Source organism: Bos indicus, chromosome 29 (genome assembly GCF_029378745.1).
Source record: "Bos indicus isolate NIAB-ARS_2022 breed Sahiwal x Tharparkar chromosome 29, NIAB-ARS_B.indTharparkar_mat_pri_1.0, whole genome shotgun sequence".
NCBI classification, from domain to species: Eukaryota; Metazoa; Chordata; class Mammalia; order Artiodactyla; family Bovidae; genus Bos; species Bos indicus.
The window spans coordinates 13,265,216-13,409,394 of record NC_091788.1 but is presented as its reverse complement, the minus strand read 5'-3'; the positions used below and the strand labels follow the sequence as shown (position 1 = coordinate 13,409,394).

Sequence of the window (144,179 nt, the reverse complement as noted above, 5' to 3'; positions counted from 1 at the left end):
AAACACTGGACTGGAAGAAGCACAAGCTGGAATCAAGATTGCCGGGAAAAATATCAATAACCTCAAATACGCAGATGACACTACTCTTATGGCAGAAAGTGAAGAGGAACTAAAAAGCCTCTTGATGAAAGTGAAAGAGGAGAGGGAAAAAGTTGGCTGAAAGCTCAACATTCAGAAAACGAAGATCATGGCATCCAGTCCCATCACTTCATGGGAAACAGATGGGGAAACAGTGGAAACAGTGTCAGACTTTATCTTTTTGGGCTCCAAATCACTGCAGATGGTGAGTGCAGCCATGAAATTAAAAGACACTTACTCCTTGGAAGGAAAGTTATGACCAACCTAGATAGCATATTCAAAAGCAGAGACATTATCTTGCCAACAAAGGTCCATCTAGTCAAGGCTATGGTTTTTCCAGTGGTCATGTATGGATGTGAAAGTTGGACTGTGAAGAAAGCTGAGCACTGAAGAATTGATGCTTTTGAACTGTGGTGTTGGAGAAGACTCTTGAGAGTCCCTTGGACTGCAAGGAGATCCAACCAGTCCATTCTAAAGGAGACCAGTCCTCGGTGTTCTTTGGAAGGACTGATGCTAAAGCTGAAACTCCAATACTTTGGCCACCTCATGCAAAGAGTTGACTCATTGGCAAAGACTCTGATGCTGGGGGGGATTGGGGGAAGGAGGAGAAGGGGACGACAGAGGACGAGATGGCTGGATGACATCACTGACTCGATGGACATGAGTTTGAGTGAACTCCGGGAGTTGGTGATGGACAGGGAGACCTGGCATGCTGCAATTCATGGGGTCGCAAAGAGTCGGACACGACTGAGTGACTGAACTGATCCACATATCTGAGGTTATTGATATGTCTCTGGCGATCTTGATTCCAGCTTATGATTCTTCCAACCTGGCATTTTGCATGATGCACTCAGCATTTAAGTTAAATAAGAAGGGTGACAATATAAAACCTTGACACTCCTTTCCCAATTTGGAACCAGTCCATTGTTCCATGTCCACTTCTAATTGCTGCTTCTTGACCTGAACACAGAATTTTAAGCAGGCAGGTAAGGTGGTCTGGTATTCCCATCTCTCTAAGAATTTTCCACAGTTTGTTGTGATCCTTACAGTCAAAGGCTTTAGTGTAGTCAATGAAGCAGAAGTAGATGTCTTTCTGGAATTCCCTTGCTTTTTTTATGATCCAAAGGATGTTGGCAATTTGATCTCTGGTTCATCTGCCTTTTCTAAATCCTGCTTGTACATCTGGATGTTCCTGGTTCATGTAATATTGAAGCCTAGCTTGAAGAAATTTGAGCATTACTTGCTAGCATGTGAGATGAGCACAACTGTCTATCCAAGGTCTATCAGTATGTAGAGGTGGGGGCTATTCATTCTGTGAAGTAGGACCAAGGAGAGCTTGATCCTTGGTTGAGAATTTAACATGGAGGAACCTGATATGCACATAAATTCAGTAAATATTAGTGGTTAAAAGTCTAGCCAGTAAGTTTGAGAGGAGGGAGTAATAAATAAGCAGAGCATAGAGGATTCTGAGGGCAGTGAAATGATTCTCTATGATACTGTAATGGTAGATACATCACTATAATTTGCCCAACTCATAGAAGGTACAGCACCTAGAATGAACCCAAATGTAAACAATGGACTTGGGTGATAATGATGCGTCAATAGAGACTCATTAATTGCAGCAGATGGATCACTCTGATGGGAGATGATGATCACTGAGGAATTTATGCATGTGTGGGGGTAGGGGTTATATGGGAAATCTCTGCACCTTCTGCTGAATTTTGCCGTGAACACTAAAGTGCTCTAAAAATCAAGTCTGAAAAAAAAAGTCTAGAGGAAACCCCCAACTGTTACTTTACAATTGTGTGAACACAGAGTTACTTCAGCTCTTCTTGTCTGAATTTTCACTTACAAAATGGGTATAATAACACATTCTACATGTAGATGTTCAGAAAACTAAAGTGAATGAAGTCCTATTTGGGTCAAGTGCTTTAGCATGGGCCTGGCTAGGTTAATGCCTTCAGTAAATGAGAGGCTCTTAAGACTGAAGAATTGAAAGAGAATAATCCAAAGGCAGGAAAGCTAGCTGGAAAGCTAAAGCATGGAACCTGGCAGGAAATGGCAGAAGACTGAATAAGATGACAGTTGCTTCCCAAATAGCTCAAGGCATGGCGCCACAGGGGAGCTATCAGAGACGGTGTATGTAGACTGAATTCATTGTCTTTCCCTCCAAACCTGCACTCCCTCCTGCCTGTCCTGATGAGTGACATACTCAACGCTTAAGTCACCTAAACTGGAAACCTGGAAGTCGACTCTGACTTGGCTCTCTCCTTACCTCCCCATCGGTCATCAAGCCCTGCAGAATCTACCTACTTCACATCTTCCCTTCCTCAGTCTCAGTCAGTGAGACCATGTCAGTACTCTGTCTGCTTAGCCCTCTGTCATCTCTCCTGTGGGTTAAGGCAGTGGTGGCCTTAACAGTCAACCTGATTCCATAGGCAGGTATGGTTGGGTTCCCCAAAGAAAGAGAACCAGTCATAGCTTTCTTGACATAAGTGAAGCCATTTTAGGTCATTCTGGGATACAAGCCTGGCCACAGTGCTTGGTCAGGCAGAAGAAGAGGTCTCAGTCACTAATGATCTTAAGGGAACAAAAGAATGTAGGAACAAGCAGCTATTGACAGGCCAGAGAAATAACCATATTGGAGGGGAAAAGGGCAGTCACTAAGACTCCCAGTTCTGTTTCAAAGGTAAAGGACAGCCTGACACACCTTCTTGAGCTGTTTTACAGGGTCTGAAGCCCAGTGGACAATCAGTCACCAGACTAACCTGAGCCAGAGAATTGATGATGCTGACCTTTGCGGGCCCTAGTGATTTCAATCAACTAAGATACGAGCTCTGTCAACCCAGGGTGACTCTTGCCCAAATTCTATGCTAAATTTTTATTTGTTCTATTCTCTTCATGAATACACATGCTTCCTTAGCTTAAAACTTCCCCAATTTTGCTTTTGGGGAGACATTGCTTTGGGAAATATCCCTAGTGTACTCAATACTTATTGCAAGTAATGAAATCCTTTCTCCACCCACCTTTTGGCTTGATTATGTCATTCAGCTTGACACCCGCCAAGAGGTCAACCCAGTTGTAACAAATTTCTCTAGGCCTCAGCCTCTCAAATATCATCTCCACACCAAAACCAGAGCAATCCTTCTAAAAAGCACTAAATCCGATCATTTTTCCACCTTCCTTAAAATATATTTCAATTGGTTTCATTGTCTAGGATAAAGTCTAAACCATTTACAGTACTGTCTATTATCTGGTCTCTGAACTATCCCCCTCCACACATCACAACTACGGTTGCTCCCCAGCCTGAACTGGAACTACTGATTGCTCCCCAAGCCTGGGAGGGTATTTCATGGCTCTGGGCGTTCATGCTCACCATTGCCTCCATGTTCCCCAAACAGTGGTTCGTGAAATACTAGTCAGGCTTCCCTGGTAGCTCAGTTGGTAAAGAATCCACCTGCAATGCAGGAGACCCCAGTTCGATTCCCGGGTTGGGAAGATCCCCTGGAGAAGGGAAAAGCTACCCACTACAGTATTCTGGCCTGGAGAATTCCATGACTGTATAGTCTATGGGGTTGCAAAGAGTAGGATATGACTGAGCAACTTTCAACTTTGCACTTTCACTTTAGTCTCATAAGACACTCTATGAAGCAAGTGACCCTCATTCAAATGAGTTTTAGAAAAACTGCACACTTTTTTCCTCTGGAAAACTCTTTTAGGCTCTAAGATGTCCTATAATCAAAAAATCTCAGGACTTACCTAGTGGTCCCATGACTAAGACTCCAAGCTCCCAAGGGGGAGGGGCCCTGGGTTTGATCCCTGGTCAGCAAACTAGATCCCACATACCACAACTAGAGATTCCACATGTCACAACTAAAGATCCCATATGCTGCAACTAAGAGCCAGTGCAGCCAAGTAAATATTTTTCAATTTCTTTTAAAATATCTATTTAATTTTGTTTAATTTTCATGATATTGTGATTTATAATAAGAAATATATATTTGGTCTTTGACCTGTTCCTGGTACAGAGCTCCTGAAATTATTGGTATTTTCTGTGCTAAGAGCAATAAAAGTTCTTTCTTAGTGTTAATAGTGACTTTTGGAAAGCCCTTAGGTGACCTAAGGATGGTGGCTAGCTGCCAGGAGAAACAACCACGTGATTAGAGGGCTGAAACTTTCAGTCTCACCCCATCCCCCGCAGCATCCCTGGAGGGGAGAGAGGCTAGAGGTTGAATCAGTAGCCAGTGGCCAGCGATTTACCCAGTCATGACTATGTAATGAAATCTCCACCAAAACTCAAGAGGACAAGGGCCTGAGAGCTTCCAAGCTGGTGAACCTAAGAAAGTGCTGGGTGCATGGTGCTCAGAGAGAATGGGAGCTCCATGATCTTTCCCCATACTTTGCTCTCTGCATGTCTTCATCTGACTGCCCTTGAGTTATACCCTTCTGTAGTAAACTGGTAATCCAGTAATGTTTCTCTGGGTTCTGTGAGCTGCTCTAGCAAATTAACCAAACCAAGGAAGGAATCCTGGAAACCTCTGCCTTAGAGCCAGTTAGGAGCACAGGTGACAACCTGGGATTTCAAGTGGCATCCAAAGTAGAGGATGGAAAGAAGGGGACTTGTAGGACTGAACCCTTAACATGTAGCATCTGATGTCATCTCTTGGTGGACAGTGTCAGAACTGAGTTAAAATGGACATCCAGTTGGTGCCTTGAGAATTGCTTACTGCTGTGGGGGAACCCCAAACACACACAAATTGGAATTGGTGCCACAGCCTATTTAATCCATTATTAAGGTATTTGATAATAGAACTCTTTTTTCAAGTAGAATTTCCTGGGACTTACACACCCCAGAAAAAACGTTTTGTGAAACAGTATCTAAAAAATTCCCTTCCTATATATATATGGTTACATGTGTGATATTTAGTCAGATCTTCATCTTGTTGGCTTCAGAACCTGATAAATAGTTAATACTTTTACCTTGAGGAAATAATATTGGATCTTTGGCTCTAATTTTGTTAATTCCACCTGTCATCAAATTAAGTAGATTTTGCAAAACCTAAGTAAGGTTTGAGTCTTGCTAACTCCAACAGTATCTTCTTAAAATTGATGCCTTGATAATTTTTCACATAAGAGAAGCAGTGAAATGTAGAGAACTATCTCTTGCTAAGTATGTGTTCAAATCCTCTACTCCAATTCAGAATTTACCTTCTGTGTCATGAAATAATGACACCAAAATTTTAGCAAACCATGCAAACCCAAATCAAATTAGGTATTACCTGCTGCTGTTCTTTCCATCAACCATTTTATCTTTACTTTGAAGAGTAGACAGAACTATAAGAAGTAAGACTGTTAACATTAGTAAAACTTACAGAAACCACTCAATGTTATAACTGAATTTGAGTCCCAAAAGGGATTAAAATACTGAGCCTCTCCAATTCAGCCTAAGTCCCACAGACAACATATCTTATTGTGATTAGGACTCAGAAAGAACACATGGAGAATGAGTAAGACATATCTCAGTGCGGAAAAATGGAGACTGGAATCAGGGAGACTTAAGTTCAAAATCTAACTTAGCCATTGTGTGAACCTGGATTTCTTAATCTCTCTGAACTCAGTCTCCTTGTCTGTGAAAATGGAGGTAATGATACAAGACCTACCATGTTATTTCAAAGTTTAAACAAGAAAACACACACTAAACGCCTAGAGCTGTACCTGTGCCATACTAGAGCATAGCAGATGTTCAGTAAAACACCAGTTTTCTTCTTTCCTCTCTATTTTACATAAAATTCCAATTGATAGTTGCTCAGATCTTCATTCTGTTATGGACATTTTTATCCACAAAATGTACTTAATTTTGCTGTAGATCATAACCCAGGGGTTAGCAAACTATGATCCACAGGCTACATCTGGCTGACCTCACTGTTCCTGTATATTTCATTTGGACACAGCCACAGCCATTTGTTTACATATTGCCTGTGACTGCCACAGTGACAGATTTCAGCAGCTGTGACAGAGATCATATGTATTAGTTGTCTGTTGTTTCTAGGACAAATCACCACAAACCTGGTGGCATAAAGCAACATGTTCATTATCTTACAGTTCTGTAGGTTCGAAGTCTGATGTAGGTCTCACTAGATTAAAATCCAGGTGTCAGTAGCGCTGTATTCGTTTCTGGAGCCTCTAGGGAACACAATTCCCTTGCCTTCTCCAGTTTCTAGAGGCTGCCAGCAACTGCCTGCTCTGGCCCCCTTCCTCAGTCTTCAAAAACCAGAAACAATAGGTTGTGAGAAGGTTGAGGCCTTCTCACAGCTCTGGTAATATTACTCTGATCTTCCCTTCTGCCTCTCCCCTACACTTTAAGGAAATGTGTGATTACATTAGGCCCACCCAGATAATCCGGGATAGTCTCCCTGTTGTTAAATCAGCTATTTAGCAATGTTGGTTCCATCTGCAGCCTTAATTTCCCTTTGCTAAGTAACAACATATTCCCCATTTCCTGGGATTAGTAGGTGGACTTTGCAGGGGGACATTACTCTTTCTAGCATACCATACAAGCCACAAACCCTAAAATATTTACTATCAGACCTTTCATGAAAAGTTTTCTAATCCATATCCTAAATTTTGACCCAAGCCTATGAACATAAATAAACACATAGGGACCAACTGTTACTATAAAAATAAGAATAATTTTCATGAATATGTATTCACTAGGTAGCTGTAACAAAAAGATGAACAAGATAATGTTCCTGACCCCACTGGCAGTACAAAAGAACTCTTCATAAAAATCAGTAGTGCATAACTCCTATGTTTATAGCAACAATAATTGTTGCTATATTTGCAATAGCTAAAACATGGAAACGATCTAAACGCACACTTCATGAATAGATAAAGAAGATATATATATACACACACACACATATTCATATAATACATACACAGAATATTATTTGAACATAATAAAGAATGAAATAATGCCATTTGCAGCAGTATGGATGGACCTAGATATTATCATACGAAATGAAGTAAGTCAAAAAAAGACAAATACCATATGATATCACTTATACACGGAATCTAAAATATGACACAAATGAATTTATCTGTGAAACAGAAACAGACTCACAAACATAGAGAACAGACTTGTGGTGACCAAGTGGGAGAGGGCAGGGGAGTGATGGACTGGGGTTTGGGGATTAGCAGATGCAAACTATTATATACATATATACATATACATAGGATAAACAATGAGGTCATAGTGAATAGCACAGAGAACTATATTCAATATTCTGTAATAAACCACAATGAAAAATAATATGAAACAAATAATTCCTTTAAAAAATCAGTAGTATGTTGGAGAGTGACAACTCAGAAGTAGGACAAACCTGTGTTGGACTCACAGCTCTTATAATGCTGGGTGACCTTTTATAAATCAATATCCCTGTGCGTGAGTTTCTTTATCTGTTCAACACAATGCCTATTCCATATGGGTGTGTGAAGACTAAATGCATATAATATATTTACCATACGGGCACACACCATAGGTCACGCTGGTTTGCTTCTAGACTACTACAAGAAAGAGAATATTGCAGTAGAGCAAGTCACAGTGTTTTTGGTTTCCCAGTGCGTATAAATGTTATGCTTATAGTACATTGTAGTCTATTAAGTGTGCAATAGCATTGTATCTATAAATAATGTACATATCTTAATTTAAATATACTTTATTGTTAAAAACGCTAGCCATCATCTGAGCCTTCATGAGCTGTAATCATTTTGCTGGTCTTGGCTGCTGACTGAACAAGGTGGTAGCTGCTGAAGGTTGGGGTGGCTGTGGCACTTTCTTAAAATAAGACAACAATGAAGTTTGCTGCATCAACTGCCATTTCCTTTCACCAACAATTTTTCTATAGAATGAAATGCAGTTTGATAGCATTTTACACACAGTAGAACATCTTTCAAGATTGGAGTCAGTCCTCCCAAACCTTGCCACTGTTTCATCGACTAAGTTTATGTAAGTTCTAAATCTTTTGTTGTCATTTCAACAATCTTCACCAGGAGTAGATCTACCTGAAAACCGCTTTCTTTGCTCATCCATAAGAAGCATCTCCTCACGTGTTGATTTTATCATGAAATTGCAGCAATTCAGTCACATCTTCAGGCTCCAATTCTAGTCCTTCTGTAATTCCCACCACATCTGCAGTTACTTCTTGAACTCCTCCAATGAGGGTTGGAATCAGTTCCTTTCAAACTCCCATTAATGTCGATATTTTGACCCATTCCCATGAATCACAAATGTTCCTAATGACATCAAGAATGGTGGATCCTTTCCAGGTTTTCAATGTTCCTTGTTCAGACCCATCAGAGTAATCTCTCCCTGTGGTAGGTATAGCCTTACAAAATGTATTTCTTAAATAAGTCTTGAAAGTCAAAATTACTCCTTGTTTCATGGACTACAGAATGGATGTTGTGTTAGTAGGCATGAAAATAACATTAATCTCATTGTACATCTCCATCAGAGCTCTTGGATGACCAGTTACACTGTCAATGAGAAGTAATATTTTGAAAGAAATCTTTTTTTCTGAGCAGCAAATCTAACAAAGTGAGCTTTGTTAACAAAGCTGTGTCAGTAAGTCACATTGCAAACAGATATGCTGACATCCAGACCCCATTGTTCCATTTATAGAATACAGGCAGAGTAGACTTAGCACAAGCTGGAATCAAGATAGGCAGGAGAAACATCAACAACCTCAGATACGCGGCTGACACCAGCCTAATGGCAGAAAGCAAAAACAAACTAAAGAGCCTCTTGGTGAAGGTGAAGGAGGAGAGTGAAAGACCTGGCTTAAAACTAAATATTAAAAAAACTAAGATCATAGCATCCAGCCCCATTACATCATGGCAAATAGAGTGGGGAAAGGTGGAAGTAGTGACAGATTTCCTCTTCTTGTGCTCTAAAATCACTGCAGATGGTGACTGCAGCCATGAAATCAGAAGGCATTTGCTTCTTGACAGGAAAGCTATGGCAAACCTAGATAGTGTATTGAAAAGCAGAGACATTACTCTGCCAACAAAAGTCTGTACAGTCAAGGCTATGGTTTTCCCAGTGGTCATTTATGGTTGTGAGAGCTGGACCATAAAAAAGGTGGCGTATTGAAGAATTGATGTCTTCAAACTGTGGTGTTGTAGAAGATTCCTGAGAGTCCCTGGGACACAAAGGAGATCAAACTAGTCAATCTTAAGGGAAATCAACCCTGAATACTCATTGGAGGACTGATGCTGAAGTTCCAGTATTTTGGTCATCTGATGTGAAGAGCCAACTCATTGGAAAATCCCCTGTTGCTGGGAAAGATTCTTTCTGCCTGAGGGCAGAAAGAGAAGAGGGCATCAGAGGATGAGATGGCTGGATGGCATCACCGATGCAGACATGAACTTGGGCAAACTTCGGGAGATGGTGAGGGACAGAGAGGCCTGGAGGTGCTGCAGTTCATGGGGTCACAAAGAGTCGGACACAACTGGGCAACTAAACAGCAGCAACAGATTTAGCACAATCCTTAAAGACCCTAGGATTTTTAGAATGGTAAATGCACATTGGCCTCAGCTTAAAGTCCCCAGCTGCATTACTCCCTAACAAGAGAGTCAGTCTGTCCTTTGAAGACAAGCATTGACTTCTCCTTTATAACTATGAAAGTCCTAAATGGCATCTTCTTTCAATGGAAAATTGTTTTGACTACACTGAAAATCTGTTGAATTGTATAGACACTTTGATTAATTATCTTAGATCTTCTGGATAACTTGCTATAGCAGTTGCTGCTTCACCTTGCACTTTAACTATGGTATGGAGATGGCTTCTTTCTTTAAAATTCATGGATTAACAAACCTCTGCTAGCTTCAAGCTTTTCTTCTGAAACTTCCTCACCTTGATCTGCCTTCATAGAACTGAAGAGAGTTAGGGTCTTGCTCTGGTTGGTTGCAGTTGGTTTGACCTTCTATCCAGGCCACTAAAACTTTCTCCATATCAACAATAAGGCTGCTTCACTTTCTTATCATTCACTGGAGTAGCACTTTTAATTTCCTTCAAGACATATACATACCACTATATATAAAATGGATAACTAATAAGGACTTACTGGATAGCACAGGGAACACTACTCAATACTCTGTAACGACCTATTATGGGAATAGAATCTTAAAAAGAGTGGGTATATGTATGTGTGTGTGTGTGTGTGTGTGTGTATATATATATATATGTATATGAATAGGCTTCCCTGGTGGCTCAGCTCTGTATAGACTCCTCCTGCAATGCATGAGATGCAGGTTCAATCCCTGGGTCAGAAAGATCCCCTGGAGAAGGAAATGGCAACTCTGACCAGTATTCTTGCCTGGAGAATTCCATGGATGGAGGAGCCTGGCAGGCTACAGTCCATAGGGTCACAAAGAGTTAGATGTGACTTAGCGACTAAACAATAAAATTTATATGTATAACTGATTCACTTTGCTGTACAGCAGAAACTAGCACAACATTGTAAAGCAACTATACTCCAATAAAAATTGATTTAAAGCAAAAGAGCTTTTCCTTTGCATTCACAACATGGCTAGCCATTTGATAGAAGAGGCCTATCTTTTGTCCTATCTCGGGTTTCAACACGCTTTCCTTGCTAAGCTTCATCATTTCTAGCTTTTAATTTAAAGTGAGAAATATGCAGCTCCTCCTTTCACTTGAACACTTGGAGCCCACTGTAGGGTTATTTACTGGCCTAATTTCAATATCACCGAGTCTCAGAGAATAGGGAGGCCCAGGAAGGAGAGAGATGGGGGAACAGCCAGTCAGTGAAGCACCCAGAGGATACACACATTTATTGATTAAGTTCACCATCTTATATGGATGTGGTTCTTGATGTCCAAACCAATTATAACAATAACACCAAAGATCATAGATTATCGCCACAAGTATAATAAGTGAAACAATTTGATATATTCTGAGAATTTTACCAAAAGGTGAACAGAGACACAAAATGAACAGATGGTGTTGGAAAACAGTACCACTAGACTTGCTCAATACAGGATTGCCACAAACCTTCAATTTCTAAAAAAAAAAAAATTTTATCTGTAAAGTGCAATAAAGTGGAGCATAATAAATCTTAGTTATAAATGTGACAAGATAGAGGTTCCAAGTGGGATTAAGAAAATTGCTCTTTTCCTCAACCTAAAGAGATATTTGAAGAGACATCTCAGCAAGATCAAAGAATATACCTGAATTATTTTCTTAAACTTAACATTCTTAACTTTCTCCTAGAGATACCAACAGATATCAACTGCAACAACCAATTCTTTCTCCATGCTGCTTGAAGTCTAGCCAGTAGCTGACTTAATCATCCCATCCTTGGCTTCTGACAATTAGAGGAGCATTTGGATCACTTGCTTCAACTGACCAATGAGTATGGGATTCAAGTTTTGGGGGTGCAGGGGGCAGAGGGCAGCTTCAAGTTACTCAGACATCCCAAACTGAGTTCACCAGAGGGGCCAGGTAAGGACCTAGAGAATAACCTTTAGATCCAGGCAAGAGGAGCCCTTGCCCTGGGTCCCAGGTTGGAGGGCCCCATGTATTACAAACAGAAAAACATAAATTTGTTTTCTTTTTAATCCCATGACAAAGATTTTTCTTTAGACACTAGTAATTCATTGAGTTAACAGGAATCACAGGAGAGGATTCTACAAGCCAAATTCTTTCTCCCCACCCCTCCCATCCCACCAAGACCAGAAGACGTGGGGCTGAGAGTATGTGCAGAAAAGAGAAAACCACCACCTCTGGCCTGGGAAACCAAATTAAGAGTAGCTGCTTTTGTTCAACTCTGACCACCTTGAATTCACCCAAAATGGGGATCTAGGCAGGCCAGATACCCTGGACAACCGATCTCCTCCATCTTTCTGCTCAGATGTAGTTTTGGAGAGTGCTCAGAATGACTATTATTTCCCAGGTGGAAAAGTAATGTGTTAAGGAGAAACTGCCCTTCTCTACCCCTGGGTGGTGTGACCAAGTTGGTACCCCTTCTGGGTTCAAGCTGATTCAGTCACCACACAGGAGTCTTGTGCTCTGGCCCAGATTTCATTCTGCCTTCCCCAGCAGGTTTGAGGTCTACAGGGTACAACTGGCCTAGGGGAGAATGTAAGATCCTTAGTCTACAAGGCTCATGAACAACACCCAGCCACAGGCAATAGGGCCCTGCATAGAGACCCAAGTCAGGCTGTGGGCATAGTTATGTGATTCATAACTTTTAAATTTCCCTTTCTCAGTTGTGCTGCTAAGGATGGATTGTGAGCCACCAATGACTAAAACTCTGAAACACAGAGGAAGCAGTGACTGGGAGATTATGAGGATTTTCCAAGGCCGATGTTACACATCTTTGCAGACACCTAATCCATCTCCTCTTGGTTAAAGGACAGATTAGGGTTGTTACCTTTGCTTTTAGCAAACCTATAAAAAGAAGTAAGAATTTGCTGGAGAGTCAATTACTAAAAGCAAAATCTAATTTGATACAGCCAGACCATTTCCTCCATATGGAGGAAATATGAATGGTTGAATTACTATGATAAAAACATGTTACTTTCTTCCTGAATCCAAAAGTAAGTTTAAAAAGAAATACCAAAGGATACCCAGGCATGTGTACTGTTGTGTCCAACTTTTTGCAACCCCATGGACTATAGCCCACCAGGCTCCTCTGTCCATGGGATTTTTCAGGCAAGAATTCTGGAGTGGGTTGCCATGCCCTTCTCCAGGGTATCTTCCCAACCCAGGGATTGAATCCACGTCTCCTGTGGCTTCTGCATTGGCAGGTGGATTCTTTATCACTGAGCCACCTGGGAAGCCGTAAGAATACCCATAAGTGAGTATAAAAACAAGTGAAAAGCTTATCTATACACTGAAGGTGGGCAGCAGGGAAAGAAAAGAGAACAAAAATCAGTGTGCTTGAAATAAAAACCTGCCTTGCACTTGCAGGTATATCTTCAGCTATCAATTAAATGCTTGATCAATGCAGCAAGATCCAGGCAGCTTAACTGAAGAAAATTAGTCCTTAAGAAGCTGGTCTCTAAAGAAGGATTCCATCCTGTTGATATAAGGCCAACAGCCCTTTCAGTTGCAGCTACCTCAGTGGGTTCAGGAGAAGAATCAGAATGGAATCACATGAGGTTGTCACAGAAAATTGACATCCAGAAGATTCCAGAGAGAGATTAAAATGGCTCAGTCTTTGATCCTAACAATGATCTACCAATAGAGATAGAGAACTTTTATGAGAAATTTTGAGAATATATTTTGAAGTATTTTTGTACTATTAAGATGCATTTAATAATCCAGGGGTTTTAAAGATTGTTTTGAATTATTCACTCTATTTTGCCTTGTTTAATTCAGCAAACATCTTTTTGAATACCAACCAGGTGACTAGCTAAAGTGCTGGGCTTTGTGGTCTAAACCATGAATAACATTAAGCCTCCATGTGCAAGGAATCCATAATCTAACAGAAAGTGAAGCAAGTAAATCCAGGGGTATTTAAAGAGAAAGAGGGGTTGTATGCCAAAGCAAGGTCATCTAACCTAATCTGGCTTCTTGCATATGGATAGAAACTAATTCAGGGTTGAGCCCAATATTATTTGTGTGGTGGAATAAACTGACAAGCCCTCCTTACTACCTGCCAGCCACCAACTTTATCAGGAGACTTAGAATCAAAAATTTAATCAGATCCAGCCAATCCAAACTGACACTATTCTTCCTCTCCCTTAAGATAGCAAGAGAATATCTATCAGCAAAGAGTAAGAAGGGTCAGGAAAAGTCAAGAGATTCTCAGCTCAGTAACCAGAGAGTTTATATTTCATAAGATCAGACAAAACCCTGTTGACAGGGGAAATACCATTACTATAGGACTGTCCTGCATAATCTCTGGGAAAGAATAAGGTTTATATTTACGAGGTCTGCTTACTTCACAGGGACATCATAAAATTATTCAGGTCAAGATTCTCAGTGGCTGAAAAGACTAAGGGGAACCCACATTACCCTGATTCAGGAGACGAGATCTCACTTTCTTTCTGGATTCTTTTTGAATCACAAGCACCAGTATATGTCCAACTAGAGTCTGCGGTGTCGCTCAGGTTTGCAAGCTATGGGAAAATACAAATTTGCAAGATCCAAGGAGTTAGACCTCATCCTTTGCTTGAGATAAGCAGAGTGTTCTGAGGATGGGGGTGGGGCATAAGCCTGAGAAATTTGAAAAGTTAGCTGCAGAAGAAAAGTCTGATGAAGAGGAGGGTTAGTTCAGGAGTTTTCCATGGGGACATGCTCACCAAGGCTCAACCAGTAGAAGAGATGGTATGTAATCTGGAATTTGAGTCTCTACTCTCCATTTGTGCATGCATACTCAGTCACGTCAGACCCTTTGCAACCCCATGGACTCTAGCCCACCAGGTTCCTCTGTCCATGGGATTTTTCCAGGCAAGAATACTGGAGTGGGTTGCCATTTCCCCCTCCAGGGGATCTTCTCGACCCAGGGATCAAACTTGCGCCTCCTGCTTGGCAGGAGGATTCTTTACCACTGAGCCATATGGGAATCTCACTCTCCCTTTCCAGTGACACATTTCTGAGGTCTTGGTTCTTTATGAGGAATCTTGCACGTGTGCCTTGAAGCTGTGGGTGCTTAGGATGGAAAGCAGATAGATAGGGCAAGTTGGCCAGTGAAGGAAATGAGGTCTGACCCTCCCCTACTGTCTTGAGGAGTTGGATAGCAGGAGCTGGTGGAGCATTAACCCCTTCAGTTAGAGCAGGGATTAGGATTACTTAGGTTATCACAGCAGCAAAGAGACCTGAGTAGAATGGAAAACTTCAAGGAACCCAAGACAGAATGTAAATTGATACAGTCACTATGGAGGACAGTATGGAGATTCCTTTAAAAACTAGGAATAAAACCACCATATGACCCAGCAATCCCACTTCTAGGCATATACCCTGAGGAAACCAAAATTGAAAAAGACATATGTATCCCATTGTTCACTGCAACACTATTTACAATAGCTAGAACATGGAAGCAACCTAGATGTCCATCGACAGATGAATGGGCAAAGAATGTATCACAAATATGTGGTACATATACATAATGGAATATTACTCGGCCATAAAAAGGAATGCATTTGAGTCAGCTCTAATGAGGTGGATGAACCTAGAGCCTATTATACAGAGTGAAGTAAGTCAGAAAGAGAAGATAAATATCATATACTAACACATATACATAGAATCTAGAAAAATGATACTGAAGAATTTACTTGCAAGGTAGCAATGGAAAAACAGACATAGGGAATAGACTTATGGACCTAGGGATAGGGGAGGAAAGGGTGAAATGTATGGAGAGAGTAACATGGAAACTTACATTACCATGTAAAATAGATAGCCAATGGGAATTTGCTGCATGGCTCAGGAAACTTAATCAACCAAGAGGGGTGGGATGGGGAGGGAGATTGGAGGGAGGTTCAAAAGGGAGGGGATATATGTATACCTATGGCTGATTCATGTTGAGGACTGACAGAAAACAGTAAAATTCTATAATTATCCCTCAATAAAAAATAAATAATTATCCCTCAATAAAAAATAAATAAATTTTTTAAAAGGTAAAAAAAATTAATTAATTTTTTAAAAAAGAAACCCAAAACAATGCCCTGAACATTCTGCCTAAAGAATGCCTCTTAGCAACTGAAAAAGTAAGGAAGTCTTGAGTTATCAAGGCCACATTTAGATTAATGCAAAAGCATAAATGTAGCAAATACTAATGAAAAGCTTTTTTTTACACATCAGTTACCAAAGTTACTGGATTCTGGGAAACTAACAAAATAGCCCTAGTCATGAGCACCCTGAATTTTCTCTCAATAGGTCGGGTCATAATCAGAGCCAAGCTGAGAGCTGGCCAGGTGTCTGGATAGAACTATTGGGCACTTCCAAGACTCAGCCCAACGATCGGCATCTTATGAAGTCTTCCCATTCCATTCCAAGCTAAGATACATGGGATGGTCTCTCTGTCCCCATACCAACACGTAACATTCTCAATTATTACATATTGCACATTACTGTGTGACCATTTTCTGATATGCCCCAGGTTCAGGGCTTTGATCTCCTATAGAAAATGATTTCAGTTTGCTCTGCCTATATCCTAAGCATAACAGTTAGTAGCATTTCTGAGAACCTCAAATGGTCTTCAGGAAGTTACCACAGGTAGCAGGAGTCACTGTTTCGTTCACAGTTCCTATTCTGACTATAGCAACATTCCACAGGGATGCTACGGTCCCTGTTACTACCCAGGATCCTCAGCTAGCCCTAAACAAATGCCTTCATGACTAATCCACAGCAAATGTTAGCTCCTGCTGTCCACCCCCAGCAGGGATGTACCTATGCTGGCTGATCCATTTCTAGCATCTGGTAGGTCCAATGCCATCTCATCTCAGACAGCTTAGACTATGAGCTCACTGAAGACAAGGATTTGGTTTTTTTATCTCTCTGTCCCTAGAGCCCAACCAATAGCAGCCATTCACTAAATCTCTGTTGGCTGAACAGCATCCCTGCAGATGGTCTAGCTTATTTTTAGGTGCATTTCTATACTTCCATGGAACTTACTACTTCAAATAGGTAAGCTAACCTGCCTGTGGCCATCCAGTAGGAAAGTGCAGTCCAGGAATATAATCTTATATCTATGTGACCCAGAGACCATGCTCCCTCTGCAGCTTCCCACATGGCTTCTCATGGAAAAATTACATTAACCTGTCTTTTACTCTTGACCACAAAGGAATAAGTAAAAAGTTGGTAGTGAGAAAGAAAATTGTAGTTAGGAGGATTTTCCCTGGTACTCATCCCATACTAATAGCAAGCTTAATACATTTCATAGTGAGCTTACTCTCTTCCAGACACCATGCTAGATGTTCTACATTTATCAATCCATTTAATATCCATAGGAGAGAGGCTGAAATTATTACTCCTATTTCATGGATATGAAAACTGAAGTTAAGAGAGGAAGACTGCCAGAGGCATGAGGCTATCAGAGTTGATGGAGCTGTGACTGAATACCAGGTCTCTTTGACTCTTTACAGTCCTCAAACAAGCTTAAATACATACAGAATTCACTTCTCTGGAGTCAGGTTCCATGTCATTATGATCCACTAATGATCAATGTGGAGGAGGCAATGGCAACCCACTCTAGTATTCTTGCCTGGAGAGTCCCATGGCCAGGAGAGCCTGGTGGGCTATAGTCCATGGGGTCGCAAAGAGTCGGACATGACTGAGCAACTAACACACACAATCATCAATGAGAATTAATAATTAAATGCACAGATAATCTTCGAGTAAGAGGAATGACAAGTACATGATAATGAGGTTTAAAATGCTAGATCCATCCTAACTGATAAAATGCTAAGACACTCACCGAGAATTGTAAAATTGAACTACTTAGAGCTTAAAAGGTGTTGCAGGTCAGGGGGTTACAAAGTGAGATTTGCATTCAAAAGTACTGCTCTAGTTGCTGCAGGGAGATGACTTGGCAAGAATGAATGCAGGTGGTGCACTGGAAGGTCATTGTCATAATCCTGGAGAAAACTGATGACATTCTGAACTAGGGTGTTAAATTCGGATTAGGTATTTCAGCCTACATACAGACAGTCCATCCCTGCTCTAGCCTTGGAAGTGTCTGATAGAAGACACTGTATGACAAACGTTTTCTCTTTTCAATATTTTCTTGGGAAAAAAAACCTGAAGAAACAGATCATTCGAGGTTCTGTAATATCTGGGTGTGTTCGGAAACTCCATTTAGAGAGAAGTTCCCTCACCATCAATCCATGATAGCACAGAAGGTCTTGGAAGAAAAAATTTGCTGGGGAGGCTGTAAAGAGACAGTGGGAGGCCAGCAGGAGTTACCTGTGGCACCAGTGTGCTGCACAGAGAGCTAAATTTAAGGGCCATGAAAAGACTGCAGACATTAAAACACACACACACACACACATGGCAGCCCCTACCAATAGTCCGTGTGAGAGTAAAGCTAATCCAACCAGACACGTGCGAGCAACTCAGAGTCAATGAGAATGAACCTGGACAAGTGAAAACAAATAAGTTAATGAAGAGAAATAAAAATAATGTACTTCTAGTTCTCTTTTTCAGTTAATAGCTAAGGAGTAGTAGCCATCAGCCCCATTCATCTTATACCAAGCACTTTCCCCATAAGATAATACAGAAACAATTAACAGAATTCCTTCTTAAGTGCATTTTAAATTAAATTCAAGAATCTATTAAGAACCTACCATATGCTAGGAAACAAAATGCAAAAATAAGTAAAATGTGATTCTGACCCTCCAAGCACTCACAATGGAAAGAGAAAGTGGTAATATAAACTGATAATTATGATAATAGCAGCTATAATTTTCCTAGGGAGTTAACCTACATCAGACAGTGGTGCCAGGTGCATCCACATATTATCAACTTAATCCTTAAACAACTCAAAAAAACAGGCAGATTCTTTACCACTGGGTGACCTGGGAAGCCTAAGGTAATCACAGGGGCCCTTTAAAGCAGATGAGGATTTAGAGAGATGTTGTAAAAGTAGAAGGCAGGAAAGATGAAACAAAAGAGGAGGTCAAAGAGATTCAAAGTGCGAGAGGCACTCGATCTACCATGGCAAGCTTTGATGATGGAGGAGAGACCACAAGCCAGGGAATACAGGCAGCCTCTAGAAGGGTAGAACTCCTGGCCAGCTGCCAGCAAAGAAATGGGGACCTCAGTTCTACAACCTCATGAAACTGATTTGACCAACAATCTGAATCAACTTGGAAGTAAATTCATTCCTGAACTTCCACAGAAGAGTAAAGCCCTACCAACAGCTAGATTTTGGCCTTGAGGACTCCAGATAAAGAAGCAGCTGAGCCCCATTGCGCTTGGATTTCTGACCTACAGAAACGGAGATCATAAATTTATATTATTTTCTGGTGCTGAAGTGAAGTGAAAGTCACTCAGTCGTGTCTGCTGTTTGTGATCCCATGGACTATACAGTCCATGGAATTCTCCAGGCCGGAATACTGAAGTGGGTAGCCTTTCCCTTCTCCAGGGGATCTTCCCAGCCCAGGGATCAAACCCAGGTCTTCTGCATTGCAGTTGGATTCTTTACCAGCTGAGCCACAAGGGAAGCCCTTTCCAGTGCTATGTTGTGGTAATTTGTTGGAGCAGCAAGAGAAAACTAATACACGCATTGATTATTATCTTTCTATCTGATTGACTCATTATCTAGACAATGCCCTCAAAGAATTTTTACTCACATTTTTCCCCACTCAATTCTAACTTCAAGAGTCCCAAAATTAGTCCCCCAAAGCATTCAAAAGTTCACCTGACAATTTGTACAGACATAGGTCTAGACATCAGCAAGTGAATTGTGAGACTGATTGTTTGCATTGGCAATACATGGACGTTAAATACTAGAATTCGTTCTCTATTTCAAAATATTAAGAAGAATTAATTATACTTTCAAACATTAAAATAAGTTTTTACCTTTATTGACTCACTTGAAAAGACCCTGATGCTGGGAAAGATTGAGGGCAGGAGGAGAAGCGGATGACAGATGATGAGATGGTTGGATGGCATCACCAACTGGATAGACATGAGTTTGATTAAACTCCGGGAGTTGGCGATGGACAGGGAGGCCTGGTGTGCTGCAGTCCATGGGGTCGCAGAGTCGGACACAACTGAGCGACTGAACTGAACTGAAAAATTTTTGATTAACACCTCCAAATATTGCTCATTGTTTATGTACAGCTCTTGTGATTATCATGCTGATTCTTGACAACCTCTGGAACCACATAATACAAAACAAAACGAAGCATTCCCTAATGGTTGCTGGGCTGAACTAGAATACAAATGCATTGCTAGGCAAAAACCTATTGTATATGTTACCTTAGAGCAGAGATTTGACAAAATAGTTACTTTGTCTTTTCTCTTTATCTAAAGTTTCTGCTAGGGCTCCCCTGGTGGCTCAGAAGTAAAGAATCCACCTGCCAATGCAGGAGACACAGATTTGATCCCTGGGTCAGGAAGATTCCCCTGGAGAAGGAAATGGCAACCCACTCCAGTATTCTTGCTTGGGAAATCCCATGGACAGAGGAGCCTAACGGGCTACAGCCTGTGGGGTTGCAAAGACTTATGGCAACCCACTCCAGTATTCTTGCTTGGGAAATCCCATGGACAGAGGAGCCTAACGGGCTACAGCCTGTGGGGTTGCAAAGACTTGGACACAACTTAGTGACTGAACAGCAATTAAAAATTTTCTGCTACTCAAATCCCCCCTGCATTGGAAAGACACTTTCCATCTGAAATGAACTGAGGCAAACCTACAAAACTTCAAGTACTCAGATACAGATATGCCTGTACTCAGACTCAGATATTCAGATAAGCCTCTTATTTTGAGGACACAGGGCAAGAGACATGAAGAAGTATTTCCCTGGGGCCTAAATGATAGTAATCACATATTTAGGATGTTGTCGTTCAGTCACTAAGTCGTGTCCGACTCCGTGTGATCCCATGAACTGCAGCAAGCCAGACTCCTCTGTTCTCCACTATCTCACAGAGTTTGCTCAAGTTCGTGTCCATTGAGTCAGTAATACGATCTGACCTTCTCATCTCTGCCATCCTCTTCTCCTTTTGCCTTCAGTCTTCCCCAGGATCAGGGTCTTTTTCAGTGAATGAGTCAGCTCTTCACATCAGGAAGCCACAGTATTGGAGTTTCAGCTTCAGCAAGAGTCCTTCCAGTAGGTATTCAAGGTTAACTTCCTTTCAGATTGATGTTTGAGTTAACAGGTCACAATGCATCAGTGCTAAACATTAGATTCTACATGAGAGAGCTATTCGTGTGGTTTTAAAGTGAGTTTTATTTTGGAGTGTTTGTCCTGCACAGGGCCCCATAAAGCACAGGGCTCTGGACAGGGCCAGGTTTAAGAGAGGTACCCTTCCTAAAGATGGTAGTCTAAAACCAAAGATATTTATTTTCTTCTACTATCTTCCTGAAGAGCATACCATTGTCAAGGTTAGATCAACATCTCTGTAGTGATACACAACAGAAATTTAAATCTATTCTCTTGAAGTATGCATGCATATGTACACCCCTATACATACACACACACACACACTTTTATTCATATTCTGAAATGAGTAAGAGGTGGTTTCTTAAAACTGAAGTGTATTCACTGGCTTTCTTTTCATTTAATCAAAGTTTACATTATTTTGGGGAGGGCAGAGATAGATTCCTTATTGACCAATTGACCAATAAAGGTCAATTGCAATATTATTTCTAGTTTTATCAGTTTGTCATTGAAATCATCCAAATTACAAATAGAAGTTGGAAGCATTGTGTATCTAGAGAAAATCTTAAGTTCACAATAGACATAAAAACTTGAATAAAAGATCCATTAGAAAAATGTGCCTTCAGACTGATGATAAATGCTTCACTCATCACTTTTATTGCCAGATTCAAATGATTACCAGATGGTTTTAGCAATTAATTTGCATTCAGCACACAAGTACTGAGTGGTTAACATGCACTCAATGCAGTTTCCTCTGATACTTTCTCAATAAAACATATATAGGTTTAAATAATCTATGTTCTATTTTTCTTGCCAAAGATCATACCCCCCCAAAAGGCTTACTCTATCACTAAATCTTTCTTTTCATCATATCGATACATTCCTTCTTATTTATATTCTCCTCCTTCTCCTTCTTCTTTTTTTCTTTTTGTTACATTGAAGTAGAGTTAATTTACAATGTTGTATTGGTTTCACATATATAGCAAAGTGATTCAGTTATACATAGATTTTTTTCAGATTCTTTTTCATTATAAGTTATTATAAGATATTGAATATAGTCCCCGGTGTTATATAGAAGGTCCTTTTTGTTGACCTATTTTACATATAGTAGTGTGTATATGTTAATCCCATACTCCAAATTTATTTCCCCTCACCTTTTTTTTGAAGTGAATGTTCAAGATGGAGGTATTCATTCAAAACTCCTTTGGCTTGTCCTCCAGGACAGAAGCGTGAGATATGAAAAATTATACTATAGGAGCCTTCCCTGGTGGCTCAGTGGTAAAGAACCCACCTGCTAAGGCAGGAAACGCGGGTTCAATCCCTAGGGTTGGGAAGATCCCCTGGAAAAGGAAATGGCAACACACTCCAGTATTCCTGCCTGGGAAATCCCATGGACACAGGAGCCTGGCAGGCTATAGTCCATGGGTCACAAAACAGTCAGACATGACTTAGCAACTAAACAACCACAATCTTATACATGGTATGTCTTGTGTATACATACATAAGATGTGTGGGAATAAAACGGGAATCTCTTTGGATACAGATATTCAATTTTACACTCAGGTTCAAACAGGAGAAAACACAGCACTATGAAAAGAGCATGAAAAGAGCATGAACTTTAGAAACAGGCAGGACTGAGATTGAATTCTAGTTCTTCCATTTGCTAGTTATGTGACATTGAAGAGTTTAATTAAATTCTCTCAAACTTAGGGCTTCATTAGTAAGATGTGGATAATTAACACATGTATTTTAAGCTATTTTAAGGATTTAAAAAGACAAAGGTTATCAATCACATAGCACAATGCCTTGCAATCCTTCTATCATGCAATACTTAAGTACCCATGGTATCTATTTAAAAAGTGTCAGTTCCTTTCCCTAACAGTTATTAAACTATTATCACATATCAGATATTCTACTATATACTTTTATGTGTACATTTCACTGAAAGCATGTTTATTCTGTGAATACAGACTATCTGCAGAGTTCCCATAGCACCCTGGTATAGGTATCCACTTTGGGAGTGGGAAGTTGTTGGGCAAGGGCGTGCATAGCTCAGGGTTCTGCTGAAGACTGGTATGTATGTTATCTCAGCCTTGGGACTGAAATTCATAATCCAGGGAACAAAAGCTTCCCCTATCTCTCAGAGAAGTTCTCATACAGACAACACGTTTGTCCTGAAATAAAAACAATCTCTTTAACAAGTGGTGGTGCTGGGAAAAGGGTTTCCCTGGTGCCTCAGAGGTTAAAGTGTCTGCCTCCAATGTGGGAGACCTGGGTTCGATCCCTGGGTCGGGAAGATCCCCTGGAGAAGGAAGTGGCAACCCACTCCAGTATTCTTGCCTGGAGAATCCCATGGATGGAGGAGCCTGGTGGGCTACAGTCCACGGGGTCGCAAATGCTGGGTTCTAGTCAGTTCTACTCCCAGTTTTTTGAGGAATCGTATTTTCCATAGTGGCTGCATCAGTTTACTTTCCTACCAGTAGAGCAAGAGGGTTCCCTTTTCTCCACACCCTCTCCAGCGTTTATTGTTTTTTGTTTATTGTTTTTTGATGATGGCCATTCTGACCGGTGTGAGGTGATACCTCATTGTAGTTTTGATTTTCATTTCTCTAGTAATGAGCAATGTGGAGCATCTTTTCATGTTTTTATTAGCTATCTGTATGTCTTCTTTGGAGAAATGTCTGTTTAGGTCTTTGCCCACCACTTGTAAAAGAATGAAATTAGAACACTTTCTAACACCATACACAAAAATAAACTCAAAATGGATTAAAGATATAAACATAAGACCAGAAACTATAAAACTCCTAGAGGAGAACATAGGCAAAACACTCTCTGACATACATCACAGCAGGGTCCTCTATGACCCACCTCCCAGAATATTGGAAATAAAAGCAAAAATAAACAAATGGGATCTAATTAAAATTAAAAGCTTCTGCACAACAAGAGAAACTATAAGCAAGGTGAAAAGACAGCCTTCAGAATGGGAGAAAATAATAGCAAATGAAGCAACTGACAAACAACTAATCTCAAAAATATACAAGCAACTCCTACAGCTCAACTCCAGAAAAAAAAACGACCCAATCAAAAAACAGGCCAAAGAACTAAACAGACATTTCTCCAAAGAAGACATACAGATGGCTTACAAACACATGAAAAGATGCTCAACATCACTCATTATCAGAGAAATGCAAATCAAAACCACTATGAGGTACCATTTCATGCCAGTCAGAATGGCTGCGATCCAAAAGTCTACAAGCAATAAATGCTGGAGAGGGTGTGGAGAAAAGGGAACCCTCTTACACTGTTGGTGGGAATGCAAACTAGTCCAGCCACTATGGAGAACAGTGTGGAGATTCCTTAAAAAACTGGAAATAGAACTGCCTTATGATCCAGCAATCCCACTGCTGGGCATACACACTGAGGAAACCAGAAGGGAAAGAGACACGTGTACCCCAATGTTCATCGCAGCACTGTTTATAATAGCCAGGACATGGAAGCAACCTAGATGTCCATCAGCAGATGAATGGACAAGAAAGCTGTGGTACATATACACAATGGAGTATTACTCAGCCATTAAAAAGAATACATTTGAATCAGTTCTAATGAGGTGGATGAAACTGGAGCCTATTATACAGAGTGAAGTAAGCCAGAAAGAAAACCACCAATGCAGTATACTAACGCATATATATGGAATTTAGAAAGATGGTAACAATAACCCTGTATGGGAGATAGCAAAAGAGACACAGATGTATAGAACAGTCTTTTGGACTCTGTGGGAGAGGGAGAGGGTGGGATGATTTGGGAGAATGGCATTGAAACATGTATAATATAATATAAGAAACAAATCGCCAGTCCAGGTTCGATGCAGGATACAGGATGCTTGGGGCTGGTGCACTGGGATGATCCAGAGGGATGGTATGGGGAGGGAGGTGGGAGGGGGGTTCAGGATGGGGAACATGTGTACACCCATGGCGGATTCATGTTGATGTATGGCAAAACCAATACAATATTGTAAAGTAATTAGCCTCCAATTAAAGTAAATAAATTTAAATTAAAAAAAAAAAGAAATTGCTGAAAGTGTCAGGGATATTAGCGAAGTATAACTGAGATAGAACAATTCCAAGTAGGCCATATGCTATAACTAACATTATCTTACCACTAGTCCTAGGGAGAACTTGTCTTTAGTTTCTGATTGTCTTAGTCTGTCTTAGGCTGCCATAACAAAATAGCATAGACTATGTGGTTTATAAACAACATAAATTTATTTCTCATAGTTCTGGAGGCTTAGAATTTCAAGATCAAGATACTGACAGATTCAGTACCTGGTGAAAGCCTACTTCATGGTTCATAGACAGTCTCTTCTCAGTGTAACCTCACATGGTGGAGCTCTCTAAGGCCTCTTTGATAAGGGTACTAATCCCAGTGATGAAACCATGTGGAGCCTTCATGATCTAATCACCTCCCAAAAGTTTCATCTCCTAAAACCAACACACTGGGCACACATGAATTTGGAGGGACACAGCATTTGGACCACAGCACTGATACATGCAACTCTTAAGAAAAATATAAAAGCATGATCAAACAGAAGTCAAAACAGCAGAGGCATTGTAGGAAATAGAGCACAAAGTTTCTCTATTTAGGAGCCAAAGAAAGAGCCAGCACAAAAGAGGCTGTTTCCTGGTCTCAGGAAGAGCAATTATTAGAGAAAGGAAGGATGGAGGATCACCCAGGCCTAAGAGGAATGAAGACAGGTGGGCAACGGAGGAGTGAAGGAAGAGTCCAGACCTCAGAGATGACAAGAACCACATCATCTCAGCTACCATTCAAACCACCCAGGAGCAACAATGGAAGCCACAGTCAAGATCAGGAAAAGACCTACAGCAAGTGGTAGTAAAAGGCCACCAAGGTGAGGAAATTCCCTCCAGGACACCCCGGGAGTAGGGAAGACCTTCAGTTGAGCAGAAGCTCTGGGCGCTCACTAACACACTTCACCACACCCTTTCTCTCTCATTGATTAACTTCACCAGTTGTTTGACTGGAAGATGAAGGGACAACATCAGTTTCAAAACAATACATGAATTAGACTATATATACATATAAAAAACACCATAGTAGACAATTCCTATCTAACAAAATAAATATTCATTGGGCAATTATTAAATAAGTACTCTGCTAGGGCTTCCCTGGTGGTTCAGTGGTAAAGAATCTGCCTGCAATTCAGGAGAAGAAGGTTCAATCCCTGAACTGGGAAGATCCCCTGGAGAAGGAAATCCCAACCCACTCTAGTATTCTTGCCTGGAGAATCCCAAGGACAGAGGAGCCTGGCGGGCTACAATCCATGGGATTGCAAAGAGTTGGACACAACTTAGTGAATAAAATAACAAGTATTCTTTGGCAATGCCAAAGAATGCTCAAACTACTGCACAATTGCACTCATCTCACATGCTAGTAAAGTAATGCTCAAAATTCTCCGAGCCAGGCATCAACAGTACATGAACCATGAACTTCCAGATGTTCAAGCTGGATTTAGAAAAGGCAGAGGAACCAGAGATCAAATTGCCAACATCTGCTGGATCATAGGAAAAGCAAGAGAGTTCCAAAAAAATGTCTACTTCTGCTTTATTGACTATGACAAAGCCTTTGACTGTGTGAATCACAACAAACTGTGGAAAATTCTGAAAAAGATGGGAATACCAGACCACCTTACCTGCCTCCTGAGAAATCTGTATGCAGATCAAGAAGCAACAGTTAGAATTGGACATGGAACAATAGACTGGTTCCAAATCAGGAAAGGAGTACGTCAAGGCTGTATATTGTCACCCTGCTTACTTAACTTATATGCAGAGTACATCTTGAGAAATGCTGGGCTGGATGAAGCACAAGCTGGAAATCTACCCGCAGTTGAAAAGAAGCCCTACCCATGTCAACACAGCTCATTATTAGTTTCTTATGTCCTATTCTTAAATATGAATGGTCAACAATGATCATCAGCTATCTGAGAAAAACATTTAAAAATGAAAGACAGCTCAGAACAGAAATTAACAACTTAATAAGGAATCAAACTTTGCAGAAAGATATACCCAGAAAAAAAAAATATATATATATATATATATTTGGGAAGAGATAAGAGTTGATTATCCTAAGGCTCAGCAGATAATGAATCTTCCTGCAAGTCAGGAAACACTGGAAATGTGGGTTCAATTCCAGGGTTGGGAAGGTCCCCTGAAGGAAGTCATGGCAATCCACTCTAGTACTCTTGCCTGGAGAATCCCATGGACAAAGGAGCCTGGCAGGCTACAGTCCATGGAGTTGCAAAGAGTCAAACATGACTGCAGCAACTTAGCATGCATGCACATCAGAGGACATAATGACTAGAAATTTCAAAACAAGATAACAGGAATGAAAAATTCAGTAGAGAGGTGGAATACAACATTGATGAACTATCCCAGAAAGCAGAAAAATTATTAATATGAAATTAAAACACTGGTTCCATTTTTTGACACCCAAATACTAGGAGTTCTAGAAAGAGAGAACATAGAAAATAAAAATAAAGAAATTACCTTAGAGTTGATAATTTTTCCAGAAAAAGAGAAGTTTTGCATGTTAAGGGCTCACTGGGTGCCTAGCATAATAGTAAAATAGACCTATACCCAACAATGTCAACAAGAAAATTCAGAGCTACAAGGATAAAGACAAGATCCTAAAAGTTCTGTATAAGTTTCATACAAGAAGAAACCAAAGGGTCTATACAGATTTCATACAAAGGACAATCAGAATGGCACTGAACCTCTCAAGGGAAACTAGAACAGTAATAATTTCAATATTTAAAGGGAAATTTATTTCCAACTTAGAACTCTATACCCAACCAAGCTAACAATTGAGCATGAGAGCAAAAACATTATTTGATGTGCAATTCTTCAAAATATTCACCGTTGATGCAGCTTTTCATATGAGGCTTTTGGAGGACACGTGGGTTTTAAACAATAAAAGAACAATATATAGAATCACAGAACTAAGGAATCCCTCACTAGGGAGAGGAGAAGGGAATACCCATAATGATGGAGAGAGGAACTACCAGGATGGCAACTCACAGGAATAGACAACTCCAAAGTAAACTTCTAGAAGATAAAGTTAATAAAACATCTGATGTGTTTTAATATGTTGAGAGGATATTTGCTCACCTTGGACTGAGTTGAGAGATAACGGTATAAATACCTAGAAAACTAAGCAAATAAAAATCAAGACCTTTATTAACTACACATAAAACAATCAGTTGAGCAGGAAATAGAAAGTTTACCTTATTTCTAAGCTCTGAATGGAACTGACACAGTCATAATAATGTAAACTCTGAATATTTACCTAGCTAAAACTACAGTGTATTTTGGGAAACTGAGGGGCAGTTAGCATATATGTGGATGATTGGGCCCGGACAGAGATCAGAGGTGAAAAAGAGATAAAGTCTTATCTTCTGTAGTGGGCAGTTGATAACTATCAGAAATTTAAAAATTAAAGAGTAGCGGGGGAGGAGCCAAGATGGCGGAGGAGTAGGACGGGGAGAACACTTTCTCCCCCACAAATTCATCAAAAGAGCATTTAAACGTCGAGTAAATTCCACAAAACAACTTCTGAATGCCGGCAGAGGACATCAGGCACCCAGAAAAGCAACCCAACTCTTCGAAAGGAGGTAGGAAAAAATATTAAAAACAAAAAAAAAGAGACAAAAGAGGGAGGGACGGAGTTCCGTCCCGGGAAGGGAATCTTAAAAAGAGAGAAGTTTCCAAACATCAGGAAACCTTCTCACTGCCGAATCTGTGCCGAGCTTTGGAAGCACAGAGGGCAACATAACAGGGAGAAGAAATAAATAAACAATTTAAAACTCACAGATTGCGAGCCCTACAGTAACTCCCCCAGCAGAGAAGCAGCGCAGACGCCTGCATCCGCCATTAGCAAGCCGGGGCTGGGCAGGGAGGCGCGGTGTGGGCTGCATCGCTGAGAGTAAGAATCTGGCCTGAATACCCTGAGCGCTATCTGAGCGAAATAATTTGGGCTAGCAAACCAGACTGTGGGATACCTACCACGCGAAAAGCCAGCCCTAACCTAAGACCGCCAGGCCCGCGCACGAAACAAAGGACTGAACAGAGATAGCCGGCTGCAGACCTTCCCCCTCCGGTGACAGGCAGCCAGAGCCGGAAGGGGGCAATCGCAGCCCCAGAGAGACATTATCTATAAAATTGTAAGGAGGCTTCTTTGCTAACTAAAACTTCTTGGGGGTCTGGACAGTCAACATCTGCCTGAGAAGGTGCGCCGGTTTTACATCCAGATAACCGAGTGGCGGGGAGGCGATAAGTCGCAGCATTGGCGCTCCCCTGGGAAGAGCAAATTGGCGCTCGGACCTGGGAAGAGCACAAAACGCAGGCCCAACTGAGTCTGTGCCTCTGAGGACTACCCGAGTGCCTGAACCTGAGCGGCTTGGACCTGGGAGGTGCATGCAGCCCAGGGCCAGCCTCGGATTGTTCCCGGCGGAACAACCTAGAGTCCGAGCAGTGTGGACAGGGAGGCTACACGCGCCGTGAGCGGGGGCAGACCCAGGGTGGCTGAGGCACTGCGAGCCCACGCCAGTGTTATTTGTTTGCAGCATCCCTCCCTCCCTCCCCACAGCGCGACTGAACAAGTAAGCCTAAAAAAAAAAAAAAAAAAAAAAAGTGTCCTCCACCGTGCCCTTTGAGTCAGGGCGGAAACCAGATACTGAAGAGACTAGCAAACAGAAGAAGATATAACAGAGGGAAACGCCTTGGAAGCTACAGGCAATAGATCAAAACCCTGTGGTTACTACGGACTACATAGGAAGGGGCCTATAGATCTTGAGAAATATAAATCTGACCAAGGAACTAGCCAAAAATGAACTGAACCCACAACACCCACAAAAAAAAAAAACAAAAAAGTCCTAGATATATTTTTATTATTTTTACGATCATTCTTTCTTTTTTTTTTTAATTAAAAAAAAAAAAAAATTTAAGTCCTCTATTGTTCCTTTAATTTTCACTTTTATAACCTATTACTTTGCAAAAAAAAAAAAAAAAAAAGACCCTATTTTTTTCTTCTTCAGCAAACTTCATATATATATATTTTATAATTTTTTGACCTTGGTTTTTTTTTTTTTTTTTTTGGTCTTTGTTTTTTTCTTCTTTTCTTTAACATTGTATTTTTGAAATTCCAAACTCTACTCTAGATTTTTAATTTTCGCTTTTTGGTATACGTTATCAATTTTGTACCTATAGTTTTTTTTATATAATTTCTGTGACTTTTTTTTTTTTTTCTTCTTCTCTGTTCCTTTCTCTTCTTCTTTTATATAACATTGTATATCTGAAATTCCAAACTTTACTCTAGATTTTTAATTTATGCTTTTTGGTATTTGATATCAATTTTGTACCTGTATTTTCTTTATAATTTTTGTGACATTGTTCGTATTTGTTTGTTTGTTTTCTCTCTTTATTTTTCTTCTTCTTCTTCTTTTTTTTTTTTTTTTTTAAACATTGTATTTTTGAAATTCCAAACTCTACTCTAGATTTTTAATTTTTGCTTTCTGGTATTAGTTATCAATTTTGTACCTGTACTTTCTTTATAATTTTCGCGACCTTGTTTGTTTTTGTTTGTTCGTTTTTTCTCTCTTTCTTTTCCTTCTTCTTTTCTTTAACATCGTATTTTTGAAATTCCAAACTCTACTCTAGATTTTTAATTTTCGCTTTCTGGTATTAGTTATCAATTTTGTACCTGTACTTTCTTTATAATTTTCGCGACCTTGTTTGTTTTTGTTTGTTCGTTCTTTCTCTCTTTCTTTTCCTTCTTCTTTTCTTTAACGTCGTATTTTTGAAATTCCAAACTCTACTCTAGATTTTTAATTTTTGCTTTTATGTATTTGTTACCAATTTTGTACCTTTAAGGACCCAATCTTCAGGACCCATTTTTCACTAGGGAGTGAGATTACTGGCTTGACTGCTCTCTCTCCCTTTGGACCCTCCTTTTTCTCCACCAGGTCGCCTGTGTCTCCTCCCTAACCCCTCTCTACTCTACCCAACTCTGTGAATTTCTGTGTGTTCCAGACGGTGGAGAACACTTAGGGAACTGATAACTGGCTGGATCTGTCTCCCTCCTTTTCATTCCCCCCTTTTATCCTTCTGGCCACCTCAGTTACCTTCCTCCTTCTTCTCTTCTCTGTATAACCCCGTGAACATCTCTGAGTGGTCCAGTTGTGGAGTGCACATAAGGAAGTGACTACTGGCTAGCCCACTCTCTCCACTATTGATTCACCTCATCTCATTTGGGTCACCTCTAACTCCCTCCTCCCTCTTCTCTTCTCCATGTAACCCTGTGAACCTCTCTGAGTGACCCTCACTGTAGAGAAACTTATCATCTTTAATGTAGATGTTTTATCAATGGTGTTATATAGAAGGAGAAGTTTTGAAACTACTGTAAAAATAAGACCGATAATCGGAAGCAGGAGACTTAAGTCCAAACCCTGACTCCAGGGAACTCCTGACTCCAAGGAACATTCATTGACAGGAGCTCATCAAATGCCTCCATACCGACACTGAAACCAAGCACCACACAAGGGCCAATAAGTTCCAGGGCAAGACATACCAAGCAAATTCTCCAGCAACAAAGGAACACAACCCTGAGCTTCAAGATACAGGCTGCCCAAAGTCACCCCAAAACTATAGACATCTCATAACTCATTACTGGACATTTCATTGCACTCCAGAGAGAAGAAATACAGCTCCACCCACCAGAACACCGACACAAGCTTCCCTAACCAGGAAACCTTGACAAGCCACCTGTACAAACCCACACACAGTGAGGAAAAGCCACAATAAAGAGAACTCCACAAACTGCCAGAATACAGAAAGGACACCCCAAACTCAGCAATTTAAACAAGATGAAGAGACAGAGGAATACTCAGCAGATAAAGGAACAGGATAAATGCCCACCAAACCAAACAAAAGAGGAAGAGATAGGGAATCTACCTGATAAAGAATTCCGAATAATGATAGTGAAATTGATCCAAAATCTTGAAACTAAAATGGAATCACAGATAAATAGCCTGGAGACAAGGATTGAGAAGATGCAAGAAAGGTTTAACAAGGACCTAGAAGAAATAAAAAAGAGTCAATATATAATGAATAATGCAATAAGTGAAATTAAAAACACTCTGGAGGCAACAAATAGTAGAATAACAGAGGCAGAAGACAGGATTAGTGAATTAGAAGATAGAATGGTAGAAATAAATGAATCAGAGAGGATAAAAGAAAAACGAATTAAAAGAAATGAGGACAATCTCAGAGACCTCCAGGACAATATTAAACGCTACAACATTCGAATCATAGGGGTTCCAGAAGAAGAAGACAAAAAGAAAGACCATGAGAAAATACTTGAGGAGGTAATAGTGGAAAACTTCCCTAAAATGGGGAAGGAAATAATCACCCAAGTCCAAGAAACCCAGAGAGTACCAAACAGGATAAACCCAAGGAGAAACACCCCAAGACACATATTAATCAAATTAACAAAGATCAAACACAAAGAACAAATATTAAAAGCAGCAAGGGAAAAACAACAAATAACACACAAGGGAATTCCCATAAGGATAACAGCTGATCTTTCAATAGAAACTCTTCAAGCCAGGAGGGAATGGCAAGACATACTTAAAATGATGAAAGAAAATAACCTACAGCCCAGATTATTGTACCCAGCAAGGATCTCATTCAAGTATGAAGGAGAAATCAAAAGCTTTTCAGACAAGCAAAAGCTGAGAGAATTCTGCACCACCAAACCAGCTCTCCAACAAATACTAAAGGATATTCTCTAGACAGGAAACACAAAAACGGTGTATAAACTCGAACCCAAAACAATAAAGTAAATGGCAACGGGAACATACTTATCAGTAATTACCTTAAATGTAAATGGGTTGAATGCCCCAACCAAAAGACAAAGACTGGCTGAATGGATACAAAAACAAGACCCCTACATATGTTGTCTACAAGAGACCCACCTCAAAACAGGGGACACATACAGACTGAAAGTGAAGGGCTGGAAAAAGATTTTCCATGCAAATAGGGACCAAAAGAAAGCAGGAGTAGCAATACTCATATCAGATAAAATAGACTTTAAAACAAAGGCTGTGAAAAGAGACAAAGAAGGTCACTACATAATGATCAAAGGATCAATCCAAGAAGAAGATATAACAATTATAAATATATATGCACCCAACACGGGAGCACCACAGTACGTAAGACAAATGCTAACAAGTATGAAAGGAGAAATTAACAATAACACAATAATAGTGGGAGACTTTAATACCCCACTTACACCTATGGATAGATCAACTAAACAGAAAATTAACAAGGAAACACAAACTTTAAACGATACAATAGACCAGTTAGACCTAATTGATATCTATAGGTCATTTCATCCCAAAACAATGAATTTCACCTTTTTCTCAAGCGCACATGGAACCTTCTCCAGGATAGATCACATGCTGGGCCATAAAGCTAGCCTTGGTAAATTCAAAAAAACAGAAATCATTCCAAGCATTTTTTCTGACCACAATGCAGTAAGATTAGATCTCAATTACAGGAGAAAAACTATTAAAAATTCCAACATATGGAGGCTGAACAACACGCTGCTGAATAACCAACAAATCACAGAAGAAATCAAAAAAGAAATCAAAATTTGCATAGAAACGAATGAAAATGAAAACACAACAACCCAAAACCTGTGGGACACGGTAAAAGCAGTCCTAAGGGGAAAGTTCATAGCAATACAGGCACACCTCAAGAAACAAGAAAAAAGTCAAATAAATAACCTAACTCTACACCTAAAGCAACTAGAAAAGGAAGAAATGAAGAACCCCAGGGTTAGTAGAAGGAAAGAAATCTTAAAAATTAGAGCAGAAATAAATGCAAAAGAAACAAAAGAGACCATAGCAAAAATCAACAAAACCAAAAGCTGGTTCTTTGAAAGGATAAATAAAATTGACAAACCATTAGCCAGACTCATCAAGAAACAAAGGGAGAAAAATCAAATCAACAAAATTAGAAACGAAAATGGAGAGATCACAACAGACAACACAGAAATACAAAGGATCATAAGAGACTACTATCAACAATTATATGCCAATAAAATGGACAACGTGGAAGAAATGGACAAATTCTTAGAAAAGTACAACTTTCCAAAACTGGACCAGGAAGAAATAGAAAATCTTAACAGACCCATCACAAGCACGGAAATTGAAACTGTAATCAAAAATCTTCCAGCAAACAAAAGCCCCGGTCCAGACGGCTTCACAGCTGAATTCTACCTAAAATTTAGAGAAGAGCTGACACCTATCCTGCTCAAACTCTTCCAGAAAATTGCAGAGGAAGGTAAACTTCCAAACTCATTCTATGAGGCCACCATCACCCTAATACCAAAACCTGACAAAGATCCCACAAAAAAAGAAAACTACAGGCCAATATCACTGATGAACATAGATGCAAAAATCCTTAACAAAATTCTAGCAATCAGAATCCAACAACACATTAAAAAGATCATACACCATGATCAAGTGGGCTTTATCCCAGGGATGCAAGGATTCTTCAATATCCGCAAATCAATCAATGTAATACACCACATTAACAAATTGAAAAATAAAAACCATATGATTATCTCAATAGATGCAGAGAAAGCCTTTGACAAAATTCAACATCCATTTATGATAAAAACTCTCCAGAAAGCAGGAATAGAAGGAACATACCTCAACATAATAAAAGCTATATATGACAAACCCACAGCAAACATTATCCTCAATGGTGAAAAATTGAAAGCATTTCCTCTAAAGTCAGGAACAAGACAAGGGTGCCCACTTTCACCATTACTATTCAACATAGTTTTGGAAGTTTTGGCCACAGCAATCAGAGCAGAAAAAGAAATAAAAGGAATCCAAATTGGAAAAGAAGAAGTAAAACTCTCACTATTTGCAGATGACATGATCCTCTACATAGAAAACCCTAAAGAGTCCACCAGAAAATTACTAGAACTAATCAATGACTACAGTAAAGTTGCAGGATATAAAATCAACACACAGAAATCCCTTGCATTCCTATACACTAATAATGAGAAAACAGAAAGAGAAATTAAGGAAACAATTCCATTCACCATTGCAACGGAAAGAATAAAATACTTAGGAATATATCTACCTAAAGAAACTAAAGACCTATATATAGAAAACTATAAAACACTGGTGAAAGAAATCAAAGAGGACACTAATAGATGGAGAAATATACCATGTTCATGGATTGGAAGAATCAATATAGTGAAAATGAGTATACTACCCAAAGCAATTTATAGATTCAACGCAATCCCTATCAAGCTACCAACAGTATTCTTCACAGAGCTAGAACAAATAATTTCACAATTTGTATGGAAATACAAAAAACCTCGAATAGCCAAAGCGATCTTGAGAAAGAAGAATGGAACTGGAGGAATCAACCTACCTGACTTCAGGCTCTACTACAAAGCCACAGTTATCAAGACAGTATGGTACTGGCACAAAGACAGAAATATTGATCAATGGAATAAAATAGAAAGCCCAGAGATAAATCCACGCACATATGGACACCTTATCTTCGACAAAGGAGGCAAGAATATACAATGGATTAAAGACAATCTCTTTAACAAGTGGTGCTGGGAAATCTGGTCAACCACTTGTAAAAGAATGAAACTGGACCACTTTCTAACACCATACACAAAAATAAACTCAAAATGGATTAAAGATCTAAACGTAAGACCAGAAACTATAAAACTCCTAGAGGAGAACATAGGCAAAACACTCTCCGACATACATCACAGCAGGATCCTCTATGACCCACCTCCCAGAATATTGGAAATAAAAGCAAAAATAAACAAATGGGACCTAATTAACCTTAAAAGCTTCTGCACATCAAAGGAAACTATTAGCAAGGTGAAAAGACAGCCTTCAGAATGGGAGAAAATAATAGCAAATGAAGCAACGGACAAACAACTAATCTCAAAAATATACAAGCAACTCCTACAGCTCAACTCCAGAAAAATAAACGACCCAATCAAAAAATGGGCCAAAGAACTAAATAGACATTTCTCCAAAAAAGACATACAGATGGCTAACAAACACATGAAAAGATGCTCAACATCACTCATTATCAGAGAAATGCAAATCAAAACCACTATGAGGTACCATTTCACACCAGTCAGAATGGCTGCGATCCAAAAGTCTACAAATAATAAATGCTGGAGAGGGTGTGGAGAAAAGGGAACCCTTTTACACTGTTGGTGGGAATGCAAACTAGTACAGCCACTATGGAGAACAGTGTGGAGATTCCTTAAAAAACTGGAAATAGAACTGCCTTATGATCCAGCAACCCCACTGCTGGGCATACACACTGAGGAAACCAGAAGGGAAAGAGACACGTGTACCCCAATGTTCATCGCAGCACTGTTTATAATAGCCAAGACATGGAAGCAACCTAGATGTCCATCAGCAGATGAATGGATAAGAAAGCAGTGGTACATATACACAATGGAGTATTACTCAGCCATTAAAAAGAATACATTTGAATCAGTTCTAAATAGGTGGATGAAACTGGAGCCTATTATACAGAGTGAAGTAAGCCAGAAGGAAAAACATAAATACAGTATACTAACGCATATATATGGAATTTAGAAAGATGGTAACAATAACCCGGTGTACGAGACAGCAAAAGAGACACTGATGTATAGAACAGTCTTATGGACTCTGTGGGAGAGGGAGAGGGTGGGAAGATTTGGGAGAATGGCAATGAAACATGTAAAATATCATGTAGGAAACGAGTTGCCAGTCCAGGTTCGATGCATGATGCTGGATGCTTGGGGCTGGTGCACTGGGACGGCCCAGAGGGATGGTATGGGGAGGGAGGAGGGAGGAGGGTTCGGGATGGGAGCACATGTATACCTGTGGCAGATTCATTTTGATATTTGGCAAAACTAATACAATTATGTAAAGTTTAAAAATAAAATAAAATTAGAGAAAAAAAAATTAAAGAGTAGCAAAATAGGCATGTTATTTAGAAAGTTGGAGGTAAATAACAATATCTAAAGTCAACCAAAATTGTTAAAAGTGGTTAATTCTCTAAGGTGAGAAAATGGGGTTAGGGTGCAGAGCTGGGACTGCTTCTTTTTTTTTTTTTTTTTTTACAAAAGCATTGTGGAGCAAATTGACCCTTTAAATCTTGTACACATATATTTTGATAAAAATAAAAGCTATTTTAAAATCCTTTCATGGCTCTCCATTTCTTGCAAATTACAATCTAAATAAAAAGTTATTTAGAAAGTTATTTACAAAATCTAATCTGGACTCTAATAGACTTTAGTTTCTTTTTTTATCTCTCTCCATGCTCACGTTCTATACTTCAACTAAACTAAATGACCCGCAGTTCTCTTCAGATGAAGAAATGCCATGAAAGGATCTTTGACTTTATTCTTTAGGTGAAGAATGGGAGTTTCTGAAGAGTTTTAGACAGACTGGTGTATCAATGTGGCGAGTAGACTAAAAGGAGAGCAGTCTATAAACCTAGAAATCACCTAGAAGGCAGTTGCCATGGAAGTGAGGAGGGGTAACAGGAATAAACAATGAGAAACCCAGAAATCTAAATTTTGGTGACCACTAATTTGCTGTATATCAATTCATTTAACTCCTCTAATTCTTGGGCTCTTTAGGTGCAAGGTACAAATGTAAAATGGTTTTCATGCAAACCTGGTGCTTTTTCAGGGTAACCATCTCCAGGGATATCATCATCAAACACCCAGCAAACAGTCAGCACTCTGGGACTCATCTTTGACACCCCTCTCTCCTTCTCTATCAATACATATCCTATCAATCACCAAGTCCTTTTGATGTAACCACTAACATTTCTTGAGTCTAAGTCTCTCTAGCCCCCACCAGTCGGACCTTAGTTCAAGCCACTCTGATGTCACATTTGAACAACTGGCTCCACATATCCACTTTTGCCCTCCTCCAATCCACTGTCCTCAGTGTATACAGAGTGGTTTTCAAAAGTGTGAATCTGATCATATCACCTGTCAAGTGCTTCTTTTTGCTTTTAATATAAAGATCAAAATCCCAAACATGGACTCCCATTCATGCTTAATCTGACTTCTGTGAAGCTCTATGGCTACATTTTGTGCCATTTTTCTTCTCTGCTCTCCAATAACAGCTGTCTTCAAATGCAGCATGCTTCTTCCCAAAGGACCTTTGCACATGCTGTTCCCTCTGCTTAGAATGCTTTTCTATTTCATTTCCCCATTCTCCTTGCTTATTTCCAACCATCCTTCAAATCTCAGTTTACTCATTACTTCTATAAGAAAGGGTTCTTTTATCTATTCCAGGCTGGGCTAGTTCTCTCATTATTCAGTTTTAGAATATCCTGGAATTTTTTGTTAGAGCATTTGCCAACACTGTGAATAATCATTTTTTATGTAATTACCCATTTAATAACTCACTCTCAAATCAAAATATGAATCTCCCATGGACATAAATCATATATTTTGTTTAACATGATATGTACACTATATACCTAGCGAAACAAATATTTGTTACAAGAATAAATGAACAAATGCATGAACAAATGGAGTGGGAATATGGAACTGGCATTCTTTGTTCTCTTCATCCAGTTTAGTTATTCTTCATCTTAACCAGTAGGGAAAGGGTCTATTAGCCTCATAGTGCAACAACACTAGTTATAAAGGGTCGTCAGCATTGGCAAGTAAGAGATCAGTTTGTCAAAGACACTGCAGAGTCTGAACAAAAGGGAAAAATATGAAAATCCAAGCCAGGTCAATCAACTGGCTTCTCTGGCATTGGACAAAAGGAATGAATAATCTTGGTAATCTCAAAAAGATAGATAGGTAGACAGACTGATGCAAATAGATGTGGAAAAAGATAGCCTATAGGAGAAAGATTTCCAGGAAACCACTGGAGGTCTGAAATTGACCCAAAGAGAAATAATAAGGAAATAACTGGTGCCATGTTCTGGACTGAGTATAGATATACGATAAGCTCCAAATAAGACTAGATTCTTTAAGGTAATGGACTATGCCTAACTCTCTCCAAACTTTATGTGCATGATGATAGAATTATATATTTTTTTTTAATTTAAACTCTACTCAGCCCAGAACTTGAGAATTTTTTAGTCTAGGTCCAGCTTGAATTTCCAGTTTCCCCATCATATGATTCCAAAACACTAAACAGCTCATTATTTTCCCCATATGCACCACATATACTCTGATGCATTACTTAAGCTCAACTCCACTCCTATTCGGCCTGCACTGCCCACCCCCAAAACATTCCTCAAAATCCAGCTCAAATGTTGGCTCTCCTAGGAAGACTTACCCAAGTCCTCCAGTCAGAATCCACTTCCCTCCTCTTTGCTGAACCCCCATAGTCTTTAATTTGTTGTCATTATCATTAATTGCAACGTATTGATTTGGTTCCTTTAACCAATGGTAAATAAACCTGTAAGCTGCTTTATTGTTTACAAAGCACTTTTACACCCAATATGCCTTTCTTCTCCCAATCAGCAGAATGATATAAAGTAGTATGATTATCCTCCCTTTACAGAAGGAAGAAACTCAGTTTAAAGGGGAAGATGCACAGATGATAATCCAAGATCACCCTGCTAATACATGACAGACCTAGGACTGACTTATTGGTTGATTTTTATTTTCAAAAAACATGTATTAAATGATTACACAGGCAACACAGATACACAAGCACCCAGAAGGAGGCTGGGAGTCTATTTTGCAGATGACAAATAGGGATGGTGAACATAATAGCGGAAGGATCTCCAGCAGGTCAATAAGGCATGGTGGTCTTGTTGACAAAGATGCAGCTGGCTGTGGTAGCAGGGGAACAACATTTGCCCCTGGCAGCGACTCCTGCCCATCAGGCCAAGTGTGCATGCCACAGCTGCCAGCAGCAAAGCCGGAGGGACACCTGCCTGACCAGCAAAGGGAACCTTGCTAGAGGCACGGTCAGTGGGAACCGGCTGAAAGGACTGCCAAGGTGCTATGGTTGAATTGTGTCCCTGCAAAATTCCTACACTGAAGTCCTAACCCCCAGTGTCTCAGAATATGACCTTATTTGGAAATAAGTTTGTTTTAAGTATAGTTGATTATAGTTCTTGCTTCTTCTGTCCACCCTCTTTTTGATGGATAAGGATAAGGGGCTTGTGCAATACTTGGGCCACTTGATACGAAGAGCCAACTCACCAGAAAAGACCCTGATGCTGGGAAAGACTGAGAGCAGGAGGAGAAGGGGGCGACAGAGGATGAGATGGTTGGATGGCATCAGTGACTCCATGGACATGAATTTGAGCTAACTCCGGGAGATAGTAAAGGACAGGGAAGCCTAGCATGCTGAGTACATGGGGTCACAAACAGTTGGGCACGACTTAGCAACTGAACAACAACACGTAGTTGATTAGACCTGGGATTTAAACACAGATTCTTTGACATCAACTACTTTGCTCCTTCCATTATTTCTAGTCGACTACCTTCATTCCCTGTCTTGACTTGAATATAAGTGTGTAAACCAGTCTTAGCTTCTCCTCCTAACCAAAAGGTCTTTGAGAAAAACAGATAAATCTGATTTTTCACTGCAGATACTTGATGAAATTTGATGGTGATTTGGCTGATGATACAGAAGGTTCTAAGAAAGCTGAGAGCCCAACAGAAAGGATTTTCTTGATATCTTAATTTCATTGCCATGTGAAAACTGCCTCCAAAGCCAATGTGAGGACTTCCCTGGCAATCCAGTGGTTAAGACTTCACCTTCCAATGCAGCAGGTGTGAGTTCAATCCCTAGTCGGGGAACTACAATCCCACATGCCTCGGGGCCAAACAAGTAAAACATAAAACAGAAGCAATATTGTAACAACTTCAATAAAGATTTTCTTTAATGATCCTCATTTTAAAAAATCTAAAAAAAAAAAAGCTACTGTGAATATCTAGTAAATGGGTGACATTTCAGAGTTTCAGGCCTCCATTAGGCCTCTGGACACATTGAGAAAAGCTCCAGTAGAAGGAGGAAGCAGAAGGGAAGTTTTTTGGTATAAGAGATTCTCACTAGTAGAAAATTATCTAGGTATTACCATTCATAGATAAATTATTTAACAGAAAAGTGTGATTCAGGCCCTATATTAGGCACCTATTACTTTGTAACAAGTTACCCTAAAAGTTAGCAGCCTAAAACTGTTTCAGTGGGTCAGGAACCAGGTCTGGGCTGGTTTGGCTGGGGGCCCTTGACTGAGAGCCTCTCACAGGCTGCAGTCAGGTTCTTAGCCAATGGTGTAGTCTCACCCCAAGGCTCAAATAAGGGAAGATTTGCTGCCAAGCTCACTCACATGGCTACTGGCAGTCCTTGAGCCCTCACTGCCTGCTGACAAAGATACCATTTCCATGTTCTGTGGGCTACTCCATACAGCTATGCACAACACGGCAGCTGGCTCCTCCCGGGATGAGAACGGAGAAAGAAGCAAATGAAAGCCATAGTCCTTTTAGAACCTAATCTCAACAGTGACAGCCCATCAGTTTTGCCACATTCTATTCATTAGAATCAAGTCTCTAGGTGCAGTCCACATTCAAGAGGAGGGGAATGTATTAATACAGGGACCATTTTAGAGGCTGCATATGACAGACCCTAAGCTAAGTAATGTGTATATATATATATATATAATCGCACTTGATCTTCCAAATTTTACTATGAGGTATGTATTGTCATCTTAACTTTACAATTAATTAAACTAGAACTCATAGAGATTAAGTAATTTATTTAAAGCCATATAGTTAATAAGTATGAAATAGAAATTTTTAAATCCAAGACTGATTTCAAATCAAGTGAGTCACAGGTAGCATAATCAACATATCCTATTCATCTAGAACATGTTCCGTTGTGCCTGCCTGTTATCCCAATTACTAATAGATCACACTTTCACCTCCACAAAGGTTCAGGTTTGGTTAATAAATTATGAAGCCATCCTACTTGTAGATATTCAAAGGAAGCTCATTTCAAAAGTCAGCTCCTCCTGGACCTTTGTCTGATCTTTCAGGTAGGGCCTTACATGGAACATGTGCTCAATCCTAATTAACTGAACTGAATCAAACTGATTTCGCAGTGCAACTGAACTTAAAACAGTAGAGATTTTAATTAACAAAATAAGTAACAGAGTCAGAGAGACAAAGGAAAGACGACAACTTTCATTCTTTCTACGAATATTCATTGAACACTTACATTGAACTGGATGTCATGCAGATGTCAATCTACGTTTCTTCCCTCAAGGGCAAGAATCGAGCAGGAACCTGGGATTCTATAATATAGGTGACCTATGCAGTGATAATGTGAATGATTTTATACTTCCATACCTTCACCTCTGTCTGTCTAGAATTCTGTCACTCCAGCTCCTAATTATCTTTTCTTTCAGGTGGCAAGTAAATATTTATTGGATAAGTGAGTGAACTCTGATAATTCTCACATCCCCAAAATTACTCTACTTAGTTAAAAATCTAAGAATACCATCCTGTTGTCAATTTGGATGGAAACTGATCTTAAACTAACTCAACTGTAATCATCTCAACTGGCATGTTAGAAGAGTTTTCTTTATTTAATTTTACTGGAGTATAACTGATTTACAATGTTGCTGCTGCTGCTGCTGCATCACTGCAGTCTTGTCCAGCTCTGTGCAACCCCATGGACTGCAGCCCACGAGGTTCCCCCGTCCCTGGGTTCTCCAGGCAAGAACACTGGAGAGGGTTGCCATTTCCTTCTCCAATGCATGAAAAGTGAAAAGTGAAAAGTGAAGTCGCTCAGTCGTGTCTGACTCTTAGCGATCCCATGGACTGCAGCCTACCAGGCTCCTCCATCCATGGGATTTTCCAGGCGAGAGTACTGGAGTGGGATGCCATTACAATGTTGAGTTAGTTTCAAACTTATTTGAAGTATGGTCTCCCAGGAGTCTTCCACGACCCCCTTCCCCAACCCTCCAGTAGAAACAAAGGAAGAGTCATCCCTCCCTTTGTTTCCCATCATATCTCATCCTAATCTCTATTATGTTTATTATTAAAATCATACTGCAAGGACTGCCTATTATAGTATCTCCCCTACTCCCTGGACTTTAAGCTCCTAATTGCAAGGACTATGCCAGAATATAGTATGTGCTCAAGAAATTTCTGTGTTGAATTGAACTAAGTAGGAGGCTAAACATTTACCACTATCATCATCACCCAGTAGAGACTGACTTACGCATCCAGGGCAGAATCTGCTAAAGTGCCCCTTTTTTCTCCAAATTTAAAACTATACAGACAATGTTTGACCTAGAGCTTTTATCCTATAAGTCAATTCTAATTAGCTGGAAGTGGCTATTTGTAGTACTTTTAAATTTTATTTATTTTTTAATTGAAGGATAATTGCTTTACAGAATTTTGTTGTTTTCTGTTAAACATCATGTAGTACTTTTTGAGAAAGATTCTGGGGCTAGATCCAGATTCAGTAAGAAACAAGGTCATAGTTAATCAGCTTTGTCTGAGAAAGGAGAAACAGGAGAAACAGGAGCCCCTGTGCTTCTAGCTTCAATTACTGACCTCCAGTTACTTCTCTTACAATAGCACAGCAGGATCCATTTCCACCAACACACACACATGCATGTATATATATACACGGGGTGGCAGGGGGAGAGAAGGGAGCTGCTTTCCTGGCATCCTCAGGTCAAAACTCTCAGAAATGTTATAAACAGCACTGAGAAGCCCTAACCACAATGAGGGAAGGGGGTTTTGTCAGTCTCATTCATTGCTGTATCTCTGGCTGCTGCACAGCTAGATCAGCGTTCTAGATAAAGTTCTCAATAAACATTTGTCAAACGAAAGAATATAACTGAAATTACACTGTTAATTTCGGATCCATTATTACTGATATGGAATTCATATCTCCTCTGTAAACCTAAGCAGCATTTCTTTTATACCAAGTCCAGGAGCAAAAATAGTCAGTGCTTACCAAAAAAAAAAAAAAAATTGTGTAGAGGTTTGAGAGATGCTTTTGTGTCTTTGCACATGGTTTTTTGCTTGTTTGGAATGTCCTTTCTCCATTTTCACAAAGAAAACTCCTACACACCCTATGAGGCCCAGCTTGAGTTCACCCCTGTATGAAACCTTCCCAGATTCTCTCAAGCAGAGTCCGTACTAACTTTTCCATGTTCCCATAGCATTCTGTTGACTTGTATACTTCATAAGGAGCCCACATCTCCAACTCTAGTCAGATAAAATCTTTTTAAAGGAAGGCAATTCTTTAAAATGATTCTCCTTTTTCCTTTCAATACAAAATGCATTAGATGCATTCCTGAACATGATTAGGAAAAAAAGAAAACCAACTAAAAGCTTTTACAAAATGCCTTTTTATCACTGCGTGACAGAGAATAAAATCAGTTCTTGTTATTCCTTAGACAGCTCTTTTTTGCCTCCTGGGTTCTATAGCTTTCAGTTCTTCCTATTGTGATAAACCATGACACAGCATGTGACTCACAAAAGAAAATTACTTTTTCAAAGAAGGCACTGAAGCTGCCCTTGTGAAGGTGATGCCTTCAGCTTATGAAGGGCAGTTTGCTGAGGGCAAAGTCATAAGGCAATCTTCCCAAGCATCCTGGGTACCATCTATCACCTCTGTGTTCAGACCATGCATAAAAAACTGCATTACAACTTATGGGCTGGAGAGACAGCATCTGACCAAACCCCTCCTTATGACAAGGCAACAGAAAAGGAAATGGCTGCAGTCTGATTAAAGCCAGCCCACTGAGTAAGTTCTAAAATTCCCCTAAGAAGGCATGACCCTGTAGCTGTCCAAAAGAAGAATGAGAATGGCTGACTTACTCAAAAATACTGTATGTCTCAATTTCTCAAATGGTTCAATTTCTTCTTCACTATTGTGTTGACATATCCATCTCCCTAAAGTGCATAAGGCATTGTCTTTATGATCAGAATTTTTCTTTGTTTCAGTTTCATCCAGATGGAGCTGCTCAAACCTTAAAAACCTGCAGAAGGCCTCTCCCATCATCCTCTTGTTCCTCTCCTTTCATGCCAGAAACTTCGGCCACAAAACATGCTAGACCTTAAAGCAGTCCAAAAAGAACGGGACTTGGAAAACTCAGGTCTCAACCAGACTGGCATCAGTAGGAGAAGGGCCTAATTTCATGGGACAGGACACAGCAGCAGGAGTCTATGGTTATTCATGATTTTCATTGTCTCTATTCATCTAGTTATGTCTGGGTTGAAGTTGCACTGTATACTGATGAGTGGATCTAAGCCCCAGGTCAAGGAACTTCATAGAAAATAACTATCCCTAAAAAAGAAACTTTCATGATATAGTCAGTCCTAAAGCCTGATTGTATATACAGACACAGGAAGTTTAGAAAAAGGTAAATTGTATATACAGACACAGGGAGTTTATGAAAAAGTAAATGGCCAATAGATATGCCTATTTGCAAGTCTTATTCCAAGCACAACATATAAAAGATGAGGACAAGACCACACCCAAACTCCACTTGTGTTTGGTGAGGGAGAGTTAAGCACACCACCAACCTTGGCACTCACCACCACACATCCAAAATGTGCTAAGCCTAGAGGCTTAATATCTTTAGCACGCATATCCCAGCTGTCCTAGTGGAGTAAGAGCCTGGCCTCCTGAGCCCTTGTTTCCACCTCAGGCCTCTCTGGCAAGAAAAGCCATGAACCCCACCAGCTGAGACTGTCAAACTGTATCACAAATGGATTTCAGTGGGTATGTCTCAGGCTCTTCTGTGATGGTCAGTCTCATGTGTCAGTCTGACTGGACTGAGGAAAGCCAAGATACCTGATAAAACATTATTTGGGGGTGTGTCTGTGATGGTGTTTCTGGAAGAGATTAGCATTTGGTTCAAGAGACTGAGAAAAGGGACCCTCCATCACCAAAAATGGATGGATATCAGTCTATCCTTTGAGGGTCTGAATGGAACCAAAAGGCAAAAGAAGAGCAAATTCTCTCTTTCCTTGAGCTGGGACATCTATCTTTTCCTGCCTTTCAACTTCAGAGCTCCTGATTCTCAGGCCTTTAGATTAAAACTGAAAACAATAGGCTTTTCTGGTTTCCCAGATTTCAGACAGCAGATTGTGGGACTTCTCGGCTTCCATGCTAATGAGAGCCAATTCCTATAATAAATCTCTTTCTCTCTGGAGAAACCTGACTAACAAACCTTCAAGTATGTACGGAATACCTACCAGGTAGCAGATACTCAGATGAGCCCTCAAGTTACAAAGAGGCAATGCTTTCTTCAAAGTGTTCACAGCTTAGTTGAAAACACAGGGAACAAAGAAATAACCATCCTAGAGTCTGATGAAGGCAATATGAAGATATGAAGAATATGATGGCTCTGTATCAAAGAGATCCCTAAACCATCTGAGAGAGTTTTAGGAAGTCTACATGATTGAAGTAGTTCAAGAATTCTTTTATTTAAATTGAATATTTTATTTGAACACTGACTGAATATTAAACAGTGAGTAGGAGTTTTTAAGAGAAGCGTGGGGGTGGGTATGCTACACAGAGAAAGAGAATGGCATAAGTAGAAGCCAAGGCAATAATATTACTCATCCATAAAAAAGAACAAATTGCCATTTGTGCAGACATGGAGATAGTCATACAGAGAGAAGTAAGTCAGAAAAATCAATATCATGTTTTAGTGCATACATGCTGCCAGTCACCATCTGCAGTGATTTTGGAGCCCCCAAAAAAGTCTTTCACTGTTTCCATTGTTTCCCCATCTATTTGCCATGAAGTGATGGGGTCAGATGCCATGATCCTAGTTTTCTGAATGTTGAGTTTCAAGCCAATTTTTTCACTCTCCTCTTTCACTTTCATCAAGAGGCTCTTTAATTCTTTGCTTTCTGCCATAAGGATGGTGTCATCTGTGTATCTGAGGTTACTAATATTTCTCCCGGCAATCTTGATTCTAGCTTGTGCTTCATCCAGCCCAGCATTTTGCATTATATACTCTGCATATAAGTTAAATAAGCAGGGTGACAATATACAGCCTTGACATACTCCTTTTCCCATTTGGAACCAGTCTGTTGTTCCATGTCCAGTTCTAACTATACAGATTTCTCAGGAGGCAGGTAAGGTGGTCTGGTATTTCCATCTGTTTAAGAATTTTCCACAGTTTGTTGTGATCTACACAGTCAAAGGCTTTGTCATAGTCAATAAAGCAGAATTACATGTTTTTCTGGAACTGTCTTGCTTTTTCAATGATCCAGCAGATGTTGGCAATTTGATCTCTGGTTCCTCTGCCTTTTCTAAATCCAGCTTGAAAATCTGGAAGTTCTCGGTTCACATATTGTTGAAGCCTGGCTTGGAGAATTTTGAGTATTACTTTGCTAGCGTGTGAGACGAGTGCAATTGTGTGGTTGTTTGAACATTCTTTGGCATTGCCTTTCCTTGGGATTGGAATGAAACCTGACCTTTTCCAGTCCTTTGGCCACTGGTGAGTTTTCCAAATTTGCTGGCATATTGAGTGCAGCACTTTCACAGCATCATCTTTTAGGATTTGAAATAGCTCAACTGGAATTCCATCACCTCCACTAGCTTTGTTCATGGTGGTGCTTCCTAAGGCCCACGTGACTTCACATTCCAGGATGTCTGACTCTAGGTGAGTGATCACACCATCATGGTGTGATGGACTTAAATGGACTGGAATGGACTAAAATGGACTGGAATGGGCAAATTTAACTCAGATGATCATTATATCTTCTACTGTCAGCAAGAATCCCTCAGAAGAAATGGAGTAGCCATCATAGTCAACAAGAGTCTGAAATGCAGTACTTGGGTGCAGTCTCAAAAACGACAGAATGATCTCTGTTTTCAAGACAAACCGTTCAATATCACAGTAATCCAAGTCTATGCCCCAACCACTAACTCCAAAGAAGCTGAAGTTGAACGGTTCTATGAAGACCTGCAAGACCTTCTAGAACTAACACCCAAAAAAGATGTCCTTTTCATTATAGGGGACTGGAATACAAAAGTAGGAAGCCAAGAGATACCTGGAGTAACAGGGAAATTTGGCCTTGGAGTATAAAATGATGCAGGGCAAAGGCTAATAGAGTTTTGCCAAGAAAACACACTGATCATAGCAAACACCCTCTTCCATCAACACAAGAGACGACTCTACACATGGACATCACCAGATGGTCAATACCGAAATCAGATTGATTATATTCTTTGCAGCCAAAGATGGAGAAGCTCTATACAGTCAGCAAAAACAAGACTGGGAGCTGACTGTGGCTCAGATCATGAACTCCTGATTGCCAAATTCAGACTTAAATTGAAGAAAGTAGGGAAAATCACTAGACCATTCAGGTATGACCTAAATCAAATCCCTTATGATTATACAGTGGAAGTGACAAAGAGATTAAAGGGATTAGATCTTATAGACAGAGTGCCTGAAGAACTATGGAGAGAGGTTCATGATATTGTACAGGAGGCAGTAATCAAGACCATCCCCAAGAAATGCAAAAAAGCAAAATGGCTGTCTGAGGAGGCCTTAGAAATAGCTGTAAAAAGAAGAAAAGCAAAAAGCAAAGGAGAAAAGGAAAGATATACCCATTTGAATGCAGAGTTCCAGAGAATAGCAAGGAGAGATAAGAAAGCCTTCCTCAATGATCAATGCGAAGAAATAGAGGAAAACAATAGAATGGGAAAGACTAGAGATCTCGTCAAGAAAATTAGAGATACCAAGGGAACTTTTCATGCAAAGATGGGCTCGATAAAGGACAGAAATGGTATGGACCTTACAGAAGCAGAAGATATTAAGAAGAGGTGGCAAGAAAACACAGAACTATACAAAAAAGATCTTCACAACCCAGATAACCATGATGGTGTGATCACTCACTATCTTGTTATGTTGAATAAAAACATAAAGTGAGATTATCTTTCCCTACAGTTTCATCCATAGGTCATCTGTGCTTCCTACAGCAGGGCATCAATAACTTGCAGTATATAGGAACTGACTGAATGAAAAGTTATATTTAATTGGGAAATCAATGACTAGGAAGAGGGCATTAAGGTCACAGAGACTGTATCATCCTGACCAATCTCACTCTCTTGCCCTTTCTCTGGGCCTTCCATCATCATATCACAGCTGCCAATTTCTCCAGCAGTCTTAATTACGGGCACAGTCATTTGTCTTCAAATATCACAGCTCTGTGAAATCTATGCATCGATAAATACAGCTCAAAAGCTGTTTTCCACACTGCTGGAGAGTTAATTGCTTCTGTGGTTAAATCAAATGTGGTCATTCTTTACCTTTGAGGGGGACTTTCAAGGTCTCCGAGTGACTGCAGGCTTCCTGTAAAGTCAGAACAAAGAACATCTCATTTTAGGACTTGAGGTTGTGCCTCAAAAGTATCTACACTTTCAGATTAGCTCCCCATGGCCAAAGAGTAGCCAAGCAGGCTTCCAGGGTTAAACAGAGTCAGATAATCAATTCTGTGTTTTGAAATAAACATCTTCTTTGTGCCAACCACCATTTCTTTACTCACTTCCCCTTTCAGAAAGCATTTATGGGGTATGAGAAGTATGTCATACATTTGGAGGGGAAATAGAGTAAAATAAGAAATGGCATTTACCCTTAAAATTAATGGAGAAGACAAATACATTTGAACCAGTACTAATGAGGTGGATGAAACTGAAGCCTATTTTACAGAGTGAAGTAAGCCAGAAAGAAAAACACCAATACAGTATACTAACCCATATATATGGAATTTAGAAAGATGGTAACAATAACCCTGTATACGAGACAACAAAAGAGACACTGATGTATAGAACAGTCTTTTGGACTCTGTGGGAGAGGGAGAGGGTGGAATGATACAGGAGAATGGCATTGAAATACGTATAATATCATATATGAAACGAGTCGCCAGTCCAGGTTCGATGCACGATACTGGATGCTTGGGGCTTGTGCACTGGGACGACCCAGAGGGATGGTATAGGGAGGGAGGAGGGAGGAGGGTTCAGGATGGGGAACACAGGTATACCTGTGGCGGATTCGTTTCGATATTTGGCAAAACCAATACAATATTGTAAAGTTTAAAAATAAAATAAAATTTAAAAAAATTCAAAGCAAGCATAAGGGCACTATGACAAAATGTTCATCAGTATATAGGATCTCAAAGAATGAAGGACTAATTCAACTACAAGATGGGCATCAGAAGAAGTACCATAGAGGAGGTGAACCTACACTGAATCTCAAGACAAATATGTATCCAGCTGTCAGGAATGGGACTTAAATAAGAAAAAGCTCATTCATACACATGTAGCAGAAAAAATGAAGGCACAGAATATGTTGAACATATATGATCAGTCTAGGGACTGTAAGTCATTTGGTATGAATCGTACATGGGGTAGGAATATAGGAAGAAGGAGAAGGGAGCCTGGAGAGGTAAGAAAGAGATCATAGAGCATCTTCTATAGTTTAAGAAAGTTTAAGGTCATTGATGAACTGTAGGCAGGAAAATTACATAGTCAAATATATTTTAGAGAAATCATCCTAACTGCCAGCATGGATTATGAGTTAGAGTGGGGAGAGGAAGGAAGTCAATTAGGGAGCTGCTGCTGCTAAGTCGCTTCAGTCATGTCCGACTCTGTGCGACCCCATAGACGGTAACCCACCAGACTCCCCCATCCCTGGGATTCTCCAGGCAAGAGTACTGGAGTGGGAATTAGGGAGCAGTTGCACTAACTTAGGAAAGAAACCATGAGAACTAAACACTGGTAGAAGCAGTAAGGATATAGATGAGTGGTCAAGCACTAATGAGGATGATGATTACAAAGACATGGCTGCCAGCAGGTAGACAGTTCTTGCTCACTTCTCTCCAACAGAGGAGTACAGGCTTGGAAATCAGTAAGATGGAGACTAACTCGAGCAAAAAGTGGTGAGAGAAGATGTTGGAAAAGACCCTGATGCCGGGGAAGATTGAAGGGAGGAGAAGGGGACAACAGAGGATGAGATGGTTCGATGGCATCACCGACCTAATGGACATGAGTTTGAGTAAGCTCCGGGAGTTGGTGATGGACAGGGAGGCCTGGCGTGCTGCAATCCATGGGGTTGCAAAGAGTCAGACATGACTGAACGACTGATCTGAACTGAACTGAAATGCATCTTATTTTTATTGGATATCCAGATTATGTCAGGATCCATGATACGTCATGCCTCATCCTATGCAGAGACGAACTAGACCAGATCTCAGCCTCCAAGCACAGCAGAGACACATGGGCTGAATGGCTGAACAGGTACCAGATGACCAGAAGGTAAGTATGATTCTCCCACTTCCCTGCTATATTTCATTTGTCTATTGTGGGTTTTGGGAGAAGGCAATGGCACCCCACTCCAGTACTCTTGCCTGGAAAATCCCATGGATGGAGAAGCCTAGTAGGCTGCAGTCCATTGGGTCGCTAAGAGTCGGACACGACTGAGAGACTTCACTTTCACTTTCCACTTTCATGCATTGGAGAAGGAAATGGCAACCCACTCCAGTGTCCTTTCCTGCAGAATCCCATGGACGGAGAAGCCTGGTAGGCTGCAGTCCATGGGGTCGCACAGAGTTGAACACGACTGAAGCAACTTAGCAGCAGCAGCAGCATTGTGGGGTTTTGTCCATTTCTCCCCATTCTCAACTAGAATGTTAAAGCTATGAGGGCAAAACTTTTTGCCACCTACAACAGTATTTAGCATACAAGAGGTGCTCATTATGTATTTACTAAATTGAAAAATTAATTTATTCTGATGAGAACCTATATGCTCTCTCACTTTACAGATTCATATACTTAAATCTGGTAATTCTAAGCTATAGTTTCTTTCAATCGCCTCCACCCTGTTATCTCAATCTGTTACTTTTATTATGTTGGAATCTCTGGCTTTTGTGTCTCAATTTCTTCATTTTCTATCTCTTTGCTTCTTGTGTATATTCTAGATAATTTTCTCAGAACTATCTTCAGCATCATCATTTCTTCCCCTCACCTTTCAACTGAATGCTTTATTTTAATGACCTTTTCTTCATTTCTAGACTTTCACTTTGGTTCTGCCGCAGATATCCCTGTGATTTTTTCAAATTACCTGATTTGTGCCTTCATTTCTATTTTTCTCTGACCTTTTGTCCCTCTGATCATTTTAAATTTATTTAAACTTCTGTTTTAGATTGTTTTATTACCTCTATATCTTGAGGTGATATTTACTTCATCTGTTAATGTTTGTTTCACCTGCTGAATTCTCCCCTGGCAATTTATTCCTTCATCTGATTTTTTAATATTTGATTGCATACTCATCTTCAGCAGCACTGTGGGAGTCTCGGTGCTCTGGAAATGTCCCTGTAGAGTGTTAAATCTGTCTCTGTTAGTCTCCACAGTCTTCACCGGTTCTAAACTAGTTTTGAAGTTACCTTTTTGCTTTAGTGTTCACAGTACTGCGGTACTGCTCTGAATCATACCCCCCAGCTGTGAGTGGTGTACATGGGGGTTCTGATTTCTCATCGGTGATCTGTTTACCAGGCACAGCCCCAGGAGGACTGCAAACTTCCTGCTGCCTTCCAAAAAGACAGACCAGGTTTTTCTGGTCCTTATCTCAGGAACAGACAGATATTCATGGCTCCTGCCTTTAGGCAGTTGGTTCATCTACCGCCAGTATCCTCCTGATACCAATATCAGAGAGTGCTAATCTCCAATCTCCAGACTTTAAATTCTACACATTACAGTAACCATATAGTTTGTTTTTTTTTTAACTTTACTGCTCTAACTTTGAGCTTCCTCTTTGTTTTGGCACTGCACATTTTTTGTTCTTGGTTTATTCTTCAGCGATGCATGCAAAAATTCTTTGGTATAATTTTATCCAACATTTTCAAAAATTTGAAGTAGGAAGAACAGTCATCTATTTCATCTCAATTTGCCGTATTCATGACTCCATTACCCTGAAACCAACAACTGTAGCTTTGATCTTAGCTGTGCAAGTTGCAAAACCTTATATGCATTCTCCTTAGTTGAATCTTTTACTGTATAATGTGGGGTGATGTATTCATTTCTGGACAAAAAGTTTGAGGGGAAAATTGACAATATGATGCTCTTCTGGAAAAGATGGAACATGATGAGCAATCTGGAAACTGGGCCGTGATAGAAACACTTGACCAATGAAAGTCTGCTTCACCTGAAGCAGATTTGGGGGTACCTAGCATTGGCACCACATATTTAAAGAGCTGTATATAGAAATAGAATGAGTCTTTTCTAGTGTAGTTTCAGAGAACAGACCCCAGACTGTGCTTCGGAGAGCTAGGACTCTGGTGAGCAAACCCTGACACTGATTCATCACATAACAACCTTGGACAAATCACTTTCCTCTTTAAGGACTCTAGAGTACTCATCTGTAAAATGAGGAGGTTGAATCACATGAGTGCCTGGTTCCTTCAGCTATAACAGACTGTGGTTCATTTCTCACCAAAGGTAGTGAGCAAGGTTTTTCCAGCAATGAATCAGTGGGCACACTTGATAAATGATCTCGACTTCCTTTGCTTCATCCTCACTCAAGATAATATATTGCTTTTTTTTTTTTTTTTTGCTCCATCAAAACTACAGACCTCAGGCTAAGTCTCCATAACCCCCTTTCAGGCCAGAAATTGTAGGTTAGGAATGCCTGAAAAGCATAATGGGATGAGGAAAAGATTGTGGATTTCAGTGTCATACAGACCTGAGTACCAAGCCAAAGTTTCACCTTATCGGCTCGGTATCCTTGAGAACCGTTTCACTTCTCTGAATAACAATTTCCTCTTCCATAAAATGAAATAATATACACCTTAATGGTTTTATGGTTATTAAAATTTTTTAAACCAATCTAAAGGTGTCTGACACGTGGTAGGCATTCAAAACATGTTAGCAAAATCGAAAATCAAAACCAAATGCTCTGTATTGACAAGGGAAGGAATGGTGCATGACAACAGGATATATTTTAATCCTTCCAACATGTTACACCACCATGCCTTCACACTGCAAGATATCTTCTATCCTCATCATAATTTGCATGCATTCCAAATTCTAGTGATTAATTATTTTCATACAAGGTACAGTTATCTGAATTACTCCAACACCTTGGGCATTTCTAGAAAATTATCTTTCCCTTGAATTGTTAAGCCATAGGTAATCAAATCCCAGTCTCATAAATATTTGATTTAGCAAAAAACAATTGCTTTCCCTCTTGGTAACCAATGTTTCTTCCTACTTATCTCTGGCTTCCTTCGTTATCTCGTAGCACGGAGGGATTCCAGCTTCTGGTATTTCCACTCTCACATCAGAGCTGTACTTTATGAGCTGACATCTATGCATCTATCTCCTGACATCTGAGGGGATCTTAACTATGAAAACAACACAACTGGATTCATTAAAAGTTTCAGACTTGTACCAACTCCATGAAAACTTCCTCTATTTTCCTGATGAGATTTCTTTCCTGGGCTCCTTTGTCTTGAGGATTTCAGTCTGGTAAAGTTGATCTTGTCTATGAAAAAAAGGAAATTAAAATCATCTACACTCCCTGTGTATAAAAACATGACTATAACTAAATTATGAGAGGTGGAATGAAAATGTTGAAGAGAAACCAACTGAGCTCATATAGTGTGTGGGCAGGCATGCACAGTCACTCAGTAGCGTCCGACTCTTTGCAGCTCCATGGACTGTGGCCTGCCAGTTTCCTCTGTCCATGGGGTCATCCTGGCAAGATAACTGGAGTGGGTTGCCATTTCCTCTTCCAGGGGGCCTTCCCAACTCAGGGATAAAACTCGCAGCTCCTGCAGCTCCCCATGCTCCCGCATTGGCAGGCAGATTCTTTATCACTGAGCTACCTGGAAAACCTCTAATATAGTTTATCATTGTTCTTGTTACTAAGTCGCTCAGTCATGCCCAACCCTTCGAGACCCCATGGACTATAGCCTGTCAGGCTCCTCTGTCCGTGGGATTCCCCAGGCAAGAACACTGAAGTGGGTTGCCATTCCCTTCTCCAGAGGATCTTCCTGACCCACGTCTCCTGCATTAGCAGGTGGATTCTTTTACTGTCTGAACCACCTGGAAAGCCCCTAATACAGTACAGTGATTAATAAATGGTATTGAACTTAGGTTCTGAAATTGACCAGATTCAATTTCAGTCTCCAATGGCACCCCACTCCAGTACTCTTGCTTGGAAAATCCCATGGACGGAGGAGCCTGTTAGGGGTCACTAAGAGTCTGACACAACTGAGCGACTTCACTTTCACTTTTCACTTTCATGCATTGGAGGAGGAAATGGCAACCCACTCCAGTGTTCTCGCCTGGAGAGTCCCAGGGACGGGGGAGCCTGGTGGGCTGCTGTCTATGGGGTCGCACAGAGTCAGACACGACTGAAGTGACTTAGCAATACTCACTAATTAGATGACTTTCAATAAGCTGAGAAAGCACCTAAGCTTCAATGCCCATATACACATAATGGGATATTACCTATCTTCAAATATGCAGCAGGAGCAGAAAAAGGAAATGCTGGACCCCTTACAGTAGCAGAAAGTACATGAAAGTCTGTCTCTGGAAACATCAAAAGCAAACTGGAAAAAATAAAGGAGTAAAGCTGAAAGTTCCTCAATCATAAGTGGACAGGATCCAAAGAAATCTGTTTTATTGAGTTTTTTGCCCTTATACTAAAATGACCAGCAAAACAAAAAACACATTACTATATTAAAACTCAGCCTATATATGCACAAAAATAGTGTGATATAAAATTCATGACATAAACCCATCAACAGAAGAAGTAACCACATTGGACTACCTAAAACAGACATTTCTCCAAAGAAGACATACAGATAGCCAAGAGGTACATGAAAAGATGCTCATTGTCAGTAATTATTAGAAAATTCAAATCAAAACTGCAATTAGGTACCACGTCACACTGGTCAAAATGGTCTTTATTAAAATGTCTACAAATAACAAATGCTGGAGAGTAGAAAGGGTGTGGAGAAAAGGGAACCCTCCTACATTGTAACTAGGAATATATATTGGTATGGTCACTATGGAAAACAGTATGGAGGTTTCTCAAAAAACTAAAAGAGTTGCCATATAGTTGCCATATGATCCAGACAAAACTATAATTCAAAAAGATACATGTGCCCCTATGTTCATAGCAGCACTATTTACAATAGCCAAGACATGGAAACACCCTACATGTCCATCAACATGTGAATGGGTAAGGATATGGTACACATATGCAATGGAATACTACTACTACTAAGTCACTTCAGTTGTGTCCGACTCTGTGCGACCCCATAGACGGCAGCCCACCAGGCTCCGCCGTCCCTGGGATTCTCCAGGCAAGAACACTGGAGTGGGTTGCCATTTCCTTCTCCAATGCGTGAAAGTGAAGTCGCTCGGTCATGTCCAACTCTTCGAGACCCACGGACTGCAGCCTACCAGGCCCCTCCTTCCATGGGATTTTCCAGGCAAGAGTACTGGAGTGGGGTGCCATTGCTTTCTCTGACAGAATACTACTCAGCCACAAAAAAAGAATGAAGTAATGCCATTTACAGCAACATGAATGAATCTAGAGATTATCATACTAAGCAAGTAAGTCACCAAGGGAAAGACAAATGCCGTATGGTATCACTTGTATGTGGAATCCAAAATATGACACAAATGAGCTTACCTGTGAAACAGAAAGAGACTCACGAACATAGAGAAGAAACGTGGTTGCCGATGGGGAGGGCAGTAGGGGAGGGATGGATTGGGAGTTTGGGATTAGCAGATGTAAATTATCATGTATAGGAAGGATAAACAGCAAGGCCCAACTGTATATCCCAAGGAACTATATTCAAAATCCTGTGATAAGCCATAATGGGAAAGAATATCAAAAAGAATGTACAGTATGTATATGTATCACTCAGTCACTTTGCTGTCCAGTAGCAATTAACACAATGTTGAAAATCAACTATACTTCAATTAAAAAAACAAACCCTCGGTAATATCTCCCATTTATCCTTTCAAGTCTCACCTACCTCCACTTTCCATGCTCCAGCCACACCACAACACTTGCATATCCTCAGAAAAGTTAAGTGGCTTACCCAGGTTCACAACCTGATAAATCCTAGTCTGGGTGACTCCAAAGCTGTCAGTACTACAGATTGTATTTCTGCTGCTTCCATCAAAGCAATCCAAGATTGCATCATTCCACTGTTAGTCTTACACACTTGACAGCTAGCAGGAACCTGAAAATCAGCATGGCTCAAAGTCTCCAGTTATTGGGAGTAAGGTGACCAGGAGACAGGAGCCCTCGGTTTAGTCCTGGCCGTCTCTTACTCGCTGAGACCTTGGGCCTTCCTGCACTGCCTTGCTCTGGGTTCGGTGTTCTAGTACACTGAATTATTGAACTGAAACAAATCATCGCCAAGGTCCCTTCCAACCACAATGGTCTCTGCATCTGAGACTATTATAAAAACAGATCAGAATTCTTTTTGTTTTCTCTTCTCATTGTTTTCTCTGGGAATGGAAAAATCCCTGTTTGTGTTTAACAGGGAGGCAGAATTTGATCAAAACCCACCCTTCTGGCTTGTCCAGGGAAGGCTGTCTGTGGGCACTGAAAGGCCTGCACAGTCAGGAAACCAGATCACCCCACACTTGAAGTTCATCTCATAAAAGTGAAACTGTTAGTCTCTCAGTCATGTCTGACTCTGTGCGATCCCATGGTCTGTAGCCTGCCAGGCTCCCCTGTCCATGGAGTTCTCTAGGCAAGAATACTGGAGTGGGTAGCCATTACCTTCTTCATGGGATCTTCCCAACCCAGGGATCAAATCTGGGTTTCCCACATTGTGGGAAGATTCTTTCTCATCTGAGACACCAGGGAAGCCTCATAAACTTCTTTCCCAATCAGGCCAGCTGTGGAATGAAAGCACCTCTTTGGAATCTTCCCATGATAAGAGTGTGTCCTATAGGCAAATGGATTGATTGTCAGGGTAGGAAGAGACCAAAGAGGTCATCATGTCTAAACTCCTCATTTTACTGGTGAATTACACGAGGCCCATAGAGAGGGCATGACTCCCTAAAGGAACCACCATAAGCAGGTCGCTGTGATTAGAGGCCCTGTCATCTGACTCAAGCTGGTGTTCTTTCTACAGCATCACACCGTCTCCCAGGGGAACAAGACTGTTACCAAAAAAAGCACTGGACTGGGCATCCAAGACCTGGGTTTCAGTCCTGGTTACTCTGCTTTCCAATTACCTGTCCTTCATTAAGTGTTGAAGACAAAGATCACAAGAGAGTGTTATGCAGAAGTCTAATAACCAAAGCTAACATACAGGGAGGGTTTAATAATAAATGCCTTTGAATCTCAATTCCTCAAGGAAATGTAGTAAGATTTGGTTGAGGCAGTTCCTGTGAACATGTTATATAACATACAGAATGGTAGAGAAATGGAAAGAATTGTTACATTTTTCAATAGTAAAACAAAGACCTTTTTAGATAGGACTGCAATGGATGAGAGAAGTTATTACTTTCCATCTCACAGACAAGTTGCAGCACCATTTACGCTCTTAAACTACCAATGCTTGCAATTCTGCATCAAACTCTGAGTCTTAGACATAAGCGTTCATCTTGACTTGAAAATAAATCCATTCTATCTGAACCAACAGGAAAGGCACAGTGCATAGCAAATATACTAAAATAAATAGCTTAAGTGTTGGCTATGGCTTGCTGAATATAGCCAGCTGAGCTAGCCAATCGCCAGAAATAATTCAAGATGCCCTTGAAATAAGAAAACACTTCTTTCAATACTCCTAAATATTTTATAGATAACAAAATAAAATACATTGATGCTACAGTCAAGTCTGACTCCCTTAAAGCTTCTGAAGAAAAAAATCTGTGAAAAATATCTATTAAGCTCTCCTGAGGTACAGCAGCTGGGAAGGAGAACCAACACTACAGATGTCTGAGTGCCAAGTGTTACGATGGACATTTGACTTACACTGTCTCATTTAGTTCACCCTTAAGCCCTATTACTAGCCCCACTTCAGTAAGTAAGTGAAGTCGCTCAGTCGTGTCCGACTCTTTGTGACCCCATGGACTGTAGCCTACCAGGCTTCTCCGTCCATAGGATTCTCCAGGCAAGAATACTGGAATGGGTTACCATTTCCTTCTCCAGGGGATCTTCCCGACCCAGGGATCGAACCCAGGTCTCCCACATTGGAGGCAGATGCTTTAACCTCTAGTGTTATGCTGGACGTCTGACTTACACTGTCTCATTTAATTCACCCTTAAGCCCTATTACTAGCCCCACTTCAGAGAGGCTGTCCAACTCCCCTGAAGTCCCCAGATCTATCTACTGCATACAACACAGTACGAGGTGCTGTCAACCTACTGGACAACACACAATCTTGCATTCGCCACAGGACATACCTTTCTAACGCGTCAGGTCTAAAAGAACACAACGCAGAGAATCTAAACTCTCACAACACTCTTTGGGAGTTTAGGCCCATTTTGGATACCTGGAATTTTTTCTTTCTCTATAAAAAAAAAATAATGATTCTTTGCTATGCAAAGAATTTTACAAAATAGTTTTCATAAATGGCATAGCCACAGTTTAATTCCAAATTTTCTGACTCCACATCTAGCCCTCTTCCCATCCCAGCTGTCTCAAGGGAATCTAAACCAGGGTTCAGGATGACAACATAGTCCTCCAAAAAGAGAAACCTCTTTGTTTACTGAGTGAATTTTCAGAGAAGACAACAATTCCAACAGCACTATCTCCCAGATGGGGCCATCATGGAAGCCAGGAACTAGATAGGAAAATTGACAAGCAAGGGATAATGATCCAATTGATCTATTTCTAATTTCCTGTCTATAAAATACATATTAGCCATTTGATGAAACCATCCCAAGCCACAAACAGTAGCACAAAAAGGAAACATGTTTATTAGTTATAACAATTTTTTAACTCAGCAGAAATTCTCTTGGGAATTGATATTAAAAAGGGGAAAATACCTAAAAGAAAAGTTGTATGTGCAAAATATTCTTTGCAATGCTATACAAAGTGTGAAACATTGAAAATAACCTACAAATTTAACCACAGGATAATTGTTACATGAACTGTATTACACAAAACAGATGGAATTTTATGTAAATGTTAAATATAATATTCTAAGTACTATATAAAGCTAAAAAGTTTAGCATTTATTAAATTTAAGAAGAAAAATTCTCTATGTCATGCAAAAATAACATATGCATATAGGCAAAGAGCAGAAGAGAACACTAAAATGACAACTAATAATTTGTAAGACTGACATAATTACAGATGCTTTTGCACTCCATTTTGCAATATTCAACCTGTATATGATAATGTAACTTATTTCAAGCAGAGCTTAGCATTATTCCAAACTGACTTTTAGCCAAATAACAGTTACAGACAAGATATTTGTGATCTCTTTGAGGAATCAGTGATTTTTCAATCTACTGTGTGAAAGTTCTTATAATTGATCTTTGTCATTCAATTCAGTGTCACCCAAACTTACAGGTCTTTGTTTCCAGATAATGTAGATAAATGAGGCACATGTCAGGCTATTGACATCAGCTTGGCACCTGTGCACATCAGCATATTGGGTGTTTGATTAACACATCATCCAGGCCCAAGAAAGCTAAGAACTCGGTGTAAGAAGCCATCTCTCTTCTGATTTCCATGGCAGCAAAGAAGGAGCGCTGGGCTCAGAATTGAGAGACCTGAACTCTATTGTGCCCCGATTCTGTAACACACTAGATACATGAATCACTTAGCCCTGGGTGCCTAGTTGCTCGTCTCTGACGGAACAAGAGCGGACCTCCCAGCCCCTCTCACCTTGCAGGGCTACGGCAAGTCATAGATTCTGATGGGCAAACACGTGCTGTGCAAAACTCTAGGCAGGGACACCCAAGACAGTAACGGCTTTTCAAGTGTTTCCCAAACAAATAAAACGACCATTTAATCAATGATGACTATGTGCCAGGCCTTGTGATCAGGTCCAAGCTTGATTGACCTGTTTAAGAATGAAGGGGCCAGAACCCTCCTACATTGTTGGTGGGACTGTAAACTGGTACAGTCCCTGTGGAGAACAGTACAGTCGTTCCTTAAAAAACTGAGAAGAGAGCTACCAAACGATCCAACAAATTCCATTCCTGGGCATATATCCAAAGAAAACCATAATTCGAAAACATACCCCAATGTTCATAGTAGCCCTACTTACAACAGCAAGGACATGAAAGCAACCTAGCAATCCACTCCTCTGCTGCCTCCTAGCAATTGCCAATCCATTGCCTCCAATCCATTGCCTCCTAGCAATCCATTCCTCTGCTCATCAACAGAGGAATGGATTAAGACGTGGCGCATATATACAATGGAATGTTATTGGGGCATAAAAAGGAATGAAATAATGCCATTTGGAGCAACATGGACGGACCTAGAGATTGTCATACTGAGTGAAGTAAGTCAGACACAGAAAGACAGATATCATGTATCACTTATATGTGGAACCTAAAAAAAAAAAAAGGATACAAATGAACTTATCTACAAAACAGAAATAGAGTTACATATAGAAGACAAACTTGTAGTTACCAGGGGTTGGGGGGAAAAAATTAGGAGATTGGGACTGACATACACACTACTACATACAAAATAGATAACGAATAAAGGCCTACTGTATAGCACAGGGAACCCTACTCAATAGTCTGTAATGACCTATCTGAGAAATGAATCTAAAAAAGAGAGGATATATGTATAACTGATTCCCTGCTATACAGCAGAAACTAACACAATACTGTAAATCAACTATCCTCCAATAAAATTAAATATATATATATATATATATATATATATATATATATATATATGCTGCTAAGTCGCTTCAGTCGTGTCCGACTCTGTGCAACCCCATAGACGGCAGCCCACCAGGCTCCACCATCCCTGGGATTCTCCAGGCAAGAACACTGGAGTGGGTTGCCATTTCCTTCTCCAATGCATGAAAAGGAAAAGTGAAAGTGAAGTCGCTTAGTCATCTCCAACTCTTAGCAACCCCATGGACTGCAGCCCACTAGGCTCTTTCGTCAGTGGGATTTTCCAGGCAAGAGTACTGGAGTGGGGTGCCATTGCCTTCTCCGATATATATATGGGGCCGTCTAGATTATAAATGCTATGTATGTGAGTTAATCCTCTCATTAACTATCCCCACATCAGGGCAATAACCCATTTGGTAGGAGAAATAACAGTATACGAGAAACAGAGTTGGGAAATCTCTGAAACTCTGCTATGTGCAAACCATTTAGATAAAGGGTAATTAAACATATCACAAGATAAGATAATGCATCCAAATTTATATACAGTTTCCATGATAGATACTTAGTGCCATACATAAAAATAATCTATATGTAAAGTAAAATTCCAAATACACAGTTCAAAATATTAATTGCAAATATGTCCCTCTTGGTGGATGCTAGATTTTTTGTTTTATAAACCAAGACTTTGGATTATGCATAGAAGCTAACCTGCCAGGGAAATTATTAATCCCTAAGTGTTTGCTCTTTTGCAAACAAGCAAGCATTTTCCAAGCAAGCATACTGGAGTGGGTTGCCATTTCCTACTCCAGGGGATCTTCCCATCCCAGGGATCAAACCCTTGTCTCTTGCTTTTCCTGCATTGGCAAGTGGATTCTTTACCATTAATGCTACTGTAAGTTTAAGGTTCTTCAAAAAAGTGCATGCGTGCGTGTTCAGGGGACCTTCCCGACCCAGGGATCAAACCTGCATCTCCTGCATTGCAACTGGATTATTTACCACTGCACCACTTGGAACTTCAAAAAAAGTACATGCCTTTTAACACCTCAGAATGACAGTTTAAAAAGAAAATGGCCAAAAAGATAGCCTTGGTGTAGGGCATCCTTTCACTGGAAGGAAATCAGCAGAAGTGGTTTCCTCTTACTAACACCTTTCAGGCTCTCTGACACAAGACCGCACCAAACTGCACTCCCCACCACCAAAAAAAATTAAGAGGGCTTCTATGCCTGGCGTATAGCGTGGAGGAGAGACAGTAACTAGAAATGAGGTCAGAGAGGCAAAAAGGGAGTCTGATCATATAGGACCTTGTATGGGACCATGGTAAGGGCTTTGCCTTTGTTTTGGAGACAGGGGCAGCCATTGGAGGGTTTAATCAGAGGAGTAACATGATCTACTTACATTTTGACACAATCGCTCTGGTTGATACGCTGAGAATATATCAAGGTGAAGCAAGAGCAGAACTGGAGAAACCAGTTAGGAAGCTTTTATAAAAAACCGCGATAGTGGGATGAACCAGGAGAGCCGTAAAGGAGTTGGTAAGAAGTGGTTGGATTCTGCGTTCACTCTGAAAGTGAAGCAAACACTTTGATGATGGGTTGAATGGAGGATATAAGAGAAAGAAAGGAGTCCATGATGACTGTATGGCTTCTGACCTGAGAAGCTGGAAGGATCAAGCTTCTACCATCTGATGTGGGAAGGAGTAAGAATGGAATGGTTGGGCTTATTAATCCTCATCATAAACCTGTCATATAGGCAATGTTATCTGCATTTTATGGGTGAAAAACCTGTTGCTTATATAGTTCAGTGACTTATCCAAAGTGTTTATACAGTTAAGTGACTTATCCAAAGTCAAACTTTTTAGCAGTAGAGCCAGGGTATAAGCCCTGGTCCATCAGATTCCAAAGTCTGAGCCTTTAAACCTTGCACATTGCTCCTTTCCAATGCAAAAGGCAGGAGTATCCAAGTTTTCCCATATGCAGCTATGTGACCAGAACCCCATAAAGGCATAGATGTATTTGACTGATAACAGCGGTAAATGGAGAAGGGTTTCTAATACTGGTCATGATGTAAATCAAGTGCCGACAGAGACTTGACTCACTCCTACTCATCCTTTGGTCACTAAGCTTCCACGGCGCCCAGCTGCATGATGTAGCACTCAGGATCATACATGAGTCACGTTCAGATTCAGTTACAGTAACTGACAGATCTTGACATGCTGGCCTACCAACTCACAGCAGTTGTTACATGGCTGGCTCCTATTAGGACCTAAATAGGATGCCTACAGCCCACTCCTCAGCTAGAGAAACAGAATCTCCCGGGATAGATTCAGGAATCTGTATTTTTTACTGTTAATTCTTCTGCAGTTGATTCTGCTGCAATCGTACAGGCATCTATAGGTTAAATGGTGCTTGAGATCTTCTGAGTTAAGCAAAAGCAGTAAGAGGACAAGTGAGTGTACACTTCTAGATGCCTAGGTTAGACGTGCTCACTAAGGGTAACAAGCATTCCGACTCAAAATATGGCCCCTGAGCTGTAGCAACAGCATGACCTGGGAGACGTTAGCAACGCAGAATCGCAAATCCCACTCCAGACATACTGATTCTGAACATGCATTTTAACAAGATTCCCAGCTATTTTGTAGACATAGTACAGCTTGAAATGCACTCGAAAACACTTAGCAACAATCCTAAGCAGGGGTCAGGTGGGATGCGGACAGCTCGCTGACCATTTGTTAGACAGTCCACATTTGTGTACAGCTCAGCTGGCAAAAGCATGGGTATTTTATAAACATTATCTTACTCCTCATGACATCCCTACAAGGTGGATACAATAACCCCCAACTTCACAGGCAAGAGAAGCAAGGCTCAGAGGAGCTCACCAAAGGCCACCAAGTTTTTTAAGAAACGGAGCTGGGATTTGAACCCAAGTCCATGTCCAAAGCATATGCTCACTCCACTGCACCATATTGCTGGAAATGAAGAGCACATCAAAGGCTCAGCCAAATTTAGGAAAACTCATATGGGCGATGAGGTGAAAAATGGAGTTTGCTGTCCAAGAATGTCTACAGTGGGATTCAAAACAACATGTCATTGAATTAGGGTTGTTTACCCGAGCCTTAATCACGTTAGGTACTTGCCATTTCGTTTCTGTAAGACAGCAGGCCTGGCCACTCTCTACTGCCCACACAGTGTGGCAGCTGGCCCCTGACTGGCTCTTGGGATGGGCAGGCCGCGTTCTACAGTGGGTGGGAGGCACCCCCACGCTGCGGCAGCAGTCACAACTCTGTACTAAGCAAACCATCCCCTTGGAGTAAACTGTTCACCCATGTGCGGTAAACAGAATCAGAACAGCTGCTCCAGGGCAAGGGGAGCAGTGCTGTTCACGTACCATCGGGTCCCTTAGATTTTACAGGTAGGAATAATAATTACAGCAAACTCTCACAGAGTGCCTTGGAATCCGAAAAGAGCATTGACATCTGTCCTTTTATCTGCCTCCTAGAGAAGAGTCCCCCGAGTTAGATAATGTACTGATGAGAAAGATTCAGAAGATGGATGCCTTCACCACACACGGCTAGTGAACGGCCAAGCAGGTACTCAAACCCATGTCTTCTCGTTTTAAATCCTTTGGTGTCAGCCTGAGACAGTTGAGTGTGAAATAGCTGAAAAGCGGGAGTCAGGGACGATTTTCAATATGGACATCCTGGAAGTTGTCACTCAGTGGGGGAAGTGAATGACTGCTGAACCAGAATCTAGACATGACCTTTTGAAGACAAGTCTTTGCTATCCCCTGGCCAGAGGATGTCCATTTCCTTCCCATTTCCTGAGGTCTTCATAATGAATTAGTTCGACTAAACAGAAATAAGGGCTTCACTGGTAGCAAAGTTGGTTCACTAACTCCCTAGCGGAGCTCAGAAGTCTCCTCAGAGGTTCTTTCTGGACCAAAATCTCTTTGGTGCATGGAAAACTAAATCCCTTACACCCAACTCCTTGCCGGCTTTCCCTGTAAACGTGTGAAGCAGTTAACAACAGCCTCTATCACGGCACTGTCCAGCTCTTTAGACCATTCACACCTCACTGCTTCTCTGTGCTGGCTCAGAGGGGCCTGTGCACTCCGCTACTCCTCTGCTCAGAGGTCATCCTCAGTAAACGCTTCATTGTTAATTCCAGGCATCATCAGCGGTGTGGGCTACCGTATACCATGTACAAAGGGGCATCCAGTGTGGGCTAGTTCATTCCACTGTTAAGGGATTTTGGAAGTGGGGAAAGAATTTCAGCTGACTACTGTCATCAGAAAACCTCACTTCTGGGGAGAGTAGCAAGTCACCAGTCAACTGGAATGGTTACAGAGTGGATAGTTGGGAAAGTTATACCCTCAGACTTAGAAGCTGTAGAGCCAGGGTTCTGCAGTGAAGATAAGAATGCTCAAAACATGAACATCTGTACTAATCTGGAAGTCTTTTTGAGCCATCAGCAAGAGCAGTCATTACAGACTATCCTGGAGACAGAGAGGCTGAGCATCCTCCCCACCTATGGGGCTTGGATGCAGCTAACAGGGCAACGGACTCCCTTGTAAACAAGGGAAGTACGTCCAGAAGGGAAAGCAGAACAGGCCACCTTTGTGTTTCTGTTAGAGCCACAGCAGTCAGCCCCTCTCAATGCAAAACTGTTATCATGTGGCGTATCTAACAGGGGCCTGAGGAAAACAGCAGCAGAAGCAAATGTGTCAGTGCACAAAAGTAGAATTAGACAGTCTCCAGGGTGACCATCACGAGTCTCCAGGCCAGAGAAATCCTTAGAGGTTTGAATGCTTACTTTGCCTGAAGAGGGATTGCCGTCAGCTTGGTTGAATGAAGCTGAATGGCCTGCTCTGAAAGATCTCTCCTACAAACTCTGCTACAAAATGAATTGTCTGGGTTGACTAAGAATAATAAGGAAAGCTTTTCTGTCGTGAACTGGGTACTTAGTGGAATTGTTTACATTAATACCTACTCCATCGAGGAGATTTCCCAAAAGCCGTGGACCTGGAGGACACAAAGCCACAGCTTATCCTGGAGAACTTGCTCTGTTGGCATGGTTACACAAGATCCAAGGCCATGGGTCGGGGAAGGACTCCAGGCAACATGGCTTTGACTCAGAGAGTGCAGGATACTTTGATATGGGCAGCCCTCCCCACCCACTGGGAAAGTGGAATGGCCTTGAATTTGCTCCTGAACTCCGGATTAAAGAGTCTGGTACATTCTCAAAGGGTACTAACAGACCCACTTCTAATTGGTAATTCAGAGGATGAATAATTTCCCACATTCTTGTTATAGATGCGGTCAAAGAACGTTCCCTGAGAATCCCAGACACCAGTTAGAAAACAAGCTCATCAGGATGTTGAATACATAACTCCTTACCAAAGCTTAAACATTGCCATAGAATCAGCTGGAGTCAGTAGAGAGAATGTCCTTAGTCCCCAGGGGCAGGGAATGGAATACAGAAAGGCAAATCCTGTTGATTTGGATGTTTATTTCCTTCCCCCTTTTGGTAACTTTCTAAAGCTCTGGCTCAGAAGATGTGGGTTATCTCACAAAACGACAACCACCACCACCACACTGCAACTGGTTCTGGAACTCTTTTGAAGGCTCCTTGTTTCTGACAAGGCCAGTAGTTGCTCAGCCATTCCTACGTGCATGAGACTAAGGGCTTCCATGTGATGCAGGACCTTGAGTGCTGACATCTAAAGAGGCAAACCAGGATGGTTGGTCACCCTATGGACAAGGACCTTGTATGTTAACAGCAAGATAGCTGCCTCTCGGCTCAGTCTAGAAACACACAGAGCACTCCGGAGGTGGACACAGGATCGCTCTGCACTAGAACTCTAGCTGTAGGACCCTGTCTGAGCACAGCTCCCTGTGGGGTCGTGAGCGGGTGGGTATGGCTCTTGAAACGTCAGCTTGGAAGTTTTTCCCTAATCACATCTTGTTTCTGTTTGCCCGATGTGGCATGAGTATGCACACATCCCTTTGCACATCATCGTTCCTGCCAAGGGGTAGGCTTCTAAGATTCTGCCTCTCGCGATCACACAGGCGGCAGGCAGGACACAGAGTCGACAGGCAAGAGCAGTCAAGAAAGAGGCAGAGAGCTGCAGGCCTATCCAAACACAGAGAAAAGCCATGTGCTACACAGGCATGCATCCAAACAACCAAACATGAATTCAGAGCGCCAGCTCACAGGTGTCTATTGTTCAGGCCACCCATGGTCTGGTTCTTCTCTAACTGACTCTGAATGTCTAAATGTAAGACAAGAGCCACAAGAGCTCTGCAGGTGATCATGACTCTCAAATCTCTATTCCCTCACTCTTGGCCACTGTACTTATTCACTGCTCCTGTAGACACAGGGGTGCCTGGCTGGACCCCCTAACCTACAGTGTTATAGGCACTTCCGAAGACCAAAAGAAATCTTTAGCTTAGCGTATAGCTAGGAAAAGGCTTCCCATGTGGGAAAGAACCCACCTGCCAATGCAGGAGATGTAAGAGACCCAGGTTCAATCCCTGGGTCAGGAAGATTCCCTGGAGGGAGTGCATGGCAATCCACCCCAGTCTTCTTGCCTAGAGAATCCCACAGGCAGAGGAGCCTGGCAGGCTACAGTCCATAGGGTCACAAAGAGTCGGTCATGACTGAAGCGACTTAGAATGCAGGCATGCATGGCTAGGAAAAGGAACTGTAGCACAAGGCAAATTAATACAGAAGTTCAGGGGGTGTGGAAGAAAGAGTTAAAATTACTGCTCAACAGTGGTTGTTTGAGATGTTATTACTTGGCATCTGGATGACTGAAGCCTGCTACTCACCTGTCTCCAGGCTGGCAGGGGTCTTTGCCCACAACTTGCCCAACACACAGCCGTTGAGCACCATTCCTTACGTCACCGCCTTGCTTCTCTGCTCGTGGCCCTCTGCCCAGCATTACAGTACCACTAGCGCCCAACAATGACTGATGAACTTCATCAAACAACTCATCCACCAGCTTAAAACTTTAATGACTCCCCCACCACGACTACCATGATATTGGGTCTTTTTTTTAACCCATAGAAATCTTTAGTAAGTGAATTTTCATTTGGAAACCCCAAATGCACAGGAAATAAAGTAGCAGTGGTTAACGTGGCCGGGGAGGCTGGGACCTTCCCCCACAGTCCCTCCATCATCCTCCTCCTCAGCAGTGGTCTTTGAGGGGAGGTGGGTCACCTCATGGGAAATGCTTTGGAAACCACCTGCTTCCAGGGTGGGAGCCGCATGGGGAAGCCCTTCATAAGCTCCATCCACACACCTCTTCGCTCTGTCACTCCCCTCCACCGAGGACCTCCTCCTTCAGAGCGTTCACCAACCTCTGAGCTCACCGTCCTCGTTCTCATCTCCTCCTGCAGTGACTTCTCCACCAGGATGTCTTCTGTCCCCCCTCTGCTTCTCTGAACCCTATTTTATCCTTCCAAGTCCAGCGCAAGCCCATCTCCTTCCCTCAACCCCACCCACTAAGCCCACATTGATTCTTCTCTTTAGGAAAATTCTTGTTGGTACTGTGTCACCATTTTGGAAGATTTAGTACTCAGTCTGATGTGATGAACTACTTCTTATGCATGGGTCATGAACTCGAACCCAATCTATCAGCTCCTGGAGGACGGGAGTCATAGCTCACATTTTCACAGTATCTGGCCAAGGTAGGAGGTCCACACATATAACCAGAGAGGTACAACTTAGGTTCTACGGTCATTCTAGATGGAGAGAGAAGAGTGCTATGGCCCAGACTCTCCCTGTTACTGGAGAGTCATGGCTCCAGACAGGACCAGGGGTTGGCATTATAGGCGTGTCTGGTTTGTGAAGCCCAAACTCTATGAAAGGTGGGGAATTCACAGATGAATTTCTCTGGAATTTAGCAGATTCCGGGAAACCTCCAGATAAGTGTCCAGGGCCACGTTCTCTGTCCCCTCACCACTGCATCCAGGTCAGCACCTCCTCATCTCAGACAGCGAGCTCAGGCTAACAGGACCCGTTCTGTCTACCCAGGGCACAGGCTGGACACGTCTGGCATTGAAGATGTGCACAGCCCAGAGAGGAGAAGGGCAGACAGTCCTTAACCAATAGATATCGCAGCTCCTTCTCCCATTGACTGGGAGAATTCTGAGACGTGTGCTTTAGAACATTTTTTCCAGAGTTTCTTCATGGAATTAAGCAGCAATTGCCACTACAATAGCAAGCTTAATAACTCACCCTTTAAAGTCTCTTCCCCCAGCACGTCCCCCCTCACCTTCCAGTTACTCGCACCTTCCAATAAACGAGTTGCATGCTGTGCTGGGCTGTGTTTAGTCGCTCAGTCATGTCCCACCTTTTGCCCTCCAGGCTCCTCAGTCCATGGGGATTCTCCAGGCAAGAATACTGAAGTAGGTTGCCATGACCTCCTCCAGGGGATCTTCCCAACCCCAGGATCAAACCCAGATCTCCTGCATTGCAGGCGGATTCTTTACCAGCTGAGCTACCAAGGAAGCCCAATCTAGTTGCACATAGATCCTTAGTTCAAGGCCTGATTCTGGGGAACCCAAACCAAATTACAAAAGCCACTCCCCCCCGGAAACAGGAATCATCATAGATCTGTGTCAACATGAATGTCGGGGCTTCCCTGGTGGCTAAGTGGTAAAGAATCCACCTGCAATTCAGGAGACACAGGTAGATATGGTTTCAATCCCTAGGTCAGGAAGATTCCCTGGAGAAGGAAATGGCAACCCACTCCAATATTCTTGCCTGGAAGATCCCATGGACAGAGGAGCCTGGCAGGCTATAGTCCATGGGGTCACAAAGAGTCAGACATGACTGAGCATGCACGCGTGAGCATGAACATGCATGTCAAAATGAAATAACATGGCCAAATAAACACATGCCAACGTCCTTCCCCAGCAAAGAAAGCCCACGTCTCCAGGCTCCCTCTGAGACTGCTTGTCCCTCTTTCTCCTTCGACTGAGAGAAGAACAGAGCACAGGAGAGGAGCTGCCTGGCCCATCTCACAATAACATAGACGTTTTGATCTGACTCTTCTCCAGGCTGGCTTCCACTCACACAAGCTCTCCCTTTACCATATAATGTGTCTCCTAGGAAGCCTCCTCTGAGCCCTTCCTTCCTCTCTTCCTCCCACACACCCTCTGCCTCCCCTGTCCTGGCCCCGGCTGCCTGCCTGTAACTGTTGCTTGCTTCACTCTCCATTCAGCTGTAAGCTCGGTGGGGGCAGGGACTGTGTTCCATCTTTGTATTTACCTTTATCCTCAAAATATAACACAGCGTCTGGCACAGAACAGGTGCTCAAAGAATAATGGCTGCATGAATGAATGAATGCAACTTTCCAAATATCTATCCTAACCCTGATCCTTGTTCATGGTCTTGGATCATATCGTCCTCCAGCGTCTGGGGTGACTGCCCTAAACTCATAGAAAAATTGGGGTTCTTCACAAAGAACCAAAGATATCCCTCAGGCGGTCATTTTCACAGACAGGAAACTCAGACCCAGAGCATGACAAAGCCACAGCTTAGAAAATTGTCTTTAAGATGAAAGACCTCGAACAAACCGCAACTTAATTCTCTCATTCAACAAACCCCCTGGCTCTGTTTTCCCATCTATAAAACTGGAATAATTGAATTTGCCTTACCTACTTCGAAGAACAGTCTTCCTTCTTTCAATATTTATTGAGAACTGACCAGGGGCCAGGCCCTCTGCCAGGGACTAGAAAATACAGCACATACCACTCAGACTGTGTCCTCAAGGAGCTGAGGCTGGTGGTGATGATCCCGTGAGATGAAGATTCCATCCTACAGAGGGGGAGATTGATATTCAGAAAGGTGTACCACCTGCCCATTAACAGAACAACCAAGTTTCAAACACAAGTCAGTTCTAAATATAATGCTACCTTTCCATAGCATGGGGCTTCCCTGGTAGCTCAGACGGTAAAGCATCTGCCTACAATGGGGGAGACCTGGGTTCTATCCCTGGGTGGGGAAGATCCCCTGGAGAAGGCAATGGCAACCCACTCCAGTACTCTTGCCTGGACAATCCTATGGACTGAGGAGCCTGGTAGGCTACAGTCCATGGGGTCACAAAGAGTCGGACACAACCGAGCGACTTCACTTTCTATAGCGTAGAGTTTCAGCTTCCCCTCTTCCACCTCCAATACGAACTTCATAGGCTCCTGCCCTGCTTTAGATTTTAGCATTGCTTTAAATTTCAGCCACAATCTAATTTTAGCAACAGGCTGGGTGGCTTGGCCAAAATTAGCTAAATAGCAAAGGAATAAAATGCCAGTTACTCAACAAGTGTTAGCCATATTAAATCACATTGAATAGTTTTGATCATTTGGTTTCATGAGACTTGGAAAGTCCAAAGACATAGACTACTTCAGGTACTCCAGCTGCATTTAATCAAATTCAGTCCCACTCCATCCCATTCTATTCAGTCAGGCTCTGCTGACTGCCGGAGATGACAGGACAATACCAGGATGGATGACACAAGGATGAACCTGGAGGACTAAAGAACGTTTAATAGGACTAATCTGAAGTGAAAGCAGCTGTTACCATGACTGATGCTTAGATGCTGCCTGGTCAGTGTTCGCTGAGTGGATGAATGAGTGGATGCGTTCTTATACTCCAGTTATATTTGCCTTTTTGGAACAGATGCTCTGAGTTGCACAGGTATTTCTTTGACTCCTAGCCATGCCACTTACTGTTGGCTGGAACCAGGAGCAGGAGTGTAGCTCCTCCAAGTCTCTGTTTCCTCACCTATAATATGGTGATAATACTGCACACCTCCCCTCTTTTAGGGGGGAGGGAGATTTTTAATAAATATTTATTTATTCAACTGCATGAGGTCTTAGTTGCAGTGCACGGGATTAGTTGCCTCACTGCATGTGGAGTCTTAGCTCCTCAAGCGGGGATTGAACCCTTGTCCCCGACATTGGAAGGTGGGTTCTTAACCACTAGACAACCTGGGAAGTCCCTGCATTCTCCCTTTTTTTTAAACAAATAGTCTCTTGAACAGTTGGACTTCCCTGGTGGCTCAGTCGGTAAAGAGTCTGCCTGCAGAGCAAGAGACCACCTACAATCCAGGAGACGTGGGTCAATCCCTGGGTCCAGAAGATCCCCTGGAGGAGGGCACGGCAAACCACTCCAGTAGTCTTGCCTCGAGAATTCCATGAACAGAGAAGCCTGGTGGACCACAGCCCATGACACCACAAGAGTCGGACATGACTTAGCACCACCACCACCACCACCACCACCACCACCACCACCTCTTAAACATTTACAAGAGCAAAAGTTTCGAAAAAGAGAGTTTGGTGCTGGCTGCACAACTAAATGACAGCTTTTAAAGCTCCAGACTGTACCCCTTCTTTCCAGGTTTTGGGGATCTGGTCCTTGGAGCATGTCCTGGGACAGAATCCTGGCTGCAAAGCAGACTTTGGGAAAGTGACTTCATCTCTCCAAGGCTTAGTTTATCTGTAAAGTGGGGAAAATAATAGTAGCTAAAATTCAAGATTATTGTGAAGACTAAGATACATGCAGAAATTTCCCCACTCCACGGGGGAGATCTCCCCTCTCCAGGCCGGGCACGGAGTAGCCATTCAATAAATAAGGGCTGCTTCCTGCCTGCAGCCTCTGCCCTAGCACAGCAGGGTCTCCTGGTTTATCCTTTACTTCTCACCTCTGCAGCAGGACTTTGGAATCCACAGTTAGTAAATGCTCCTGCCTGCAACACAGCAATGGCACCCCACTCCAGGACTCTTGCCTGGAAAATCCCATGGACAGAGGAGCTTGGTATGCTGCAGTCCAAGTCTGACTAGGACTAAGCAAATAGTCTGACAGGACTAAGCGACTTCACTTTCACTTTTCACTTTCATGCATTGGAGAAGGAAATGGCAACCCACTCCAGTGTCCTTGCCTGGAGAATCCCAGGGACGGGGGAGCCTGTGGACTGACGTCTATGGGGTCGCACAGAGTCGGACACGACTGAAGCGACTTCGCAGCAGCAGCACCACAGCAAAAAGCAGCTGGGAGGAAGATCTCCACCCGACCTGAAATCTATCACCTGTTACAACTGGGGGCGCAACCACTCAGCAGCGCAGGAGCCCCATCCTTACTGCCGAAGAGAAAGACCCTGTACGAGTTCCAGGTTATGAAAGGGAGAGGGATCGCCTAGTGCTAACTCTCAAAAGAGAGCCACACTGCTGTGCCCTACCCGGTAGTTCAGAATAAACCTAAGAGGAAATCCCTTGCGCTGTAAGATGTTGATTCAGTTCCCGGAGGAGGTGCCTGCGGGCTCTTGGTGGATGCTGCCAGAAAGCTGACTCCATTGCTGAGCTCACAGTGCCACCTGGTGGGAGTTCTGTGCCACTACAACCACTTTCAATCCCAGGGTCAAAGCCATTCAAGGTCTTGATGTGCAGGGGTTCCACCAGGGACGGTTTTCATAGCATTTTGTATGTAATAGGGAATGGAGGTAAATAGATTCATTACCCGTCTTCTTGTTTTCAGTTTTAAAAGCTTTCTTTCACTGAATTTCTCACCATTGACTTATAATTGGTAGGTTTAATGTCTCTATAAACTAAGCTTGATATAAATACAGATTCAACATTATTTTATAGGAAAAATGGTCAAGTGTCTAATTGGTGACCCCAGTGAGATAGTTTTCCATCAATTTTAGACATTCTTCTCTATTGTTGTCCCGTTGTCTCTGTTGTTTTCCTGTTGTCTTCTGAGAATTTAATGCTATCTTCATGGGTTGTGTTGATGGGCAAAAAATGTGTTGCATATTTTAGGCAAAAGAAGCAATGACTGTGTTTTATAAACACGTGGGGAACAACCAAACTTTGTGTTTTTCTGTACAGTTTCTGTTATTTATAAATCCACTTGTGTTTGAAAAAACATTTTTTTTAATTTATACATCTCTAAATGGTTTACCCATCTAAAACTGGCTTATGAAAATTCATTAAAAATCAATGCTATTTTGGTATTTTTTTCATGTTTTGCCTTCCAGTAGAATGTATACAGTCTACTTCACATTCTTTAACTCCAGTTAAAACTCAGAATTTCCAGTGAAATGGAATCACTAGAAGGAAGTCCTGTGGGACTGAAGAAACCTGGGTTCAGATATGACTCCAGAATTCATCAGCTGAGCACTAGATAGATTTGGTCACATTACTTAATCTGATATTTCTCAACTTGGTGACAAATTAGAAACACCCAAAAGCTTTAAAATACGGTTACCCAGTTCCCCACGAAATATTACCCCAGGTTTGGGTTTAGTTTGGCGTGGTGGCTAGGACTCCATGGTTTTCATGTCTTTTTCTAAATTATTTAACCATAGTTGATTCATAATATTGTGTTAGTATCAGGTGTAGAGCTTCTTTTCCATTATAGGTTTTTACAACACACTGAATATAGTTCCCTGTTCAGTTCAGTTCAGTTCAGTTACTCAGTCGTGTCTGACTCTTTGCAACCCCATGAATCGCAGCACGCCAGGCCTCCCTGTCCATCACCAACTCCCAAAGTTCACTCAAACTCACGTCCATCGAGTCAGTGATGCCATCCAGCCATCTCATCCTCTGTTGTCCCCTTCTCCTCCTGCCCCCAATCCCTCCCAGCATCAGAGTCTTTTCCAGTGAGTCAACTCTTCGCATGAGGTGGCCAAAGTACTGGAGTTTCAGCTTTAGCATCATTCCTCCCAAAGAACACCAAGGACTGATCTGCTTTAGAATGGACTGGTTGGATCTCCTTGCAGTCCAAGGGACTCTCAAGAGTCTTCTCCAACACCACAGTTCAAAAGAATCAATTCTTCGGTGCTCAGCTTTCTTCACAGTCCAACTCTCACATCCATACATGACCACTGGAAAAATCATAGCCTTGACTAGACGGACCTTTGTTGGCAAAGTAATGTCTCTGCTTTTGAATATGCTATCTAGGTTGGTCATAACTTTCCTTCCAAGGAGTAAATGTCTTAATTTCATGGCTGCAATCACCATCTGCAGTGGCTTTGGAGCCCGAAAAACTAAAGTCTGACACTGTTTCCACTGTTTCTCCATCTATTTCCCATGAAGTGATGGGACTGGATGCCATGATATTCATTTTCCGAATGTTGAGTTTTAAGCCAACTTTTTCACTCTCCTCTTTCACTTTTATCAAGAAGCTTTTTAGTTCCTCTTCACTTTCTGCCATATGGGTGGTGTCATCTGCATATCTGAGGTTATTGATATTTCTCTTGGCAGTCTTGATTCCAGCTTGTGCTTCTTCCAGCCCAGCATTTCTCATGATGTACTCTGCATAGAAATTAAATAAGCAGGGTGACAATATACAGCCTTGATGTACTGCTTTTCCTATTTGGAACCAGTCTGTTGTTCCATGTCCAGTTCTAACTGTTGCTTCCTGACCTGCATACAGGTTTCTCAAGAGGCAGGTCAGGTGGTCTGGTATTCCCACCTCTTGAAGAATTTTCCACAGTTTATTGTGATCCACACAGTCAAAGGCTTTGGCATAGTCAATAAAGCAGAAATAGATGTTTTTCTGGAACTCTCTTCCTTTTTCCATGATCCAGCGGATGTTGGCAATTTGATCTCTCATTTCTCTGCCTTTTCTAAAACCAGCTTGAACATCAGGAAGTTCACAGTTCACATATTGCTGAAGCCTGGCTTGGAGAATTTTGAGCATTACTTTACTAGCATGTGAGATGAATGCAATTGTGCGGTAGTTTGAGCATTCTTTGGCATTACCTTTCTTTGGGATTGGAATGAAAACTGACCTTTTCCAGTCCTGTGGTCACTGCTGAGTTTTCCAAATTTGCTGGCATATTGAGTGCAGCACTTTCACAGCATCATCTTTCAGGATTTGAAATAGCTCAACTGGAATTCCATCACCTCCACTAGCTTTGTTCGTAGTGATGCTTTCTAAGGCCCACTTGACTTCCATTATAGATTTTTACAACATTCTGAATATAGTTCCCTGTGCTACACAGTAAATCTGTGTTGTTCATCTATTTCACATATAGTGCATTACCCCTCTTCTTAACTAATCAAGAACATGCTTAGCTACCAATCAGACCTTCCCCTGGAGAAGTATAGAGTAGGAAGTACTGGACAAAAGCTTTCTGTGTGGACCTGAGTTGAAATCCTCCAGTTTGAATCTTACTGACCTGTGTGGGTGACCTGGGGCAAGGCACTTCTTCACTTCCACATCTTCAAAATGAGATAACTGTGCAGCTTCCCAGACTGGGGAAGAACGAAATCAATTACTGCATGAAGACCACATAGAACTCGGTAAATATCTGTTTACTTCCCCGCAACCAGCATCAACTAATGTGTGCTCACTGTGTTGACAGACTTTTACCCAAAGCAAGGAAGGTCAATGTTCAAAAAGTCCGTGGGCCCCAATTTTCAGAAAGCTTTTCTAGTGTTTAAATAACATCTTCCCACCACAGTCTTCATAACTGTATGTCCCCTCAAAGGTCCCAAAGACCCAGGTTAGAAGTACTTATTAACCCCCTTTTATCTCCTGCCTCACTATGAGAGGCCACACAAGGATGTGTGTAAGAAATGGCTTAAAGTTTCAAACATAATTATTTCATGAGGAAAAAGGTTACAATTAAAGTAAGGCAGGCACAGCCTTGGCAGCAGACCCGAGCCACTGAGTGCCAGGTGAGCCTGTCCCCACAAGAGACAGAAAAAGACCCAAGAGGGAGGAAGACATGATATCAGGATCAACTCACAGTGTTAGGGATTTAGACATCATCTCTCCCAACCCTTCATTTTACATGGAAGTAAAGCCCTTAGGATGGGGCTTGGCAAAGATCACATAGAAACCAGTGACAGCGCCGGGGGCAAAATCCAGATCTAAGTACAGAGAGTGAGGAACAGTGATATATGAAAGAGGAGCCATTTCAAATCAGCAAGGAAAAGAAGGATTAGCCAATAAATAGCACTGGGATAACAAGCCAGGCGTATTAGAAACGCAAACAACTATATTCCTGTCTCAGTTCTTACTTTAAAATAAATTCCAGAAAATTATTTAAAATGTAAAAAATTAAAGACATAAAATGATGGCAGTAACAGAAAAGAATGGGTTAATCATTTTATGACCTTGGGGTGGAAGCCCTAAAAAAAAGAGCAATAAATTTGACTACATAAAACGTTTATACTTCTGCACAAGTAAACAAAGTTAAAAGAACACAAAAACAGAATATTAACAACAGACTGGTTCCAAATAGGAAAAGGAGTACGTCAAGGCTGTATATTGTCACCCTGCTTATTTAACTTATATGCAGAGTACATCATGAGAAACACTGGGCTGGAAGAAGCACAAGCTGGAATCAAGATTGCTGGGAGAAATATCAATATCAGATATGCAGATGACACCACCTTTATGGTAGAAAGTAAAGAAGAACTAAAGAGTCTCTTGATGAAAGTGAAAGAGGAGAGTGAAAAAGTTGGCTTAAAGCTCAACATTCAGCAAACGAAGATCATGGCATCTGGTCCCATCACTTCATGGGAAATAAATGGGGAAACAGCGGAAACAGTGTCAAACTTTATTTTTCTGGGCTCCAAAATCACTGCAGATGGTGATTGCAGCCATGAAATTAAAAAACACTTGCTCCTTGGAAGGAAAGCTATGACCAACCTAGATAGCATATTAAAAAGCAGAGACGTTACTTTGCCAACAAAGGTCCATCTAGTCAAAGCTATGGTTTTTCCAATGGTCATGTATGGATGTGAGTGTTGGACAATAAAGAAAGCTGAGCACAGAGTTGATGCTTTTGAACTGTGGTGTTGGAGTCCCTTGGACTTCAAGGAGATCCAACCAGTCCATCCTAAAGGAGATCAGTCCTGGGTGTTCATTGTAAGAACTGATGTTGAAGCTGAAACTCCAATACTTTGGCCACCTGATGCGGAGAGCTGACTCATTTGAAAAGACCCTGATGCTGGGAACGACTGAAGGCAGGAGGAGAAAGGGACAACAGAGGATGAGATGGTTGGATGGCATCACCGACATGATGGACATGGGTTTGGGTGGACTCCGGGAGTTGGTGATGGACAGGGAAGCCTGGCGTACTGCAGTTCATGGGGTCGCAAAGAGTCAGACACGACTGAGTGACTGAATTGAACTGAACTGTCCATTCATTTGCTCAAAGAAGGATCAATTTCCTTACTATAAAGCGAGTTTCATAAATCAATAAGGAAACACAAGACCCAATAGAAGTGCCATTGTCCAATAAGTAGACTTTACTATGCTCAGTTAAGTTACACTCATAATTAAGAAAATACAAGTTATATCAACATTGTGATACCACTTCATATCCCTATCAGTTTGGTAAAATATTTAAAGTTTAATAATACTCATTATTGTCAAAGATGAGGGGAAACAGGCACTTCCATATACTGTGGGTGGGAGTATAAATCAATCGAATTTTTTATAAGAACAATTTGGGAAAGTTCACTCCCTTAACTCAACATGCAAATTGTAGACGTTGTTGTTGTTCAGTCACTAAGTCGTGTCCAACTCTTTGCGACCCCATGGACTGCAGCATGCCAGGATTCCCTGTCCTTGAGTGTCTCTCACAGTTTGCTCAAATTCGTGTCCACTGAGTCAGTGATGCTAGGGAAAGAGAAAGTCACTCCATCTTGTCCAACTCTTTGTGACCCCATGGACTGTACCCTGCCAGGCTTCTCTGTCCATGGAATTCTCCAGGCAGGAATACTAGAGTGGGTAGCCTTTCCCTTCTCCAGGGGATCTTCCCAACCCAGGGATCGAACCCAGATCTCCCACATTGCAGGTGGATTCTTTACCATCTAAGCCACCAGGGAAGCCCACCATCATCTAACCATCTAACCTTCATCAGTGACTTGGATTTGTGGTGAATGAGAAGCATCAGGGTGCAAATATCAGCATCTTTCTTGTTTTTCACACATATGTTCTCATGTGGAAATCTAGAACCTCCTTCCTGACAGCCTGGCCAAATTTTCTGAAAGTCCAGGGGCTTCTCAGCCAGAAGGAGATGATGGCTGTCAGCCCTGCTCACGATTTCCTGTAAAAAGAAAAATGGAAAATTAGACATGCCTGCTCCTGCAGTTGGGCTTCCCTGGTGAATCAGTGGTAATGAATCCACCTGCCAATGCAGGAGACCTGGGTTCAATCCCTGGGTCAGGAAGATCCCCTGGAGAAGGAAATGACAACCCACTCTAGTATTCTTGCCTGGAGAATCCCATGGACAGAGGAGCCTGGTGGGCTATAGTCCCTGGGGTCGAAAAGAGTCAGAAACAACTGAGCAATTGAGCGCGCGCTCACACACACACGCTCCAACGGTTGCTTCTCATTCACCACAGCTCCAAGTCACTGATGAAGGCTAGTTCTGGGATGTTCCTCAGGCTCTTCTTGCCCACTGCTTGGCTTGCCCTTGTGCTCCTTGCCTCGGTTATTGAGATTCTTCCAGAGTAGGAGATGCCCGCCTGCAGGATGAGCTCAGACAGAGGGCTCCCAGTCACACAGGGCCCTCGAGGCCAGAGCTTTTGGGTTTTCCTCACACGGCTCTTCTGCTCCCCAGGGCCGGATGATGCTCCTGATGGTGGAGGGGTAGGTCTGGGGCCTGTCCTTCGCGGGCCGGGAGGGCTGGGGGCTGGGGGAGTTGGTACTCCACCTGCACTGGCAGATCTACCCCTACTGGTGTAGCTGGTGTTGGACGCTCCTCTAGACACCAGTGATTCTGTGAAAATCTGTGCACTCCTGTGTTACAGCCAGACCAGAGGACTCCACCCAGGGCCAGCGCTTCAGCCACGCTCTCACAGAGCCACATCCGCAGACAGCAAGGGTCTGGGAGGGCTGGGTCCTGCACAGCCTGACTCTACCCATCACAAGCCAGGGCTAGGGGGCCAATGTCTACCCTAAAGCTCCCATGACTCCACCCATCACAAGCCAGGGCTAGGGCTAACATCCACCCTAAAGCTCCCCTGACTCTACCCATCACGAGCCAGGGCTAGGGCCAACGTCCACGCTAAAGCTCCCCTGACTCTACCCAGCACGAGCCAGGGCTAGGGCTAACATCCACCCTAAAGCTCCCCTGACTCTGAATCTCAGGGAGAAGATGAGTACAAGAAAAAGGAGGAAAGAGGACAGAAGCCCTACCTCCCAGAGGGGCTGCTTACACCCTGGTATGACTCCTCTGCACCTCTTCCCACCGGCCCCTTCAGACCTTCCATCCAGGACAGGGACCCCGCCCAGGGCAGCCCTGCAGATTTCAGACCCCACCCTCGGGATGTGCTTCAGGGTGAGTGAAGCTGGCAGCTGCCTTCACTGAGAAGGAAGAAAGCAGTTTTATCTACAACAGGGCTCTCCCTTATATCAGAAATGTGACTTGTAAGAACGTGCCTTCCAGAAATACTGGAGCAACTACACAAAGAAAGCCATTGTAGCATCATGTGTAAGAGCAGAAAACTGGAAACAACCTTTAAATAAATGTGAGCCTGTTACATAAATTACAGTATATATCCATACCACACAGCGCCACGCAACTCTCAAAGCAAGGAGGTGGGTTTATGTTCTGCTACTGCTACTGCTAAGTCACTTCAGTCATGTCCGACTCTGTGCGACCCCATAGACGGCAGCCCACCAGGCTCCCCAGTCCCTGGGATTCTCCAGGCAAGAACACTGGAATGGGTTGCCATTTCCTTCTCCAATGCATGAAAGTGAAAAGTGAAAGTGAAGTTGCTTAGTCGTGTCCAACTCTTCGTGACCTCATGGACTGCAGCCTACCAGGCTCCTCCATCCATGGGATTTTCCAGGCAAGAGTACTGGAGTGGGGTGCCATTGCCTTCTCCGGGTTTATGTTCACTGATGTGGAAAAGATGTACAAGATTCTTTAGTCAGTGAGAAGAAGCATACTGGAAAGCAGTGTGATAATATCCTTCTATACCATCTTTCTTATAGAGATATAAGAAAAATAACAAGGATTTCCCTGGGGGTCCAGTGGTTAAGAATCCACCTGCCAATGCAGGGGACAGGGGTTTGATCCCTGGTCTGAGAAGCTTTCATATGCTGCAGGGCAACCTAGCCCGTGAACCAGAGTTACTGAGCCCAAGCGCTAGAGCCCACATGCCACACTACTGAAGCCCGCACGCCCGGGGAGGCTCCACAAGAGAAGCCGCCTCAGTGAGAGGCCCATGCAACTCGAGAGAGCCCATGTACAGCAGCAAAGACCCAGAGGAGCCAAAAATAATTAAATCAATACAAACACTATATGCCAGGCACTCTGAGTATAGGGCTTTCCATTTATGAACTCCATTCATCCTCACAGCTCTCTGGGGAAAGGGTCCATTTTACACAGAGGAAACAGAAGCGCCCATGCAGGTTGCATAACTAGGGTAAGCTCTTAAAGCTAAGGGATGAGAGTTATCTTGGGAACCCAGGCAGGCTGGCTGTGGAGTCTAGTGTCTTAGCACCATACTGGGTTTTCCTGGGAAGGTGGGTCTGCCTGCACCTGTCTGGAAAGAAACCCAAGAAAACTCTGAGCAGCGGTTACCTCTGAGAATCAGGGTTAGAAAATGTATAAATGAAGGAGAATTTTTACCTTTTCACTACACGGCTTTCTATACTCCTTGTCTATTTTTTAAGAGTGTGCATTGCCTTTACAATATACATACATGTATATACACACACACATATACATAAGTATGGGGCTTCCCAGGTGGCACAGTGGTTAAGAATCCACCTGCATCAGGAGATAGTCCCTGGGTCAGGAAGATCCCCTGGAGAAGGAAAGAGCAACCCACTCCAGTGTTCTTGCCTGGGAAATCCCATGGACTGAGGAGCTTGGTGGCCTACAGCCACAGCGAGTGGGAAAGGACTTGGCATGCACGCATACCTTACATACGCATGTATTTGTTTGTTTAGAATGAGTCTGTAGACTTGGCCTAAAGCCATCAGCCACCGGAGGCCCAACCCCACTGCTCCCCTCTCCACTGATTTGCTAAAATGCTACTCTGCTTTGATTCATCCATCCATTAATATTGAATCCCCTCGGGAAGCCAAGCCTGATGGCTGGAGACGCTGTCCTGTTTAAAGCCTTCCATGACTTTCAGCGGTCAAGACAAGGTCGGAGATTGAGGCCCTCCCCAACCTAGACCCTTAGCACTTCACACTCAGACTTCACACTTTGCAGCACTGAGCTGTTAGTCATTCCCTGTTCGTGGATTTCTGTCGCAGGCTTCCCTTCGGTCCCCTCTCCCCAGTTCCATTGACCACCCTCACGTGCGGAACTCACTCATCTTTTAACAACGCAGCCCAAGGAGCACTGGAGCTTTCCTCAGGCTCTGCACTGCCCCCTCCCCCATCAAGACTGAGTTTGGTGCCCCTCCTCCTGCTCCATTAAGCCTGTGTGTATCTGCTCCTAGGATTTCACACCTTGATTTTAACTACATGACATGCACACCAGTCTCCGGTGCGCTCCATGAGTCTTCTGTGTCCATCTCTGCTTCCCAGGCAACTAGCACAGGACTTCACCTCAGGAACATTCAGGAGCTAACAGAGAACTTTCAAAAATAAGAGCAGGCCCTGCCATGTGCCAGGCGTGCATTAGCTGTCAATGAATCCTCACAGAGCTCTGTCATGGAGGAACAACACTTACAGTTACATCCAAGAGCTTTTTAAAGGCACAAAGTAAGCATGTCATTATTCATACAGCAAGAAAGTAGCAGAGATCAGACACAGATCTAGGCATCTGACCCCAGAACCATGGGCTTAACCCTTACGCTCTGTGTGTGTATTAGTCACTCAGTTGTGCCTGAGTCTGCAACCCCAAGGACTGTAGCCCACCAGGTTCCTCCATCCATGGAATTCTCTAGGCAAGAGTACTGGAATGGGTTGCCATTTCCTTTTCCAGGAGATCTTACAGACCCAGGGATCAAACCCCGGTCTCCTGCTTTGCAGGCAGATTCTTTACTGTCTGAGCCACCACCCTTATGTTATAGCTGCCTTTTTTTATTATTTGTTTTTAATTGGAGGGTAAAGCAATTGCTTTACTCTGATAAATTGCTTTACTCTGATAAATTGCTTTACAATGTGTTGGTTTCTGCCTTACAACATGAATCAGCCATAAGTGCATAGATAGATAGATAGATAGATATATGTAGTTCTCTCTTAAACTGAAAACTAAGTAACCTAGCTCCAGATTTAGTTCCACGACACCCTCCCCTCATCGCTCCCTAAGCTCTGACTTAGGAATGTAGTACCCATGAAACTTACATTTTTGGGTACATACAGATGCCATTGCCATTTTATTGTTTTATCTAAACTCACGTAGGGGAAGCCAGATATTGTTCATTTGTGTTACTCCGGTGATCTACCAGGTCCTAGAACCCAGGAGCAGACGCTCAGGTGAGTATTTTTTTCCGGAAGGAAGACTGAAGAGTGAGATGGCTCCGTCATCCCCCACGTCCTCTGTACCTGTCCGCGGACACGCACGCGCGCACACACTAGCTCTCACCTCTTCTGAGTACTTCGGTTGTCTAGGGGCAAAACGACTTTAAAACAGCATCTCAGCTTCTTCCCGACAGTTTCTCTTTGTAAAGAGAGTAAGATGGTTTTTACTTCCAGAATTCCTAGCTGCATCAAAGCTCCTCAAACTGACGACGCAGCACCACCTTGTGTTCAAAGGCCGTTATGTCTCAGAAAACCCAGGTAAATTGAAAGTCTCTTTTTTCCTTTCTGATGAATGATCACACACACGCTGCCACAAACACCCCACCCTTTGTAAAATACCAGTGTGTGGTGGACACCACATGCTCTGTTTCCCTTCCCCTCTTTAAAAGACTTGCCACCCGGCTACTGGGAGGGTCAGCTGTGAACAGCCCCCTGGTGCCCGCCCCAGGAACTGGGTCTGCTGCACATCCTCCCCAGGGTGACCCCAGGGTGACCCCAGGGCGACCCACAAACAACGACCAACTGATGCAGAGAGCTAAGGATCTGGTGATCTCAGCCCAACAGAGACGCTCCTGAATGGCTCCAGAGCTCCCCACAGGTTGGCTGAGCCTGTCCTTGGGCCTGCACTGCAGCTCTACTTCCCCCACTACCCAACCCTGCTCCTTGCCCCCTCTTCCTTCGGTACGGGCTAAACTTATTTCCTGGTGACTCAGATGGTAAAGAATCTGCTGGCAAGGCAAAGGACCCAAGTTCCATCCCTGGATTGGGAAGATCCTCTAGAGGAGGAAATGGCTATCCACTTCAGTATTCTTGCCTGGAGAATTCCATGGTCAGAGGAGCCTGGTAGGCTACAGTCCACGGGGCTGCAAAAGAGTTGGACACGACTAAGCGATTAACATTTCACTTCTTTCAAACCCCCCATCACAGAACCTGCCTCTGCAACATTGTCTCTGAAATCCAGAAGTATCTACGTTTGCCCATTTACTAAAGCATTTATCAAGACTATATGTGTGAAAGAATTAGAAGATCTAACTCTTCATTTCTGTAATCTGAAGTTCAGGCTAAATGCGGCTCCTGATTCTCCCAGCTGGTTAGTCAGTAGGTGAGACTAAAAACAAACAAAAAAAAAAAAGCAGGTGAATCTGCTAATAGCCCCCAAATCCTCTCTTAGAGCCTGGAGTAACCAAAAGACATAGAGCATCAGGGCCACATAATCTTATATTTTATCAGTCATGTGAGCTGCCACTCATGGGGGATAAGGGATATACATTTCCTATATGGATTCAAAGAGTGCATTTTGAAGGTGATTCCTTAAGTTAACTAGGGATAAAGTTTCCTGCGGCAACATTTCACAACCCCCTCTGGCTGTAGCCCCTTTCCATAACCACAGCAATTAAGGGTTTTGTCACAGAGGTATCCGGCTTCCCAGATGGCGCTAGTGGTAAAGAATCTGCCTGCCAATGCAGGAGACATGAGAAACCTTGGGTTCCAACCCTGGGTCAGGAAGATCCCCTGGAGGAGGAAATGGTAACCTGCTCCAGTATTCTTGCCTGGGAAATCCCACGGGCAGAGGAACCTGGCAGGTACAGTTCATGGGGTCCCAAAGAGTCCAGACATGACTGAGCACACACCATTGTATTATTTAATATCACAGACGTATCATCTGCCACCAGTACCCTGACCCCTAATTCAGAGATGCAGGTCCTGGAATTTCTCACCCGTCTTCTAAATGTAAGCTGCTCACACCCTGCATCATGCATTTCAACACTAGGACACCAAAGCATCTTTATTTACGGCCAGCTTCGTGAATACTGATACTGTATAGACTCGCCGTACCACCTAAAGGGAGGAGAGAGCCAGGCGTCCTGAGCGCGTGCGTGTCGTCACTCATAGCTTTGAACAGCTAACAAAATGCAGAAGTGCAAGAGCTAGGACACTACTGACTGGACACCCACTGTTGTGTCTAAACAAACACCCGCACACTTTCCACCCCCTGCTCTCACCACATGGGTCACAGGAATTGCTGTGTCTGGACATGATTCCATCACCTCGGGCAGCGTGGCCACTGGAGAGAGACCACGCCTAGCAAAGCAGCATGGCTTCGCCAGCCGCTGCAGGAGCTCTATAGCAGAGTGCCTTCTAGAGAGAAATAAACACACGAAGCAGTAGGGGCTGGTTTTGTACTCTCTAAACAAGTAACTTCGCAGTGGTAAAGAATCCGCCTGCCATTGCAGAAGACGCTGGTTGAATCCCTGGGTCAGGAAGATTCCCTGGAGGAAGAAATGGCAACGTCTTGCCACTCCAGCATTCTTGCCTGAGAAATCCCACGGACAGAGGCGCCTGGTAGGCTATAGTCCATGGGGTCGCAAAGAGTCAGCAGACACAGCTGAGCAACTGAGCACGCAAACAAGTCACTTAGTTCTCTAGGCCCTTTTCATTTTCACCAAGAGATAAAATTGTAGCCATCTAGGGGCCTGCAGTGTGTCAGGCAGTGTTCTTGGGCTTTTCTCACACTGCTGCCCTTAATTCTCTTGCCTACTCAGCCAGGCACTTACTATGTATTCCCACTTTACAGATGAGGAACTGGAGGCCCAGAGAGGTTAGTTAACTTGCCCAAAGTCACACAGCTAGGAACTATCAGAGACAACGATATGTGAATGTCAGTTTTGTGTAACAGCAAAATCCAGCCTCCTTATCCCTACAGTACTGTCTCTTAATAGCCCTGCACAAGTACTGCGAATGTGAAAGCCCTGCTTTCACAGCACTGCGCCTGCACATCCTGAACAATCAATAAACACTGCAAGGGAATGGAGCTGAAGCCAAATAGGAGCAATGTAATGAAAACTTGCACATGCATGGCACAGCACAGCCCACCCAGGGCACCGCCTGTTTGAATCAGTGAAGACAGTTAACCCCCAGTGAATATGGAAGATGCAGCGCATGCTCCCTTACCCAGGTCACCTCTCACTGAAGAGTCTGTCCAGGAGGCAGTGTTAGATGCTGCCTCGATCCCAGCCTGCCTGTCACTCCAGCACTTTGATTCCACCAACACCGGTTTCCTTTGCCTCCAGCTTGAGGTTTATAGGCCTTTGTGTCTTTTCCTCACATCCCTCCACCTCTGCAATTGATACCTTTAGAATAAACGATCTTTCAGTCACTAATTTCCTGAGTTCAGGAATTTCTTTTGTGCTCTGGGGAAAGTCAATGAGGCATCATCACTCAACCCACCTCAACCTCTCTTCAAGACAAAACTAAAGCAGTATACTAAACAATAGTATTTTATGGTAGCTCAGACAGTAAAGAATCTACCTGCAATGCAGAAGACCTGGGTTCAGTCCCTGAGTCTGGGAGATCCTCTGGAGAAGGGAATGGCTACCCATTCCAGTATTCTTGCCTGGAGAATCCCATGGACAGAAGATACAGTCCATGGTATCTCAAAGAGTCAGACTTGACTGAGTGACTAACACTTTCACTTTCTGCAACCTAAGATGATGAAGCATCTCTTAACTGACCTAAGAAAAAAGAATAGGGAAAAAAATAGTATTAATGCTCCACAGCCAGCAAATGTGACATCCGATGAGGATAATTTTTAACACCTCCCTCCACCATAAAATAAATTTATTTTCAGTAATAATCATGATAGAAAATAATCAGGATGATAAGACAAGGTACGCAGACAGCAGAAAAAAAATTTCACATATATTTTTATAACAATAAAAAAGTTTAAGCTTATATAAATATTAAAGTGTAGAAGGGAGGGTTATATACATTAACTACTTTTACTTTAAAGGAGAGGGCAGAAAACACACGAAGAAATTCTTTGAAGAGAAGTTCTCCACAATTTTCCAAGAATTGAAGAAGAAAAGAATTGAAGTAATTCAAGTTCTGTTTCTTCACTGTGTAATCACCGTGCTATCTACTTTTAATCTACTTGCTTAAGTGCAGAAATATATAGGACCACAGGGAACTGTGCCCAAAATGGCTGGAATAAATTCCATGTCATTATGAATTACTTTTGAAACTCACACGTGTAGATGAGTCTACAAAGTGTTAGGAGCTGACTGACTTGGGAAATCTCCAAATTAACTTTCATGTAAATTACTATTTTAAATAAAGAACAAGTAACAAAAATGTACTAGATGAAGCATAAATATATGTGGCCGTACAGCAAAGGAAACCATCAGCAAAATGAAAAGACAGCCTACAGAGTGGGAGAAAATATTTGCAAACCATGCAACTGACAATGCATGCAAATAACTCATACAACTAAATATTAAAAAATAAACAACCCAATCAAAAACTAGGCAGAATACCTAAATAGACATTTCTGCAAAGAAGACATAGAGATGGCCAATAGACATGAAAAGGTGCTCAACATCACAAACTATTAGGGAAATGCAAATCAAAGCGACAATGAAGTATCACCTCACACCGGTCAGAATGGATACCACAAAGAAGTCTACAAATAATAAATGCTGGAGAGGGTATAGGGAAAAGGGAGCCCTCCTACACTGTTGGTGGGAATGTAAATTGGTGTAGCCACTATGGAGAACAGTATGGAGGCTCCTTAAAAAAACTAAAAATAGAGCTGCTCTATGATCCAGGAATTCCACTCCTGGGCCTATATCCAGAAAAGAGGAAAACTCTAATTCAAAAAGATATATACACTCCATAGCAGAACTATTTACAATAGCCAAGACATGGAAATAACCCAAATGCCCATCAACAGATAACTGGTTTAAGATGTGGTACATATATACACTGGAATGTTACTCAGCCATTAAAAAAAAAGAATGAAATATTGCCATTTGCCACAACATGGATGGATCTAGAGAATATCATACTAAGTGAAGTAAGTCAGACAGAAAAGGACAAATATTGTATGTTATCACTTATATGTAGAATCTAAAAAACAATATAAATGAATCTATATACAAAACAGAAACAGACTTACAGACATAGAAAACAAACACGGTTACAACAGGAAAGGGGAAGTGGGGCAGGGATAAATCAGGAGTAGGAGATTAACATATACACACATCTATACAGAAAACAGACAAGAAACAAGGATTTACCATATAGCACAGGGAACTATATCCAATATCTTATAATAACCTGTAATGGAAAATAATCTGAAAAAATATATATATACACATAACTGAATCACATTGCTGTATACCTGAAACTAACACAAAGCTGTAAATCAACCATACTGCAATAAAATACACGAGTGTGTGTGTGTCCATGTTGAAATTGTTCAACCTCCATAGTACCCACGGCAGAAGTCTTTTTTGTTTTTTTCTTCCAGGGACCTGTATTTTATAACTGACATTGTTTAGAATGGCTAGTTTATGATGATAATAAAAAGCAAGGGAATTTTCCACACAGATTTATTACTGTTTATAAATCCTCCCCTTATTGCTTACATATGCAGCAGACCCCAACAACCCACCTTTGGTAACTCTGTCAATGGACACTGTCTTTAGATTCCTGCTTTGTGCCAACATTACCACAAACTTTAAATATATCAATTCATTTACCCCTCACAACAATCTCGTTAAAGGAAGTAATATACTCTGGATGTTGCCAAGCATACAATGAGGCCCAAAAAAATGTCTGTTCTCATCTTCATCAGCAGCATCATGAATCCCATTTAATCATGAAATGGAGGAACAGAGGGGCTAAGTAATGTACTCATTTGACCCAGCTAGTAAAGAGCAGAGCCAGGATTTGAATTTCAATCTCCTTGATTCCAAAAGTAAGTTCTGTCTGCAACATCATTTAGCTAAACATTTGCAGGCTAGATATTGCTGTTCAGTCACTAACTCGTGTCTGACTATTTTGTGACCCCATGGACTGTACCCCACCAGGCTTGTCTATCCACAGAATTCTCCAGACAAGAAAGGTGGAGTGGGTTGCCATTTCCTTCTCTAGGGGATCTTCCTGACCCAGGGATCAAACCCGCATCTCCTGCATTAGCAAGTGGCTTCTTTGCCACTGAGCCACCTGGAAGGCCCGTGGAGGCTAGCTATCATCTAGCTGAAGGAGCTGCCCACCTGGGAGTGATTCAATAGATTCCCAAAACTTCTGGCTGCTCTTCAGTCCCTCTCTTGCTAGCGTTTTGTAATACCTGAAGTTTAGCCATTTACCCCTCTTTTCAGCTTTAACACTCTTAGCATTTATTAGAGTGTGACGTTAACTATGTCTGTGATCACTGGATAAATGTGTGTGCCCCAAAGGCTGACAGCTGCAAGAGGGCAGCATGGGACCACATCTGCTTTGCTCCCAGAGTGTCCCCAGCACCTAGCTTAGGTGCCAAGAGGCCACAGGCACCAAAAATGCCTATGTGGTACTCAAACATTGGCATTTAAGTCTCTGATACTGATATATCCTTCATCCAAAAGATCCAAGAGCCTCAACGGACTTCAGTTCAGCATTTATAGGGTCAGGTACTGGAAAAGGAGATGTAGGGAATAGTAAACAAAGTCACTGCTCTTAGAAGATTTGCATTCAATTTTAGCAAAAGACAGGAATATACCCAACAGGGCTGGATATAAATTTGCTTTCAGTCACATGTGCCAGTTACCACAACACAACTTCTTTCCCACATGTGGTTCTGAAGGCTGTTTTTAGTTTGATTTCATTTTTTATTGAAGCGTAGTTGATGCATAGTATTACATAAGTTACAGGTGTACAGTACAGAGATTCACAATTTTTAAAAGTTATATTCCACCTATAGTCATCATGGGCTTTCTTGGTGGCTCAGCAGTAGAGAAGCCACCTGCAAGACAGGAGACATAGGTTCAAACCCTGGGTTGAAAAGATCCCCTGAAGAAGGAAATGGCAACCCACTGCAGTATTCTTGCCTGGGAAATTCCATGGACAGAGGAGCCTGGTGCTACAGGCCAAGGAGTCGCAGAGAGTCGGATACAACTGAAGCGACATAGCGCACAGCACAGCAAATGGTCATAAAATATTGGCTATACTCCCTGTATTGTACGGTACATCCTTGTAGCTTATTTAACTTATGTAGTAAGTTGTACCTCATAATTCCCTACCCCATGTTGCCCTGGGCTTCCCAGATGGCGTAGTGATAAAGAATCCACCTGACAATTCAGAAGACACCAGAGCCATGGGTTCAGTTCCTGGATTGGGAAGATCCCCTCAAGGAGGAAATGGCAACCCAATCCAGTATTCTTGCCTGGAGAATCCCACTGACAGAGGAGCCTGGTGAGCTACAGTCCATAGGGCTACAAAGACTCACATGTTGTCCTGCCTTCCATCTCCCCACTAGACTGTTCTCTGGATCTATAAGTCTGTTTCTTTTTTGGTATATCATAACTAGTTTGTTGTATTTCCTTTGATTCCACATATAAGTGACATGAAGTCTATTTTATTTATTTCTTGCCAGTCCCTGTGCTTCTGTCTCTCCCTCTTTCAGTATGAAGATGGCTACTTTGAGATCATCTGAAAGAAAAGGCTTGCTTGGGGAAATAACACCCTTAATCTGATATTTGCTTGACGTCCTTTTTTTTCTTTTTAATTTGTTTTTTTTTTATTGATGGATAATTGCTTTATAGAATTTTGTTGTTTTCTGCCAAGCCTCAACATGAATCAGCCATAGGTGTACATATATCCCCTCCCTTTTGAACCTTCCTCCCATCTCCCTCCACATCCCACCCCTCTAGGTTGACACAGAGCCCCTGTTTGAGTTTCCTGAGCCACACAGCAAATTCTCGTTGGCTATCTATTTTACATATGGTAATGTAAGTTTCCATGTTATTCTTTCCATACATCTCACTCTCTCCTCCCCTTTCCCTAAGCTCATAAGTCTATTCTCTATATCTGTTTCTCCATTGCTGCCCTGGACAGCTACAGGTAAAAGAATGAAATTATAACATTTCCAAACACTGTACACAAAGATAAATTCAAAATGGATTAAAGACCTAAATGTAAGACCAGAAACTATAAAACTCTTAGAGGAAAATATAGGCAGAACACTCAATGACATAATCAAAGCAAGATCCTCTATGACCCACCTCCTATATTCTTCACCTCCTAAATTCTTCAGCACCATTTTTCTAGATCCCACATATGTGCGATAGAATACAATATTTATCTTTCTCTTTCTGACTCACTTCACTCTGTATAATAGGTTATAGGTTCATCCACCTCATCAGAACTGATTCAAATGTGTTCCCTTTATATGGCTGAGTAATATTCCATTGTGTATATGTACCATAACTTCTTTATCCATTCCTCTGTCAATGGACATCTAGGGCAACAAGGGGTAGGGGATTATGAGGTTGCTTCCATGTTCTAGCTATTGTAAATAGTGCTGCAATGAACAATGGGATATAGGTGTCTCTTTCAATTTTGGTTTCCTCAGGGTATATGCCTAGAAGTGGGATTGCTGGGTCATATGGTGGTTTTATCCCTAGTTCTTAAAGGAATCTCAATACCGTGTTCAAGAGTGGCTGCACCAATTTACATTCCCACCAACAATGCAAGAGTGTTTCCTTTTCTCCACACCCTCTCCAGCACTTATTGTTTGTAGACTTTTTGACGATGGCCATTCTGACCAGTGTGAGGTGATATCTCATTGTAGTTTTGATTTGCATTTCTCTAATAATGAGTGATGTTGAGCATCTTTTCATGTGTTTGTTGGCCATCTGTATGTCTTCTTTGGAGAAATGTCTGTTTAAGTCTTTTTCCCATTTTTTGATTGGGTTGTTTATTTTTCTGGTATTGAGTTGTATGAGCTGCTTGTATAGATTGGAAAGTAATCCTTTGTCAGTTGTTTAAATTGCTATTATTTTCTCCCATTCTGAGGGTTGTCTTTGCACCTTGCTTATAGTTTCCTTTGCTGTGCAAAACCTTTTAAGTTTAATCAGGTCCCACTTGTTTACTTTTGTTTTTATTTCCACTTCTCTAGGAGGTGGGCTATGGAGGATTTTGCTTTGATTTATGTCATCGAGTGTTCTGCCTATGTTTTCCTCTAGGAGTTTTACAGTTTCCGGTCTTACATTTAGGTCTTTAATCCATTTTGAGTTCATCTTTGTGTACAGTGTTAGGAAGTGCTATAATTTCATTCTTTTACACTTAGCTGTCCAGTTTTCCCAGGACCATTTATTGAAGAGGCTGTCTTTGTCCCATTATATATCTTATCTCCTTTGTAAAAATAAGGTACACATAGGTGCATGAGTTTATTTCTGGGCTTTCCGTCTTGTTCCATTGGTCTATATTTCTGTTTTTGTGCCAGTACCACATTGTCTTAATGACTGTAGCTTTGTAGTATAATCTGAAGTCAGGAAAGTTGATTCCTCCAGCTCCGTTCTTCTTTCTCAAGACTGCTTTGGCTATTAAGGGTCTTTTATGTTTCCATATGAAGTGTGAAATTTTTTGTTCTAGTTCTGTGAAAAATGCCACTGGTAATTTGATAGGGATCGCATTGAATCTGTAGCCTGCATTTGGTAGTATAGTCATTCTCACAATATTGATTCTTCCTATCCAGGAACATGGAATATCTCTCCACCTGTTTATGTCATCTTTGATTTCTTTCTTCGGTGTCTTATAATTTTAAGTGTACAGTTCTTTTGTCTCCTTAGGTAAGTTTATTCCTAGATATTTAATTCTTTTTGTTGCAATGGTGAATGAGATTGATTCCTTAATTTCTCTTTCTGATTTTTCATTGTTAGTATATAGAAATGCAAGTGATTTCTGTGTATTGATTCTGTATCCTGAAACTTTGCTAAATTCACTGATTAGCTCTAGTAATTTTCTGATACAATCTTTAGGGTTTTCTATGTATATCATGTCATCTGCAAACAGTGAGAGAATTACTTATTCTTTTCTGATCTGGATTCCCTTTATTTCTTTTTCTTTGATTGCTGAAGCTAGGATCCCAGAACTATGTTGAATAATAGTGGTGAAAGTGGACACCCTTGTCTTGTTCCTCATCTTAGGGGGAATGCTTTCAGTTTTTCACCATTGAAAATAATGTTTGCTGTAGATTTATCATATATGGCCTTTACTATGTTGAGGTAGGTTCCACCTATGCCCATTTTTGGAAGAGTTTTAACCATAAATAGGTGCTGACTTTGTCAAAGGCTTTTTCTGAAATCTATTGAGATGATCATATGGTTTTATCTCTCAATTTGTTCGTATGGTGTACACATTGATTGACTTGTGTATACTGAAGAATCCTTGCATTCCTGGAATAAACCCAACTTGATCATGGTGTATGAGCTTTTTGATGTATTGCTGAATTCTGTTTGCTGAGGATTTTTGCATATATGTTCATCAGTGATATTGCCCTGTAGTTTTCTCTTTTTTTGTTGTCTTTATCTGGTTTTAATATCAGGGTGACAGTGGCTTCGTAGAATGAGTTTGGAAGTGTTCCTTCCTCTGCAATTTTTTGAAAGAGTTTTAGAAGGATAGGCATTACTTCTTCTCTAAATGTTTGATAGAATTCTCCTGTGAAGCCATCTGGTCCTGGACTTTTGTTTTTGGGGGGATTTTTTGTCACAGCTTCAATTTCAGTGCTTGTAATTGGGTTGTTCATCATTTCTATTTCTTCCTTGTTCAGTCTTAGAAGATTGAACTTTTCTAAGAATCTGTCCATTTCTTCCAGGTTATTCATTTTATTGCCATATAGTTGTTCATAATAGTCTGTTATAATCCTTTGTATTTCTTCATTGCTTGTTGTAACCTTTCCTTTTTCATTTCTAATTTTGTCAATTTGATTCTTCTCTCTTTTTTTCTTGATGAGTCTGGCTAAAGTTTTGTCAATTTTGTTTATCTTCTCAAAGAACCAGCTTTAATTTTATTAATTTTTACTATTTTTTCTTTCATTTCTTTTTCATTTATTTCTGCTCAGATCTTTATGATTTCTTTCCTTCTACTAAATTTGGGATTTTTTTGTTCTTCTTTTCCAGTTGTTTTAGGTGTAAAGTTAGGCTGTCTATTTGATGTTTTTCTTGTTTCTTGAGTTAGGATTGTATTGCTATAAACTTCCCTCTTAGGACTGCTTTTGCTGCATCCCATAGGTTTTGAGTTGTCGTGTTTTCATTGTCATTTGTTTCTAGAAATTTTTTGATTTCCCTTTTGATTTCTTCAGTAACCCATTGGTTATTTAGAAACGTGTAGTTTAATCTCCATGTGTTTATGTTTCTTACAGTTTTTTTTCTTGTAATTGATAACTAGTCTCATAGTGTTTTGGTCAGAGAAGATGCTTGACACAATTTCAACTTTCTTAAATTTACTGAGGTTCGATTTGTGACCCAAGATGTGGTCTATCTTGGAGAATGTTCCATGTACAGTACACTTGAGAAGAAAGTGTATTCTTCTCCATTTGGATGGAATGTCCTGAAGATATCAATGAGATCCATCTCATCTAATGTATCATATAAGACTTGTGTTTCCTTATAACTTTTCTGTTTTGATGATCTGTCCTTTGGTGTGAGTGGGGTGTTAAAGTCTCCTATTATTGTGTTACTGTCAACTTCTCCTTTTATGTCTGTTAGTGTTTGTCTTATGTATTGAGGTGCTCCTATGTTAGGTGCATAGATATTCACAACTTGTTCTGTCTTCCTCTTGGATTGATCTCTTGATCATTATGTAGGGTCCTTCCTTATCTCTTGTAATCTTCTTTACTTTAAGGTCTATTTTGTCTGATATGAGGATTGCTATTCCAGCTTTCTTTTGCTTCCCATATGCATGGAATATATTTTTCCATCCTCTCACTTTCAGTCTATATGTGTCTTGAGGTCTGAAGTGGGTTTCTTGTAGACAGTGTATATATGGGTCTTGTTTTTGTATCCATCCAGCCAGTCTGTGTCATTTGGTTGGAGCATTTAATCTATTTACATTTAAAGTAATTATTGATATATATGTTCCTATTGCCATTTTCTTAATTGTTTGGGGTTGATTTTGTAAATCCTTTTTCTTCTCTTGTACTTATTGACTATATAAGTCCCTTTAACATTTATTGTAAAGTTGGTTTGGTGGTACTGAATTCTCTTAACTTTTGCTTGTCTAAAAAGCTTTTGATTTCTCCATCAGTTTTGAATGAAATCCTTCCTGGGTACAGTAATCTTGGTTGTAGATTTTCCCCTTTCAGTACTTTAAATATATCCTGCCATTCCCTTCTGGCCTGCAGAGTTTCTGCTGAAAGATCAGCTGCTGAGCATATGGGGTTACCCTTGTATGTTACTTGTTGCTTCTCCTTTGCTGCTTTTAATATTCTTTCTTTGTGTTTAGTCTTTGTTAGTTTGGTTAATAAGTGTCTTGGTGTGTTTCTCCTTGGGTTTATTCTGTATGGGACTCTTCGTGCCTCTTGGACTTGATTGACTATTTCCTTTTCCATGTTGGGGAAATTTTCAACTGTAATCTCTTCAAAAATTTTCTCATACCCTTTCTTTTTCTCTTCTTCTGGGACCCTATAATTCAAATGTTGGTGCATCTGATATTGCCCCAGAGGTGTCTGAGACTATCCTCGGTATTTTTTTCATTCTTTTTAGTTTATTCTGCTGTTCAGAAGTTATTTCCACCATTTTATCTTCCAGCACACTGATTCATTCTTCTGCTTCAAATATTCTGCTATTGATTCCTTCAAGAGTATTTTCAATTTCAGTAATTGTTTGTCTCTGCATGTTTATTCTTTAATTCTTCTAGGTCTTTGTTAATTGATTCTTGCATTTTCTCCATTTTGCTTTCAAGGTTTTTGATCATCTTTACTATCATTATTCTTAATTCTTTTTCAGGTAATTTGTCTATTTCCTCTTCATTTATTTGGACTTCTGTATTTCTAGTTTGTTCCTTCATTTCTGTAGTATTTCTCTGCCTTTTCGTTATATTTTTTTTAACTTATTGTGTTTGCAGTCTCCTTTTCCCAGGCTTCAAGATTGAATTCTTTCTTCCTTTTGGTTTCTGCCCTCCCAAGGTTGGTCCAGTGGTTTGTGTAAGCTTCTTAAAGGGTGAGATTTGTGCTGAGTTTTTGTTTGTATGTTTGTTTGTTTTTCCTCTGAGGGGCAAGGCTGAGTGAGGTGGTAATCCTGTCTGCTGATGATTGGGTTTGTATTTTTGTTTTGTTTGTTGTTTGGATGAGGTGTTATCCACAGGGTGCTACTGGTGGTTTGGTGATGCAAAGGCTCAGGGCTTGATCTCTGGTGTTTTTTTATGGAATTAAGTGAGATTAAAACAAATATCCAAAAACAAGAAACCAAAGATGATCCCTAGACAAATGGCAGTTACAAAATTAGGTAAATAATAATTAAAATAATGGAATATACACATATACATATACAACCATGAGCAATGTCAAAACAGTCCAACAAAAATAAAGTACAATAGACTGACCAGGTGAACAAAAGAAACCAAAAATTATATCTACCAGAACAAAACTAACTAAAGCACAAACTGGAAAACTAAACTAAAGCAAGGTGCCAACTGGGGAATAAAGCCATGAAAATAAAACTAACAAATTTGTTGAGAGGAAAGGAAAGAAAGATAAGAAATAAAGAATAGATATGCAAAGTTAAATGGAGGTAGATAAAGAAGATTTATATACATTAAAGATTCATTGCAAGGGGAGAAGAACAGTAGGAAAAGCAAACAAAGGAATAAATGTAGAAAAAATAATAATAGGTTTAAAAATTAAAAAGAAAAAAAAGGAAAACTCCTCAGAACTGCAAAAGCCCAATGTAGAGGCAGAGGTTTATAACAACAATTAAAAAAAAAAAAAAAACCAGAAAAGAATAAACAAAAGCTTAATTAGATTTCATAGTGCCAATAAAATCGACAACTACAATGGGGAGGGGGAGGAGGAAAAAAAGAGAAAAAATCCAAAAGAATCTACAGAATAAGTCAAAACATAATAAATGTTTTTCTTCAGTCGCTGCTGTCAGAGTGCTTTCCCTCACTGGGAGTCACAGTCCCCCTCATCTCCCTGTGATGCCCTCCAACACTGTGCTGATCTCTGGACCAGCTGTGGGAGCAGCACAGATTCTAATCTGGTCCCACGCCTCTGTGTTCTTGCCTCCAAGGTCCACAGCTATCAGAACTAGTGCATTCTCTTTTGTGGGAGCTCTCAATGACCTTTCATATATTCCATAGACACAGAGTCTGCCTAGCTGACCGTGTCGATTTAACCTGCAGCTTGTACAGCTGGGGGGAAGGTTTTGGGTCTTCTTCCTTAGCCACACTGTCCCTGGGTTTCATTTGTGGTTTTATTTCCACCTCTGCATGTGGGTTGTCAATTGGGGTTTGCTCCCGAGGCTGCCCTGGAGGACTTGGGTTTGCCCCTGTGAGGGCCAGGTGTGGAGGTGGTGCAGCTGCTTGGGTTGCAGCAGTTCTGGAAGCACCAAGTACTCAGGGGAGTTGGCGGCTAGGGAAGCAGGAAATATAGTGCTCTAGAAGGGTATGGCAACCAGTATTGGCCAGTACACTCCAAGAGTCTTGCCTGGAGAACCACCCCCCTGCATCCCACCACCCAACCACCCCCACCCCCGCCCCGGTCAGAGAAGCCTGGCAGCCCACAGTCTACAGGTCACAAAGAGTTGGACACTACCAAAGCAACCCTGCGCACATAAATGCAAGACATTTTTTGCCTGTGGCAGCTCTGCCCCAGTGAGAGTTGAGTGTGAAGGTGGCGCAGCTGCTTGGCTTGTGGGGACCTTGGCGGTGCCAAGTGTGCAGGGACATGGACTGCCTCTGCCACAGGAGTTATGGCCCTATCAGAGTCTTTTATTAAGCCTCTTGTAGCCAGAGATCAGAAGGCCTCTTTGGCCAGTCTTTCTCTGTAGCTCCACCTGTTCAGGCACTTAGAAGGCTCCCTTACCTGGGGTCCTTCTCTGTTGTTCACTGTGTCAGGCACATAGAGGGGCCCCCTGACTGGGGTCCTACTCTGTAGATCAGCATGTCAGTCACTTAAAGGAGCACCCTGGATAGGGTCCAACTCTGTAGTTCAATGTGTCAGGTGTTTGATGGGCCAGCCTCTCTATTCAGCTACAGAAGCTGGTGGGGGGGGGGGGGGGCGGGGGAGGGGGGGGGGGGAGGCTATGGTGATGGTACCACCCCCTACTCATGACTCAGCAGTATCTCCTTCCTCCCATGGCTGCCCTGCTTTCCTCCACAGGTATTTCCCACCACGATCTCCTCCCTCATATTCCCTCTATCCGTCTCTCTGCAGTCAACAGCAGACCTCACCCTGGGATTGCTCCACAATCCCCAAAGTCCAGCTCCCAGCCGCTGCACCTTCCAGGGGAAATATGTCCCTGTCCAGGGTATGTATGGCTTCAGCAAGGACTTTCTGATTCTCATTACATTTAGGCTGCCACAGATCAGCTCTTTCACTGTCAGCCTTAAATGCTTCTCCTCTGACTCAGACAAATTGCCCTGATGTGAGGATTGGACCCCTGCTTCAGCTCCCCCACCCGCCGAGGGCAGGTCCAGTCCTACTAACACTCCTGTTTCTCCCCCTAGTTCCTTCATCCTACTGACTTTTGCGTGAGTCTATATATTCCTTTTCCACTGGTCAGGTCCTCCTGTCCACTCTCAGCTGGTGTTCTGCATGCACTTCTGTGTCTTAAGATGTATTCTTGATGTATCTGTGGAGGGAGATGTACTCCATGTCCACCTACCCCTCCATCATCTTGTTCTCCTTTGCCCGTCCTTTTTTAATGCAGAAATCTTCATGTGACAAATAACTTAAATTTTCTCATCTATATATTCATCTGTTGCACAGAATAGATCCCCTTCAACAGATCCCTGGACTGTTATAAGAGCAAGAAATAAACTTCTGTTGTGTTGAACCATCACATGCATGAAACTTTTTGTTTTCAGAACCTAACCCTACACACCTTAAGCTTTTGTGTGTGTGTGTGTGTGTGTGTGTGTGTGTAATAAAGTTTTATTAAAGTATAAAGGAGATAGAGAAAGCTTCTGACATAGGCATCAGAAGGGGGTAGAAAGAGTACCCGCTTGCTAGTGTTGACAATGAAGTTATATACTCTCCAGTGAATCTAAAGAATGTCTGGAGGTTGTGAAGACCTCATCAGACCTACTCCCATAATTTACATTTTAAGATAACACTGTCCTCAGGCAAGATACATCCTTGTAAAGACCAGGTCTACTCCCATAATTAACATTTTAAGATAACAGAAGGTTTAATCCAAAGATTGTCCTTAGGTAGGATACATTATTGGTATATAATCCTAAGGAATGTGGAGAAAGAAAAAAAGTTTGTCCTTTCTTCCTCCTTGAGAATTTCAGACCCCTCTCTCCTTGGGGACCCCTAGACTCCCTATCAACCTGTCTAGGAACTGACTCTATCATTCCCCCCTTTTCTTTTAGGAGAATTATGTTGCCTAGGGAAAAGGGGCGTCGTTCTCATTCCATAACTACTTCCGAGCTGACAAGGGGTGTTGTCCCTAAATTGGTGAGGCAACATATTCTCCTAATCCTCATATTGAGGATATCTGATCCAGGGGCCCCAAATAGTAGCTGGAGGAAGCTACAGCAGTAGCAGGAGTTTGAGCAACCATTTGTAACTTAAAAGCTTTCATGCGGCTAGAAACAAATCCAGTTATACAATTACAGATGCAGGGAGCAAACAGCAAGAACAAAACATCCAGAATCAAAATTAAAAGTCACATTATGTCCATAGTTAAAGTACAAAGTATTGCATCAGTCCATTTTAGGGTTGGTAGATGTCATCAGATGAATAAGAGACATCGCATGTGATTGTTGTCGAAGGTATTCACAGACTTGGAGAAAGTCTTTTTCTTGAAGTGGGGATGTCCACCACAGGAAGCCTTTCACTGACGAAGAGGGGAGCTCTCCGCAGACCCAGCAGTTAGACCGATTGTGGAATGCAGCATAACAGTGAGCCCAGGACAGGAGGACATTGTCTTGAGGATCCAACGGCAGACTCAGGATATTTGGAGTCAGCAGAAGTAGACTCACATAGATTATCAGGCCCATCTGCTGCCCTTTGCTTAATTCTAGAGCTCGGGTCAGGGCCACAAGCTCCGCTAACTGAGCACTGGTTCCCTGGGGGAGAGATTTTGCTTCCAAAACCTGTTCAGCAGTCACCACGGCGTAACCTGCTTTACGGTTTCCATCCTGAACAAAAGAACTGCCATCTGTAAATATTTCCATGTCAGGATTGTCTAATGGGGTATCCTTTAGATCCTCCCAAGCTGCATAGTTCAAAGTTAGGAATTGAGAACAATCGTGATCAGGTGTTTCATTTTCCTTCTCAGGAAGGAAAGTGCCAGGATTTAAATTTCCACAAACTTTAAGCTTAGCTTCTGGTCCTTCTAACAACAATGACTGATACTTAAGAAGCCTACTGTCTGTCATCCAAATATTAACCTTAGAATTTAAGATTCCACTCACATCATGAGAAGTCAGTACAGTAAGGTTTCGTCCATTAATTATTTTTAAAGCTTCAGGTGCTAATAAAGCCGCTGTCCCAATTACTCTTAGGCAGTGGGGCCACCCACATGAAACTACATCTAATTCTCTGCTTAGATAAGCAATAGGTTGCTGGTGAGGCCCTCATGGTTGTGTCAAAACTCCCAATGCCACACCTTTTCTTTCAGTGACAAACAAATTAAATTCTGACCCTGTGGGCAAGCTCAGAGCTGGAGCTTGCAGGAGAGCAGTCTGAAGAACCTTAAAAGCCTTTTGAGTTTCTGGAGACCAAACCAGTTTGTCGGTTTGGGCCTGCTGAGTTTCAGCTATAAGTTTATATAAAGGCCGAGCAAGTTCCCTGTAACCTGGAATCCAAATGCGACAGTAACCTGTGATTCCCAAAAATCCTCTCAATTGTCTTAAAGTCATAGGTAGGGGGTGATTTAGTATAGGTTTAATTCTCTCAGGGCCTATGGCTTTAGTCCCTTCTGATAAGATTAGGCCTAGATATCTAACCTAATTGTTGATTGTTGACAAAGCTGAGCCTTTTCTCTTGATGCCTTGTAACCACAATCTGCCAGAAAGTTTAAGAAACCTTCTGAGGCTCGCGAACAAGCTTCCTCTGTCTCAGCACAGAGCAAAATATCATCTACATATTGTAACACCACTGCTTCAGAGCTATTAAAATTTTGTAGATCTCGTGACAAACTTTGTCCGAATAAGTGAGGACTGTCACGAAATCCCTGGGGCAAAACTGTCCAGGTTAACTGAGAAGCTGGCTGCGTAGGGTCTTCAAAGGCAAATAGGAATTGACTTTCTTCAGCCAAAGGCACTGAATAGAAGGCATCCTTTAAATCAAGTACTGAGAAATATTTGGCCCGTTCAGGAATTTCAGACAATAGAGTATAAGGATTAGGCACCACGGAGTTTAAAGGAACTACAGCCTCATTTATTATTCGTAAATCTTGAACTAGTCTCCATTTATCATTCGATTTCTTTATACCCAAAATAGGAGTGTTGTAAGGACTGTTACAGGGAATTAATAGTCCCTGCTCCTTTAAATTTTCGATGATGGGTTTTAACCCTTTTTTAACTTCAGGTTTCAGTGGATACTGCCTCTTATGTGGAAATACGTGTGGGTCTTTGAGCTTAACAACTACAGGAATAGCATTTTGTGCTCGACCCACAGATTTTCCATCAGCCCATACTCTAGGATTTACATTTTGTTCAACTAAAGGGAGAGAAAGGGAGGGCTCCATATTCATGAAAACAGAGGCATGGACCTTGCTCAGTATATCTCTTCTCAAAAGGGGTGAGGGAGATTCTGGCACAATCAGAAACTTGTGTGAAAACAGCACAGAATCCCAGTCGCAAGATAAAGAATAACTGAAATAATACCTTTTGGCTCATCCAGACAGTCCCATTACGGAAGCGGATCGGGAAGAAAGTGGGCCAGGGGCTTCAGTAAGCACAGAATAAGTTGCCCCAGTATCTAAAAGGAAATCGATGGATTGGCCCCCACAACTATTAATACCCGGGGTTCCTCAGGTGTAATTAGGATGGGAGCTTGTGTGGGGACCCCCGGGCACCTTCAGTCCTGATTGTCTTCAGAGTCCGACCCGGGAGACCTACGCCTCTGGGGGCAGTCTCGAATCTTCCAGTGTGGTCCTTTGCAGACCGGACATGGAGCCGGGGGTGGCTTAGATGCCTGAGGGCAATCCCGCTTGAGGTGCCCCTCCTTTCCACAGCAGTAGCAAGCCCATCTCTTTTCACCTGGGCCTCTCTGGGCATTTTTCTCAGGCTGTTTAAGAACGTTTTTCATAGCCATGCTTTAAACTGACTACTATAGTACAAGGCACAATGAAGTAAATGCTAGGTAGGGATATAAGTCATACACTTAGAAGAGCACAGGTAAAGAAATGATGATATTTTCTGCTTAATATTTACTATCCAGCATATAAGATTTCACCCTCACAATAACCCTGCCGAGTATATTCTAGTATAGCTCAGGGAACTGAAATCAGAAAAATTAAGGAATCTGCACAATTTCATGAAACTAACTATTTGTAGAAATGGGATACAAATATACGTGTCACTTCAAAACCCGCAGTCTTTCTGAGACACCATATTACTTTATAGTGAAGATCCAGGATGACTCAAGAAGGGGCTAGTATGTGAATTGGGCCTGAGACGATGAAAACAGTGCACCAAGCAAGTATCAGAGTCAGCCAAAGGCATCTACCAGTACCACGCTTTTACACAAATCTAAGCTTTGCCCAAGTGGCCCAGAGTTATATTATATCATGGTGGTTAAATTGGAAACAAAACTTGTTCAACATGTAAAACTACTTTCTGGAGACATAACTTACCTTCTCATATTGAGCATGTATTTGTCCTCTTGTAGGTACACAAGTCCTTGGGGAGAGGCCCATCCACCATCTGTCTGGGTAACTAATAACTGCCAAAAACCAGGGGCTGAAGCTCTTAGCAGAGTGAAGGCACTCTAGGATCAGCAGTCAGCTTGCACCTCCTCATATAGAACACACCAATTAAGGGGACTAATTAGGTTTCTGTTAGATTCCAGGGATTCATTCAAAGAAAATCTTGTAAAACAATTTATCCTAGAACATGCACTTGGATAATCCAGAAGATTGATTTAATTAGAGGAATAAAACTCACTGAAGTAGATTCTAGAACAGAATTGTTTCTATCAAAACAGCACAGAGGTCACTGTCCTGGGGGAGAAAAAAAGACATGCCAAGCGTCCCCTGCCCTCCTTTTTAATGCACAGATGACTGCAGTGATTCATCTCTTAAGCATTTTAGGTCCAAACCTAAAGGCGTAATCTTCACTGAATCTTTTCTGCCTTCATTAAGCCACACTGACAATGTAGATCTCAATTCCTCCTCCCAATATTGCCACGCTGGGGACCTGGATTCTCTAACAAAATCCATGTTCAAGGTCATCTTTGTACTGAATGTCCTGTATATCCACTTCCAAATTGTGAGCAAGGAACAAGCTGTGTCACGTCATGTTAAAGACAACCCAGTGTTTGCTATATTGTGCTATAACCTAGAATCTATAACTGCTCCAACAGTGAAGACTGTGTTTGAAATTTTTATGTATCCCCTATCACCCCAAGTTCACACTCTACCTGGAAGTGAGTTTCGGATCACAGGAACAGTCAAAATCCAAATTCCACTCTTTCCTGCCTCCATGTGTGTATGTATGCAGAACCTCAACTTCTGTAGAACAACTGCAGAGTCTCGCTAAGAATTCCCAGAACATGTCTATCTGTGCTCAGGAGCAAAGTCAGGCAACTCCCCTTGTGGGAGCCACAGTCTCTCTCCTCTTCCCACACCTTCTCTGCTTTCCAAAAACTCAGATCCAGAACCAGCAGGAATTGGATGAGGAAACAAACTGAAATAGCAGATGCCACAGTCTACTCAAACTTGCCCTGCCCAACCTACTACCAAGACCCCCAGTTTCTAGTTTGTCCAAGCTGGCTCCTTTTCCCATCAGGGTAGTCCCCTGGAGAAGAAAATGGCAACCCACACCTGTATTCTTGCCTAGAGAATCCCATTAACAGAGAAGCCTGGTGGAGCTATGGTCCGTGGGGTCACAAAGAGTCAGACGTGACTCAAGCAACTGAGCACGCACGCAAGGCCTTGCTTAGAAGACTCCTCACCTGCGGCTGCTTAGCTGCTCAGTCATGTCCGACTCTGCCGCCCCATGGACCGTAGCCCCCCAGGCTCCTCTGTCTATGGAATTCTCCAGGTAAGAATACTGGGAGCGGGTTAACGTTTCCTACTCCAGGGGATCTTCCCAACCCAGGGATGGAACTCGCATCTCTGGCATCTCCTGTTTTGGCAGGTGGATGCTTTACCACTAACACCACCTGGGAAGCTCAGAAGACTCCTCCAACCTCTGCCCATCCCCGCCCCGCCCCCACACACACACCCAGCAAGCAGGCTTCTGATGAGCTGGACCCTCCTAGACAGCAGACAGCTGTGACTTCTCGGGCTAGTTCAGGCTGATAAGCTTTTCACACTCTCATACAATATGTACCCTTCCTTCATATAATGTATCAGAGCCCATGGTCACCTCTTATTATGTGATTGATTAAAATTGCACAAGAGTCTTTCGAAGAATTCCCAGAACACGTCTGCTTGTGCTTAGGAGCAAAGTCAGAAAACTTCCCTGTGGAAGCCACAGTCCCTCTCCTCTTCCCACCCCTTCTCTCTTTCCAGGGAAGAAGTGACTGTGTGCAGTGAGCTCACCACTGCAACCCCACTGCTCAGCACAGACTGGCAAGCCTGGAAGACATTCAACAAACATTTTTTGATTGCAAAGACTCAAGTTTGGAATGCTTCCTTCTCCCTCTTCAGTCCTTCACTGGGCTTCTATCTACCTATACTGTAAATAAAAGGAGAGCTAGTTGGGCCAGGAATTATCATAATGAGGAAGGGAATTCCCCTTCTTCTAGAAAATTGAGCTTCAGCTTAAATTATTAGACACTATCGCCTGCTATGTGCCAAGCACTGATTCCTAATAATAACACTATGAGGTAGATCTTACTATTATTGATCTTTTCTAGAAGAGAGAACCAAAACAGAGAAGATAATATTATTAACTTGCTCAAATGGTAAGAACCAGCAAGGAGTATAGCCTGGCAGTCTAGCTACAATGTCTGCACGTGCTTTGATGCGAAAGGACTGCTTTGAATCCCTCAGTTCAGAATCGCCACTCTCACAGTTAAAGCTAACAAACCAAATAGCGGGAGTTGGTGATGGACAGGGAGGCCTGGCATGCTGCGATTCATGGGGTCGCAAAGAGTCGGACACGACTGAGTGACTGATCTGATCTGAAAAAGGGACTAAGAGAATTACATAGAAATATTATCATCATAATGACACTAGAGTAAACTATACCTATGCCTATGGTGCTTTCATGCTCAGTCCTGTGCAACTCTTTCTGAGTTTATGGACTATAGCTCACCAGCCTCCTCTGTCCGTGGGATTTCCCAGGCAAGAATACTGGAATAGGTTGCTAGTTCCTCCTCCAGGGGATCTTTCCAACCCAGGGATCAAATCCACATCTCCTGCAGCTCCTTCATTGGCCGGTAGATTCTTTACCACTGAGACACCTGGGAAGCCCTTTACCACATACCATATATTTATATATACATATATACCACTATACATACATATATATACACACACACATACAATAGAATGTTAGCCGTAAAACAGAATAAAATTTTGCCATTTGCAACAACATGGTTGGACCTGGAGGCTATTATGAAATAAGTCAGACAGAGAAAGGCAAGTACTGTACGTTATTATTTATATAAGGAATCTAAAAAGTAAACAAACTAGTGAATAAAACAAAGAAGAACAGACTCACAGGTATAGAGAACAAACTATTTTGTGTTTACCAGTGGAGAGGGGGCAAGATGGGGTAGGGGATTAAGAGATACAAACTACTATCGAAAAAATAAATAAGCTACAAGGACATATTATACAGCACAAGGATCACAGCCAGTATTTTATAATAACTTTAAACGGAATATAATCTATAAGAATATTGAATCACTATGTTGTATATCTGAAACTAATATAATATTGTAAATCAACTATATTTCAGTTTTTAAAAATGAAGGATTGGGTTTGAACAGAAGCAATCTGAATTCATGCCTAGTGCTCTATCCAAATCACAAGATAGAATTATCCAATTCCATCCTCGGCACCTGTCGAACAAAACATTCTTACTCTTTAGAGTTCATAGTTGCAAAATTCCTTCCTCTCCTTAGGGGTTTCCTTGGACCTAAGCTCTAACATCTTCTCTGAGTAGGAGGAGAACACAAGAATAATGGCATCTCATCAAACTATGTTTTACCAGCTCCATCAGTCAGTCTTCACAGTAAACAGACGATATGCTCAAGGGGAAAAAAGTGAATGGAGTTTTACAAAGGTCTTACCTTATGCAGGCGGAGGTGAGGGAAACGGTGATGGATGAAGAGCCAGACACTAGGCACAGCAGCAAGACTTTAGCACCCCGGGCACAAAAGGACCCGGGGAACAAAAGCAGTGGTAGAAGAGCCTGGACAGAGCTGGAGCCGCAGAGTAGGGCCACCGAGCTGGAAAGGCAGCCTGTGGTAGGCGGAATATTTAGGAATGGTCCTGAGACTGTACTCTCGTCTTCAGAACTGCTGATTGTGATAAGCCATGCCTCCTGAGATTGTGCTATGAGATTATATGTCACGTGGCACCAGGGGCCTTAACTAAGGGGGATTATCCAGGGGAGCCTCATCTAATCACACAAGCATTTAAAAGCAGAGAATCTAAAAAAAAAAAAAAAAAGCAGAGAATCTAGCTGCTAAGAGGAGAAGCCAGGAGGAGAAGCCAGTAAGACTTAGACTTTGAGGACTTGACATACCATGGCTGGCTTGAAGATGGAGGGGTCACGTGGGTATGATGCAGACAGGCTCTAGGAGCAGTGGGCAGCTCAGCGAGAGCCAGCCAGGAAATGGGACCTCGGTTCTAAGGCAGCAGGAACCAGAGCCTGCCAGCCTGAATGAGCTTGGAAACAGACATCCCTGCCCCCACCTTGAGCCTCCAAGAACCCAACACAGCTGACACCTTGATTTCAGGCTTATGAGACCCTGAACAGAGAACTCAGTTGAGTCTACACGTACTCCTGACTCCCAGACCTGTGTGCTGATAAATGGGTGTTGGTTTCAGCCAATAAATGTGCTCCTTTGTTACAGCAGCAATAGGAAACTATAGGGTTGGACCAAAATTTCCTTCGGTTTTTAAGTAAAAATAAAAGCCACATATTTCATGTTCACTAAGACTTTATTGAACAGCGTATTTGTTTTGTTCCACTACCTTCTGCCATTTTCCAGGCAACTTCATAATTCCATCTTCCCTAAACTTTTTATCTTTTTGAACAAAAAACTATTTCAGCTGCCTTTTACAATCTTCCAGGAAATTGAAAGTTTTTCTGAAATTCTGAAATTTTCCTGAAATCTGAAGATGAATATGCAGATGAATCAGAACTTTCCAGCCAAATGGAACAGTTTTTGCCTGGCCATTAGAGAAACATGTGATCTTGTGTTATCTTGACACATGTTATCACACATGTGTTAGTCGCTCAGTCGTGTCCAGCTCTTTGCAATCCCATGGACTGTAGCCCACCAGGCTCCACTGTCCATGAGATTTCCCAGGCAAGAATACTGGAGTGGGTTGCCATTTTCTTCTCCAGGGGATCTTCCCAACCTAGGGATCAAACCCAGGTCTCCTACATTGCAGGTGGATTTGTTACCATCTGAGCCACAAAGTCCAGTGTTATCCTGACAGATTATATGTTCTCTGTTGACTAACTGCAGACTCTCTTCATCAAGTGCTGCCTTCAGTTGGTCTCATTAGGTTAGCTGTCACAATCCGATCCAAAAAAATTGTTTCAAATGAAGTTAAAGACAATTAAGTACTACTAGAGTCACCCAGGTGGCTCAGTGGTCAAAAAAAAAAAAAAAAAAACAATGCCCCTTCCCATTTAGTAGATGCTAGAGACTCATGTTTGATTTCTCAGTCAGGAAGATCCCTTGGAGGAAAGCATGGCACCCCACTCCAGTATTCTTGCCTGGAGAATCCCATGGACAGAGGAGCCTGCAGGGCTATAGTCCATGGGGTCACAAAGAGTCTGACACTACTGGGCACAGCAGTTATCTTACCAAACCAACCTTTCAGCCAACCCAATAATATACAGCCAAAGAGGAACAGCTGCTGTGAGAACCAAAGATCCCTACCCATGTGGGAAAGGCAGGGAAATAAGCACCCCAAACTCTATTTTCTCCTACCAGGGCCTCCCATTGACCAGGCCTTTGAGATCACCCCTTGAGGTCAGTCTTACAGAGCCTTGCTCAGGAAAGGCACCAACAGGTTCCAGGCCCAAGGGTGAATTTGGATTTTTGTGGAGAATGAAGCTTTTACAATCTTAGGACCCTCTCAAGAAAAAGAATACAAACTTACTATCCCAAGATGAATCACCATGCAAATATTTATTTCAAAATTTTAAAAATTATAAGATGACACAGATTTATAAAAGTAATCAAATGCCACAAACACCACAAAATGCTAAAAAAAAAAAAAGTACATTAGCATTTTTCTTAACTGCTTTCAAAATGTTTCTGTCCTACATTTTGGCTGTGTTTTGTTTAATTGCCCCTTCATATGGCAATAATACTGTAATCTTATTTTCTATGGAGAAAATAAACAACAGTCTTTAGCGTGGGTGATTGATTCTTTTTTCTCCTTATTTAAGGAAAATTTTTTTCACCTTCACAGCTTGTTATTTTCAGTATCATGTGAAATCTTAGAATTGCTGTCAAGATTCTGGGAAACTTCTATTAATTTTCTTTCATGTGTGAATTTTAAGATTCCAGGGTATTTCAAGATTTTTTTGTGCAATGATTAGCCTAAACCATCCTTGAATTGTTATATTTATTAACCAGTTTGCTGTTAATGTTCTTGCTGCACTGGTGTATTTTGAGTTATATGGTATTTTTTCAGTTTCAGAATTACCAAGAAATAAATATTTCCTGATGTGTTCATATAATTTACAACTCTTCAGTAAATGGATTACCAAATAATCCAAGAGCCTAATATTTATTTCTATTTGAAATTTCTCTCTTCTAGTGAATTACTGCTTGGGGCATAATCTGAAAAGAATTTTGTTTCAATTAACTTCTTGTAGTCAGAATAATTTTTATTATTTTTCTCATTTACTGCTTTCATATTTGATATTCTCTCAATTTTACCTGTATTTTCCTCTCAGTTCTTTGAAAATAACTTTAAATTTGTCAAAATAAGGTCAAATCAGAAGTCTGTAGTTTCTGTAATTCAACTTTTACTGAAATGGTCCAAAACATCTTTCAAAAATCAGTTTAAATGCATGTTAAAGTTTTATCAATTTTTCCTATTTTATCAACTCTTCCTGTCAAAAAAGGGGAGAAATGTAAAGTGTTTAGAATTGTACATGCTTTTAAAAATTACCAAGTATATTTCTCTCAGAGAAAAATTTCTCAGAGAGAAATTCAGCTTTGACAAAGTATCAATGAGAACTGAATAGTCTATAGTTTTATATATGTAATGAATTAGAAGAAATTTCTACAGACTAGCTCTGACTCCATACATATCAGACCTTGTTTCTCCTCTCCTGCCCATATTGTTCCCGGACCAGGCACTTTAGATTCTATTACAGCACAGTCTCTAACTGTGAACCTTCTTCTAAAAACTGCATGGGGGTGGGGGGCGAGGGCGGGGCATGAATACTCTAGAAACTTTTCTATGCTGAACAGTTGGCAATAACAGTTCTCCATGGAAGACAAAGATATAAATATATCCACTAAACTCAGACTAAACCTATCCCTCTCACCTTCCCATTAGATGAACCCCAAAAATTCCCATGGTCTCTCCAGTAGCATCCAATACAAAGGGAAGTGTGGTGCAGGGAAGTTGGAAAGGCAGGAGACAGCCATCAGTACCAGCGGCATGCAGTTAAGAACATGTATACCTGTGGCGGATTCATTTTGATATTTGGCAAAACTAATACAATTATGTAAAGTTTAAAAATAAAATAAAATTAAAAAAAAAACTCAACATACAGAAAACTAAAAAAAAAAAGTAAAAAGAACATCTTAACTTCTGCAAATTGCAAAAAAACATAGCCATATTAACACATTGCCAGAGGACCACACACACACAAACACACACACACACACAGATACACACATCTTGGGCCTTGGAAGGGTCTTGTGTAAGTGAAGAGCCCTGAAAATAGAGTTTTATTGACTTCGTGGTAAATCAGTGGTAAAGGCGTGGTAAACCTGCCTATTGTCGATTTGATTAGCATAACCAGCATGCACACCTGTATTGGTTAAGGTCACGCTAACTTCTGTAACAAACACAAAGATGACTTATAGCCCAAGCACATTAGAGGTTTATTTCTTGCTCGTATACAGTCCAGAAGAGATTTTCTCTATTGACTGGCAGTTCTCCTCTAAATAAAGACTTGGAGACCTAGTTCCTCCCACCTATGGCTCCATCTTCAGTGCATGAATTCCAACACTGCCATGCCCAGTTAAATCAAACCACATAGGAGAAAAAGCATGGAGGGTCACACATGGGCAGTTTTAGGGGCCCAACCCACAAGTGAAGCATACCTCTCTCACTCACATTTCATCACCTAAAACCAGTCACATGCACTCATCTAACCACAAACGGGGAGCCGAGAGTGGAGACCTTGCTTTGTAGCAGTTCAGGGCCGCAGAGGTCCCCGACTTGCCTCCAGCATCACTCCACAATCTGGTCTACAAGCAGAGAAGCTGCACCACTGCATCAATCTCTGTTTCGTGGTTGCCAGGGCAGGCACAAAGTGAAGACAGGAAGAAACAAACCCATTCCTTTTACCTCTACGCCAGGGAAGCTACTGACCATAGAGTCCTGTGCATCTGTCGTCACTAGGTGGCTCTTTAGGCCTCCGGATTCCCCAAGATTTGCTCTGAGACAGTTTCCAGTGAAGCAGGATAAAAGGATTTTCCAGTCATCTGAGCAGAGATATAAACGGCCCTATTCTTCCTGGCCTCTCCCAAAGAATGTGTCTGGGCCTGTGTGTACCTCAGGGAGATTAGCAACAGAGAGAAGAGAAGGCAGTGCAGTTAAGCAGGGCACGGGGGATGTCCACTGGAGGCAGAGACGCTGAGCCCACCGGGCCTGGTCAGAGTCCCGACTCCAGCTGGGATGCGCAATGGGACACTACTTCCATGTCCATCATGAAGTGGAGACTGTAACACCATGGACATCTCCTACAAGTTTCCGGCTTCTCCAAGTGCTTTCACCAACACCCTCTCCCTTGTCCCCATGACATCCCACTGCAGTGGGCGTTAGGCATTGCTGGTCCCACTTTGCAGGTGGGGAAACGGAGGGACTAAATGAAAACTTACTTGCCTGAGGTTACAAGGCAAGTAAGAGGCAGATGCAGAACTTGCCAGTCTTCCCATTGTTCTGCACCCTGCATTTTATAAATCACTGCCAATTACTTGATCCCCTTGTTCCTCACTATGGCATACTGATGACAAGTGGTCTCATTTGAAATGAAACTGTATTCATTTCACAGAGGAAAATATTGAGATTCAAGGAGGTCCGAGCAACCTGCCCATTTTGGCAAGACCAAGGCCATAATTCACATTTCTAGATTTCCTCTTCAAACAGGCTTTTTAACCCAAACACCAAACACTGTAACTGGCCAAAAGGCCGATTTTCTCTACTTGCTGCCACATAGCATATAAATATTTAAATTCTTTCTAGATGTTTAGAAAAGGCCTTTTTCCTCTCTCCCACCAGACATGATCCTATAATTTTGGTCAGTGTCAAAATTACCCCAGTCTTTTACATGCTCTTGTAGAACATTTTGTCAACTGTGTGAATGAAGAAAGTAAAAAATAAAGGCACTGACAGAGGCCGAGGAGCAGGCAGGTAATAGAGGTGGCCGGTATTCCAACACCCGCATGAGATGCTTGTGGCACAGAACAGTGGTCTTCAGACTGGCTTCCAGCCCTGGCCTGCCTGCGCCAGCCACTTCAGCAGTGTTGGCGGAGCTGGGGCTGTTTCTCAAGCTGTCCCCTCACCCTGGGTGATTCAGATCAGTCAGGACTGAGGATCATTCTGCTCCCATGATCTGCTCTTGGGAGCAGATCTTTCCCTTAGCCAAAAGGAAATGATAATCTCATGAGAAGAAATGATACCAAACTGACCTAAAAGTCAGCTACAAGCATTAGCTCAGAGTTGGGAACCATTAAAGAGCCAACGAGACTTTGATCTTCCAAAGATTCCAGGTGAAATGGGAATAAAGTCACAGTTAGGGAGGGGACTGTATCCTCTGGCCACATGATTTTTCAGATTCCACGAATGTTTACTCGTGTCTGAAACGTGGCAGACAGTATTGGAGGCTGCTTACATTTCAGTTCATTTCATGACCATCATGTAGAGACAACAGTGTCCTCTTTTCAGAGATGATACTCAAAAATGGTCAAGGGACTGACCTACGCAGTGCTTGCAAGTAGCAGAGTCGGTTACATCCCAATCAGAAACAAGGGCACTGACCATCTCCTGGAAGTCTGCCTGGCCCTTTGCTAATAATTATATACATGACTTCTAATGGTCAGACCCACCGTAAACAGCATGGAATGTCCTTTTTCCCACACTTAGAAAGGTTCTTTAACTACCAGTAGCATCACTGGGAAAAGGCAGAAATAGAATTCAGCCCAGGTCCACCTGGGCTGTGCCTTGTGTGGGTCCACGCCTTGTGGGTCCAAGTTGCTGTTGTTGCAGCTGTGATGCTTTCCCCACTATTTTCCAACTCACTCTGGGCAATTGGTGTGCGGTGACACGTAGGGGCAAAGGTAAGTCCCCGCCCCCACCTCTGCTCAGAGAGAGGACAGTAATTAAAGTCAGGCTGCAGGCTCCCTGATTCCCCACACCATTGTGGAGAAGAGAACGGCTGCCTCTGGCAGCCACCCATGACCTGGGCCTGTGCCAAGGGGTTTCAGATTCTGCTGGAGTTCTGGGCTACTGTTCAAATGTGTCCCGGGTTTCGCTGGGCCCTTTGGTCCCCTGCCACGCAATGAAGTCCTGCTGTCTGGGGCAGAACTGATTGAGAGATTGGATTCTGGGCAGCACTCTGCACCCAGGACTCGGGTGTCCTGGGGCTCCCCAGGCACAAAGATGACCACCCACCACTGGGGCCTCGGAGGGAGGGCTGGCCGGGAGCAGGACTGGAGCACACAGCGAGGGGACAGCGCTCGCCCGCCCGCCTCTGCGAGCACTTTGTGCTGGTTTTGTTTTGTCTTCTGGGGTAAAGGCTCCCTCCTCCATCACCCCTTTAGGAACCAGCTCATGTGAAGGGGCCCGTTAGTCACGGATTCCGAGTCATTGTGGAGGGATCGGGAGTTTTCAGTGCCGGAGCTTCCAGTGACCTTTTAAATCCTGAGATGAAAAATAAAGATAAATCCAGAGCCCTTCCTCAGTGGATGCAGAGAAGAGAAAGGACCACAGAGTCTGAGGCTCTTTTCCTGCTCTCTGTAGAGGTCTCTCTGGGCAACAGTAGTAACAATAACAGAGACATGTTTAAAGGGGTCTTTATATAATGCCTGGGTCTCTATATACATCATCTAATGGACCCACAACCCCCTGTGATATAATTATTGCCAACTGACAGAAGAGAAAGCTGAGACTCTGGTTTACTATTCTACCCAAGGGGTTCTCTGATAGCTCAGTTGATAAAGAATCAGCCTACAATGCAGGAGACTCCAGTTTGATTCTTGGTCGGGAAGATCCCCTGCAGAAGGGAAAGGCTACTCACTCCAGTATTCTTGGGCTTCCCTTGTGGCTCAGCTGGTAGAATCTGCCTGTATAGTCCACGGGATCGCAAAGAGTCGGACCCTACTGAGCAACTTTCACTTTCACTTTTCCACGGGCACACAGCTAAGAAGGCAGTGCAGGAATTCACATTCAGTTCTGTCTGGCTGCCTGACTCCAAAGATGCCCCTCAACATTCAGACCACCTAAGCAACGTAGCCCAGATATACCCATGGTTGTTGTTCAGTCACCCAGTCATGTCAGACTCTTTGTGACCCCATGGGCTACAGCACGCTAGGCTTCCCTGTCCTTCAGCATCTCTCAGAGCTTGCTCAAACTCATGTCCATTGAGTGGATAGGTAGGAGCTGCCACCTAGAGTAGGCTGGAACAGGAAATCAACTGGGAACCCTGAGGGAGCCTCCCTTAAAAATGAGGGCCCCATTGTCTTACTCTTTCAATAATTACCGTGGAATGGGGGCTTAACCACAGTCATGTATTTCTCACAGTTCCAGAGGCTGAAAGTTTGACATCAGGGGGCCAGCGGGATAGGGTCCTTGGTAAGGCCCCTGCTTCTTTCTATGTCCTCACAGTGTGGGGAAGAGAGTGAGGAAACTTTCTGGTGTCTTCTTTTACAGGCACTAATTCCATTCATAAAGAACCCCACCCTTACGACCTAATTAACTCCCAAAGGCTCCATCTCCAAATACCACCACAGTGGAGATTAAGGTTTCAACATATAGATTTGGGGGAGGACACACACGTTCAACCCATAGCACTCACAGTTCAGGCAAAGGCTTTAAAAGGAAAAGTGGATTACCCAAGTAGATCCTAGAAAGAGAGGAAGGAGAGTGCTGTTGGGTCCCTGAGGTGGTGGTTCTGGACGAGTCCCCTCCTAGAGCTCCTGGGAGGAGACTGTCTTCCCACGGTGCACACGGGAGCTCCACAGCAAATGAGGTCAGCTGCACCAACAGGTCTGAACCTGAAAGTAAGACGAGTTTCCAGTGGTGAAACCCAGGGTGAGAGCTGCCTATACAGTGTTTTTGTACAAATTTTAAAAAGAAGAAGGCATCCCCTTTTTGGGTGCCCAGTTAGTGGCGTGAGAATCAGCATGGGCTGGATTTCAGTTTCCACTCATCTCCTTGGCTGTGCAAACTCCACAGTGTATATGATCTGCACGACTCAGTGAAACCGAGTCGTGTGACAAGCAATGACCGTAGCAGATTTATCAGACCCCAGTTCTAAACCCACCTGAATGGCGAAGCCAGTCTGGATCCCCTTTTTGGACTAAATGTCTATGGGGTCATGGAAGCCTCCAGGTTCTGGTATGCTCTGGGGAGAGGGGAAGACTCTAGCAGAGAGGTAGCAAGAATTCATACAAATAAGGCAGTAGGATTTGAGCAGTCTGTTAAACATAAAGAAACCCAGTTGCAGTTGTTCCCAGTTTTGTGGATTTGCTTGTACAAGTTAGACCATTCCAAGTTCCTTCATACTGAGTGCTGTTCTTGTGTTCCTGTCTACTGTGACCATGTGTGTGCATGCTTAGTCGCTCAGTCATGTCCAACTCTTTACAACCCCATGGACTGTAGCCCACCATGCTCCTCTGTCCATGGCGATTCTCCAAGCAAGAACACTGGAGTGGGTTACCATGCCTTCTTCCAGGGGATCTTTCTGACCCAGGGATCGAGCCTATGACCATACATAGTGGGAATTCTCATGGTCAGGCATGAACTGCTTGATGGAAAAAATTGCACTTAAGCATAATGTATGATCCTTTTAATGTACTGTTGAACTTGATTTGCTAATATGTTGAACTTGATTTGCTAATATTTTGTTGAGGATTTTGTTTCAATATTCCTCAGGAATATTGACCTGTAATTTTCTTCCTTTGTAGTGTTGTCTGGCTTTGCTGTGTCAATGAAAAAAATCTTGCCAGCCATATCAGTAAACAAAAGATATTGTAGCTGTCAAGCCACTACGGCCTCCCAGATGGAGAGCCCTGAATGGATTCAGGATGGAGACAGAGGCACTGCTGCTGCTGTTGCTGCTAAGTCACTTCAGTCATGTCCGACTCTGTGCGACCCCATAGACGGCAGCCCACCAGGCTTCCCTGTCCCTGGGATTCTCCAGGCAAGAACACCGGAGTGGGTTGCCATTTCCTTCTCCAATGCATGAAAGTGAAAAGTGAAAGTGAAGTCGCTCAGTCGTGTCCGACCCTCAGCGACCCCATGAACTGCAGCCTTCCAGGCTCCTCCATCCATGGGATTTTTCAGGCAAGAGTACTGGAGTGGGGTGCCATTGCCTTCTCCGGACAGATGCACTGCCCATTGCCAAGTCCTCAGCCTCTGCAGTCTCCACCAGCTGCTCAGACTAAGGGGATTCAGGGTGAGAAAGCACAGGATTCTGGCCCCCAGGTAGCTGAGATGCTTATCAAAGGAATGATTTCAGTGAACCCAGACCCTTGCATCTTCCCATATATAGAAAAGTGCTAAATTCCTTAACTGGAGAATTAACTTGTGTGTGTGTGTGGTGTGTGTGTGCGCTAAGTTGCTTTAGTCGAGTCTGACTCTGCGACCCAGTGGACTGTAGCCACCACAGTGGACTGTCCATGGGATTCTCCAGGCAAGGACACAGGAATGGGTTGCCACGCCCTCCTCTAGGGTAACTTCCCAACTGACGGATCAAATCCATGTCTCTTATATCTCCTGCATTGGCAGGTGGTTCCACCTGAGATATCTGGTTTTCTTTAATTAATAGTAATCTTTTGCTGTTCCAACTACCTGGTCTTTGATGTTAAAAACTCCTATATATCCTGGCTCCTCCCTTACCTCTTTGGAAACAGTCTCTGAGATGCTGTGTCCTGGATTTAAGTCCTCAGTTTTACCCATGGAATGAAGCATAATTCTCAACATTTAGGTTGTGCTTTTATTTTTTTTAAGTTGTCAGGTGTCGGGGAGATGCTAGCCTCACACAATGCAGCTGGCTTGACAATAATCAGACAGGGCCACGAGCTGTGCCCCATAGATGGGTAGGGACACAGGCTGTAATCCACAGCTGGACAGGGTGGTGGCTGTGCCATGCTGTGGGGCTGGCTCCCTGACTGGGTTGGGCCACCGACAATGCTCAATAATCAACCTGGGCCTTAAGCTCTGAGACTAGGAAGGATTAGTACCCCACCTCCCCAGCTGGGCGAGGCTACAGTTGGTGCTCTGAGGCTATGCAGGGCTGCTGGCCTGGCTCCCTGACCAAATAGGACAGAAAACTGGGCTCAGAGGCTGCTCAGGGTCTCTTGCCAGGCTCTCTTGTCAAGCAGAGCTGCAGGCTATGCTCAGCAAATAGTCAGGGCTGGGGGCTTAGCACTCTGTCTGGGTGGGGCCATAGGATGAGATCTACAGCCAGATAGCCCTTTGGCTGTGGACCCAACCTGGGCAGAACTGCCCACAGAGTTCCCTGGCCAGAGAGGGCCACAGCTTGGCTCTGTGGTTAAGCAGGACCACTGGCTGGGCCCTCTGCTCAGGTCCCACCATTAGAAGGAACACAGTCGGCCAAGATCCACGTGCTGTGTGCTGTGATCCTCATCCCCTGCTTCCTCTCTAGCTGACCCCCGGTCATCTAACCCTACTGATTCACACCCCCCAGGGATTCCTGGGAGATAAGACAGGGCAAGTAGCCCTCCTGGGAGGCATCCTGGAACACTGAGGAAGCTGGATGTCAACCTTGAACTCTCTTCCTCCCACAGAAGAAGATGGAGGCCCTGGGGGACCCTTCACAGAGCAATGCCGGCCTTGGGGAGAGGTGATGCAACGTGAAATCCTGCTCTTCTAATGCACTGTTTCCTGGTTTCTGTGATCCCAGGGAACGCCTCAGCCCCACTGCTGGGTTCTGGAATCTTCACAGAGGCATCTTATTGTGCACAGTTGCTAATCGGTCTTTCTGTGAAAGAGGTGGAAGGAACCACCTCTTCCACCATCTCGCTGACATCCCTCCTCCTGACTAATATTCCTTTATTACTATTTCCTGCCTTGAAAAAAAAGTCATTCTTACACTGCTGCCAAACAAATAGAATCATGACTTATACAGTTAATTTCATGCGTGTGTGTGTGTGTGTGTGTGCTGAGTCATGTCCGGCTCTTTGTGACCCTAAGGACTGTAGCCTTCCAGGCTCCTCTGTCCATGGGATTCTCCAGTCAAGAATATTAGAGTGGGTTGACCTACCCTCCTCCAGGGGATCTCCCCAGTCCAGAAATCAAACCTACAACTCTTGTGTCTCCTGCATTGCAGATAGATTCTTTACCCACTGAGTCACCTGGGAAGCCCCTAATTTCATGTTTTTAACAATTCTACTAATTTGTGACCTTAACAAAAACTTCTCCTTTTGGAAAATGAAAAGTGGTGGTCTTTCATGGGGTAAATGTTACAAAGGCAATAAAACAGGGCTAGAGACACTGATGAGGACCAGGTTTGGACAGCAGCTTAGTCACAAGGTCCCAGAGGCAAGTGGGACTTGAACTTGGAAATCTGTTGGGGGAAAAAGAGGTTGAGAGGGGCAGGTGAGACATTCAGCACTATTAGAATCCAGGAACAGCAGTCACATGAAAGGCAGTATCTTAGTTCCAAGCCATCCTCAGAGGCATCTTGAAGCAGTGGCTGGAGCTGGCAGAGCATTTGGTAGCAAGGAAGCACAGAGTCTGTCCCATAGCAAGGAGGGCCTGCAATCTGTTCACACCGTAAGCCTCTGAGTCCCTGCACGTCAGACACAGGTAGTCCCTGGAGGAACAACAACGAAGGGGACATACACAGTGCCTGGGCTCACAAGCCTCAAGTCTAGTGCAGACAAAGGGCCAGGCCCCAGCTGAGTGAACTGGGCTTCGTGACAGAGCTCCGGAACACAGCTGAACTCGAGTGAGAGACAGGACCAAAGCGGTGCCACGCAGATCAGACACACGGGGAGGAGGGCAGGGGAAAGGTGCCCCATCTGAGCACACAGATGCTTGCTCGCTTCCCCACCACCATCACTGGGCCAGTGGACCCACCTCCCGGTGAGAAGCAGACCCCCTAGGCCCTGGCAGGAAAGGGTCTTCCTGGCCCAGAGGCTGAGTATTCGCAGCCAAGTGATGCTGGATGCAATGAGGTTCAACAATAGCCTCAGAGTGTGTAACAAGTGGGAGGAGACACAGGAGACGCGGGTTTGGTACCTGGGTCGGGAAGACCCCCTGGAGGAGGACATGGTGACCCACTCAGTATTCTTGCCTGGAGAATCCAATGGACAGAGGAGCCTGGCGGGGTACAGTCCACAGGGTCGCAGAGTCAGAATGACTGAAGTGACTGAGCATGCGCACACGCCACAAGTCAGCACTCTCTGTCAGATGCACTCATTCCGCCAAGCCCGGGCATGCTCTGAGCCGCTCAGCCTGCTTCTCACATTCTTCAGTCTGAGGAGAGCCCACCCCTCAAATTGTGGACAGCTCCGAGAGGCTGTGTTTCATCTGAGTCCCTTTCCTAGCATTCCCCTAAAAGGAAATGAAATCAAATCAAATGAGATAAAATAAAACAAAACAAAATAAGGCATGGTTATGTAAGTCTTGTTTAAGTACACACATACACACACACACACACAAAACCTTTGTGTGGCACAATATATAGGATTTAATTTCGCTTGTCACAGTGCTCATTCCTTTATGAGTTTCCTAGGACCGCTATAACAAAGTGCCACAAACTAATTGGTGGCTTCGAACAATTGCAACGTGCCGTCTCACAGTCCTGGAGGTTCGCAGTCTGAAATCAAGGTGTCGGTGGGCCTCCGTCAAGGTGCTGGAGAAACACGCTTCCCAGCCTCTTCTAGCTTTTGCTATTCGTGGGCAACCTCTGGCACGCCTTAGCTTACAGACGCACCATTCCAATCACATGGCTATTTTCTCCCTGCATATCTTCACAGTGTCTTCCCTCTGCATCTATTTCTGGGTCCAAATTTCTCCTTTTTATAAGGACACCAGTCATACTGGAATAGCTCCCACCCTAGTGACTTCATTTTAATTTGACAACCTCTGATGAGTTAAGACCCTATTTCCAAATGAGGTCACATTCTGAGGGTCTGTCTGGGGAGTTAGGAATTTTGAGGGAATACAATTCAATCCATAATATTTATTCTAGGTAATAAGTGGATCTTGAGACTGTTGTCAAAAATCTAGCCAGGTATTCTTCTTCCTCCTCCACTCCCCTCCCTCTCCAGCCCTACCATAACATTCTATGAAAAAATAAACATGATTTTTCTCAACTTGGAATATGTTTCTAAGAACATCACATTTTGAAAGTGAAAAAAAAAATCATTTAGCAATTAAACTAGCTAGCACTTTGTGACATCTCTCAGATTATTTTCCTGTATTGCTTCTTCACTCTCATATTAGCACTAAACATCTCGTGTATCTATAATTTGAACTAACTGTCCAACTCAATTTTAGACTCACTGAGAACAGGGTTTCTAGTTATGGTTAATCCCACAGAAGAAAATTCTGGTCACACTCTCTAGATGAAACAAATGACTGAAGGCATGTCATAATATCCTCTATGGCTGCCAACAAGTGCACTTCTTTTTTTCTTTTTAAGTCACTCAGTCATGTCCAACTCTTTGTGACCCCATGGACTGTACAGTCCACGTAATTCTCCAGGCCAGAATACTGGAGTGGGTAGCCTTTTCCTTCTCCAGGGGATCTTCCCAACCCAGGGATCAAACCCAGGTCTCCTGCATTGCAGGCGGATTCTTTACCAGCTGAGACACCAGGGAAGCCCAAGAATACTGGAGTGGGCAGTTTATCCCTTCTCCAGCAGATCTTTCCAACCCAGGGATCGCATTGGGGCCTCGTGCATTGCAGGCAAATTCTTTACCAGCTGAGCCACCAGGAAAGCCCAAGAATCCTTGAGTGTGCAGCTTATCCCTTCTCCAGCAGATCTTTCCAACTCAGGGGTCGAGTTGGGGTCCCATGCATTGCAGGTGTATTCTTTACCAGCTGAGCCACCAGGGAAGCCCTCCCACCGAGTGCACTGCTCCAGGCAAAATAACTTTGCCCTTTGGTTCAACAACATTACTAGTATAGTTGTTCTTGCCACATACATAAATTCTGCCACTATCAGCGTTTCCACAGAAAGTAGGCTGTCTTTGAACATTAGCTCTTTAGCAAATAGTGGCATAGGGCCATTTGACCATATGGCTGACATAAGTCTGGGGAGAAGCTCCAATGTGAAGTTTCTTTTTCAACTTTAAAGCCCCATACAATTCACTCAATAATCATTTATTAGATGTAATTATTGCCAAATCCCAGCAAATGATAGGAATGCAGAGGTGAGTACCGCCCTCTATAGACAAGTCAGAGGAATAAATAACTGCTATTACAGTAGTATGATTAACTGCAAGAAGATAAGCCTGGGGGTCTTGGAGTAGCATAGCTGATTCCAGAGTAGAGGCGCTTAACTGATTCAGAGAGGTTTTAAAAGGTGACACTTAAGCTGAGAACGACAGGTTTAGTGGAAACTAACAAGCAGAGAAAATGGGGATTGCATTCCAGGTATAGGCAGAAGAGGGGTAAATTCATGAAAGTGCCATGGATATAGAGCATTCAAGCACCCATCTATAGTTGGTACTAGATTCCTACAACGTGGAGACTAGAGGGCAGTGGGGGTGACCGGAGTAGTGACTGGAGAGGCTGACGGGACCCGTGTGTTTGAGCTACCAATTCTGAACTTTACCTTGGAAGTGACAAAAAAGCACTGAAGGATTATAAGCCAAGGAGTGATGACACAGAGTTGCTTTTTTAGCACTAACGCATCACCCAGCAATGAGGAGGATGAATTAAAGGATGGAGAGTTCAGAGACAACGAGGTCTTTAGGTCATTGCAGGAGGTGAGGTGAGGGGTGATGAGGACCCCATCTAAGGAAGGGGCTGTGACTGAAGAGGAGAGGAGACACAGGAACAGGGCCTTTCCAACTGCAGGCCCAACCTACTAGTGAGTCATAACAGCAACCAATGGATAACAGCCAGGCTTTATTAACAAATAGGAAAAAATATATTGATGTACCACACAGCTCCTACATGAATCAGGGCTTTGTAAAGAAACACACACACACACACACACACACACACAACTTCAACTATCTACCGAAACAGATTATTGAATATTAATACAGATAATAATCTACTACGATTTAAATTATTAAATATGGGTATGTTTGTATAAATATAGTTATATTGAGTCAGGATATAAAATTAAGTTTTTCTGAAGATCATGAATAAAAATATTTGAAACATACTGACTTAGAGACTAGTTCAGAATAGGCCTTGGTAACCATTTGAACAGGATGAGAGGCTACAAGAAAAAAATGTGGCTAGGTTGACAGTGGCTACTCAGGTATGTTTAACTTTGGGACATAAAGTTGAAGGAGTTTATGCCCCGTCCCACCCCCTGAGAAGCTATACAGGAAATAAACGGGAAATGGTTCTAGAATGGAGGAAAGAAGCTGAGGCTGCAACCACAGATCTGGGGGTTGTCAGGGCATTCCTGATCAAGGAAGCCTTGGGAAGTGCCACCCCCACATGGAAGAAATACGTGGAGTGTGAACAGCAAAGGGCACCCGGGGGCACACCAGAGTGTGAGCGCACCAGCGAGCAGAGGAAGAAGTCCTGGCCAGAAAGTTAGGGGGGAAACCAGGCTTCCAAAGACCCAGGAGGAGTTTCAGGTAGATGGAGCCCAGTTGTTCAGATGCAGTGCAAAGGCCTTGAAAGCCTGAGGCCAAAGACCCTACAGTTGGTAACTGGGGCTTCATGAGAACAATCTGGGGGAAATAATGGGCAGAAGTAGGCTTCCCTGGTGGCTCAGACAGTAGAGTCTGCCTGCAGTGCAGGAGACCCAGGTTTGATCCCTGGGTCAGGAAGATCCTCTGGAGAAGGAAATGGCAATCCACTCCAGTATTCTTGCCTGGAAAATCCCATGGATGGAGGAGCCTGGGAGGCTACAGTCCATGGGGTCACAAAGAATCAGACAGAGCTGAGCAACTTCACTTCACTTCAACGGGCAGAAGTTGAGTGACTAACTGTACCAGTCTGCCCAGGATTGGGGGTTTTCTGCTACATGGCACTTTCAATGCTAACACTGGACAGTACTATGCAAACTGGGATGGTTGGTCACCTTAGGACTCAAAATAGTTAAGGTTTCAGTTGCAGGTGAGATGGAGGCAAAAAATGTGGATTCTTTTTCTGAGAGACTCCAACTCTAAAAAGAAGAATGTAGAGTAATATTCCCTGTAGAGAAGGAAACAGGATCAACAGTTTTACACTTCTTTATTCCTCCTCTTACTTTAAAGCCATGCTAAAGGCTTAGTTCTACAATGATCAGAACAAGTGAGGATGAGGCTGGAGCTGTAAGAGACTAGGGATAATTGATGGAGCAGCATTGTCCTCAAGAAGCAGAAGAGGCAGATGCTGAGTCCTGAAGGAAGAAGGTCCCACCTGCTTGAGAGAAAATTCCATGTGTGTAAGTAGGGATGGGAAATCGAAGGGGATTACAACAGATGCTTTCCATCTTGTTGGGACATGGAGTGAGGAGACAGTGGGACTGAGGCTTGAAGGGAGATGAGCAAAGGCGTGCAACAGCTGTTCAGATGTGAGAAGACTAAAACACTCCAGGAAACAAGGAATGCCCAGCTGAGATGGGGAGTCATGAATATGCAGAGCACAACGTAATTACTATTACTGACTAAGCTAAGGTCCCCAGCCTGTCCAAAGTCATACAACTGCAAGCATATTATAACATATTTCCAGTCTTGAAAAATGTCTGTTGCTGTTTTAGTCACTGAGTCATGTCCAACGCTTTGTGGCCCCGTGAACTATAGCCCACCAAGCTCCTCTATCCACGGGATTTCCCAGGCAAGAATACTGGAGTGGGCTGCCATTTCCTTCTTTAGGGGATCTTCTCGACCCAGGGATCAAACCCACATCTCTTGCATTACAGGTAGATTCTTTACCATTGAGCCACCAGGGAAGCCCCTTGAAAAACAAAATCTACCATTGCACTTAAGAAGAATTGTCTATGGGCAAGTATATGGTTAAACAGGAGACAAAAATACTTGCTAAACAGGCTTCAGGAAAAAATGACACGTGAAAGCAACAGTGTGTTCAGCCTTTGGCAGGACTGTTACTAAATGGGCGCTCTTCACAGTACTGCGGTAGGGGCACAATCAGACACACGTGAGCTCAGGCTGGAAAGTAACGCAGGGAGCAGAATCAGAGATGGGCAATTTGGAACCTACAGAGGGGCCAAGCACACATTCCTGGCACCCTGGATGGCTTGGTACCTTGACCTAATGCCAAGTCTTGGCTGCCTGATACTAAGAACTCTCTCTCCTTCTTGGTGGGCATTTATACATACCCTATGCCAAATCCCCATGATAACCCTTTGCGATAGTTCTCCAGCTTTGCCAATCCAGCTTTGCCAATGGGGAAGACTGTGTTTCAATATGGTTAACTAGTCCATGACTGGTAAATTAGCAGGGATGAGGTGTAGATAAGCTGACTGATTTAGCCCCTCACTTTGCCCTTCTTTCTTTTCACCTGTAACAATGAGGATAATAACAGTATCTAAGCAGAGGTCTTTGTAAGTATTAAATGAGATCATGTATGTGAAAGTGCCAGGCACCCGCACAGATGCTGCTCATTTATTTGTCCAGCACAGCAGTTTTCAACTGGTAGGAATTTTGCCCCCAGGGGATCTGTGGCAACGGGGATATTTTTGATTGTCACAAGTAGGGGAGTGTTATTGGTCTCTAGTGGGTACAGGCAGGGATGCTGCTAAAAATTCTACTGTGCACAACCCCCACAACAAAGAATTCACCTGCCCAAAATGTCAGTGGTGGGGAGGTGACCCCTGCTAGCAGCATAATGCAGGGGACTGGGAATCACACACCCTAACAAAGCACAACAGGGTCTTACAAGTAACAGATCGCAGCGATAGGATGCTTATAGATCTGGATCTTGGACCCACTACTTGCTTTTGGCAAGGTATTTAACCTGTCTGCACCTTACCTTTCAAATGGGAATCATAATAGCATAAAGTCATCTCAATAAGTTAAATTATTGCTGAATAATTTTCTGCTAGCACAATGAAATTACTCACTCGTCACCACCTTGAAATTTAAGAGACACCAAGTGTCTGAAGATGCCAAGAGTTCTTTTCATAGTCAACAAGGCTCGCTGCTGTATTTCGTGTGGTGCTTTCTCAAGACAGCTTTTCTTCAGAAGTGACTTAAGGATAGCATTGAAAGTTGTCTGCCATGGCTCAGTACCATTTGTTCTTTCCCTGAATTCTTTTCTGAAAAGATGGCAGTACTTTTGATTTACACAAACACTGACCTAGATTCTAAAATCTTTTGCCTAACACTGGGTTTCAACTTTCTCCCATGTAGACACTCTTACCTTCTCTCTTGGCTACCTGAACAGAAGCAGCTCTCTGCTCTACAATGTAACCATAGGCAATATCTTGTATCGAAGGGGTGTTGGTCTCTCCACATTTTCACCAGAAAAGTCTACAGAACTGAAGGGCTCCCTTTTTTCTTTCCAGCGGCTCACTTCCCCCTCTGTGTTTCCTCCTCTGCCCCTCAACCACCCTGCTATGCAGCCACTTCATGGCTGGTTAAAACACGTCTCTTTGCCCCAATCTCCCTCTGATGATCAGATCAGACTCTTCTCCAGGGCTCCTTCAGATTCTATTCATCAAACCTGTTATCCAGGGAAGACTCCTTTGGAAACTTCACACCTTCTCTACTCCCTTTCTTGGAGAGAATGTAGGTCTAGGGAGTGAGGAAGCACAGATAGGCAGAAACCAACAGATGGGGAAGGGAACAGAAGGAAAGAGGGTAGACAGAGTACAGCTTATAAGGGAAAAGGCAAACAGATCAGCCAGCAAAGAGCATGGGGCTCACAACCCTAATAGCTTCCATGTATAGAAAACATTTATCTATGTGTATAAAATCCATATACCTGCAGAACCAATCCAACAATGGGGGGTGGGGTAGGCTCAAGGCATGTTAGGTATTTTCCCTCTGAGCTACCCAACAAGCAGTAAAGGAGTGAAAAGCGGAGAAATATTGTCATCCCCACCCTCTGAAATAAGGAAACTTGGATGCAAAGATGTTATAACTGGCCTAGTCTCCACTTCCCAAAGTGGCTGAAGCATGGGGAAAGGAGAGAAATAGACTCCAGGTTTGCTGAATTTCTCCCATACCAGAAATCTGCAAGAAAAGCCCACAGGAAAAAAACATCAGAGAGAGCAATGAGAGTCCAGAAAAAGAAAAATGAACAACAGCACTGGTAAGAATGGGAGAGATAAAGAGATGGAAGAAACAGGTGGCAGGAAGAAAAACAGGCAGAAAAATGACAGAGACCGACCCCGGTCCCCAACCGGGGACCAGTAAAGGGAGGGTCGCGGTGGCGCACTGGCCTCACGTCCTCAATAACACTGTCACTAACCAGGCAGACAGACCACACAGGAAACCATCCTCTAAGAAGACACCCAAATCAATAACAACATACCTCTGCTCCAGTCTTTTCAATACAGACTTTAATTCACAACGCGCTCAAAGGGGAGGGAAGGGGAGAGCCCAGAGCACTGTTGGGAAGGGGCTATTACACTAAACACACTAACCTTTTGATGAAAAGTTGACAAAGGGACAGGGAGCTGCAGAAGCCACCTCCTGCCCCTTCCGCCATCCCCACCCCATTCCCCCATCCCGTCTTGGTTTCTTGGCTCGATTGATCCGGTAAGAACTTATTAACGGCTTTTTTTTCTTTTTTTTTTTAACATGAGGCTGTGGTTAAAACAACCCCCAACTCCTTTTCATCTCTTTTTCTGAAGTTTCTTTTATTAATCGAATTTTTAAAATCCAGTTTCAACTCCACGTGCATTTGACGGTCGTTCTTAAGACTCGGGAGAGACCCAGAGCGGGGAGCCCCAAGCGCATTGTCTGATGTGGGAGAAGGGTGCCGCGCAGTCAGTCCCGGGGCGCCCCCTCCTCCCCGGGCGCCCCTTCCCAAGCCCCGTCGGGTCTCCAAAGGCCGGCGAACGCCGTGCGGCTGTAGCCCGCGCTGTAGTCGTAGGACACCTGTTGGGGCGGCGGCGCCGGGGGCAGAGCGCAGTCTGAGAAGAAGGGGGTGAACGAGGCCAAGAGGCCGGGCCCGTCGTCCCCGCCCGGAGAGTCCGCGGCGGCGGGGTAAACGGAGCGCAAGGGCTCGTTCAAGGTCAAGCCACCGCCAGGCGCGGGCAGGGGCGGCTTTTTGGTCGCGGGGCCGCCCGGGGCGCTCCAGGGCTCGGGGTACAGTAGGCTCCCCACCATCGCGGGCTGGGGGTCGAAGAGGCCGGGCTCCAGCTCCGGGGGTCCCCGCAGGACGGCGGCCCCGGCGGGGAACACATCGAGAGGCTCCGCGGCAAGTAAGGCACCCGCCTCGGTGCCCGCGCCGTAGTCGGGCCCCAGAAGCTCGAAGAACTCGGCGGCCTCTGAGCCCTTCTCCAAGTCGCCCAGGCTCACGCCGGGCCCCGACGGGCCGCACACGCAGCCGCCCGCCCGGGACGGCTCGGTGAAGAAGGACGGCGGCAGGTTGCGGGCCCGCAGCGGGACCTTCCTGGCGCCGGGGACCGCCGGGCCGCCCGCGGAGCCGGCCGCGTCCCCTCTCACGAGCCCGGCCGCGGGCGCCGCCTCCGCAACCCCGGCCGGATCGGCGCCCCCGGGGACGTGGCGCAGCGAGTCGAAGAGCGCGGCCAGGCTCCGGCTCTGTAGGCTGGCGGCCGCCGCGGCCTGCGACGCCTCCCGCCGGGGAGCCGCCTTGCCGTGGGCCGGGACCGGGACCGGGACCGTCTGGGCGCCGGCGAGGGGCCGCTTGGCGGGCGTGTCGGCGGCGCCCGGGGAGGGCGGGCCCGGGGGCGCGGCGCCCATGAGGCCGCTGCAGCGCTTGATCTGCTTCTGCAGGTACTTGCGGTGGTTCACCTTCCGCTTCGACTTGCCGGGCTTGTCCAGGGCCAGCTTGATGTTGCTAGACGCGGAGTCGATGAAGCTGAGCAGGTCGCGGGTAGCCTCGCGCGCATCCCCGCTCTCGGCGCCCGCCAGCAGCGCGCCCGCCGGCGTCCCGGTCTCCTCATCCTCGAAACAGCAGCCCTTGTCCAGGGCTCCGAAGGCGCCTCCCAGCCCGTCCGGGGAGCCCCCGAAGCCGAAGGGGACGAAGGGGTGCGTGCTGAGGAGCGCCGCCTGGACTGCCATCGCCTCCGCTCCGGGGCGGCCGGTGCGCCGCCGGCCGCTTCCCGCCCGCCGCCCAGGCCCGGCTGCCGCCCCGGCGTGGTGCGCGCGGGGTAGCTTCCTTGTTCGGGGCCGGCTCGCTGCTCGGCCTCCCGGGGGAGCTCATTAGGTCTTGTAAGCGAGGGGCGGAGGGAGGGAGCGCGCGGCGACCGCCCCGGTGGCGAAGGGGAGGGGCTTACTTAGAGGGGCTTAGCCGAGGAGTCGGGGCGAAGGGGTCGCTTTTCTAGTTTTCTAGGCTTTCTCAAGCTCATCTTCTTAACCCCTTAGTTTCCCTTCGCCCCGCCAGCCGCAATATGTGAAGATGGGGTGGTGCGTGCTCAAACTCCAGCTCCCATATAACCACACCCGGGCGTGGGGCACTCTCCCTGAGGCTGAGAAGCCAGGAAGACACGAGGGTTTCAACCCCAGCTCTAGTAATAATAGTAACCACCGGCTACGGAGCTTGGGAGCTTCCCAGATGGCGCTAGTGGTAAAGAACCTGCCTAGCAATGCAGGAGATGTAAGAGATGCAGGTGCAATCCCCTGGGTTGGGACGATTCAACGGAGGAGAGCACGGCAACCCACTCCAGCATTCTTGCCTGGAGACTCCCATGGACAGAAGAGCCTGGCGGGGCTATGGTCCTTAGGGTAGCAAAGAGCTGGACACGACTGAGGCAACTTAACACGCACCAGGAACTTGCTTATGCCAGGCACTGTCGCTGCACTACCTCATTTAATCTTAGAACAATACTCCTTTGAAGTACCTATTATCACTGTCTAACAAATGAGGAGACTGAGCCTCAGAGAGTTTCAGGGAGTTGGCCAAAGCTATATCCAGTCCAGGCTGACTCCAAAGCTATTCCTAAGACCTTGACAAAACCTAGGTTATTTCTTGGCCTCAGGCTTCCTCCCCTATCCGATGGGAGAAGGAAGCTAGTGTCTCTTCAAGGTCTAGCCCTGGTCCTAAGATTCTAACTCGATATTCTGATTTTCATTCTCAACTGTGATGCTCATTCTTCTACCCCTTAATTGTTACAGGCAACAGTTTACAGCAACTTGAGGCCAGCGCTGGACTCATCTTTTATTAGTAGTTGATAGAGGAGGCAAGGGAGAAAGTCACTCCCACTAAGCCAGCTGGTGCTTTAGAGAAAGAGTCCTGTGTGTGTATGAAACTCTCAGTATCTTAAGACAAAATATGGACCAGAACCTCTCCCCTACGTGTCAAACCATTTAGGTTGTCCTTTTGGAACTTCTGTTGCATTTCAAGAATCACCTTGAAGTTAACTTAGACCCACTCTCACCTGGGCAAGCTTCTTGGGAGTGAAAAAATGAGTACTATGGCAGAGCATGACAGAAGATTCAGAAAGACTTGGGTTCTGATCTTAGCCTCACCACTCAGTCCCTCTGTGTTGGGTTGAAATCCTACCTCTGATGAGTATATAACTTTCAGCAAACCTGACCTTTCTCTGCCTTAGCCCACACATGTTAAATGCAGGTTAGGTTGCCCACCTCACAGGGCACTTGTGATCTTTAAAGGAAACATCTTGTGGAAAAATCCTTATCTGTTAACTGTTCTATAGCCTATGATGAGTATTTGCCCTTATTTCTTTAAAACACAAAAAGATGACTGTGTTTCCTTACATGGACATTGAAAATGCAATAGAACACTTCAATCACAAGGTGTTCTGAGGGTTTAGTGAGGTTACATATGAAGATGCTGTGTGTGTGATAAACTGTTCCCTAAATAAGTTATAGTTTAGGTACAGAGTCTACCCAGGGCAGATATAAACCATCTCTTTCAAAACTCCTTACTGTAAGCCTCATTTTTCAGGAGGTAGCAAAACCGTTTTTGAGGACCCTGAAGGCACAGCCTTACCAAAGGAGAAAGGGCCAGATAAACACTTTTAATTTGGGAGATTAAGTACTTTTCCCAAGCTGACATGCCGAAGCAAACTTTTTTTGAAAAACTCAAGTTGGCTCAATTATAATGTACCTTTCCTTGGAGTTACACACAAGATTTTGTCCTCCATGATTGGACTGTTTTATTGTCGGTGACCTTGCACTCAGAAAATTCTGTGGTCTTGTCACTGAGCTCCATTTCACCCCCCTCGGATGTGGATGTCAGCACTTCCCTTTCCCTGTCAGCAGGACCCTTCCATCGACCCCTGGGTCTGGCAGCCAAGAGCACTAACTCTTTTTTTTAAACTTCTTTCAACTGAGCAGCTCTTACAAATCCCCAGACAGAGATTGTATAGGGCAATATATTTAATTGACATCTTTAGTCTGAAAAAAAATCTCTCTTAATTCCCAGAGTTAGCTAAGCCCTCATATAATCATATTCAAGATAAATGGAATATGAAAATTCATATATAAAAGTCCATTTCCAGATCATTGGAGTTCTGAGCATCAAAATTGATTTGGCATTAGATGAGGATAGGCTCAAATTCTGGCCTGCCACCTGAGATGTGAGTGCCCTTGGGCAAGTCAGTCTGCCTTTCTAAAGCTGTTTCTTCATCTGAAAAATGGGAGTGGTTCTAACTATCCTCAGAGTCTTTGTGAGAATTAGGTAAACAGGCAGGTAGTATCTCTGAGTCTTGATTGGTTTATCTGTGCAAAGGAGATCATCTCAAATCCTCAGGGTTGTAGGGAGATGGTATATATGAAAGCTCCTGGCACAAAATAGCAGCTCAGCAAATGCCCATGTTTTTGATTCCTCCACTCACTTCTTACCAATATATCTCCCTATAAAATCAACATCATTTGTTCTTTCCCCCAACAAAGTGAGTGACTATTTTCCAATGCAAGAAAGCAGTTATACTTTCAGGTTATAGAAACGTAGAAACTGTAATAGAGAGAGTGCTGAAATTAGAACCAGAGATTGAGACTGGGCCCAGTATACCTTTTCATTATCCATCTGGCTATAAAAATTTACTTAAAACCCTATACCTCAATATTCCCCTCTATAAAATGGGAATAATTATGTAAATTTAATAAAGCTATTGTGGGCAAAGGAGGTAAGACTATACAATGGAGAAAAGACAGTCTTTTCAATAAGTGGTGCTGGGAAAACTGGACAACTGCATGTGAAAGATTGAAACTAGGACACTTCCTAACACCATACACAAAAATAAACTCAAATGGATTAAAGGCTTAAATGTAAGGCCAGAAACTATAAAGATCTTAGAGGAAAACATAATCAGTACTCTCTTTGAGGTAAATCACAGCAAGATCCTCTTTGACCCACCTCATAGACTAATGACAATAAAAACAAAAATAAGCAAATGGGACCTAATTAAACGTACAAGCTTTTGCACAGCAAAGAAAACAATAAATAAATAAAAAGATTAATAAGACTATTGTGAAAATCAGTGAGATAATGGAAATGGAAGTTCTTTATCAACCATAAAGTTCTATATACAAATATAAGATACTCATAGCTTAGAAGTTCCACAGCCTAATTCACAAAATTGATCCTTACGTATAAAATATCCATTCAATCACTTATTCATTCAACCAAAAGATAATGACACCAACAATATGCTCAGCACTGTGCTAGTACTGTGGATACAGAGACAAGAAGCCATGATTCCTACCCTTTCTGGTGGAAAGACAGACATGCAAACAAGCCATTGTAATATAATGTGATACTTCTCAATAGAAGTAAATTAAAGGTACAATAGTTGACGAGATAAAAGACCTTCAGGTTGCCCAGAGGAGGAAGCCTGCATAAACAGGTACAATAAGACTTGAATGATACATTTGAGTACACCAAGCTGTTTGCTTGTTTAGTGACATCTCTGGAATAGCCAGGCAGAGGGATGGTCATACAAAAGCATTGGTGTTTATGGAAAACTATAAATAAAAAGACAACAATGAACAACTTCTGCTTGAAATAACTTGAAATATCTGAGACCAAATAAATCCTCAGAGCTTCCAAAGTGCAGCTAAATTGCTCATGTGGACCCCACCTTGTGGTCTCAGATGTTTTCTTCATTTCCTTTGCGGAAGAGCTCTATTCCAGATGGAAGGAGTTTCAGCAAAGTCGGTGGCCTGCGCCTGCCAGCCCATCAGCCCCTCCTCCTACACCCTGAGTGAGCAGGCTCACTTGACTGGTTTGACATCAATCCATTCCACTTCCTCTGGGGCGGAGGGACCTGGCTCCAGCCTGCATGAGGGCCTCTCTGCAGAGCTCCAAACTGAGCTCTTTTGCCCCACTGATACCTAATGCTGAGCGAGTGGGATTAGTCTCCTTGGGAACCAAGCCCCCCAGGGACTCAAGGGCTGAACTCGCCCCAAACCGTTTGGGAGAATTGAGATTTCATATTGTTCTTTTACACTTGGATTTCAGGACATTACTGAGACAAAGGCCCACCTGAGAGCTGCCTCCTTTCTTGTGAGTAAATATAGCAGCAGGATCAAAAGCTGACTTACTTATTTTGTTTTCCTCTTTGTAACTTTAATCATATTCCCTGCAGGACAATCTTAGTGCTCAGAGATGTCAGGAATGTACATTCATAAAGGGAGAAATAATTATGCATCTTTTTCTCTCTCTTTTTCTCTTCCCATGCCAATTGCTTGTCACTCACTATTTTTGAAAGCTCAGATAAAACAAATCAATTCCTCAGTTTCACCATGCAATTTATAAAGGATCAGTTTCATCACAGAATAATGTTACTTTACAAATTATGCACTCCCCAAAATGTATCTCTTGTTCTCTTTCTCACCCTTTCCTCCATCCTTCCAGCCCAGCTGACGTTGACCGTGGCTGGCCTGGATGATCCAAGGTGGCATCACTGGAGGACATGACTGCGCCCGTGCCTATGCACGCAGTCGGTGTAACAGTACTCAGACTCCTTACATGGAAGCCTGGGAATCCCAGAGACAGTGTTGCAAGAGGCATCTGTCGGGCATTCTGTGACCTGGCTCCAGAATTCCCAGAGCATCATTTTCACCACATTCTATTGGTCAAACATATCACTAAGGCCTGTTCCCGAGGAGGGAAATTAGAATCTAGCGCTCAATGGAAGAAACATCAAAGAATTTGTTCGGTTTGTGTCTTAAATCTCTTTTCATCTACATCACCCTCACTTTTTCTTTTCTCATCAAATGGTTTATTGAAGAAGCTGGTCATTACCTTGTCATCTTCTCCCACATTCTGGATTTGGTTGGTTGCAGCCATCTCCTTGGCATTATTTAATGTTTCTCTGGCCCCTGTATTTCCTGAAAATGAGAAGTAGATGTAGGGGCTTGGTCAGATTCATATTCTTTTTTATGCTATGTGCTCACACACACACACATACACATACTATAAAATATATGCTACAATGTGTATGTTTCAGAATAACAATGCCAATATTCTTACTAATGATCACTACACATTTTTCCTTTTTTTCCATTATTTTGTCCTCAAAACATATCCCACTAGTGATAAACAGTCCAATTACTATGTTTCAGATTCACTTTTTAAAATCCTCTCTGTGTGGTTATGCCATCAATTCACTACATAATTGAATTAGGTTAGGTTTATTTGTTTATTTATTTAGGTTTACTTTTCTTTATATAAAATTCCTTTATAAATCTTTATTTTGCTTTATAGTTTTTTAAAAAATTTAGATGGTTTCAAAGTCAAAACTATACCACAAGATATGTTCAAAGAGAGCCAGCTTCTATTGTGGGCCCTCCACCCTATTTCCTCCCCTCTTCCTATAGGTAATTGTCCTTGTTTTGATTTGTTTGAGTTCAGGCTTATTCTTGTTAGTTAATATATTTATTATACATTTTCCTCTTCCTTTTTTTTTACTTAAAAATGATGCATCTCCCTTCAGTTTTTATAGTTGTGTAGTATTCCACTGGGTGGCTCTACCATCATTTATTAAATCAGTTCTGTTATGATTAACTCACCTGGGTTTTTCTAGACCTTTTATATTATAAATTGTACTGCAACAAATAGCTCCAGTGTAAAACCAAGGTCCCCCAACTACTGGTCTGGTGCTCCTTTCATAATATTGGTATGGTTATAAAAACAAGGCATATACTAATTTACATTTCATCCCTTTTTTCATTTATTTAACATTTACTGAACTCAGACTATGTGTTAGAAAGCATTACGAATTTGGAGGAATATAAAGATTCATAAATCAAAGTCCTACCTTCAAAGAATCCATGACTTGATAGACAATGCAGACACATATTCAACAGATAACAAAACCATATAAAATAAAGTGCAAGCAAAACACTGAGGGTTCAATAGAGAAATCCACTAGGATAAAGGAAATTGGGAAGGACACATCAATTGTGTGACATTTGAATACAGTGGAAAGAGCAGAATTTCCCAAAGTATGTAAAGACAGACACTTGATACAGACTGCACAGAAATAGTTCTAATGTTTTCCTTAGCTAGGATCTTTTCATTTTTACAAAGAGAATGTATTAATGTATTATTTATTTATATACATTATATATTTAGTTAAAATATTAATTCTTCAACTGAATGTGGATGGCATTTTCAATGAGTCATGAGTATTTCTATATTCCTGGACATGCATAGGAAAATAGTAGGAGAAAACACTAAAGGGGCTGGGATTATCAAGATACTAAATGCCAAGCCAAGAGACGATATGAACTCTGTAGTGTGCCTCTTTCTTTCCATATCTCTTGAGATATTGTTGGGCTAGGTTTATGCCAAAGGAAAATAAGACCTGGAGAGAAAAGGCCTAGATTCAAGGTTTGGATCTAGTGTTTAAATCCATTTTGTTTATAGAATTAATTATGATTCTATTCTACTTCATTTCAGAAAGAAATTTAGACCAATTATGAGGTTATATAAAATGCAATGAAATAACACAACTTAAACTGGAAATCAGTGCCCAAATTTTGGTTCCTAATACCATTCCCCAATAAAAGGAACCAGAACTCTTTGAGAAATGGCTAATTCTAGGACTGAAGGTAGAGAATATACAAGATGACCCTGGAACTTTTATAGTACCAGAAAGTAAAGAAGTGCTCAAAACATGTTAAAAGAGACACGGGAGCCAACTAGAAGAGCTCCCAATAACCAAAGCTGGAACAATTTAAGCAACAAGAGAAATTATGTAATATTGGATTACAAGCCAAAGGATAAAATAAATATTCATTCGTCCATACTAATGTGAATGATTGAATAAATAAATAAGTGGAGAATAATAGATAAATCTCCCATGAAGAAGAGTTCCAAATAATTTATATAAATACTCTGCTCTCAAGGAGGCACAGTATAACTTCTCATGCTTCAAGTGTGACTTTATCGTAGCTGCTGCTGCTGCTGCTGCTAAGTCACTTCAGTCGTGTCCGACTCTGTGCGACCCCATAGACGCAGCCCACCAGGCTCCCCCGTACCTGGGATTCTCCAGGTAAGAACACTGAAGTGGGTTGCCATTTCCTTCTCCAATGCATGAAAGTGAAAAGTGAAAGTGAAGTCGTTCAGTCGTGTCCGACTCTTAGCGACCCCATGGACTGCAGCCTACCAGACTCCTCCATCCATGGGATTATCCAGGCAAGAGTACTGGAGTGGGTTGCCATTGCCTTCTCCATTATCGTAGCTACCTTCTTCCAAAGAAAGCAGCATGGAAAAAAAGGGGGAAAGAATGATTTCAGAGTAAAGAAACCTGGCAAACAGCACTTTGGCCAGGTGATCAAAGTTAACAATAATGTCATATTGTTAGTATATACCCTTGATAGGATGTGATGAGAATGGCACTTTACTTTTGTGGTTTACCCAGAAAGCTGTTGCTGCCATTTAATCATAAGAAAAGCAAATCAGACAAATCTCAACTGAGGGGAATTCTACAAAATACTTGACCAGTACCCCTCCACACTGCCAAGGACACCAAAAACAAAAAGGGAAGTCTGTGAAACTGTCACAGAAGACCCTAAGACGGAACTGTAATGCAGTCTCCTAGATGGGGTCCCAAAGCAGACAAAAAGATATTAGGTAAACTAAGGATATCTAAACTATAGACTTTGGCTAATAATGATATATCCACATCATTAACTTGATTAACCACATGAACTTGCTTCATAAGTTGCAGAAAATGTGCCCTAGTAATGTAAGATGCTAACAATAGGTAAGGAAACAGGATATAGAACATACAGAAACTTCTCTATGCTATTTTTGCAATTTTTCTGTGAATCTAAAACTATTATTAAATAAAAGGCTTATTTTAAAAAAGAAAAAGGTAGGAGGGTTTCGTGAAGAAATAAAAATGTAAAGTATTAAGTGGGACCCAGAATGACATTAAACCTTGCAAACAAATGTTATATCCTTGTGAAATCATCACAAACTTGGCTCTAGATTTCCTAAGAATCAATGAGAAAAGTGAAATCTAGTCAGTTACCATAATTAACACTACCCAAAAGGTAAAAGGAAACCAATTGCTTAGGATAAATACTGGGTTAGCCAAAAGTTCATTCAGGTTTTTCTGTAAGATGGTATGGAAAAACCAGAACAAACCTGAGCCTTTTTGGCCAACCCAATAGAAGGATCCTTAGTACTAGAGCCAGCCAAGTATTTTTCTCAAGGGTCCTGATGAAGAGGAAAATGTAAAATAGAATGAACAATCTTCATACACACAGCTGTGTCTGGTCTTTGTGATAACAGCCCTAAAGGAATCACTGATCCCTGGGTCCAAGCTCCTTTGCCGTATGACATTACCCCTCTTCCATTGTGAGCTGGTCTGTTTCTCCATACCTTTGAATCTGTGCGGAAGACAGTGCACAAATTGCAAACCTTTGCAGCCTTGCAGTGTAAGAGGCATAGCAGCTTCCACTTCCACACTGTTGCAAAACTAAGACCCCAGGCTATGAACAATCCCAGGAGAAACAAGTTTCCCCAGGTGAGAGCCAGCACCACTGCCAGACATGCCAGTGAGACCTTTTTGCACCCTCCAAACCCCGTCAAACCATCATATAACTAAAGCCACATGAGAGATTCCAGGGAAGACCTGCAAGACAACCACTCAGATTGCTAACCAATACAGTCATGTAAAATCATGCATTTTGACTTTAGGCCAATAAGTTTGGGGATGGTTTGTTATGCAAAAGTTTGATGAGCTGTTTTTAAAATAACAGCCCTCACTACAGAAGGATAGCACCAAACTCCAGTACATCTATCCAAAGCAACTGAACAGAAAGTCTTCATTCCAACTGAACACCTTGAAAATCTCTCTTGAGTAAGGTAATCCTTGCACTGCACACTTCAACTGAGATAATGGATGTGAAAGGACTTTGCTAACCAGAGAGAATACTACCAATAGTTATTTGTCCAATTTTTAAAAAACTGCTATGGGCTTTCCAGAATATTGCTAAAGCAGGGCAGCAAGCAGGACATGCATTAAAAAAAAAAAAAAAAAAAAAACACTATATGGGACTTCCCTGCAGGGGACGTGGGTTTGATCCCTGGTCCAGGAAGATTCTACATGCCACAGAGCAACTAAGCCTGCGTGGCACAGCTACTGAGCCCACGTGCCTCAACCCCCAAAGCCTGCAAGCCCAGAGCCTGTGCTCCAGGCAGTGAGAAGCCCGTGCACCGCAGCAAAGAGTAGCTCCTGCTCACCACAACTGGAGAAAGCCCATGAGGCACCAAAGACCCAGCGTCACCAAAAATAAAAGCAAATAAATACATTTTAATTTGTTTTTTTTTTTTAAACAACAGTAACACTGGATTCTCCTTACTCTGGATAACCACTAAGTCAATGTTTTCTAAACTGTGTCCTCTACTCCCTATTTTTCACCAGTGATCACTCAGCTGATCCCCAGATGGCTTGGTGTTTTCAAAAGAAAAAGAGCTGACACAATTTTGTGTACATATGTTTCATAAATTTTAAATGAAAAGTTATGGCTATCATAGAAATTAGCTTTTTCTTTATAACCACATCCTAATGGTTACACGTGTTTCAAAGACTACATGTATTTGTTTCAGCTAAATTACGTGATCAATTAATAGATGCAGTTTCCACCTCGTTTATGTAATTTTCACATCTTAGTTTTTGTTGGTTACATTTTCATTTTCTTCAATGTTACATATTATATCTATATCTTAAATATATGAAAGCATATCAATGGCTTCAAAGCAGTTTTTATAGTACTAAATTAGTGAGAAAAATATTTAAAACATTATAAATACATATGATAAATAAGACAAATTAAAATATAAAATATACATGCTGGCATAAACACATATGTAAGCATAATAATTTGTATAAGAACTGCAAAAAAAAAAAAGGAAGAAGGAATTTGGAAACTAGCTGATTTGAGGCACCGAACCCAGGAAAGCCTCAGTACTTGAGAAAGTAGGAGTGAAGAAAAGGAAAAATAGGAGAATTGGTTAAAAGTCTATATAAGAAGCAATTAAAGGTAAATCAGACAGGAGAAAGACAAATGCCATATGACAATGCTTACATGTGGAATCTTTAAAAACGGTACAAGTGAACCTATTCACAAAGCAGAAACTGAGTCACAGACGTAGAAAAAAACTTACAGTTACTGAGGGAGAAAAAGGGAGGGATGGGGTAAATTGGAAGATCAGCATTGACATATATACACTACTACACAGAAAGTAGATAACTAATAATAACCTAGTGTGCAGCACTGGGAACTCTACTCAATACTCTATAATGACATATATGGGAAAAGAATATAAAGAAGAGTAGATTTGTATGTATATATATATATATAACTGACTTTGCTATACAGCAGAAACTAACAGAACATTGTAAATCAATACTCCAATTGTAAAAAAACATACTCCAATTGTAAAAAACAATTGTAAAATACAATACTCCAATTGTAAAAAAAAAAAAAAATTTGTAAAAAAACCCTTCAATTTAAATTTTTTTAAAAGGAAGCAATTAGATTTCAAGATCCCCTCCCCAACCCCATACTGTCACCCAACTGAAAAACAAGATTTTTCTTTCCTATGGAATTGAACCTCAATGGTTCTAGTGTAGGGGATTCTATGTGTTGATACAATGTAGAGTGAGCAATGACACACTACTAAAAACAAAGGGATTAAATGAGATTTTACCTTATGAATAAAGAGCAATGACCCTCAACCTCATTTTTTCAGTCAGTTTCTACAATATTTGCAGAAAGTCACATACTCCCCAATTGGAATAGTCTTCTCTGAAGGGTTAATAGCACAAGAGAAAGGACTGGGTGGGTTTCCAACAAGCTTTTCCGCTATCCACTCTTAAATATAAATTGTCATCCAACATTCATCAAACACTTTGGCAATGTCTCCAACACAGATAACAGAGACCAAAAAAAGAAATATACTAGGAGGAGAGAATCCCAGAGGAAATGAATAATGCAAAGAACAAAAGAAAACTTTCATATAAATTATATTTCAAAGAGATAAAATAAGGTTTAAAGATTAAAGAAATAAAAAATATCTCAACCATGAAACAAAAATTAGATGCTACAAATCAAGGAGAGGAGTAAATCAAAAGTAAGAAATTTCTCTTAGAACTCTATGATAATATATTCTTAAAAATCAATAGAGAGATTGGAAGGTAAAGTTAAGGAAATTTCCTAAGATGAACAAAAAGTGAAAGAAATGTTCAACATTAAGACTATAGGGATTTGGGACAAAATGAAGGAGAAAATACTATTAAAGAAATAAAACAAGGAAATGTTATAGGACTGAAGGATATGCACTCCCAGATTAATAAAAGAATCCACTAGATGCCTAGTAAACTTTAAGACTCATAACAAAGTACATTATTATAAAGTTTCAGAATATCAAAGAAAAAAGATCTCTCAGGAGAGATAAACATTATGTACAAAAAATAAAATCAAAATAACATCAGACCTCTCATTAACAACACTGGAGCTTGAAAAACTTGGAGTGATACCCTTAAAAATCTGAGAAGGAATGATTTCCTGCTTAGAAGTCTATACCAAGCTCAACGATTCCTCAAACATAAGGACAGCATAACATTTTCATATATATAATATCTTATGAAATTTCCTTTTCTCAAGGAACCACTGAGTAATGTGCTTCATGAAAAACATAGAAGAAAATAGTATACAGAAAACAAGCGATCCATTATGGGTAGAGTCAAAGAGAATTCCCTGGACAGTGGCAGAGGGAAGAATCGCCACAGCCATATAGCAGGCTGAGTAGTGATGATCAGTCTAAACTAGAACAGGAAAATGGAAAATTCCCAGAGAAAGAGGGGATGTTGCCAAGAAAAATAAGTGAGAGTGATCAATTTTCTTATGTACTTGACAGTGATGATAGGGGATGGCAGATACTCTTGCTGCTTTGAGTATCCTACCCTTATTCTTACCTGACACAGTGCATTTCCCCCTGAAGAAGCTGAAAATCACAGAGAGTGACATTCCCATTTAACCACAGCAGGAGCATGAGAGCCAGTCTCAGCCAATGAGGCATTAAGAGCAATCTACTCTTGGATTTTAGACAAGTCTCCCCTCCCTTATATATTTTAAAAAGAGATAAATGGAGAAAAGGGAAAGAGAGAGAAATGCTCCCCTTCCTGCCTTTGATATATATATGATACTTGGAGAAGCAGCAGCCATCTTAAAACCATGAGGACTCAAACCTAAAAAACAAAAAATCGACATGCTGAGGCTGGCAGAGCTGAAACATGAAAAGCACTTGAATCCTCAATGACATTATAATGTCACTGAGTTAACTAACCCCAGAACTCCCTAGCTCCGGACTTCTTCAACAGTAAGATAATAACCCTATTTTGTTTAGGCTACTTTTCGTTGGATATGGTGCTATTTTGCAATCAAAAGCATTCTAAATTCTTTAAGAAGGTGTTCTACTTCTGTTAGTGTGTTTAGGGAAGAATAAAATGAAATATATATAGAAAACTAAGCACTCCCTCAAAATAAGGCAATTATTAGCTCCAGGCAAGGCAAAAAGCTGTACAAGAAATTTTAATAAAATGTAGAGGAACTGTGAACAATATTTATGTAATGACAGAATAACCATTAAATAATAATTTAACCAAACTGTATTATAACTACACTGAGAGGACTAGGAAAGGAGAGAGGTGGCATACCCACAGGTGGAAAAGGTTTAAGTGTTCTATAAGTAATAGAGTTTTCAGTGCAAGCAGTTTTTTAAGGGGTAACACTTATAAAAGGTAAAGGGGAGAGAAAGTGGAATTGGACAAAGAAAGCCTAGGTACTACAGCACCCATCTAAGATCTGTGAAAGGAAAGGAAAGAGAAAGCCAAATCCAGCAGGGGGGACCTCAGACAGTTCCATGGACCCGGGCTCTGCAAGCCCGGAGGGGACCTCTGGAGCAAAGATGACTCAGTAAAGGAATAATGCACCAGGCAGAAGTGGCTAGGCCTCTGCATTACCCCTTTGCCCAGCCATTGGACGCAGTCACCTCTAGAAGAATGTGACCTCAGATTAGAAGAGCGGGAAGCCTGAGCAAGTTAACACCTAAAGGCTGACCAGTCAACTGTACTCACAGCAGCTAGGCAATGAATCCTTTTTGAAGAGGGATCTCAGCAGTTCACCTCCATGCCTGCTGCATGAGTTTATTTTGAAGCATGTGGGCAAAAGTAGAAAGAAAAAATAATTTTAAAAACGTTTCAAGTCAGAAATAGGGATAGTAGGGAAGAAAATTCTAATACGTTTCTTTCTAAACCATGCACATATTTAATAAGTTAAAAATTTCAATTTAAAAAGTCATTCTATAGGAGTTTTTCCACAATTACTCTATTCCAAGCAGAAATAATTATACTATAATACTAATAAGGGTATTTGTAGCAACATCAAGAGTATTTCTCAAGTACCTTATCTTAGCAACATATTCAGTACCCCGAATAGCCAGGACTAATCACGTTAGAGCTGAAATATTGACTGCTTTACGCTGAGTATAAGGTAATAGGATTTTTAGGAAGAAAACAGTGGAGAAAGCAACTTGATTACCTAAAAACTGATTTTCTTTTCTTTTTAGGTGATGGTTTTCTTCACTTATCCAAGAAAGTAGTTAAAGGCACATTATTAAGAAGTATTTCAAAACTATATCAACATATTGCAATGGAGCATTAAAAAAGTACTTTCTAGATCCACATGCAGCCAAAACTGGAATTAGAAATCCATTCATCCCTACCTCTCAAATTAAAATATTCAAGCATAGTATGCTTTTAAAAAGTAACATCTCATGGGATGTTGTATTAGAAATATCTTTATAATTTCTTGGTCTTTATAGTTGGACTGGGACTTGGTAGCTCAGCTGATTGAAAACAAACAAACAAACAAACCCACCTGCCAGTGCGGGAGATGCAAGAGACAAGGTTCGATCCCTTGGTCCAGAGGCTCCCTTGAAGAAGGAAATGGCAACCTACTTCAGTCTTCTTGCCTGGAAAATCCCACGGACAGAGGAGCCTAGCAGGCTACAGTCTATGGGGTCTACATGACTTGAGTGGGCATGCATGCATACACTCACACATAGGTGGACTGGCGGTCATAGAAAACTAGATAGATAAAGAAAGAGATCTTAATGTGAGCAAATCCTGGCCCTGGTACAGCTGCACACTGCTACATCATGAGCCCAAACTCTTTTTTTTTCCTGCTCCATCTTCCTTAGTGTGTTAGTTTTCATTCTTAAGTGGGTACCTCAAAGTTGTAAGATGACTTATCCACTTCCAGACATCACACCTCTATTTCAAAAAGAAAATGGGGCTTT

At 42.4% G+C, this 144,179-nt stretch overlaps 1 protein-coding gene across 1 annotated transcript; it reads right to left on the bottom strand.

The window, feature by feature from the left end:
* Positions 1-127,747: 127,747 nt before the first annotated feature.
* FAM181B (family with sequence similarity 181 member B) lies at positions 127,748-129,865 on the bottom strand. The gene has a single exon (XM_019955355.2). The coding sequence runs from the start codon at positions 129,452-129,454 to the stop codon at positions 128,195-128,197; it is 1,260 nt and encodes a 419-aa protein (XP_019810914.2). The 5' UTR covers positions 129,455-129,865; the 3' UTR covers positions 127,748-128,194.
* Positions 129,866-144,179: the final 14,314 nt, after the last annotated feature.

Coding starts and splice junctions, on each gene's coding strand:
- FAM181B (XM_019955355.2), bottom strand. CDS start 129,454: ATGGCAGTCCAGGCGGCGCTCCTCAGCACGCACCCCTTCGTCCCCTTC.